The 104,515-nt window shown below is 35.4% G+C and overlaps 4 protein-coding genes and 1 pseudogene across 5 annotated transcripts; 2 read left to right on the top strand and 3 right to left on the bottom strand.

The window, feature by feature from the left end:
• The first annotated feature begins 14,802 nt into the window (after positions 1-14,802).
• On the top strand, positions 14,803-24,444 carry LOC143553149 (protein ENHANCED DISEASE RESISTANCE 2-like; annotated as a pseudogene). Its single transcript, XR_013138783.1, has 24 exons — positions 14,803-15,000; positions 15,915-15,989; positions 16,095-16,148; positions 16,833-16,898; positions 16,980-17,038; positions 17,305-17,394; positions 17,589-17,704; positions 17,797-17,831; positions 17,899-17,999; positions 18,317-18,412; positions 18,556-18,620; positions 18,697-18,768; positions 18,863-19,034; positions 19,906-20,153; positions 20,216-20,261; positions 21,122-21,130; positions 21,383-21,513; positions 21,626-21,727; positions 22,503-22,550; positions 22,913-23,056; positions 23,835-23,930; positions 23,988-24,076; positions 24,165-24,265; positions 24,353-24,444. The product of XR_013138783.1 is annotated as a protein ENHANCED DISEASE RESISTANCE 2-like (transcript).
• A 35,775-nt stretch (positions 24,445-60,219) lies between these two features.
• On the top strand, positions 60,220-64,083 carry LOC143553146 (uncharacterized). Its single transcript, XM_077043194.1, has 2 exons — positions 60,220-62,846; positions 63,586-64,083. Exons 1-2 carry the CDS (start codon positions 60,407-60,409, stop codon positions 63,900-63,902), a joined length of 2,757 nt encoding a protein of 918 aa, XP_076899309.1. The 5' UTR covers positions 60,220-60,406; the 3' UTR covers positions 63,903-64,083.
• An 875-nt stretch (positions 64,084-64,958) lies between these two features.
• Positions 64,959-65,530, bottom strand: LOC143553143 (large ribosomal subunit protein eL39y-like). The gene is made up of 2 exons (XM_077043192.1): positions 65,375-65,530; positions 64,959-65,291 (listed from the first exon to the last, which is right to left on the bottom strand). The coding sequence occupies exons 1-2, from the start codon at positions 65,458-65,460 to the stop codon at positions 65,243-65,245; spliced, it is 135 nt and encodes a 44-aa protein (XP_076899307.1). The 5' UTR covers positions 65,461-65,530; the 3' UTR covers positions 64,959-65,242.
• Positions 65,531-70,192: 4,662 nt separating this feature from the next.
• On the bottom strand, positions 70,193-74,288 carry LOC143553145 (cysteine-rich receptor-like protein kinase 19). The gene is made up of 3 exons (XM_077043193.1): positions 73,579-74,288; positions 73,327-73,477; positions 70,193-70,960 (listed from the first exon to the last, which is right to left on the bottom strand). Exons 1-3 carry the CDS (start codon positions 73,797-73,799, stop codon positions 70,655-70,657), a joined length of 678 nt encoding a protein of 225 aa, XP_076899308.1. The 5' UTR covers positions 73,800-74,288; the 3' UTR covers positions 70,193-70,654.
• On the bottom strand, positions 74,283-86,000 carry LOC143553142 (class V chitinase-like). The gene is made up of 3 exons (XM_077043191.1): positions 84,717-86,000; positions 83,791-83,916; positions 74,283-74,977 (listed from the first exon to the last, which is right to left on the bottom strand). The coding sequence occupies exons 1-3, from the start codon at positions 85,798-85,800 to the stop codon at positions 74,790-74,792; spliced, it is 1,398 nt and encodes a 465-aa protein (XP_076899306.1). The 5' UTR covers positions 85,801-86,000; the 3' UTR covers positions 74,283-74,789.
• Between the last annotated feature and the right edge of the window lie 18,515 nt (positions 86,001-104,515).

The following is a 104,515-nucleotide window of genomic DNA, read 5'->3' as shown; positions in this document are numbered from 1 at the left end:
GTTGATGAAACCACTCAGCAGTTCGGTTGCCCCCACGATTGATAAATGGACGTCTCGCGAGGGTGCGTACATCCCAACGCGGTAGTGTTAGAACATCCATTATCCTCTCGTAATATTGCACACCTTTTTCCCATTTAACAATATATACCTTAAGGTCTGAATCATAGAGCCAGGAGACAATATCACCATGTACCTTAGAAACAGTCTTGAAGGTAGTCATTTGATTTGCCTCAATCCAAGCAGCAACTGTATCCTTTCTTTCTTTATCTATATATCGAAAAGCACTGATGATCTTACCCACTTTCTGGCGTTTGAACCATCTTTCAATGTCATCATCAGTCACTTCTTTGAGTGAAGGAACCGTTCGCTTCACAATCTTCTCCAAATCATCCTCAGTTTCTTTAATTACGTCTTCATGAAATCCGGAGCACCTTGATCAACATTTGCGTGTTGATACAAGTCCGGATACTCATCAACTGTAACGTCCTCCATCTCAATCTCCTCGTTCTCATAAATAAAATCTGTATTCATAAATAATGGATCATCTTCCATTTCGTTCTCATTGATCACTTCGACATCGGGCTCAGTCTCTAATGCAGTCAGCTGATCGTCATTTAGCCCAAGTAGAATCGAGATCTGCTCCCTTGTCAAAGATCTAACCACAAACTCACCGATCTGTATCTCATCTTTGTTTACCATACTTCTAACTATCCCCAATTCGTCAATAAATATCACCGTGTTAGCCTCAATCATTTCTATCGGCTTGGCAGCTGTTGGATCTTGAAATGAAATTATCTGCTTGTTTGAATCATCAGCGCCACTCACACCAGCACCAGAGGATGAACCATGCTATGGCTCACCTCCTGCATCAGACTCGTCAGGATCATCATCATCATTTTTGAGTTTCTTGAGGGCATCTTCTTTACAAGTTAATTGTAAAATTAACTCATCTTGTTCTTTTAATTTCACCCCCTGAGACTCAACAATCGCACACAACGACTTGGTCTCCTTCTGACAGAACGAAATGTAACTCATCATTTTTCGTTGATTCTCCATGAGTCGTTCTTGATTGAGTCGGTCAGCAGCCATTTGATTTTCATATAAGTGTAACAGATTAAGCAGCATTTCCGTTTGACGTCCAGGTGACAAATTGTATACAGATGGATGAACTGGTTGAATAGGTCCCTGAGGCCGAGTGATTCTCATGAAAGAGACATCACTTGGCAGAGGCGGAGGAAAAGTAGTTGTTGGCAGAGGAAGAGGTCCCATTGTAGTGGTGGAAGAAACAGTTGACAACACAGCAGGAGGCCTCGGCATCTCGGTCAACGCCGTTTGAGGAATCAAGCCGAGCCTCTCATGTGACACCATCGTCGTTGTCAAGGTGAGCATCGGAGTGCTAGTAGTTAGCGGCACCGCCGAGTTTTGAGTAGTTGATTGACGAGGTGGTGGTGCACCAATAATTACACCAGCCCCAGAGGACACACGGGGCTTCTTTGGTGGCTCATCAGTAGCTACAGCCTTACCTTTTTATTTTCTTTCTTGCTGAGCTTTCATGGTGGCAGTTAGAGCAGCATCAACTGCATCTTGTTGTTCTTTCAGAGCTCGCTCACCAGCTCCATCATCACCATCATCACCATCACCATCGTTACCATCATCATCCCCACCATCATTGTTCCCACCTTCTCCCCCTTCACGCTCGGAATCCGAGTCATCATGGATCCAGCGCTCATTAGGAGGACATACATAATCTGGATTGATTATATGACCAATCATCCTTTTGTCCTGTGGCTTATCCTTTCGATAAATCAACATCCGATGCACCGTTTCAGCTTTCATATATTCCATATCAAGAACATCGTTCACCAACGATCGATCAATCACCAAATCCGGTATCAAATCTTGAATAATTAATTGTAGAAAGCGTGGATACATCAAGAACTTCTTTGACGGTAGAGTTTGTTGAACTTGCTCTTTCAAATGATCAAAGATGAGTTCTGAATAGTTAAATGGCTTGTTCAGGATTAAAGCAACAAATGCCGATTGTAAGCTCAGTCTACATTCATCGAAACCACCGCGACTTCCACTCAAGCAATGAAGCAAGACATGCAGCAAATACTTGTAAGGTGGACACAACCCATTCTTGTTCAACATGGATCGACGAATATCACCCCTATAATTTAATCTTGTGAATAACCCCCTAACCATCGTCCTGTCAAATTCACTCGGGTAATCGTCACTGTCTTCAAACTGAAGTACCCGACGAATGACCTCAACATCAATCGTGATCGGAAGCTGATTAATTGTAGCTTGAACCCAATTACTTTCCTCAACATAAATTGCCGTGTTCCAGAACTGCCTGATTATACTAAGATACACCTTAGATTTAGCAGTGATTGCATAATGTATCTTCGAACGGCGTAAGAAATTCAACATAGCTCCAAACGTCCTTAAATCAGCCACATAATGATCGACATAAGCACATATGTTGTGCTTCTTATCGAACGGTAATAGAATCATTTCGACTTGTTGAGCTTGTTGTGGTGGTTGTCCTTGTGGTTGTTCCTGTGACGGTTGTTCTTGTGGCGGTTGAATTTGTTGTTCTTGATCAGCCATTGTTAATATATAAATTAAAAAACCGTATATAAGAATAGATAACACGCAATATAAAAATATATGTATTTAATCTAGTTACGCGTATTAGACGATTTAAATCTTTTAATTAAATTAATTGAATATTCAATTTAGTTAAATAAAGAGATTTTTTTTTTAAATGTCATTCGTTAACAATCACACTGATTCGTTATACAAAGATAACGAATCAGGCGATTCGCTATCAAGTAAATAACTTAACGAACTGGACCTAGCGAATCACTAATTAAGTTAACGAACTAAACTCTAGTTCGTTATATTTTAAGCGAATCAAACTCTGATTCGTGTGACATCTTATTCGCTAAGCTAGTTCGTGAAAAATCTTAACGAATTGGACACGAAACAGTTCCAATTCGCTAAGACTAACGAATGGTCAAAATTAAGACTTTTTCTTTGACTTCACAAAGTCAAGGTCAAAATTAACATGAACAACAATAGTCAATCATCTTAAACCCAGATTCAATTAGGCCATAACCATCGTTGAACCAATACGATTATCAACTCGTTGAGCTCGGAAATACATTGGTGAATGTAGGTGAATGAGATTGAAACTCATTACCTATATGTACTAAGGATCAACGAACCAACAGTAACCAGCAAGAACACACAACAATAATTAACCTAGCAAACAATATTCAAAAGATGATTAGAGTCCACCAAGGGTATCGGAAAGTTATTCCGATCAAAATAATATCAAAATCAGACAATTAATAACATAAATTATACACAAACGAGTTTCAAAAATTCAAAACCCTTAAACCTCTGAAATATCATAATTTAACTATCAATACAAGACCATTGTTGACGAAATTGATATCGCCTAGATCAGTTATACCTTAGTCACTCAAAGTGATCTTTGAAATGTTCAAACGTAAAGATCGAAAATATCAGAGAGAATTTGAACAGTTTCTTAAAAATGAAGAAAGAAGACGAACAGTGTAATCCTATTCGTTATCTTGTCTTATATAGCGATACACGAAACCCTAGGCACAACTTGCACGAATCAGAAGATTCGTTTAACTTAAAGTTAGCGAATAAGCCCATTCGCTAACTCAATTCGTTACCTTATGTTAGTGAATCACAATGTGATTCGATAAATTAAAGATAGTGAATCAAGACCCGATTCGTGTCATGATTCGTTAAATATGTATAACGAATGGATGATTCGTTACAGAGTGCGGAAGCGAATTAGGTTAGTGAACCAGAAGTTAGTTCGCTAAAGAATCATCTAGTTCGTTAACCATACATAACGAATTGAATTTTAGCGAATTAAAACCTTTTATTTAATTAAATTAAATAAATAAATGAATAAATTAAAGAAATAAATTAAAGAATTAAATTAAATCATTAAGTTAAATTATCGAGAAACCTTTATATCCCGACAACCTAATACGTTAAAATTGTTTCAGATTTCCGAAACTTAACTTAAAATTTAATTAAATGTTTTGAATAAAGAAGACGAAAATATTTTTGATATTTTGTAAAAATTAAAGAATTAAAGAATGTATTTACAGAAAAATATCCGAACTATTAAAAAATAGACAATCTTTTTGTATTTTTCAAAGATTTTATCAAAAGCAATACATATTTTTGTAATTTTGTCGAGTTTGAGCAGAGAATTATATTGACCAAATTGCCCTTCCATCACAGTTTTATATTTCAGCGATATTATGACTGGCGATAAGTCGGTCATTGGTATTGTTGTCCACATAAATCTAATAACACACATTCAAGTATTTTTGTGATATGATTAAATAGTTCAATTTAAAGCACAGAATATCAGAAATTATCAGCCTCTAATCTCAGTTCAAGTTTAATTTGATTTTTGCCAAATCACCCCAACTTGACTTAAACCATTATATTGTTGATCAAAATTTTTGATACCAATTGTAAAGATTTTGAGCAATGCATCAAGTTTCCTTTACCGTGAGTGAGTATGCAAGAGTCCATCTGTCGGCTTACATACATTGTATCCCCTGGGGTCCGTTTCTTAATGGTATTAAGACGCACGCAAGGGAGGAACAATTGTATGACTAACAGCGGATTTTGATCAAGTCAGTAATTTAAATTGTACGAGGTACAGCGGTGATCAAGTTTAATGACTTTGGGTTTGCTCTAGAAAGCGAGTGAAATATTCATGCATATGAATACCCAGATGGTTAAGCCGCATAAAGACTCACAGTGTCCAGAATCTTAACGCTTGTTATTTGCTTTATTTGATTTTTGGGTGATCAACAAATATAAGGTTTGAGTATGACTGGTTATTACATTTCTGCCATCCTCACCAAGACTTTTGCTAGAGACTAACACCCCCTTTTAATTTGGCTTTTCTTTATGTTTATGTCACATACTTTACTCTACTGGGTTGTTTTAAGACCTACCAATGCACCAATACAATTAAGCACGCAGTCTTTTAAGCTTACTTTTTGCTGAACTTGGGGTCAAGATAATCAATGTACTATCATGTTCCCTTTTTGCTTCAAAAACTCAAAATTTTGAGGAGCATAAAAAACAAAATAAAGATAAATTTAATCGCCCCAGTTAACTTAAGAGAATAAATTAATGGCTAACCTTCAATTCACAAGTGAATCATAGGACCAAGACATGCAAGCATGCTTCACAAACTTAAATAACCGACATAATTTTCAGCTAGAAAATAATCTAAAAATCTTTTTGGTTTTTCTCTGTAGAAACTTTAAAAACACAATATTTTTGTCTTTTTCAAATTTCTTACAAACGAAATAAACTTCACAATATTTTTGGATTTTCGAATTTTTCTGTACAAAACATAAATCACATTCTTTTTAGATTTTCAAAATTTTTTTAAAATGTTTTTGATTTTTAAGGAAAAGACAATTTAAGAACAGAAATCACAATATTTTTTGAATTTTGAAAATTTTTTAATGTTTTTGGATTTTATCTATACTAACGAAAACACATTCTTTTTGTATTTTCTAGATTTCTCCCCCTAAAACCTAAAACATAAAAAAATAAGACTAAATCTATAAAGCAATTAAAAGATAATTATCCTAATTTTAGGATCTCAGCAAGGGTCTTCAATCCATTTAAACCAAGCAAAAAAGTAAAACGTGTTTTATCAAACGCTTTGGTAAATAGATCGGCTTTTTGAAAATCTGTGTGCACTTTCTCAATATCAATTAATTTCTTTTCATAGCAATCCCGTATAAAATGATATCGAATCTCGATATGTTTTGTTTTAGAATGTTGTACGGGATTCTTGGTGATACTTATAGCAGCAGAATTATCAATCAAGATGGGAGTAGTAAGAAACTTCAAACCGTAGTCGCGAAGATGTTGTTGTATCCACAGAACCTGGGAACAGCAACTCGAGGCTGCAACATATTCAGCTTTGGCGGTTGAAGTAGAGACCGTTGTCTGCTTCTTACACTGCCAGGAAACAAGCCGGTTTCCTAAGAATTGACATCCTGCAGTCGTTGATTTGAAGTTGATCTTGCATCCTCCATAATCTGAGTCTGAGTAAGCGGTAAAATCGAAAGTATTATCTTTGGGGTACCATAACCCGATGTCAGGATTTCCCCGTAGATATTGCAAAATACGCTTGACCGCTGCCAGGTGAGTCACTCGGGGACTTGCTTGGTACCTAGCACACACACAAACAGCAAACATTATGTCGGGTCGAGAAGCAGTTAAATACATTAGAGAACCAATCATAGCACGATAAAGGGTCGGATCAACAGTATCCTCCAATTCATCCGGTGATAAATTGTGACCCACTGGAAGAGGAGTTGAAGGGATTTTTCCGGCAGTTATCTTGAATCGACTCAAGACGTCGTTCACATATTTAGTCTGATGAATGAAGATTCCCTTATCAGATTGATGAACCTGCAGCCCTAAAAAGAAATTCATCTCTCCTATCGAGCTCATTTCGAACTTTGTTTGCATGGACTTCTCGAACTCCTTACATAAAGTGTCGTTTGTAGACCCAAATATAATATCATCAACATTAATCTGGACTAGAAGAAGATCATCACCAACAGTTTTATAAAATAAAGTGCAGTCAACAGTTCCTCGTTTGAAGCCATTATCAGTCAGATGGTCGGCGAGCGTGCCATACCAAGCTCTCGGGGCTTGATGTAGACCATACAGGGCCTTGTTTAAACGATAAACACGGTCTGGATAATCAGGATCTTCAAAACCATGTGGTTGTTGAACATACACTTCCTCATGTAGTTCACCATTGAGAAAAGCACTTTTAACATCCATTTGATAGACCTTGATATTCTTGTAAGCAGCATAAGCCAGGAAGATTCGAATCGACTCTAATCTTGCAACTGGAGCATATACCTCAGTATAATCAATACCCTCTTGCTGATGAAAACCTTGCACCACTAGACGTGCTTTGTTTCTGACAATCACCCCTAGATCGTCCTTTTTACATTTAAATACCCACTTAGTCGGAATAGCTTTCTTAACTCTAGCAGGTTTGTCTATTAAATCCCAAACACCCAATCGTGCAAACTGCTGTAATTCCTCTTGCATAGCTTCTACCCAAGAAGGATCTTCAAGTGCCTTACGAGCTGTCGTTGGCTCAACTTGAGATAGAAAGCAATTGAATTTAGCAATATTCACAATTCCCGAAGAGTGTAAATTAGTGTAAGCACACAATACGTTATTGTCGCTTGACGAAGCAACTTGATGACGTGTACGAACGGCCACATCAAGTTCGCCAATGATATTGTCCTGTGGATGATATCCATGAATCCGAAGAGTAGGATTTTCAGGAACAACAACATTATCAAATAAATTAGTGTAATGTTCACCCAACTCGGGAGATGAAGCATTATCACTATCAAGATCAATAACTTGAATCTCAGCTTGATCATCATCGGAAGAAGTAGAAGCACTGTCAATAACAACTGGAGGAACAACATGTGAGTCTTCAGTTGGAGCATCTGGTTGAACGTCAACTGCATTTGAAATTGAAGAGCTTGGAATGTTCAAGTGTTCTTCAAAGTATGCTCTAACCAGATCTTCATCGATGTGATCAGTCGAAGGAGTAAAAGAATTAAATAAACTATCGTAGTCAAACATCCAGTCTGGACCTTTCCCTTGAGAAGGAGTTGTGTACTTTTGACAGTCCACATGGTACCATTCTTCAACATAGCCAGATGTAAAATTAAATACTCTTTTCTTTGGAGACGCATATCCCAAGAAATATCCTTCGATAGCCTTTTCATCAAATTTACCCGAATCCTTCTTCAACATTGTACACGGACACCCAAATGGTTCCAAGTACTTTAAATTAGGTTTTCTGTTATTTAATATTTCGTAGCTTGTCTTCTTGAGTCGTTTTACTGTTAGAACCCGATTAAGTGAATAACAAGCTGTGTTCACAGCTTCATTCCAAAATTGAATAGGAAGCTTTGAGTCAGCAAGCATTGTACGTGCAGCTTCAATCAGAGTTCTATTTTTCCTTTCAGCAACACCGTTTTGTTGTGGTACATAAGGTGCACTATATTCTCGGTGAATTCCCTTTTGAATACAAAAGAAATCCAAAATAGTGTTTTTGAATTCAGTACCATTATCACTTCGGATTCTCCTCACCTTTTGTTTGTACCGTGATTCGATCTTAGTAATAAGGTTTTGTACCAAAACAGGTGTTTGATCTTTTGAACTCATAAATAACACCATGAATATCTTCTGTCACTACAAGACAATACCAGTCTCCAGAAATACTCGCACGATTCACTGGACCAAACAAATCCATATGAAGTCGTTCAAGAGGAGTATTAATGGAATTCAATAACTTAGAAGGATGTGTCTTCTTCTTCTGTTTGCCCTTCTTGCATGCAACACAATGATCAAATAACTTAAAGTTCTTTAACGAGACACCCTCAACTAAATTATTTTCCATTAAATAATTCATCTTTCTAACATGAATGTGACCCATTCTTCGATGCCATAGAATCGAGTCTTTCTCGGTTGCTTTCGAGACAAAACATGTTTCGATCGATGTTGATATCTTAGAACTCATGTTTAAGACATAAATATCATTTGATCGTGGTGATCGCATGACAACCATGTCCTCGGGAATAATAAAACCCGGTTTCAAGATAAGACACTCTTTGTCAGTAAATATTGTAGTGAACTTTTTATCACAAATCTGCGATACACTCAATAAGTTATGATCAACCTTGTCACAATAATTTACTTTTTCAAATGTAATATGACCATTTGAAACGTCACCCTCTTGTGTGATCATGCCCCCAGAATTCCCAGAAAATGCTACATAACCTTCTTGAATATTTCTTACATTGGTCAATAGGTCGAGATTTCCAGTGATATGACGAGAACATCCGCTATCCATGATCCAGTTTTCACCAGAAATGGTCTTGGATGAACCCTACACATAAACAAAAGTGATTAGTTCAAAAAGGCAGCCTAGGCCTCAGTCTTGGGCACCTTTTGGTTTTCTCTTTGATCATTAACTTTAACAGTTTTCAATTGTTGTTCAGCCACTTGTGAATAAGTTACTGGCTTCTTAGACTTTCGTCTTAAATAAGCTGCCTGAACAATGTTTGAATTCCTGTTTTGACATATAGGTTCAGTTGGAATGAATTTTAGTTACACTTGACCGTGTGTCTTATTGATCTGAAACACCTTCCGAGGATTCACATCAGATAACAAAATATGAGTATCATCAGCATACGACACTGGTCGTTTCAGAATCTCCTTAACCACTGGAATTGGCTTAGATTTGTCTTTGATAAAAGGATGAAGATTCTGATAGTTCTGTTGACTGCAATTTCTCACAACATGACCTTGTTGACCGCATAAAAAACACGTTCGCATGTCTACATGATGATGTTTAGAAGAAATTGGAATAAATGATGCAGATGATTGATGATGACTCACATTTTTAGTCATGCTCTTAGCAAACTCATCAGATAATTCAGATTTCTTCTTTAGATAAAAATCTAAATTAGAACTGTTTGAAAAACTTTTTAGTGTATCTGTTCCAGTTGACTTAAGAAAGTTAATCTTCTTAGCTTGTTTTAAAAATTGTTTTGCCTTAGTCAATGGATCAGACTGAACTGATGTTTTTGTTTGAGCATACACACGTTCAAGTTCTTGAATTTTTGAAGTTTCATTGACAAAAACACTCTCAATAAGTTCAGGTTTGATAATACTTATTGGAATGTCTTTTTCAGTGAACATTGTGTCCATTCCTTTTAACTTAAAAACTCTAGCAGCAGATGGCTTAGAATTAGAAGGATTAATGAAACGCATTAGATCCTCATCAGAAATTTTCGGTTTAACTGACTTCTTTGCCTTCATAGAGTTCACTTTCTTTGAATTTTCTTTTGTCACTTGAGGTTTGTGTGAACCATACACTGCTTCCTCAAATTCGTGAGGTTCGCACAGAATATGATTAGAACTGGGAATGTTCTTATTCTTGTGTATAATCTCTGGTTCAAACACATCCTCGATAATGACCTCGTCATTGTGTTCAACAAACACCTTTTTGCTTTGGACATGAGATTTTTGAGGAGCAACTTGGGGTTTAACAATTTCAGGTTTAACTACTTTAGGTTTTTCAGAAATCACAGATTCCTTTTGAATCAAATCCTCTTCTTTTCTTGCAAAAGGATTAATTTTATAATCATTATGAAAAGGTGGTGGAATTTCAACAAAACCAATACCTTTCTTATAATCTTTTTGTTTTCCAGAAACTTCAATAATTTCATTCAATAAAAATGAAGAATTTCGAAATTTACCCAACTTGTTCTTCAACTCAAGAACCTCATTCTCAAGCTCAGTTATCTTATAACGATGTTTCAAGATTTCCTGAAACTTTTGGTCATTAATGGTCATTTTCACAGATAACTCGGCTTTGAGATCATGATTACTTGTCGACAATGCTTCAATCTTTTCTCGAGATTTCATTTGAGACTCAAGAGATTGTCGATAAGTGTCCTTAAGAGAAGCAATTTCTCTTATAAGATTATCATTCTGATTTTTCAAAGCTTCTAACTTAGAGTTGTTAGATTCACAGTCAACACATGATGCTTTAACAAATGAAGTAGAAGAAATAGAATTACTAACCTCATTGATCTTAGCCATGCAAGCAAACATTGATTTAGAAGACTTGTCGCAACAATCGTCAGAATCAGATCCAGAATCATTATCTGAAGACATCACGCTAGCAGTAGCGTCTTGACAATCTTCATGTAACCCAAACATAGCTAAATTTGCTTGAATATCATTGCATAGTAGCCGTTGTGACCAATCAGTCTCGTCTGCTAACATTGCTTGTGTTGTTGAAGAAGATGGTTTCTTTTCAGCATCACTTCCCCGTGGTGAAGAAGCATTTTGACTTTGACCACGAGGTTCAGTGTATTCTTTTCTTGGTTTGTCACATTCCTTTGCGAAATGCCCGAATTCTTGACAATTATAACACTTCACCTTTAATTTGTCAAAACCCAACTTCTTGTTTAACGCTGGAAGATCTTTTCCAGTTCTCTGCAAGAATCTTTTAACTTTACGGACGATCATGGTCATATTCCATTTCAAATCCATGATCTCTAGATCATCCGGATCTATCTGATCATAATCCTCATCAGTTAACTCACTTGTGGCAATTTTACTACTCACCAAGTTTTCATATGAAGACATAAATGCCGTCAGAAAAGCAAAGTTTTGCTCAGCTTCCTTCATATTCACACTAGGTGGTGTAGCAAATGGATTAGTACTAGTAGAACTTCCAGAACCACCTGAATTACCAGCAGAGTAGAAACAAACTTTTGGATCATTAAATATAGCAGATTCTTTTTCACTTGCGGCATGAGTAAGAAAAGCAGTGATAGGTGAGATTGTTGAACTGAGAGGCATACTTCCACCATAGAAAGCTGGATCTTGATTTTCTTTGGAAGATTTTTGACACTTAAGATCATATTCTCTAGCTTCGATCTTTTGTAGAAATTCAAGTGCTGTCAAATCTTCATTCAGAAAATAATCATTCTCTTTCAAAACCATGAGAAATGTTGAATATGAACTAGGAAGCACACTCTTGATAGTGTCAATTTTATCTCTTTCAGAAATTTCCATTTTCATTTTATCCATTTCAAAAATTAAGTGACTAAATCTTGTAGTCATCTCTTCAACTGTTTCTCCTTTCAATAGATTGAAGTTTCGAAATTGAAACTTGAGCATCACCTTTTTACTCTCAGCTGTGTTTCCCATGCTTCTCATACGTAGATGTTGAAACAAAGATGCACATCTCTTGATACTTCCAACTTGATGAAAAATATTCTCTGGTAAAGCCATAGTCAATGTAGAATATGCTTTTATCTCGATTTCTAAAGCTTTCTTCTCTTCTTGTGAGTATTGAGAGACAGCTTTAGGAGTATATCCAATAGTATCATCACCAATCATTGGTGCAACATAAACCTCATCAAGACAATATGAACAGTCAGGATGAACAGATCCCAAATGTGCACGAAACCGAGGTTCCCATTTGGCAAAGTCACTGAACTTCATCAATCTTGGACATTTAGAATGTGAACCTATCTCGGTATCAAGTTGCAACATCTGTTGCATCAACATATTTTGAGACGCCAATGCATACATACCAGCCATCTTTGAAAACTAATCAAATAATAAAATATCTTAACGAATCAGTGAACAGTAATAGCGAACTGTGAACAGTGTAGCGAATTGAGTCTTAACGAATCAGGTGATTGTGTTAGCGAATCAAAAGTCAACCTAGCGAGTCAACTTAACGAATCACAAATAAAGTTAACGAATCACACAAATGGCGAAACAGATAACGAATGTGAGGAAGGTTTAACGAATCACAAGTCAACTTAACGAATTGACCAAACGAATTGACCAAGTCAACTTAACGAATTGATCACACGAATTGACCAAGTCAACTTAACGAATTGCTAAGGAGTGCTTAGCGAATTAAGATAACGAATCAGCTACAGTTGATAACGAATCAACACTATAGCGAATTAAACTACAACGAATCAGGTTGTTACAACCGTTTGTAGCAAACTTGATTCCTTTCTGCCACGTGGAAAAAAGTTGTTAGAGCACAAATTCCAAGACAAACACGTGTCAAACGAATCAGTTATCTAGTTAACGAACTAGATAACACGAATTAATTAACCCACACGAATCAGTTAGCGAACTGATTAGCGAATGGCAAGAATTGATAGCGAATCAAATTAAAGACATAGCGAATCGCCTGAAACTTTATAGCGAATTGCATTCATCTTCAAATCTTCAAACATTCAAGAACAATTTTCCAGAAATATGAAGATCAAACCCAGAAACTTATCAATTCCAGATCCGTAATACTCACTCAATTCTTAACCAATCTTAACAAATAATATACCAAACTCTTCGTAATCACAACGCGATTTCAACTTGACTCATCTCGTAACCGATTATCACCATACACGAACCAATTTCAATCAAAATCAATCCCCTGTTTACGGACTTAAACCGAAAACCCAATACACATCACAGATCCAATTCACAATCCAATTCCACTAAATTGAACATCAATAATACCTTAACTAAACCAAATTCACTCTAATCCATCCAGATTCAATCCAAAACAACTCAAATTGATTCAAAATCAAACCAAACAGAAAATAAACACAAAACTATAACAATAACAATCAAACCAAGCGAATTGAGCCCCGAAAGCTCTGATGCCACTTGTTTGATCCTTTGTGTTATCACTCGTTCTAATCAATACCTTAGATCTGATCTAGATCTATATGTTAAAATTAATTATACGGATCTAACTCTTTAATACCTTAGCTCGATTGTTATGTAATATATAGTATATATTATCAATAAGATTAATGTGAAGCTTGAGAGAGAGAGAGAATACTTTAAAACTTTCTAAATAATATTAATTCTCTCAAAACTTCAACATTTTACAAGTGAACAGTGATTCACTATTTATAGAAAACGATCTGGTTCGCTAACATCCCCTAGCGAACCAGCATCCCCTTCGTCAAGTAAATTAAATTAACGAACCACCCCCTGATTCGTTAACATCACCTAACGAATCAGGAGGGAATACATTATAAAGTCCTAGTTCGCTAACATCCCTAGCGAACTAGACTTAACCTTAACGAACTAGTCTTAGTTCGCTAACATTCCTAGCGAACTAGACTAAACATAACGAATTAGATAAATAAACATTAAATATTACATTAAAATAATCAAATAAACATTAATGATAATTACAAAGACTCTAGACGCAAAACCGTGCACTAACAATTTTGTACAAAACGTTTGACGCCCAAAATGCCCCTACGGGCTAGAGGTGCATAAAAAACCCGAACCCGAAATCGGACCCGAAATAAAAACTCGAAACCGGTTTTTTTAATACCCGACCCTACCCATAGGGTACGGATAGGGTATGTATTTTGGCACTACAACCCGAACCCGAACCAGACCCGATTTGTACTCGGTAATACCCGAAAACCCGAACCGGTTCCATACCCGGAACCGGGTTTTTCCAATATCCAAAACCGGATTTTTCAATTCCCCGATATATACCCGAAAAATACCTTAAAAATACCCCTAAAAAGTGCAAACTTTTAAAAAATCTAATATATACCCGGAAAATACCTGGAAAAAACCGTAAATAGGGTTTTTTCAATACCCGATAATAGCGTATTTTAGAATAGCCGGTTCTATACCCGACCCGAACCCGATGCATAGGGTATGGTTTTTAGAGACAATACCCGACCCAATTATTACCAATACCCGGTCATACCTGTATCCGGTCATACTGGAATCCGGTTCTATACCTGAACCTGGGTATTTAAAAAACCTGATTTATGCACCTCTATTGACGGCTGTGTTCCCTGATGTTTTGGGCCATTTTGCTAGTGGCGAGCCCACTACGGATGTTCTAATTACTTGCTATATATCCATATGCTTTAACCCGGCTCCATCACCCAATGAAGGCCCATAACCCAAAGCCACCGATTCCCCCGCTCTTTCATTCCAGTTTCCACAACCACCTTCATGTTCCAACGGTCCCAAATCCTCCATAACATTAATTATACCAATCCCCCATGTGCCATGCAGTCCGGTGGTTTCAACAACAAACGAAACATATAGATCGTCAAGAAGAAGATGTTAAAGAGCGAGGGAGATATTAGTGCACCGGAGGAGAATGTTATCGGTGGTCGTCCGGTGTTCGAAAATTCGGGATGGGTTTATCATCTGGGCATCAATTCCATCAAACGAGAATATTGTAATAAGAGATTTTTGCATATTAAGGGAAAATATGTTATGATGTATAAACGTAATCCTCATGAACATGCAGGCACTGTACGTAACAATTAATCTTTTATTCATTCTATTACATCATGTTTGCACTTTTGTTCATTATTTAATTCTTGGTATTCGTTTGGAATAATAGGATTCTTGGTGCAATATTTAGTATTTCTTTGATTTGGGTTACTTTAATGTTATTTTGTGTTAGCAAATTTTTTTTATCAATATACTGTTTCCTATACACATACTAAATGTTTGAAGATGATCATGAAAAGCCATTCAAGTTGTTTTTTGGTGTTTCCCATATGAGTCATCAATTGAGTAATTATGAGTGTAAAATATAATTATTTTTACACCACGTTTTACCTTGAAAGTATTAGTGTCAACGAGTCGAGCCAACCTTGGCTCGTTTTAGTTTAAGAGAATTTAGAGCTGTATTTAAGAAGCTGGGCTCGGGCTCGGCTCATTTATTATTTAATTATTTTATTTATACTATTTTATTATTATTTACATATATATTTATAATAAATTTTATATTTAATAAGATGTAAAAAGCTCGTTTAGACTCACGAGCTGGCTCAAACTCAGTATGTGAAGATCTCTCGTTTATTAAATGAGCATTAATAAAACCTTGAACTTGGGCTCGTTTAAGCTCAGCTCAATTCAAGTTTTTAGCGAGCCGATTTCGGTTAGCTCATGGATGGCTTGGCTCGTATACACTCCTACTTGAAAGTATTATGTTGAATACCAGTATGACAAATACTAGTATTGAACCTTTTCAAATCAAGTTTGTGTTCAGTTTTTTAATGAAAAATAAGGTGTTTTTGGTTCAATTAACATGGGTAGGATTGTAGGAATATGATGTTTTAGGTTCATGTCACAGTTCACAAACATTAAACTTTATGAGTTATGTTTAATGGCAAGGTTGTTCACATGTTTAACATTGTGTTGCATATGATTATTTACAGAAACCAATAAGGAGGGGTGTTGTTGGCCACACGCTTGTGCTCGAGGAGCTAGGAAGTCGGAAGGTTATTGACGGTGTAAGGACCTTAAATCGTGTTTATTAATATACCGGTTGAAAAACGGGGAGGGTGGTTAACGGGTCAAGAAACTTTCCCTGACTCCTTGAATTGTCATAATTTCAGGATCTTTATGTTCTGAAATTCTCCAACAGATTGGATGAAGATAAAAAGGGAGATGTAAGTTACATTTTCTAACTTATAGTAATTTGTTCAACGAGCTACTTGAGATAGACTTGTTAAAAGCTTGAATTAAACAGAGCGTAAATTAGCTTGCGCCTAAAATAAGCTTCTTTATTAACGAGCCTGGGCCCAAGTTTGGTTGCGAGCCTAAACGAAGCTATGGTTTATATAGTTTTTAGCTAATATATTAATTATCTATGATAGAACTAACTAAATAATATATAGTATTATGTACAAAAAATAATTATATGTGTAAGCAGTGGCGGACCCAGGAATTATTCTCTTGGGGGGCGACAACGGGACTTAACACTATTATTAAGGAGGGCGACTGGGATTTTCACATACAAATAATACTAAAAAAGAAAATTTAAGGTGGGCGGCCGCCCCCCTTTCTTAATACATAGGTCCGCCAATGTGTGTAAGTAAGTTAAATAATAAACAAAATGAGCCGAACACAAGCAGAGCTTGAGCTAGAGTAAGCTAACAAGCCGAGTTCAGGCTCAGCTCGTTTACACTCTAAGTTTGAAGATTCCTTTTTGTTATTTTTTTCTTGTACATAATTCATGCCAGAGAAGTATATGTGCTTGTACTTATATTGTTACTTATGTTAAAAATCAATGCTCAATAATTTGTGTTAGAACTTGTTTCCATTATGTTGAAGATATATTATATTATTGCAAGATCGCTTGTGCTACAGCCGGTGAAACTCGAAAATGGATGGAAGCATTTGAACAAGCGAAGAAACAGGTATATATTTTTCTAGTTTTTTTTTACTTTATATTTTGTAAATATTATTTTCTACTAATCTCTTTTAACTATCATTAACAGGCCGAGTATGAACTTTCTCAAGGTTCTAATACCAGGAACAAACTGAGCATGGAAAACGAGTATGTTACATGCTTACATGATCTTGCTTGAACATGCATATTTCATATTTATGGGTTTGACAAGGATAATGTGATATTGAATAATCAAAGTCAAATAATTAGCGCTAAAAATAGAAGATTTTTGTAGACTGTAAGTTAATCTTTGTGACTTGAAGTCGCGATAATGAGATAATTTCAAAATGCATATCCAAACATACCCTTCATCTTTATATGCCGACTATTTCATATTTGCTTAATGCTGTTACTAAACTATTTATTCTTGGAAGGATTAATCTCGGAAGACATGGTCGTCGCCATAGGGTAACACAATATGCTAATCGTTTGAAGAGGCTGATAAGTACCAAACAAAGTAAGGTGTTATTTATTTTATTTTCACATACCACATTGATATGATCATAATATCATTTTTACTGTCAAAAATAGTATTTTCAATACTATACAATGCAACATGCTATCATATCTTAGCACATTAATGCTTATACGAAAATAACATTGTGCTATCACGTGTAGGTGGCGGCAAGTCACGTAGATCAATAAGCGTTGATGCAAGCTCAAGCTTTAGTTCAAGTGCAAGTGTAAGTCATAGGAGCGGTGTTGACTTCTGTGAAGTTGATGCTGCTGATGTCATTGAAGAACATGAGTGGAAATGTGTCCGCGCATTAGCTGGTACACTGCAATCTCTTAAAAGACGAAACATATAAAATTTCAACTACATAAATGTTTTGAAATCTTATTTGTTCATATATGTTGGATTTCAGGTGTTAGAATCTCTGAGGATGTCTCTGGTTGTAAGGTGCTTATCTCTATTTTACTCACATATGTTATGTAGCTTACGGACTTTCGTTCATAAATGTTCTTAGGGTGGTAAAGGTGTCCTTGTGAAGGCTGTTACTGCCATGGATGTCACCGCAAAATCTGTTTTTGACATGATACTGAGCCTTGATCGACATCAAAGATACGAGTACGCCGATGCTAACAATATATTTTTGCATATTATCGTTAAATGTGGATAACCGGGTAAGTTGAGAAGAGTTGGGTAAAAGGTTAAAATTGACAATAATTAACGATAGAAAATTAATAACGATAATTAACACGTTTTTACTAATTCTATCACTGTTGGTGCCAACTTGAAAAAAAAACGATTTAGAATGTTCTATGCGTTAAAATACACATTGGGAAACTTTCAACCCGTTCACCCGTAAATGTGTCGAAATTGTCACCTTTATTCGTGTTAGGCAAGATATAGATCTTTATATAGCGACTATCAATGTTTTGCAGATGGGATTCTTTGACAAGTGACCTGGAGCTAGTGGATTCTTTAAGTGTAAAGTCAGATGTTGTTCATGGGACTTACTCTTCTAGATACTTAACTAGGTAAATTTATGCGTAGTTTTGCTTTTTTTATATATTTGATTTGTCAGTTTATTAACCGATTTGAATAAAACAATGTAGGAAGTTGTATGCATTAGAAAATAAACTCTGAGTGACTTATATTCACAAATGTGTTGTTCTTGCAGGTGGAAGTGTAAGCGTGATTTCATATTCTCTAGGCAATGGTTTTGTGATCAAGATGGAACATATAGTAAGGGGTAAACTTTTCAAATCTTACATTGGTAACATCATATTACTGACTTTCGAACATATAAATTTTGATGCTGCAATCTTGCTGTTTCCTGCAGTACATAAGAAGCGACCTCCGAAATCTGGATACAGGCGAACAAGAATTAACTGTAAGAAGCTTGCTTTAACATCTACCATTTTACATGAACTGGTCATATGGTTTCTCAAAACAGTTTTTTTTTTTTTTTTTTTTTTTTGCATTAGCTTCCACTTGGGAGATCAAGAACATAAGCACACCTGTTCCAACAAATGGCGGTAGGTGTCTCGTGACACAAATGTTAGAAGTACAGTCTAGAGGCTGGTCTCGGTGGAAGGCTAATCAATCCTCAAAGTTCGAAAAAAACGGTTCCTTATGCTTTGTTGAGCCAAGTATCAGGTTAGCATTTACTGATTTATTCTTAGAGGGATACTATGTAGAGAAATGGCGAGGATTGGGTAAAATCATTACTGTATATAATAGTATAAAAATCAAGAATTTGATGTTGAGAAGCGTGAGAACCGCATGATGCACTTGTGTATCACGAGTGCACATGCAACTTTGCTAAAGGTGATACACAAGTGCATATGCATGTTTGTTTCAAAACCAATAATATGTTGAGAAGCGTAAGAACCGCATAATGCACTTGTGTATCACGTTCAAAGTAGTAAGAACAAGTGCATTATGGGTTCTCATGTTTTAAGTAGGCATGTAAATGAACCGAACGAACACGAACAAGGATATGTTCGTGTTCGTTCAATGAACTTTAAACGAACACGAACACTTACACTTAATCGAACAAATATTTGGTGTTCATGTTCGTTTGTTTGAAAAATGAATATGTTTGTGTTCGTTTGTGTCCGTTTATTTAAATTCTAAACGAACAGTTCACAAATATAAAGAACATAAATGAGCATAGTTGAACAAAGATAAACAAACATAATTGAACATATATGAACAAACATAAACGAACGTATATGAACAAACATAAACTAACATGAATAAACGAGCATATGCAAACGTTCACGAACATAAATGAACGAATGAGACATGTTTTCATGTTCATTCATTTAATTAAACGAACAAAAACTTTTTGTTCATGTTCAGTCGTTTATTAAATAAACGAACATAAACGAACTTTCCGCTGAACGGTTTACAAACAGTTCACCGAACGTTCGGTTCGTTTACAGGCCTATATTTAAGCATGTGATCTTACACACACACACACATATATGTACATCCCAACATACTTTTAAACATGTCATATTAGGTTTAAAGGCATACAGCAGCGCAAAATCTGCAACATCCACTGTTTTGCATAAGGAAGTTTCTCTACCCATTAACGAGTTTGAGGACGATGATGAAGTTGCTGATCAGTTTTATGATGCAATTTCTGCTTATCCATCTTCCTCATCATCAGAAGATGATGAGGATTACGATGATATTATTTATGACGAAACTCAACATGACAGCAAGGTTTTGTTTGCTTCCTTTATACTACTAAAACTTCATCAATTTGTGTTATTTGTACATACATTAATGCAAATTTCTTTATACTCTTTTAACTTTACTAGGATGAGAGTATGAAATCGACGGATACCTGCTTGAATCAACAAACGAACCCAGGTGTCTGCTTTAAGGTTTTATGCATGTTATCAATGTGTCAAAGGGGTAAATTTGGTTGTATTTCATCTCAAACGGGTCAACCTTGGTTTTAAAATGTGTGCATCACATGATGCAGTGACGAGATCGCATGGCTGCAATGACTGCAATGCGGTTCCATGACATGCATGTAATGCGATCTGATGTGGTGCTTTATGCAGTCGGCCAATATTTGCACAAACTAGACCATTGATTGCAATGGATCTGAGTTTTCAAATCTGGTTGAACAAATTGATTGAATAAATCTAACCATCGATTGGGCAATGGTTCGAGTATTTGAACAAATTAGACCATCGATTGAACAAATCTGACCAGAGATCATCATTATCATCGTACTCAGTATATCCCACCAATAGCAAAGCTATGGTAGGGTCTGAGGAGGGTAAGATGTGGACAGCCTTACCTCTACCCTTTAGGAATAGAGAGGCTGCTTCCGGTGAGACCCCCGGCTCGATAGTAGTTTTGCATCAAGCCTTGGACATAAGGCACATAACACTCAACCATCAGGACATCGGTCAATTGGTGCATGTTCCCTTGTCTTTCGGCTATCAACGCCACCACATGATGCCTGATTAACCTTCCGCCACTTTTAACGTTATTTTCACAAAATTAGTAAATGACGTCAAAATCTGACCAGAGATGAGAAGATCTTATATTTTTGTGTTTAATAGTTAACAAGTTAAAATATTATCTATAAATATTTTGCAAGTTTTTTTAATAACGAACGCCTCTACGTGATGCGTGCTCCTCACGCATCACACACTGCCCATCTGTTTCTGGTAACAAAATGCTGATGTCATACCCACATAAAACCATATGGAAAGTCACCCAAAGTCTGTTTTAAGTGCATGCAACGTCCTCAATCGTATTTATTCAAAGATTTTGATTCTTCTTGTTATATATCGTTTTTGTAATCATAAAAAACTTAAAAGTATGGAAAAAAAACTGTTTACGGGTCAACTTGACTAGACTTATTCAACCCAACTCTGTTTTGAGTCTTTTGACTGACTCAACAACCTGCTTATCGCTTATAGTATCATAGCTACTAGCTTAACTTTTATATATATTTTTTTTCATATGATTAGACCCAGGTTCTAGCCACTTTTGTGGTTCTATGTGTGAAGCAAAGAGTGAGACCGATACCAATTGTTGGATGTCTCCAAGTGGTGCGGGATTTATGATAAGAGGAAAGACGTACGTAAAAGATGGTACTAAGGTGAATTATCACTTGTGATTTTATGTTATCAAGGATGTTTTGCATATTGAAGAATCAGGATCAATACGGTTTTGCTAGCAATAATTACAACCATCATAATGAATATTTTCAGGTAGCCGTAGGGGATCCGTTTCTGAAACTTATAGCAGTTGACTGGTTCAAATCCAACAATCCAGCAAGTAAGGTGGCATTGCATCCCAAATGTCTTCTACAGGTATTCGAAAATTTTCTCATCTAATCTTTCTGCGTATGATTAAATCTAATGCACAAATGTTTTGTATTAATGCATGATAATATTTCTAGAATGAATGCAACTATTTGTTATGATATAGACATGGCAGTTTTGACCTGTTTACTTATGAATCGGTTGATTTGGATTAAGTTTTACCTCGAAATGGCCAAATAGGTTGAGCGGTCAAAGATTAAGAAGTCTTCCAAACTGTGTTTTAACGCATACGACCTCTTAAATTGATTTATGTTAGAAAATTTTTGATATAATTGTAATAGACTCGTACTTTTGACAAAAAACAGGATAAAGTGTTTCTTGTTAGCCAGGCCCATTTGAACTAATGCACATTCGTTATGTTTTAAGGCATAACTAAAATGTGTAGTTACAATATCTCTGTAAGCATCTAGCTTGTGCTGCAAATATTTGTTATGATTATTAGACATGACAAATGTTGGCCCGTTTAGTTATGAATGGGTAAATTCAGGTTAAGTGTTATCTCTAACGGGTCAAATGGTTTGAGCGGTCAAACTAGTCTAAGGTTTCTCAAGTTGTATTTTTAATGCATACGACCTCCTAAGTGATTTGTTTAATAAATTTTGATTAATATTGTTATACTCTCATAACTGTCTGTTCTTGTTAACCGGTCCGATCCGACCTGTTTCAAATCATACAAAAAATTATCCGTCATGCATATTTCTTTTCCTATACTTGTATTATTTATCTTATCTATTGATATTTACACGATATCATTAACTTACAGTCGGAAACCGGGAAAAAACTTCCATTTGTCATGGTCATGAACCTGCAGGTAATTTCTCAATCTTTAGCAAGAACTTGCTAAACAAGTCATTATAGTTAGTTATACAGAAACATTTTTGCAATAGTGAACTAATTATTTAATACGAAGCCAAATTACGATACTTGTGACCTTCATGTTTTAACTTCAAAATGCAGAAAAAAACGCCCTTAGAGTTCATATTTTGTCACATTTTTCGTCCTTTTCACGAACTGGTGTTCAAAAAGTTACCTTTTTACATTTTTCCCTTACAATTAATGGACAAAATGTGTAATATTCACAATTTGTTTATATTATTTTTCTTTTTTTTTTCTTATTGTTTTTCTTTTTCTTTTATTCTTTTATCAGTTTTATTTTATACTAATAAATTTCAGGTGCCTGCTAAACCTAACTACAGTCTGGTTCTCTACTTTGCTTCCGATAAGCCGATTGTAAAGGACACCTTGTTAGGAAGGTTTATTGATGAAACTAACGCTTTTCGTGATTCAAGATTCAAATTAATCCCGAGTATTGTTGAGGTATAAATTATTATTTTATTGTTATTTGCAAATGGTAGCAGTTTCGACTCATTTACTTAAGAATTAGTAATTACTAAAATTAGGCCCGTTTGGCATGTAAACTAATCGAACGGAGCTTGTTCTCATTCGTTCATATAGTTTTAGCCCGAACAAACAATTGAACATGCACTTTTAAATGAACGGGGCTTTCTTGTTCGTGTTTGTTTTTAAAGATATGAACATGCTCGTATTCGTTCATGTTTGTTCGTTAACAGTATAAACGAATGGTTCACTAACGTAAATGAGCACACATATGGATGGAAAACATGATTGAACTAAAACTAGTTAAAAGTAATAATGTAAATAAATATGTAAATATGTATTGGGCCTAAAAAGTTACTAAAACTATCCCAAGTTGTAATAGGACAAAAAAGTTTAGATGAATATATTAACGAATGTAAACAAAGTTAAACAAGAGAAAACTAACAAACAAAAACAAAAGTAAACGAACAAACATAAATGGATTTAAATGAACAAACAAGACATGTGTAGTTCGTTCATTTAAGTAAATGAACATAAACAAACTTATTGTCGAACAGTTCACAAATTGTTCACTAAACGTTCGGTTTGTTTACACGCATAAATTTAACCGAAACCTATTTGACCTGAAACCCAACTTGTTGGACCGACCCATCTTGCCAAGGTGCCACCTCTATTTTCTTGTTTGCACATTTTATTTATCTTGTTTAGGGCTTGTAGTCTTGTATTATGAAGTATTGATTAATAAGTTGTGTAACAGGGATATTGGATGGTAAAACGGGCAGTTGGAACAAAAGCTTGCCTATTAGGGAAAGCTGTAACATGCAACTATCTAAGACAAGACAACTTCTTAGAGGTAATAGTCAAATGTGAAATGTTCAAAATACCCCTGTTGTTAATAATACTAAAATAGGAAATAGTCATTTTTCTAAGGGGGCGTTTGGATGCGCGATTTGGAACTTTTGAGTTGTCAAAACGCACATCTGGGCACTCCTTGAAACAGTGAAATGGGAAAAATCATGTTGACCGTGGTTGACTTTTAATTAAAAGCTTATATACTTTTTTGACATTTTGTTAAATTGTTGTCTAGATTGATGTGGATATTGGCTCCTCATCCGTTGCAAGGAGTGTCATTGGTATTGTTCTTGGATATGTCACGAGCATCGTTGTTATCTTGCCATTTTAATAGAGGTTTGCTCAAAATGACCAAAATACCCTTATATATAACGGAATCTTGTGTATGTTATATCTAATTATATAAGTTATAATAAATTGCAGGGCAAGGACCCGAAGAACTTCCAGAGTACATTCTTGGAACCGTTCTGTTAAACAGAGTGAGGACCGAGTCAGCGGTTCCTCTCTACGACTAAGTCAAATTACCTTACTGCCCTTCACCTTGAAATAGTGAGGCCACATTATTAACTTAATATTTAAGGAAAAATGTGGGGTGGGTTGTTGTGGTTTTCTGTGATATTATGTAATTATTTGTTTAATTTAATGTTGAAGATAATTGAAAAAAGGAATTTTTGATCCACAAATCTTCTTTTTGTTTTCTTTACTTTATTTTTTTTATAAAAAGAAGAGTTTGATGTTTGTGTTGATTTGTGCTCTTCTCCCAAAGCCCCACGGTGGGTGAATGTCGTTTTCGATTTGTTATGGAAACACCTTTTATCAAGATTCCATAATTATAATATATTTATGGTATTATATGACCGTTAAAGTGACAATCATATCTTTAAGTATTCCATTATTAGAATAATTATGGAAGCCATAGGATAAAGTTATATCATTGTCACACTTGCATGGTATTATTGTGGTGTACAAAGTTATGTATAGGGTTTTGGTCAAGTAGACTGATTTTCGCAACTAAACGAGTTGCATGGTGTTTTGATATGTAATTTTTTAATGAACAACAAAAGCATTTCATTAGTCATCAAATTCCGCCACAATAATATCTACAACCAACAATTACACCAAAGCACAAACAATTAAGGGTAAACATGTCTTTTAAACAAAATTCATTCAACTTACAAGTTTGGTCCCTCATCTTTAACCATATTATGTTTTTAATTTAACTTGTAAACTAACTTTCCACCCATGATTTTTAAACGACTATAGCCTTTTCATACGTTAATATTTTTATAAACAAATTGCACCATAAAAAACGAGCATTTTATTCTATTTAATTTGGATATGATATTGCTGTAATTTTTTTTCATTTTAAATAAATTAATATGTTACGTAGAGGTGTTTAGTGTCGGTTTTGATTGTAACATCCTATTTTTTATTATAATAAATAAATGGAATTTTGTTTATTCGATAAAGTGTCGTGTGTCGGTTTAAATAAATAAACTAATAGAAGGTGGGCTTGGACTTTAGAAGATAAAATAAGAAAATGGAATGGGCCTTAGGTCTATGGGCTTAAGGGAGTATAAATACCCCTTAAACCCTAATCCTTTCCATTTTTATCTATCTCTATAGCCTACACCATTAAAAACACACACAAACACCATCCTATAACCCGAGCCAAGATTCGAAGGTGGAAACCCGAACCCGTTGGTGCTAGATTGTCGTGAAGAACCAAAACAACATCAAGGCTTAACCGTGTAGGTACTTCGGCTCGTTTAAGGTACGTATATAATTAGGAATCGTTCATTTAGGTCCGGATTCATTTGGATAATCTTAGATCTGTATACATATTGTAAAAACGAACCAAACGTGATGATTCTTGCTGAAAACCATTAACGATTGATAGTTTAATTGCTATCCTAAAGAACCTGTAACATATATGCCTAAATCGCACCCCATAAACATGAATAATTGGACGAACAAAGGGTTATGGTTTGTAGGCGCTTGGACTCTGAATCCATTAATACCTAAATCGTGTTATTTGGTTAAGAAACGAAGGTTTGATTGCAGATCTAAGATATGTTGACTGTGGGTGTTCTTGGCGATTTTGACTATGACCTGCGAGTCAAAGTTGGATAAGACTGATGCCATTCGCTGTAACATCACGGAAAATTTTGAGTTAAAAATGTCAAGTTCCAAAGTTAAAGGACCAAATCTGCTAAATTCCAAACTTCAAGGTCAAAAACGAAAATTTTGGTTTCCTGACCCATCGCGATACGCGATGGATCAGAAGAGAAACCCATCGCGTATCGCAATGGGTTGTCTGACAACCTTATACGTGGCATGCCACGTGGCCACAGGTGGCATAATGATCGCACGTGTCCCGCCTCGTGGCCACACGTGGCACGTTTGTCGCCACGTGTCAACATGTGGCATAACACCTGCCATGTGGCGACACGTGGCAGGTCTACGTGGTGACTGGCCAAGCCTACGTCGCGATACACGACGGGCTAGCCAGGGAGGCCGTCACGTATCGCGACGGGCTCCAAAATCTGCCTAAAATAGAAGGCCACGGGTTCAAACCCAAATCACACCAAAATTGATATCCTCTCTCTCTCTAAACATCTCTCTAAACTCCAAGAACTCAACCCTCGATTCACCTCGATAAACGTGTCCTCGATCCCTCATTTCCCGTACCATCACCTCGGTTTTCGTGCCATACCTCGATAATTGTGCCATATCCCGACGACATTCCAAACAAGAAGGTGATGCCATTTCGATGTCCCGACGATCATCTCGAAGTGCGTGCCGTGAAGTATTGGTGTCTCGATAAGCGTGTCAAGAGAAGGTGTTGATCAAGAAAGTAAATAAGACAAAGAGGCGACGAAGTGCTGCTCGTATGATTAGGGTTTAATAAGCCGACAAAGGTAGGCATAATGACCGAATAAAATAATAATAAAATATTATAAAGGCTTAATACCCTAAGTCGAGGTTATACTTGATATCTCGATAAAACAAAAGAAAATATAACAAAGAAAGAAAGGAAGAAAAGAGTAAATAAGAAATAAGAAATATATATATATATATATATATATATATGTGTGTGTGTGTGTGTGTGTGTGATTATTCTTTGTTATAAATATTATATAAGTAATAATGAGTATTCTTAAATAATAAAAGAAAAGAATACGTTTCTTAGAAAAGAAGAAACGTAGGGTTTTATAAATAAATAAACTAAAGGTTTATAAATTATTTTTAAAACTAAAGGTTTTAAAATAAAAGAGATTTCGAACTAAAGGTTCATCGAGGTAAACTTTATAAAATAAGACTAAAGGTCTTAAGCCGGATTGTATATCCGACTAACAAAAAGTAATACTCGTACTATAGGTGCGAGATAGCAAAAGGGAAAGACCCTCGGATGGTGTTGAAGCCGATCCAAAGCGAAAAGGTGAATACGCCCCAACTTTTACAAACTTGTTTTCAAACGAGTCAACGTGTTATATGAAAAACTTTACGTGAGACTAAGTGTCTCTAAAACATTTATAAACAAGAGTAAAAACCTAGCCCTCAGGCTGTAGTATACGTTTGTCTGGATCCTTATATATGTGGTAAATTCGGTGGGCACATCGCACCACGCTTGGTCACGACCTCCAGCCACGATGGGCCGGACCTAAGTACGTTCGAGTGAGAGTGACCATGTGTGTATATATGGTACCTAAGTATGTCGAATCGCTGCGGTGTTTTGCTGGGGTGACTTGTGTAAAGACTTGAGTTTATAAATTGTATTGTTTTAAACTTGATTATTCCTAAGCCAGGATGGGCCAAGACTTACGTGGTCTTGAGGGGTGATTAAGTAAAAGAAAATATTTTAGCGTCATCATATTCACCAGCATTCGTTGCTGACGTATTTTCTTAACATTTTGCAGGTAATCAGGATTATCGCTTGTGAAGGCGAAGGGCTCAACAATCCGATGGCTCGGATATTTTTGTTAAACTTAATTATAAATTAATGGTGGTTTTGTAAACTTATAAACAAGTAAATTTAAACGAGACTTTTGTCTCGTCTTTTGTAATGTAAATATTTATAACTTAAATCCACATGTTTATAAAGTCTTCCGCATTAACCCGTAACTCTGATTTATTTACAAATGTGGAACCAAATGTTGGTCGCACTCCTAGGCCTTAGATGGGGGTGTGAGATTCGTTATGTTCAGATAACGAATTAGTTCACCCGTGTTGAGATAACGAATTAGTTAACCAGTTAGTTATGACAAGATAACGAATCAGTTCCCTAGTTTGTTATGATTAGATAACGAATCAAGTGATTCGTTATTCACCCAATTCGTTATGTTAAGACAACGAATCAGAATAACGAAGCAGCTGGCGAATCAGAAAGATAACCAATTAATCTAGCGAATCAGATGACGAATCAGATAACGAATCAGGTGATTCGTTACCCCCCAATTCGCTAAGATCAGATAACGAATTAGACCACGAATCAGGCTAGGTTCAGATAACGAATCAGTTAATGAATTAGGCATAATTCGTTATGGAGATTGAGTTAGCGAATTAGAAAATAATTTAAAATTCTAATGGAAAATGTGTTAAGACAGTTAATGGAAATAATTTAAAATCCTAATGGAAAATGTGTTAATAAAATCGTAATTCGTTATGGAGATTGAGTTTGCTTAACCTCAACCAGGGGCTCTGCCCCTTGGACCCCGCTAGAGGCTGCCGCCTCTAGAACCCCGCTGCCAGGGGCGCTTCCCCCGGACCCCCGTTCGTTGAGGGTAATAATTAAACTAGAAAGACGATATGTGTAGTGATAGTTAATTGATACGTGTAATTGTTATTCAGTTAGTCGTGCACCGCTCAAGAAGGGAATAACGATTAACGGTGAACGTAACCGAGTTTAGGTGAGTTTCTAGCCCCACTTCCTTGTTATGTTTTCGGGGCTGTGTGCATACTCGATATGTTTGTAAATACATTTATCCTAAGTGATGTATGCCTTACGTGATTATGTGAAAACTATGAATGATTGCTTGCCAGGACGTGAACGATCTTCGGATATTGCACGCATTATCAAGTTGAAATGTTGTAACAAATGATGGTACGATATGTATGTATGTTATGAATTAATGTAATACTAGGAATGATAATGAAAAGAAAGGTAAGGATAAAGGGTTGCATACCCTAATAATATATGTGAAGGATAAAGAGTTGCATACCCTACTAATATATGTGAAGGATAAAGGGTTGCATACCCTACTAATATATGCGAAGGATAAAGGGTTGCATACCCTACTAATATATGCGAAGGATAAAGGGTTGCATACCCTAATAATATATGCGAAGGTTATAGGGCGAAATGCTCTTTATAACGTAAGAAATGAAGGTAAGTAAGAATGAGATAAACGTATGAAAGTATGAATGAAAGTATGTAAGTATGTATGTGTTGTATGTTATGTGATTAACTAGAACTCACTCAGCGTAGCTGATTTTTAGTATGCACGCAGGTGAGTAGGATGAGACAGGTCGCTTGAGGGGAACACGTGGCATTGAGTAAGAGGCTGGCATCGGAAGACTCAAGACGTTTATGTTTAATCTTTTGTTTATTTTGAAAGACAAGATGTGTTTTAAGACAAGTTATGGATTGTTATGAAATGTATATTGAAAGTTTTTATATTCTGCGAATATTTTTATTAACTTTGATGACTAGAACTATGTGAATGAGTAAATCCAACGTCCAAATGTGAGGCACCACTAACGGGCCCTTACATTGGTGGTTTTTAAGTTAAAGTTGTGAGTCCAACCGTTGATACTGATTTTTTGTCGTCCAAAACCAAACTCAACCATTGAAAGTTGAAACTGAATCCTTACTAACGGCCTGGTTCCAGTTTGGTTTTCCAGTTTAAATTTTAATAATAAATTTAGTTTAAAATAATAAATAATTTAAATGTACCATCAATTTTAACTAAAAACCAACATAATATGATACTTGAGATGATCATAAATAAAAAATGATAATTTTAACCACATAAATGGTAAATATTAATGGAAGATCATTGATATGAAATAATAACAACAAAGATTACAAAAGAAATCATATTGCAATTAGGTTAATTTACAGTCTTTTCTGGTTTCATATGACGGGTTGCCGATATAAACTGCGAACCAACCGTTCACTACGTTTTGAAAATTTTAAAACCGACCAACAAACCGAAAGTAAAAAAGAAAAAGATAAAAAGAAGTCAAAGCAATGATTGATTCAAACATTTCAAGGTTTTAATAAACATTTATATTTGTATGTGATTAACAGGTTCATACATCCACTGCATCGTGTGGGCACCCATCTAGTATTACATATAATCATATAATATAAAGAGTGACTTAAATGAAAAGTAGTTAATATATGTTCGTTGGTATCAAAATCCACGTAGCTAGACTTGGATCCTATTAGAGGTGCACAAACCGGTTTCAAACCCTAAACCGGTTCAGGTTGAAAGTGGTCCGGTTTGGTCAATAAAAGTCAAAACCAGTAAATGATCGGTTTCGGTTCGGGTTGAAACGGGTTCTTGACCGATTTACGATCGGCTTTAGTTCAGGCTACGATTGGTTTATGTCCAATTTTGGCCGGTTTGTTCGGCTAATCAGTTTCGATAGTGAAAAGTACAAACCGATTCCAAACATACAGTTTCAATCGATTACAAACCGGTTTCTACATAATCGGTTTCAACACGGCACGGTTTTTGTCAATTTCCGGTCGGTTTGGTTAGCTGATTTGTTTGCCCACCTCTAGATCCTATTAACAGTGCTAGAAATGATTCAAGGTTGAAGCGTCTTGCTCTATCCTTGACTAGGGCTCAGCACGATTCGGTTAGGTTATTAGGCGAAACCAAAACCGAAGTAATCGGTTATTTGAATATACAAACCGTTCAGTTTTTGGTTTACCGGCTTTCTGGTTTTCCGGTTATTTTCGGTTTCAGTTTGGTTTTTTTCATCAATTTTGTGTAGACATTGCAAAAAAAAAAGTTTAAAAATGAAAATGCATATTTAAGTTTGTATAAGAACGTGTTATAGTACTACATATATATTGAATTAAAAAAATAAAAATAGGCACGCGTTACGTAAAACTATACGAATACAAAGTTGCTAAATAGAATTTAAAAATTCAACAAAGTTCTTAATTAAAGAACATTATAAGTTTAGTCACAATTTTCATTCATCATCTTATTATCTTCAAAGTTTAGTCTATTCCTCATCATCTTGATAATCTTTATCACTATCAATCGGTTTGGTTTTTTTTAGTTTTTTAAAAATGGATAGCCGAATCGAAACCAAAAATTCGTTTTTTCAAAAAAAAAAAATCTCCGGTTAATGCTTTGGTTTGGTTTTTTACGATGCGGTTTTTATGGTTATTCGGTTTTAGTTCAGTTAATTCGGTTTTCTGCTCACCCTTATCCTTAATAATCAAGTCAATATTAACTTATTAAGTGATGTTATTATTAAGAAACATAGGAGGTATCACTGGAGCATTGAAATAGTTCATCAAATAAGAGTAAAATACAAAAGTCAGAAAAAATTAATTACTAAAATAAATCAGTAAAATACTGATTATAAGACCATGAGTAGTCATAAACACCCGTGCCAGACATTGTGCGTCACGTGGCGCCGAGTCAGAGTTATGACTTTTTACAAAAACATGGTGTAGTCATAAAGCCCGTGTCCGAGGCATTGTGCGCCACGTGGCGCCCAGTCACTATTAATTTTATTTGTTTTTTTAATAATAATTCATTTAAATAATTAGATATAAAATTAAAAAAAATACATTAAACTCACTAATAAAAACTAAATTAAAATAAAAAAATACATTAAAATAAAAAAATACATAAATAATAATAATAAGACAACATGTATTTTTCAAAAAATTTCGCCTGCCGAATTGCTTTTATGGATTGGACTCTCGGATCGTCTTCGGATAACTCCTTTGTTAGAACCTGGATGTCGTTGTCCAATTCATTCCTTTTAAGTGCTTCGACGGCATCCAAATTTACTTGAAAACGTTGGGCTCCAAGGTCTTGTATACCTTTGAGTCGAATGTTCATTTTCTTAAAATGAATTTCCATTTCGGCATTCGAACCCGTTGCCGACGACGACGCGGCCCCTTCCCCTTTCCCTTTCCCTTGGCCTTATGTTGAAACTCTGTCAACGCCTTTTCCATGATTTCCGCGTCCGAGACACCGCTACTCCACGTTCGAACCATCTGAGAGTAAACCATATTGAAACCCGTGCATTTGTTGTTTATGTCGTTCCATTTCGATTGTAAGGAATCTTTTTCTCGACGCGAGTCCCCGCCAAGTTCTTGGAACTACTCTTTAATTTTGTTCAAAAATACGCTCGCTTTTTGATAGTTCGCTAAAAATTAAAATAAAAACATTACAAGTTCAATTTTTGTTCTAAGAAATTAAAAAAATATATTTATTTTTTAAAAAATTACCGCACATGGATCTTCTGATACATCGCTCCAAGCACGAGCACATAGTACGCACTCGTCGATACTCCACGGTATCGTGTTCTTTTTAGCCCGAGCTTCGCCGGCGGGCTTCTTTGCGTGTTTTCTCGGACGTCCGCGTTGGCTCGAACAGCCGACGGTCTCTGGGACGGGTTGTGTCTCCGGCACGAACTCGTCGTCGGGTTAGGAACCCGAACCGGCAAAAATGTTTGTGGTTGGGTTTTGGAAACCGGGCGCCGTATTTGGTAAAGGGACTCCGGAACCTAGATATACCATGTACGCGGCCATTTGCGCTTCGAACTGATACGGGGATGGAGGGACGGGGACGGTTGGCATAGAGGCAGTTGATGGGTTCGGTTGTGGATTTTGGTTGCTTGCGTTGCCTTGACGGACAAATTGACCGAAACCAAGAACATAATTGGTTGTTATTCGGAAACATTTTGGTAGTATTGTAGTAGAAATAATTGTGTAAAAATGTATTTGGTAGAGAAGTGGTAGAAAGGAATGTGTAAAAAAAAATAAGGTTTAGGTTTGTTTTTATAATATAGTTTAGTTAAAAAAAAAGTTTTTTATTTATAAAACCCAACGGCTCTCCCACAACGGCTCCCCCAACGGTTATATATTTGATATTTGAGCCCAATTTCAGCGTTTTACACAAAACGCCCAAAAAACCAAGCCAAAACGTCGGGGGGGCGGCGTGTTGTGCCCCCGACGTTATCAACCAAAACGCGGGCAAAAAGGGCCGACTACGGATGGTCTAATTAAACATTGCAAAAAGAAAAACATTTTTTTCCAATTAGTTTCTACTTTTTATTACAAATAAAAAAAATACTGATTTTAAAGTTAAACGCGTGAGATAGCCATTTATTTATTATTCTATTTGCCATTCTTCAACTTGCAAAATGGTGTGTACGTGTGGATGTAGTGTTTCCGTTTTTATGAAATAAAAAACATTACTGTTAAAAAAAGAGAAGCAAACCATATACTCGTAGAATATCATATCAAACACTAACTTAAGTCTTTATAGTTGTCATGATACATAACACGTTTGTTCATAGCGATTTAGATTTCGGTGATATTATCAATATTATGATCAACCAAGTACTTTTGAGATTGACTTGCATGATTCAAAATAAAGTGTATCATTATTATTGCTTGTTGGTGTATTTGGAAGACCCATAACAAAAATATATTTGAATGTAAAGATGTGAAGGTGGAAGACATTATTTGCGACATTAGATCCTCTAGTTTCTTTGGTACAAGCTTAGAATTTAGATATAGTTGCAAATTGATATCTTAGTCCAATTGGTGTAAATTCTCGTTGATATAGTTGTGTTTGTTGTTTGTTTTGTGCCCTCCTCCAGTTGTGGAGGTTGGGTGTGGCTTTTGTTTTTGTTTATAAAATTAACTATTCGAGAAAAAAAAACACTTGACAGTGTGTGCATAGAGCATTTTATGCTTATTCTGAAACTCAAAATTCTACTATAGTAACTTGAGCTCGAGTATGCTTAAATCTGGTAAACATAGAATAATTACAAGCCTCAGTCATTGTTTTTTGCTATATTAAGGGAATATAAAATCAGAAATCACTAATTAAAATAATAGAATTAAATTAGTTGGGTTAGTGGGAGTCGCTAGATTTTGTAGATAAAGTTAAAGGTTGATTGAAGAATGTCTTCTCGTGTTAAATGTACTTTATATATTTCAAAACTTGAAATGACACTACTAAAGAATAGTATGAATTTTAATAAGATTTTGGTTTTCAATTTAACATTATTGTTACATATTGAAAAGAACTTTTATGTAACACATTTAAAGTGTTAATTGTTTGGTTGTTCATATGCTTTGCAGATATTATCATGTTGGTCCTTAACGTATAATAATTATACACTTGATCATAATAGTTGTAAACTTATTAACAAGGTGTTACAGAAGTATGAATTTTATAACATGGTGGTCCTTACCTGCTAACACCGCTAAATTTTTCAGTTTAGTCCGTGTAAAATGACCAAACTATTATTATTATTATTATTATTATTATTATTATTAACCTTGTAAACAAACTTAACTGAAAATAATAATAGTTAAGGGTAGTTCGGCATCTTACTTGGACTTAATTGAGAAATTTAACGACGTTAACGGGTAAGAGGCACCATAGTTACAAAATTCATACATGTTGACTACCTTAGTAATGAGTATCTAACTATTAAAATCAAGTGTGTAATTATTAAAGATTGAGGACCAACGATGTTATAGTGCATTATTTGCAAAGCATATATTCCAACCAAGCAACTAGCTCACATTTAAATATGTAAATGTTTTATCGATTCATATAATATGTTACCTATAATGCAAGTGATATTTGAACTCATCTAACTACAAAACAAGGCATTCACATGTACCAATAAATTGATTGGTTTTGCATTACATACAATCACGAGGTTATGATAAGTGTTTTCCCTACCACTATAAATTTGAGTTGGACCAACTTAGAAAAAGAAAAAGAAAAGAAGAAATAATATCTTTAATTCTATTAATAAGAACATAGGGTAAAGTTAAAATACAAAGGACAACAAAATTGAGAAGGGTGAGAAGGAATCTAATCAACTGATCTTAGATTTGGATTGTGGAGATTAATTCAAGAACAAAAATTGAATAAAAATAGATGAGAAGGGCATGAAGGTAATAGCCCGCTTATGAAGACATTCTCTCTTCACATGCAAGACACATGTCAATTCCTTCATCATTTTAAAACGTCTATAACTTTTTCATACGACATTTTTTTAGAAAATATTTTTTACCATAATAACAAGCATTTTTTTATCTTTAATATGAATATCATATTGTTATATAAAAATAAAAAAAAGTTGGTGAGTTTTTTTTATATTGTGTTATTTGGTTATTCATTGTGTTTTTAATTGGGTTTTTCTATGCATTGTGTTATATATTTCGGTCATTGTGTTTTTCAATTGATACTCATATGAAAGATAAAAATTAAAGATTTCGTCATTGTGTCTTTCGTGCATCATTGTGTCTTTGTGCTCAACATTTGTCTTTATACTTATCTTTGTGTTTTAGTCATTGTGATCAATATTCATTTAATTTGAGAAAAATAGTATTATGTTGTTTGTGTCTTACGTTCAAGGAATTGTGTAATATATAGATTCCATTGTGTTTTACATTTCAGGCCATTGTGTTATACGTATTTACCATTGTGTCTTACGTTTCAGGCCATTGTGTTATACGCATTTACCATTGTGTCTTACGTTTCAGGCTATTGTGTTATACGTATTCACCATTGTGTCTTGCGTTTCAGGCCATTGTGTTATACGCATTTACCATTGTGTCTTACGTCTCAGGCCATTGTGTTATATGCATTTACCATTGTGTCTTACATTTCAGGCCATTGTGTTATATGCATTTACCATTGTGTCTTACGTTTCAGGCCATTGTGTTATACGTATTTACCATTGTGTCTTACGTTTTAGGCCATTGTGTTATATGCATTTACCATTGTGTCATACGTTTCAGGCCATTGTGTTATATGCATTTACCATTGTGTCTTACGTTTCACGCCATTGTGTTATATGCATTTACCATTGTGTCTTACATTTCAGGCCATTGTGTTATATGCATTTATCATTGTGTCTTATGTTTCAGGCCATTGTGTTGTTATATGGATTCATTATTGTGTTTTAGGTTTCAGGTTATTTTTTAATATGCATTCATCATTGTGTTTTATGTATTAGATAATTTGTTAGTATTTTTCATTATATATATATATATATATATACTATTGCACAACTGTGTTATTAGTATTTTAAAAAAACACAATGATCAGATGAAAGACACAATGGCGAAAAAACACAATAATAAACAAAAAGACACAATGACGAAAAAAGACACAATGGTAAGTAAAAAGACACAATGACATAAATTATTTTTTATTCTTATATAACAAAATTATACTCATATTAAAGGTAAAAAACGCTTGTTATAATGGTGAAATTTATTTTTTTTTTAAAATATCAGATGAAAAAGTTATAGACGTTTAAAAATAATAGGAGAATTAACATGTGACTTGCATGGGAAGAGAGAAAATGTGTAATATTACTTTTATATCCTTTTTCTTTGGTCCCTACATGACACATGTCAACTAATTATGACTTCTCATCCTTCTTATTTTTGTTCACCTTTGTAGAATAACTTGATCCATAAGAACATAACTAATAGCTTGATGGTATTTTAAATACTTGTAAACGAAGAAAAGATTTTTGTTTGGAAGGTTATTGCATTACTTTTTATTTTTGTATGAAGATGTTGATAAACCGTGTTAAAAAAAATCACTTTAACAAAGTTCACTTTTTTGAGTTACTAGTTGAATAAAAAGGTAACTGAGACTTATCAACGTATAGTTATATACTAATTAAATTTTGTTATTATTTTATTTTGTTTACTTCGATGTTCAACCATTTTAATTTTGAAATCTCAATTTTATTTCATGCTGAATATTGATCATACGTGCAATCTACTAATATTCATCATGCAATTTCTTTTATTTACATCATTAATTTATACAATTAGTTCCTTAGTGTAGTAAGTAGATTGGTTGTTTTCCTTAGTGTAGCAGGTAGATTTGTTGTAGATTATTTCAACATAAAAGTTAAAACAGGATTTAAGAAAGTAATGAAACTTACTTTGATTTTTGATTTGCCATCGTAAGTAATCTCTAATCTTTTCTAATGCGTAACTTGTGATGGATTGAATATGTAACAAATGTTATTATATCGCCGATTCATATTATACTTTGCTCTTTGTTATATCAACGATTCCAATATTGTAACATATTCTACTCCGATTCCACCATTCCAACCTCATCGAATCAATTATTATTATTCTAATCTACTTAAATTCCACCAATTACTCGAGAGATATAACTACTTATTCAATTCAACCGATTAGCTTTTTATTATTTGAGTTATTAATTTCACCTGTTTAAGGGTTATGTATTTTGGATTATATGGGTTGTTATTTGTTTATGTGAGTTAAAATTTGAGAGTGATTTTTTTAAGTTTTAGAGCACATATATATATTTTTAGTTTTCTAGGTCAAATATTTGAAACCCGATTAACACGTACTCATTAAAACCAGAACCCAAAGAACCCAGGGAAGATTAGGGTCGGATATGAGTATCAGAAAAGGTTTTTTAAACTTGAGGAACTCGACCCAAAAAACCTGAAAGTACAACCCGAATAACACCTATAGAAAAGATATATATCACGTAGGAAATGCATTTAATACCGACTAATGTGGTAATACGAGATAAACGAATGATACATGAGAAAAAAAATGCATAGGCAACATCCAATTTTATCAGTTTTTTATTTATCTAATTATTCATAGTTCAAAGTAATTTACTCACAATTAAATTCACCAATCTAAACCTTCTATCACACTTTAGTTGATTTTTTAAATTTGATGGTGCATCATTTCTGCTTGTACCCGATCAGTCGTTCACCTTTAAATAGTTTTGAAAGAATCTTTACTTTTTATGTAATTTATATGATTATATATTTGGAGAATGTCGTACAAAATTTATAATTTATGAACATCCAAATGGAACAAAGTGTAACATAGCTACTATTGGAAAGATAATGAAAAAAGTAACAACTTTTTTTATGACCGGTCTTTCTCCGGACCCACCCGGCCCGACAAAGCAACAAGTGAAAAAAAAAATTTGTACTCTATACTCTTTTGCCTCGTTTAGGACTAATTTACTTTAAAGGAGTATTCGGGATCGACTTATAAATCAACTTTGAAAGCTCATATACGATAATTAATTTTATTGCGTTTAAGCTTAAAATATAACTTGGCAACAAGAAAAGCCGATGTTATCATGACAACCATAAATTTCAATATATGTTCAACTCATTATGTATTTCTAGCTTAACTATATAAGAGCTCTCAAGTCATTTGTTGAACAGATTTTGGTTGTAAACATTTGGATTTTGAAAAAAAACTGATTGCCTTCTTATCTTTATGAGTGATGTTTTGTCAAACTACTAGATTGTCATCATGGAACCGTTTACTCATGTTGTTGCTGCCAACCCGTTTCTCTTTTGCTTTAGAGAAAGGCACTTCATCCTCGCTCATCGTATAACATACCACTAATCTCAAATGCCACTGAAACGTGCTAGGTTTAGTTTGCCAACAATAATCTAAGAGTCTCTCAGATGTGAATTGACAATCTGTGTGCACGTCACGTGATCCTTTTGGCCTTGGGAGTCACTAAATTAGGAACCATGCAAGGCATTCATTAGATTTGGTATGTAGTATACTCCCTACGACTCATGTTACCAATCTCCAGTCTCATGAAATATGAAATCCTTCATGATCTTGTTTTAAGTCATTAATCGGGCAAAATTGTTCAATCAAAGGTCTCTTTAACTCTTTCCACTTTATTCAATCACAAGGCTCTTAAACATGATGACCGTCGTTTAAGTCAATCAAAAACCTAATTATTCAAAATAGTTAGAGCAAGTAGGGTATCGTATCACAAGGAGTATGTGGTTAATGGATTCATGTAACAGATTTACTATTATGAAGTAACTGGTTTTTAGTGCTGATCACACAAACAAATTTAGTGAAAATAGAGAACTAAGCAACAAACAGATAAACGAGTTGTAAACAGTTAACAAAGCAAATCACACCCGGGAATTCAAGTAAGCAACCAACAGTACCTCATGCAACCTAACAGATTGATTATTAACGATTAACTGAAAACTGATCAATCAAACAAAACCTTAGACATCAACAATTACTTTACACACGGCACTGGTTATCAAACAGTCCTTGCCAGTGTGACTCAGTTAAGGGTAATTGTACGTTTTATCGTATTCAATCTAACAAAAAAATTATATGACTAATTATCTAGCAACTGGTAAACAATAATCAATAACAATATGTCAATCATCAATACTAAATAATATGTCAATCATCAATAACAATACACAAGTATTCTTAATCACATGAGAAAAACTGTAAAAGGTTACAAACTATACATTCCAGGTGTGATTCTAGAAGATTAGCCGAGTCTAGACATAATTGAATCTTCAATATGGATGATAGAAATCATATGTAGGGTTTTGACACGAGTTAGGATAGTGGAAATCGCCTTCTTGGACTGCTGGAATCGCCTCTAGGTCGTCAAAAACGAAGTTAGGGTTTCAAGAATGAAAAATATGATTATAACCCAAAATTCCCATCTGCACCTCCCGTCGCATACCGCGACGGGGTCTTCTATGGCCCATCGCGTACTGCGATTGACTAGAGTCAACGTTTATTTTATCACCCATCGCGGTACGCGATGGAGACTTCAGCAAACCCATCGCGTACCGCGATGGGACTCTGCTACAGTAAACTTCATTCTTTTCCTCGTTTTGCGTGCTGGACATCCCGGGTCTTCATTCAGTGTCACAACAGGTTCATACTGAGTACTTTAACGCCTATGACCTGAAATCCAATAAAACACATATGAAGTATCGATAGTTCTAGATTAAACAGTTAAAACTAAATAATAAACGAACTAAAACATATACAAATTAACCGACCATCACATCCCCACACTTATCTTTTGCTTACCCTCAAGCAAAACTCTAAAGCAAACATCGACCTCCATCATAGGTATGTAGATTATCGCCATTAATACTAGTAAGGTTTAAGGTCATACCCAGTTTCCCAGACTGACACGGTTTTTAGATTGACATCTCACAAATATTGTTAAATGCTATAATAAAAACAATAGAGCTGCCCAGACAAGTGTACTTTGTTTCCGGTTAAGACACACATGCTCATACCACTCGTAATATAACATCTCTCCTCTCGGTTTAATATATGGACCATCAAAAGATGTGCCAGTATCACTCAACTCTCAGTATCACTCATAATTACATATTCATCCATCAAGCTGCTTTGGCACAAATGCAAATCAAGAGGTCTTTAAAAGGGTTGTAACGGGGCCAGGTGTAAGGGTATGGAATGGAAATATTTAAGTAGCTCAAACGATCCGACCCGGCTTATTACAAAACATCTAAATAAAGAAAACTACTATACAACTAACTGACTGATTATGTACATCTAACCAAGCAAACTAACAACATACTGATTTCACATTTTTTTTTACTATAAACGAACTTTAACGGACTACAGAATACATAACTGAATATAAAAAGACATTTTTTTAAGCATAATAACGTGATGCTTAACAATAGGACAAATACAAATACAAATCACAAACAACTACTATTACAGTTACAAATAAACCTAATAAGCCGGATCGTCTCGTAACATAATGTCGGGGTTAAACAAACGAAAAATAAGTCCAAGAAATGTTTTCTAAGGGACCCAACCCCCCGCCCCTCACATAAACCATCCTCATATGTATACTGTATGAGGCCCCAACCCCCTAGTACCCACACCCACACTCACGCTCATCCAGACGAGGCTTAACCTAGTTGCCTCTATCACTTTTGAATTTTGGCAACTGTGATCCCGTAATCCATGAACATCAGTGAAAGCACTCAAATGACATGTTTGTACTATATATTATATGTGTATTATATATATTTGGGTCAACTCACACACGTACCGGAGGAATAGGGTTGACGATATAAACATGTGTACATGTCCCCATGACTCGTTATCCCCGCCTAAACAACCTCATTTTCAACTTCTCGTTATAAAAACATTTGTGAGTAAGACTAATGAGACGCTGAAAAACCAACCATGACCAACTTCTCGTATACTCTCGTCTCATCCAATTACCAAACTGACAATCGAACCTGCAAAATCTCGAGATGTGTAGAAGCAAGCTTCTCACAAGTGTAAGACATAGGTCTTTTAAGAGTTACGAAAATGAATATTTTTTAATTTTATTAAAACAATTACCGAGCCAAATTAATTCGTTTCATAATAAATTCTGTTAAATTAGTTAAAAACGTTAAAAGACCTAACTCACTTTCGTAGGAATCACGATTGCATTTAGCGTATGCAACAAGCCCTGTAAACCCCCCGGTAGCCTGGGAGGACGAGTGGGGTCTCGCGAGGGTTATAGTGAACTACACCCACAAAGTTCGATTACAACAAAATATACAAGTAAAATCAAGCACAGCAGCAATCGAAAGATATATGAACATATAAGCCCAACCAGTTACCCAAACATGATTCCCCAAAATATAATATAATATAATATAGACCATGATACTAATAAAACAAAATAAAGTGAAAAAGGGTAACAAAAAAAACTACTATGCTGGTGGATCATCAGCTGCCTCATCCTGCGGGTCTACAGGCTGCTCCTCTGTAGTATTCAAAGAGTCTGGGAGTGGTACCTGCAAAACAGTAGATAATAATCGAAAGTAATCATCATAACGGGCCCGCTGTGCCACCTGCTCCTGCTGAATCTTCGACTGCAGCTGATATATCATTTATAATGTGACCGGCTGCTGCGGCTGTGAAGATGATGATGACGATGCCTGTCTCAGCGGATGCCGCTGCTGAGGCGCTCAATGTGTGGAGTCGGACGACGCTGCCTACGTATCGGAATACCTCTCTGAAGAGAAACTGCAGTCTCCGATCCCTCTGGTGGTGGTGCCTGTGGACCCTGTCGAACCGGGACTAAAGCTAGTGGATCATGTTCCTCAATGATCCCGGCCCAACGGGCCTCCAATATCCCAAAAACACCTGTGGCTGGCCCCAACGTAAAATATCTGGTCGGATAGCGCTCAAATACCCCAAGTCGCTCAGCGATCCTCGTAATATAAGGCCCTAAGGGTAAGTGTGCCGAGGATCCCTGAAGTCTGCTACCCCGAGCGAATTATGTGAGCAGGAGCATTGCCACATTGGCCGGTCGCTGGCCAAGGATAGAATATAAACACAACAGATCTAAGTTGCTGCACTTCTCGTGGCCCGAATGTCGGCCGACGAGAGTACATGCAACAATCCTGTGAATGTATCGATGGACGGGGTCTCGAATAGACGACTCCACAATAGCGCTGGAGTGGGCCCCATCAGCGATCTCCGCCCAATACTGGCTGAGCTGGATCTCCGTGAGCACTGGGAGCCTGAGCATGTGTCGTGTAACCTCGTATACTCTGCAGAAATGTAGGCGCCTGAACCTCCTCGACCGTATAAAATCCAGTGGCCACGGTAAAATTTGGGACTGACATCTCGTACAACTGTCGTCCCAGTGAGAATGATACCGCGCGTGGCCCACTGAAGTCCGTGGGCGTAAAATCAAAGGTCGAGTAGAACTCACGTGTGAGCTCGACATATGAACGCGAGTCACACGCGAGCACCGCTGCTCACGGACCTGCCAATAAAGCACGTACCTGGTCGTCAATCTTCAGATCACGCAGCAATGTCCAGTCAAACGAACGGTGGTGAAGCAGCTGCATCTGTCGAACCCGCTGAAATCTCGTATACTCATCTGTAGTCAAGTAAAATCGGAGAACCTGATGAGGAATACGTCCATCACCCATAATATCTGCTGGTTCGATGCCCTCGACAATCTGAACCTCGTCACTGTCATAGCGGATGACACGAGGGTCAGTCCGCTGCCTTTTGCGCCGTGCAGGCGCTGGTTCATCAGCCATATCTGCAAACTCAAGCAAGCAAGTTAGATATGTTAATATGGCGACGACCGTATAGCATTTCGGTCGCGGTCGTCCCATATAATAAAATAATATTAAAATATTAATAAAATATTAAAATAAAAATAAATAAAGACGAAAAATTCTGGGACACCCTGTGCGTATATCTAGAAACCAAATTAACCCGCCCGAATGGAGATTGAGTATGGGCGGGTAATCACTTAACAATTCAAACTGTCAAGGTATCCCCGAGACTCAATTAACAAAACACAAACAAACGTGACTCGACACAACTCGATTAACCACAAACAACCAAACAAAACAAAAGGCAAACTAACATACTTGACACAAACTGACCAACTGTCTCGAAAAACGTGCAAAGCAAACAACTAATATGCCGAGTTGGGTTTTGAAGTATTAATAAAATATTTTAAAAATACGTTCACATAAATCGTTTAATATCGAACAAACACTATCATTTATTTTATAATAAAATAATGATTTTTAGGTGTGAATATCAAAACCTGACCCGACACATTGAACAATCTTGATTAGCCAACCAAATAACCACCCCGACCAACCCGACAACCATAAATCCCTAGTAACAAATAGTAACCCGAACCAATGTCCCAACAAACCCAATCGCCCCGACAAATCCAAATTAACCCTATAGTAATTCGACAATAACCCGACAACAACAGCGACCCCAATAAACCCCACTAATCCCGCAAACCACACATCGATGTAATAAAATAATAATATTAAAATAACGTACCTCAAAGTCGACCAAAGAAAGTGAATCGAGTACTACCGACGGTGATGCTACAGTGGACGGCAGTTGGTGACGGACGTGGATGGCAGTGGGTGCGGGTGGTCAGTGGGTGGTGGTTATGATGGTGAGGGTGGATGAGGGTGGACGGGGTAGGTGTTGGTGGTGAGTGGTGACAGTGTATGGCAGAGGGACGGCATGGTAGGTGTTGGTGGTGAGGATTGGAAGTGGTGGCTGGACGGAGACGGTGGGTGGTTAGGTGGGAGACGGAGGTGGTCGGCAGCGATGGACAGTGGTGATAAAGAGGCGGTGGTGCGGTGGTGACAGGGTGGGGAAGTGGTGGTGGTGGGTGGAGGAGATGGATAAGGACGGTGGTTGGAGGTGTTCGCCGGAAGAAGAAGAGAGAAGGAAGGAAGACGAAGAAGAAAGAAAGAAAGAAAAGAGAAGAAGGACCGGTTATAAAGAACCTGGGTCGGTGGAACTCCAAGCCTCATCACGGTACGCGATGGGTTAAAATCAGATTGGGAGCGTACCGCCGCCCAATTTAGTTAATTAGGGTTTTAACCCCATCGCGTACCACAATGGGGTGGTATGCCATGCCCATCGCGTACCGCGATGGGTTCGGAAATCAGATTTTAAATTTTTCAAAAACGCACCTATTTTGGCATCCCGACATCATCCTGGACACGTTCAAAACTGAAAATACCTTTACATACCTGGAGTGACGTGTACTACACCAATGCTTACCGAACTTCTCTAATTTCCCATTCTTCAACAAGCTTCCCTACACTTGGCGTTTACTGCACAAAACTCGAGACGAAACTAAGTACAGGACTCAATAAAATAAAAACAAAACTGGACAGACACATACAAACCCCGGGTTGTCTCCCGTAAGCGCTGAATTTAAAGTCTACAGCTCGACAATGCTTCGAACTCAGTTATCTTCATAAACCGGTGAAGTCACAATAAAATTCACCGATTCCTCATCCAACTCGTGTATGTCCTTCATCTCCAAATATGGCTTCAGTCTATAGCCATTTACCACTTGCCTCAAATGATCATCAAAATATTCAATCTCGTACTGACCATGATTTCCAACCCTTACAATCAAATACGGACCCGCCCACTTACTTTTCAAATTACCCGGGAAGAGCTTCATCTTTGTCTTGTACAATCACAATCGTTGACCAACTTCAAAATTCTTCAACCGGATATTAGCATCATGAACTTTCTTCATTTTCGCCTTGTAAGCGAACGCGAAGTCATATGTCTCATCTCTCAACTCCTCAATCTCGCACAGAGCCAATTTTCTCGCTTTACCTGCATCATCGTAATCCATGTTAACCTGTTTAGTAGCCCAAAACGCTCTTTGTGCAATTTGAACCGGTAAATGACAATCCTTTCCATACACAAGTCTATAAGGAGTGGTTCCAATTGATGTTTTATAAGCGGTTCGGTAGACCCATAAGGCATCGGTCAACTTGGTTGACCAATCCTTTCGGTCCGTCCGAACAGTTTTCTGTAAAATCTGTTTTATTTTCCTGTTGGAAACCTCAACTTGTCCACTCGTTTGTGGATGGTAAGGAGTTGCAATCCTATGATCAACACCATATCGTTTAAGCAATTTCCCGAATTTAAAATTCTTAAAATGAGATCCCTCATCACTTATGATGGTTCGGGGGACTCCAAATCTCGAAAAAATATTACTTTGAACGAAATTGCAAACGACTATTTGATCATTTGTCCTAGTGGCTATCGCTTCAACCCATTTAGAAACGTAATCGACAGCCACTAGGATATACAAATTACCGTGTGAATTCGGAAACGGGCCCATGAAATCGATCCCCCGGACATCAAAAATGTCAACAACTAGGATCGGGTTCAAGGGCATCTCGTCCCGCTTAGAAATACTCCCGAGTTGTTGACACTTTAAACAATGTGTCGCGAACTCCTGAGCATCCTTAAACAATGAAGGCCAAAAGAAACCACTCGTTAAAACTTTTCGAGCGGTTTTCTGGTCACTGAAATGACCACCACACGCAGACGAATGTGCGTGTTCTAACACTGATCTGACATCCTCCTCGGGTATGCATCGTCTGATCATCTGATCTGCACCAACTTCAAACAAATCCGGATCGTCCCAAATGTACTGTTTAGCTTGGGACATCAACTGTTTCTTCTTTCTCCTTGGCCAATGTTCTGGTAAATCACCTGCAACTTTAAAATTAACAATATGAGCAAACCAAGGATTTTGTGAAACTGCCAGAATATGTTCATCCGGGAAGGACTCGTTAATGGGCCCATCAGTGTTCCCATTTTCCACCATAATTCGGGACAAGTGATCTGCAACAACATTTTCACTCCCTTTCTTGCCCCGAATCTCTAGATCAAATTCCTGCAACAGCAAAACCCATCTGATAAGCCTCGGTTTTGCATCCTTTTTATCCATGAGGTACCTGACAGCAGAGTGGTCAGAATATATAATAACTTTACTACCCCAAATATAAGACCAGAATTTATTTAGAGTATATACTACTGCTAATAACTCCTTCTCGGTTGTGGTATAATTTAATTGAGCATCCGAGAGGGTTTTACTTGCATAGTATATAGCAACGGGTTTCTTGTCAACCCACTGACCCAAAACAGCCCCGACTGCATAATCACTTGCATCACACATTATTTCAAAAGGTAAACTCCAGTCGGGTGATTGCAAAATCGGGGCTTTAACTAATTTCAATTTCAAAATGTAAAAAGCCTTAGCACATTCCTCATTAAAGTCAAACGGGATATCCTTAAGCAATAAATTACATAGGGGTTTGGTAATGTCACTAAAACCCTTAATAAACCATCTGTAAAACCCGACATGCCCCAAAAATGATCTAATGCCTTTGACATTGGTGGGATGAGGTAAAGTAGAAATGACTTGGACCTTAGCCCGGTCCACCTTGATCCCTCGACTCGAAACAACATGGCCCAATACAATTCCCTCTTGGACCATGAAATGGCTCTTTTCCCAACTAAGAATCAAGTTCGTTTCAACACATCTTTTCAAAACTTTTTTGAGTTGGTTTAAACATGACTTGAAAGATGTGCCGAAAATTGAAAAATCATCCATGAAAATTCCGAAGACTCCCCCACCATATCTGAAAAGATACTTATCATGCACCTCTGAAAGGTGGCGGGGGCGTTACATAACCCGAATGGCATTCGCCTAAACGCGAATGTGCCATACGGGCACGTAAACGTGGTCTTTTCCTGATCTTCAGGATGAATAGCTATCTGGTTATACCTGGAATACCGTCAAAAAAGCAATAAATTTTTTGACCAGATAGCTTTTCGACAATTTGATCGATAAACGGAAGCGGAAAATGATCTTTTGATTTTGCCGCCTTCAGTTTACGATAATCAATACAAATGCGCCACCCGGTTACCGGCCGGGTGGCGACCTCGTTACCTGAGTCGTCCTTGACGACTTGGATGCCCGCCTTTTTCGGTACTGTCTGTGTCAGGCTCACCCACGTGCTGTCTGATATGGCAAAGTTAATACCAGCATCTAACCACTTCAGCACTTCCTTCTTCACCATTTCCCTCATGTTCGGGTTCAACCTCCGCTGAGCATCGTGCGCGGGTTTGACAGCCGGAGCAGTTAAAATTTTGTGCATCACAATTGAGGGACTGATTCCCTTCAAATCCGCTATCGTCCACCCCATTGCTTCTTTATTCGCAACCAGCACCTCCATCAAAGCATTTTCCTGTTCAAAAGATAAGTTAGAAGCTATAATAACAGGCAATGTATTATTCTTACCAGGAAAAGCATATTTTAAATGCTTTGGGAGCACTTTCAGCTCGACTTTCGGTGCTTCCAGCATTGATGGTTTCAACCCGGTACCAATCTTCTCGGGAAGCGGTTCCACCTGAACTGACCATGGTGGACGGTCTCCTCGCACAACTGCGATCTCCATTTGTTTCTATTCCTCTTCCAGCAACTTGTCTGTTTCCACCTGTAACCTGTCAAACAAAAAACACGTCTCCGCTGTGCCATCCGAGCTGACGATAGAATCGTATAGCGGAATGCACTCGTCAATGACATCGGCCATAAAGAACTCGTCATCGACCGGAGAGTTATCTCCACGTGTGAAAACATTAATTCTCAGCTTACGGTTACCGAATTCCATGTCAACAGTACCATTTCTACAATTAATGTTGACATTTGCGGTAGCCAAAAATGGTCTACCGAGGATAACCGTAGGCTGTTTAGTCCTTTCACCCGAAATATAATCGAGGAACAAAAATTCAACTGGAAAGTAAAAGTCTTCCACATTGACAATAACGTCAGTCAATATTCCTCGGGGCAGTTTCGGTGTCTGGTCAGCCAAGTCAACCGTGGTGGCAGCCGCACGAAGCGGGCCAAAATCTACTGGTCGTATAAACTGCACGGGAGAATACTGACGCTAGCTCCAAGATCTAGAAGCGCCCGAGTCATTTTATAATCACCCACTTGAATGGGTATAATGGGTGCTCCCGGATCTTGTAGCTTGGGTGGAAGAGCACCCGAAAGAATTGCACTCACATTGTCGGTAAAATCAATCTGTTTAGGAATCTTATGACTCCTTTTCTGTGTGCACAATTCTTTTAAATACTTAGCATAGGCGGGAATTTGTTTAATGACATCTAAAAGATGAATGTTAATTTTGACTTGTTTAAACGTTTCCCACATTTCTTCTTGTTGCGGGCCTCGTTTTGATGCCATCTTCGCCTTTGATGGTGCCAACAAAGTATAGGGATATGGAACAGTTTTCACCTTTTCCTTATCCTTAGAGTTGTTGGTGTCATCCTTCAGAACCAATTTGATATTTTTAGTTTGACTTTTGTTAGGTTTATTTAGTTCAATCGGTTCCGGCTCGTCATCACAGACGAGAGTCTCATCAACTTCTTCCACCACCCCATCAACCAATGGTGGTGGACCCCCAACCTTATTATCATATTTCTTACCATTACGTAAAATATTTACCTGGTTGACGTTCTTTTTCGAACTTGAACTGTGATGATTCGGGTTGACTGTGGTGTCGCTCGGAAGTTGGCCCGCATTCTTTTGTAATTTCGCTATTTCTGAAGCGAGCTGACCAATTTGCTTCATCATTGCCTCCGACGATTTATCCCGTAACTCGAACTGTTGCTTCGTCTCGGCCTTTTGATCGGTCATAACTTTCAATAACTCATCCAACTTCGATTGTACTGACTCGTCCGAATTACCCGAGGACCGTTTCTGCTGATCCTGATTACCCGAAAATTTTTCACTCCGGTTACCGTCTCTGTTATACCCCCGATTCTGATTACTCGAGCCCTGCTGATAACCGCTCTGGCGGTAATTACCCTGCGATCTATTCTGACTCGATCCCTGAAAGTTCGGGTTCAACTGAGAAGACACGTTCCCGTAACGAAAATTCGGATGGTTCCTCAGGCCCGGGTGATATGTGTTCGAATTAAACCCTTGGCCTTTGGAATCCCCGTAAGCATAACTGACTTCCTCGATATCATCCTCCTCGTCATCATAAAACTCGAGGCAATTTTCTGCTTTATGCTCGAGTTCACCACAATCTTCACAGACCGGGAATTTAACACCAACTTTCCCGACCTCTTTCTTCTTACCCTTTTTCAACTCAACCAATTCACGTTCCAACTCAGTAATTCTCGCGGACTCACTCGCGACTGACTTAACGGATTTTGATGAATTACCACGTCTTCGTCTTTCAGCTGCTGCTTCTGCCTTGGAATCTTCACACATAAACTCTAAAAATTCCCAATCATCTTCCTCAAGCTGATTCAACAACTGACCATTACACGAGGCCTTAAGATGCTTTCGGTCCTCGTATGACAAACCATCAACGAAACACTTTACCAGTTCCTACAGTTCGATCCGGTGATGTAGGCATTTCCTGATCATGTCTTTATATCTGGTAAAGGCTTCATGAAATAACTCACCTAGTAACTGTGAAAAGTGATGAATGTCGGAACGAGCCTCGGTAGTCTTCGACTGTGAATAAGACTCATTTAAGAAAACTTGTTGCATCTCGGCCCAATTTCTGATACTGTGCATCGGTAGCAAGTTAAACCAAAGTTTTGCTTTGTCTTTCAGGGAAAATTGGAATAACCGCAACCAGATTTCATCTTGATTAAACGTACCGTCACCAATAGTCTCGCAGATAGCCGAAAAATCAGTTAAGTGTGAATACGGGTCTTCTGAAGCCATCCCGTTGAAGTGAGGAACGATGTTGATGTAGGATGGCCGGGACTTAAAAGTTTGTTGTCCCTGCACTAGTTCCTGTGGGACCAACGGGGATGCTCCATCTGAGATAGCCGGTCTGAACCGACTGTTAACACCATAAGCTGGGGCTATGTAATTTCTCCTCTGCCCCCCCCCCCCCCCCCCGGGGTTTCCCATACCACCCCGGTTAACCGGAATACCACAAACTCTTTCGGGCCGTTCCGCCCGATTCACCCTGTCTCGACCCCTTCCGTGTCTGTTAACTGGTTCAGCCCGTCTTCGATTAACTGGCTCCTCCACCTCATCTTCATAATTATTATCACCATCAATCTCTAGTTCACCAACCTCGTTCTCGGGCTCAACCTCCCGATTCCTCCTAACCCATCGATCTACCTCATCATCAGCTGCCCGAAAACCTTCGTTTCCATTATTATCTTCCCCCTCATCCTCATCTTCAGTCGGAACACTCGATCGAACATCATCAATATTTATCCGAACTCGGCGGTTGGGGTTATTGTGTGGAGCGGATGGTCCGGCTTGGTCAAATAGGGTTCGGTTTATGTTTTGGTTTACGGAGGCACGAGCTGAGTTATTTTGGTTATTGAAGTTTGGTGGGTCAGGTATGTTGTCTGGGTGAAACATATTGGTTTGTGGAAGCGGATCTTGGTTTTGGTTATTGTTCTGGTTCTGGTTTTCGTTTTGGTTCTGGTGTTGTTCTTCCATCTTTGATTTTCTGTTTTGTACTTGGTTCTGCCGAGCTAACCTCTCAATTTCGGGCTCGTAAGCTAATGGAGACTGTCAGCCCGAATGGCGGGTGCGCATAAACCTGTAATCTGCACAACTAACACAACCCGCGTAAAAAAATACAAATAAAATAAACTAAAATAAAATTTAAACTAAAAACTGGAAATTAAATTAAACACGAAAATCAAATAACACGAAAAACAAAAAGCGCAATAACTCCCCGGCAACTGCGCCATTTTGATGACCGTCGTTTGAGTCAATCAAAAACCTAATTATTCTACATAGTTAGAGCAATTAGGGTATCGTATCACAAGGAGTATATGGTTAATGGATTCGTGTAACAGATTTACTATTATGAAGAAAATGGTTTTTAGTGTTGATCACACAAGCAAATTTAGTGAAAATAGAGAACTAAGCAACGAACAGATAAATGAGTTGTAAACAGTTAACAAAGCAAATCACACCCGGGAATTCAAGTAAGCAACCAGCAGTATCTCATGCAACCTAACATATTGATTATTAACGATTAACTGAAAACTGATCAATCAGATAAAACCTTTGACATCAACAATTACTTTACACACGGCACTGGTTATCAAACAGTCCTTGCCAGTGTGACTCAGTAAAGAGTAATTGTACGTTTTATCGTATTCAATCTAACCAAACAGTTATATGACTAATTATCTAGCAACTGGTAACAGATCGTTCAAACCAACGTAAACCTAAACCGACCGAACACACAGAAATACTAAATATCAATAATCATATATCAATCATCAATAACAATACACAAGTATTCTTAATCACATGAGAAAAACTGTAAAAGGTTACAAACTACACATCCCGGGTGCGATTCTAGGAGATTAGCCGAGCCTAGACATCATTGAATCTTCAATATGGATGATAGAAATCATATGTAGGGTCTTGACCCGAGTTAGGATAATGGAAATAGCCTTCTTGGACTGCTGGAATCGCCTCTTGGTCGTCAAAAATGAAGTTAGGGTTTCAAGAATGAAAAATATGATTATAACCCAAAATTCCCGTCTGCACCTCCCGTCGCGGTACGCGACGGGGTCTTCTATGGCCCATCGCGTACCGCGATTGACCAGAGTCAACGTTTATTTTATCACCCATCGCGGTACGCGATGGGGACACCCATCGCGTACCGCGATGGGACTCTGTTATAGCAAACTTCATTCTTTTCCTTGTTTTGCGTGCTGGACATCCCGGGTCTTCATTTCGTGTCACAACAGGTCCATACTGAGTACTTTAACGCCTATGACCTGAAATCCAATAAAACACGTATGAAGTTTCGATAGTTCTAGAATAAACAGTTAAAACTAAATAATAAACGAACTAAAACATATACAAATTAACCGACCATCAAAACACAATGACCTTTTCGTAGTTAACGTACAAGGATGTTGTCTTCACCGATTGATACAACTAAACAACTAAAATGCAATATTAGGAAGTATTGTATATTTCCCGTCGAATACACGTATAAAAAGAGTGTCGATGTATAAAAAGATCTTCGTCAAGTACATCCGACAATAACAACGAGTAGAAAATGCTTGTTTTGTACAAATTAGAATTATATATTCTCAATATTTAGTAATTCATATTTGAGCTCGTCATGTGTGGAGTGTTTAGTTCATCATACTGGAATCATGAAATATTTAGAAACTATTTTATCCATTAAGACAGAATTACAAATTTTGTCCTTTAAACAAAGCCAATTTATGGATCATGCCCTTTTTTTTGTTTGTTTACAAGCGGTGTCTTTTAAACATTTTTTTCCTACACGTTATGTCCTTTACGCTAACTGGGTTAGAAAAGCTCAGTTAAATATCATCTACACCTGCAAAAAGTTTACCACCACTCCCACCACTTGCGCCGGTTACACCTGCAAAACCCTAAAATCCACCACTAACCCCGCTTCCAGCTTTAGACTACCTGAACCACCCCTTCCGGTTTCCGGCCACCTGAACCATCTCAATTTCCAGCCACCTGAACCACCACCATCTTTTTTCTCTCTTAGAAAAATCGATCACAATCACCGATAACCTTCAACCACCATCTTTCACCGTCGTTTCCCGGTGAGCCACTATTTTCCCAAAGCCTAATCTTTTTCCGGTGAGCCACACATCGGTTATTCCGGTGATCCCCAAACACCCGTTTTCCGTGAAAGCAATACCAAACAATCGTCTCAACCCCCAACCGTTCAGATCTTAACCTCGTTTTCGGGCCAAATCTAAACACCAGTTTCTTCTCCGATTTCAGATTTACAACACCATCCACATCACCCCACCTTCACTATCAAATTTTGAACGTCCAAAGTGTTTAAAGGGATTCAATTGGTGGTGTTGGTGGGGGATTCAAAGATGGGGAAAATGGGAGGTTTTTTATTAAAGATGATTAGGTGGTGGGTTTTAGGGTTTTGCAGGTGTAACCGGCGCAAGTGGTGGGAGTGGTGATAAACTTTTTGCAGGTGTAGACGTAAAGACCAAAAATCTCTCAAATGTGACTCATATAACGATATTTAACTGAGCTTTTCTAACCTAGTTAGCGTAAAGGACATAACGTGTAGAAAAAAATGTTTAAAGGACACCGCCTGTAAACAAACTAAAAAAAGGACACGGTCCATAAATTGGTTTTGTTTAAAGGAAAAAATTTGTAATTCTGTCATCCATTAATGATACACTAGGGTATATGCCCGCGTGACACGCTGGTGGAATAACTTGTCACTAAATATAATCAACTTAAACATCAATTTAAACAAACATAATATTTCTTTAACTATTAAAACTTGATACATTTATATTGTCAGTTAACACAACACCATACCAACCAAAAAGTAATAGATTTACGTTGTCTTAATATTAAAACTTCCAAATTACAGGAAGTTAATTTGAACATAACAAACATAATAAATTTAAACAACAAATTCAAACAACACAATACTTCTTCAAACTTTCGGACCAAAACGTTAACCATTTACATTGTCTAGATCTTAAAAGTTAAAAGTTACAATAAGTTAATGTACATCGAACAACCAAAAAACATCAACAAAACACATAAACATGTACTTTCATATTAAATCACCATCAACTTCTTCAAACATTCTATCAAAAGAAACTCATTTTGTTTCACCACCTGAAAAATATAATAAAACAATAGCATCCAATTAACTATACCATAATAACATATTTAATAATGAGTAACATTTGAACATTAATAAAGTTGTTTTTATTAAATTTTAGTTTTTATTTAAACAAAATAACATACATACAACAAACAAAGTAAAATGACAACATAAAATATCTTTAACTTAAACCATTAAACCAAAAAGATATATCAATAAAAACCTTTTTTGGCTGTCATTTTATACCTAACAAATTTTATGCTGTTCTAAAAAAAATTGTTCTGAAATATTTTCAAAATAGTTACAAAATATAAAAAAATTGGAATTAGTCAACTTTAAAAAATTATGAAATTTTGTTTGATTTTTGACCAATCTTGCAACAAACTTTTAAATCACTGACATTAATATTTTGTTAAGATTGGAAAACTTGAAAACATTTTACAATAAATGAATTTTCAAATAACTTTAGAAAGATTAAAAAATTTTATGTTGACTTTGAAAATAATTAAAGGTGAAAAAATATAACTAATTAATTTAGAAATAATTACAAAAATGAAAATCAAATCGGTTAATTGGAAAACCTCAAAAAATTATGAAAGGATTTTGAAATGAGTTTAAAATTATGGAGAGTATTAAAAGCTTTAAAACTTTGTTGAAAGATTGGTCAAATTCCGAATTTAAAAGGAGTTTAAATATGTTAATTAAATTGTATTAAAACCATTAATACAATTTATTGAGTTTGACTATCCTTTGTATTAATGAGATACTTAAATTATAACTTATTAATTTGGTTTTTTTAACAAATAAGGAAAGTCAAATTAATTCGGTTAATTTGAAAACCTCAAAAAATTATGGAAAGATTTTGAAATAAGTTTAAAATTATGGAGAGTATTAAAACCTTTAATAATTTGTTGAAATATTGGTGAATTTTCGAATTTAAAAGAAGTTTAAATATCTTGTAATTAAACTCATGAAAACTTTATAAATTATTTATTGGGTTTTCCATATATAATGTAATTGGTTATATATAGAAAATATAATGTATCTTACAATATAATAAAATGATAATGTTTTAAGTCAAATATATTGAAATATAAAAATGGAAAGGAGTAAATATTATTATTTCTGTCAAAATGAGATGTAACAACTAATTAGAAAATGTAATAAATTAATAATAACAAAATTACTAAAATTATAATAATTATTATAAATTATAGAGATTATCATTAATAAATAGATAAATATAAGATACAAAAATAAAATTTTTCTTTAATACATCGATTCTGATTAAAATATATTAAATAGACAAAACCAACAACTATATATTTTTGTGAAAAATACATGAATACATGAATTGTGAAAAATACATGAATACATGAATAATAACAAAAATATACATCAATATTAAACAAAAAATAAGATATCTTATCAACAAATCTTCAACCCATGAAATTAGCTATATTAAGTTGGGAACATAACCTGAAATGAGAAAATTAAATATTAATATTCGTTTTACAAATACTAAATTTTAATCGTGGTAATGTTACATGTTATGAAATATTTACCCGGTAATTCATAAAATTCAAATTTAATTTAAACTTGGAAATTTATAAATTTTAAATTACATCATTTTAGAAATAATAAATTTTAGTGATGGTAATTTTAGACATTATGAATGTTTGTTTAATCAGTCATTTAAAAAGTTCAACTAAAAGTTAAATTCAACTTTAATGTTTGACCAGACAATTTAAAAATATTTGACCAATTTAAACGTTTGACCAGCAATTAAATAAAAAAATCAACTTTAATTTAAATTTGGAAATTTAAACTTTTTAAATCAAATCGTTTAACTTACCAACTTAAACGTTTGACCGGCAGTTAAATAAAAAAATCAACTTTAATTTAAATTTGGAAATTTAAACTTTTTAAATCAAATCGTTTGGAAATTTAAACTTTTTTAATAAAATCGTTTAACTTACCAACTTAAACGTTTGACCAGAAATTAAATAAAAAAAATCAACTTTAATTTAAATTTGGAAATTTAAAATTTTTAAATCAAATCGGTTGGAAATTTAAATTTTTTAAATCAAATCGTTTAACTTACCAACTTAAACGTTTGACCAACAATTAAATAAAAAAATCAACTTTAATTTAAATTTGGAAATTTAAACTTTTTAAATCAAATCGTTTGGAAATTTAAACCTTTTAAATCAAATCGTTGAACTTACCAACTTAAACGTTTGACCAACAATTAAATAAAAAAAATCAACTTTAATTTAAATTTGGAAATTTAAACTTTTTAAATCAAATCGTTTTAGAAAATAATAAATTGTAATGATGGTAAGTTTAGACGTTGTGGAATATTGACTTACCATTTACAAATTTCAAATTTAACTTAAATTTGGAATTTAAAATTCGAAATTGTAATCGTTTTAAAAATAAAAAAATTAATCGCGGTAATGCTACATGTTATGGAATGTTAAACCACTGATTTACAATTTATTATTGGCCTTACCGGAAAAAGACTATTGATAATGTCCATGGATGAAACTTTTTTTGTAGAACCTAGAAGAACAACATGTAAAAGAAAAATACAGGAAAAATATAAAACTTCAAATAAATATAAAACAACCATTGTTATAGGTATAACACATGAACCGAAAAACTTACCGGAAAAACGTAAAAACGTAGAAATATTAGCTTAATCGCCGTTTTTGATTTAGAACCTAAACTGATTTTAAAAAAATCAGTTAACAGTGAAAATAAAGATGAAAAGGTTAGATCTACAATGACCGGAAGAAAATATGATGTTACCGGAAAAAAATATAACCTTGCCGGAAAATCATATAACATTGTTGGCCATTAAAGTATAATATATAACCTTACCGGGAAACGATTAATCTCGATCTACATTACCGGAATATAGAAGATGGTGGATGGTGGAGTTAGAGAGAGAGAGAGAGAGAGAGAGAGAGAGAGAGATTAAATACAAACAAAAACGGAAAACAAAAATCTTACCGGAAAACCGTAATAACTTCAAAATATCAATTCAATCTTGGATTTTGATATACAACCTAAAGAGATTATTACAAAATCATATAACAATTAAAATAAATATAAAACCATATCGGAAAACCTTACCGGAAAAAGATATTACCTTGCCGGAAAATCAAATAACATTGTTGGCCATTAGAGTATAATATATAACCTTACTGGAAAACGATTAATCCTAATCTACATTACCGGAATATAAAAGATGGTGGATGATGGAGTTAGTAAGTCGAGAGAGAGAGAAAGAGAGAGAGATTAAAATGATTTTTATGAAAAATATTAAAGTTTAAATAAGTTTTTTGGTGTTTGGTCAACATGACACATGACATAATATTAGAGCACATGAGAATGAAAATATGGTGACTGGATTGCACATGTGGACAGCCTAAAAGAAGGCCATGTGTCCACATTATATTACTTTAATAGTATTTAAAGATTTATGCATTTATATAATAGTGAATCAAGTTTTTTCTTTCACCACATAAATATTCTTATTTTGATGAGATGTAAAGATAATTAGAATGTAAGATAAGAGGATAAAGGTTCAATCTCGTAACACTTTAACGGTTAAAAACAATCCGCAAGCAATTGTTTTTATAGGATAAGATATTTAAAACTAGATGTGCTCACAATCGTGCAATTGGATTCCTTGAGAAAAGATGCCTAGCAAAAGCCAAAAATAAAGGAGGCTATATTCTCTTCCACATTTTCTAATATTTTACCTTTTCTAAAGTAATATTCCTTTATTATATATGTTTTGCATAAAATAATTTAGCGATTTCCTGAAGCATGAAATTAATATGTGAAGTAAAATATACCGTAGTTGTTAAATCAAATATGAAATATTTTCATGAAATATCTTATTAAAAATAATTACAAAATTTGGAGTATTTAATTGTCAAATTGTTAATTTTAGTGATTAATACTATGAATAGAAGGTGATTTAAATTGCATATTTATATAGAAAGTTAATGTTTTTCTTTCTTTGATGAATATTTTAGTTAATTTTATTATATCTTATAGAATAAAATAAAATGATTAAAGTTATTATTGTTTATTAGTTCATTAAATATTTTTGACAGTTATTTATGTTTTTCCATATTACTTGTTTTAGGATATCTGTAATAGTTTTACTAATAAGTTAAAAAAACACCCCATTTCGTCACACTTTAGATAGACACGAACGGCATCACTAGCTAACCATATTCACTAAAGTGTGTAATGTTTCATATGAAATTAAATAAAGAAAAAAAAAGTTACGATAAAGACTGTGAAGTATACGAATCTAATTAGTCAATAGAATTAAATAAACAAAACACACCCCACACCCCACACCCCACACTCATTGTTTTCACTTCCCCTTTGCCCAAAAATGCACCGAGGGTGGTGTTCCACGCTCTTTTGGGTTGATATGACTAATTGTGTTAGCTCATTACAAATAGCCTGTCGGTTGAGGACAACCCAAGCTATATAGGAGGCGACTATCTTTATTCTGTGGTGGTTCTTGGTTCAGCTAAAGATATTTTCAAAACCTCGTCCTTAACTAGTTCGGTTTGGTCCATTCTAAAATTAAAAACCTAAGTTTTTCATTCACAAGGTTTGGGAAAAGGTCACAAGTCACAACTGTATATTCTTCTCAACTTTGTCACCTTTATGTTCACCTCAACTTTTATTCTCATTCTAGGCAAGAATCTTGTGAGGATGTTGAAAAAAGCAACAATCACCTATGAACAACATTATAAACCTATATATTACTAAAATTATCTAAATAGTGTCACACTGTCCATCTTCCTTACTCAAGGCATTCTTTCCAATCCTTGAAAAGTTAATTCTTCCTTTGAAAGCCAACATCTACATGCGTTTTCACTTATGTGCCAAAACCTTAGGTGGTACGAAGTAGACATACCCACATATGATAGATTGACTTCTTTTATCTATATTTCTCACATATGGCGTTTCCATTTTTGGCTACAAGCAATAATAAACTTCTCATTAGTTATCACTTTCCACCGTAACTCTAAAGTTAGCATGGTGTCATGGTAACAACCATCATCTAGCTTTTCAACTAAACTAGCATCCTTTTGCATTGCATAATCTCATTAAATACAAAAAATAATGGTCGTTTTAAAAAAAAGGTCATGGTTTTCACACATCATTAAATAAAAAGACAAATTAAATTACAAAATAAACTGCTATTTACTTTTATGTAAACTATACTTTACAGAAAAATGAGGTGCATGTTTACCAAAAAGGGTGTATCAGTGTATGAAAACAAATCTTCTTTAAATAACTAACACAAAAACAAATGACATTCATTTCAAGGACCAAAATATACTACTCCCTCTGTCCCTTTAAAAGTTTCCATATTTCTTTTTTAATTTGTCTCATTACAAATGTTCACTTTCAAAATTTATTAACTAATTTTTAAGTTTACCCTTACACAAATCAATCATTCAAACTTTCTTAAATTTTGTCTTTTTATATATATTAAGGGCATAATAGTCATGTGTTAATCAAAAAGTACAATCATTCAAATTTTTTTAAACTTTGTGTTTTTCAAACCATGACACTTGTAGAGGGACGAGATGAGTACTAATTAATTTAAAACTAGGTTCAAGGTTGTCATTATTAAAAGATGAATCGTAGTATATGTGAATCTTGCATATTTGGGTTTTGTGCCAAGAAATGACTTCTTTTTTAAATAAATATATATTTGAGATATAAAAATAGCTTGTAACAAAAACCATGTGTTAGTAGAGTGATGTGTTGTTTGGCGTATGGTAGTGTGAAGATTCGAATTTCCTTATGTTCTGTTATCTTTTCTCCTTATTTTAAGCTTTAGTTTTCTTTTCTTTATTTTTTAATTGATTTTGTTAATTTCTATTTTACTAACAAGAAAAACTAAAAATTATTTAGAAACATTTTGCTTGGTTTTATATTACCTTTTTTTTTCTTTTTCTTTTTTAGAAAAAAGTTTACAACTTTGTGGTTACATTTTCATGTGTAAATTGGAGCCGTAGCCACAACAAACCAAACCATGACATAATGAACATAATCCGTACCAACCAAACTATGATATTATGAACAAAACCGAAACCGATCAATTCCCGTCATAACACAAGGGTCAATTACTTCACAAACTTATTACCTGACTTCTAAGTTCCAACTCCCATATGTGTCCAAAACCCAATTTAAAACCCTGCATACCACACAACATTATTATGTCATTCCTCCTTTCTAAATCATGCAAAATTTTCACTCCCAGTGCATTCATTAACCAACCAACCATATATTCACCACCTTCTTCACTCCACCTTCACATTCATTTCTACACTCAAATCTCAAACCATGTTAATCATCTTCATCTTCATCCTCTTCCTCATCTCCTCCGTCTCCACCGCTTCCGATCCCGTCTCACAAGCCCTCCTAACCTTAAAATCAAACCTCATTACCCCGCCCAACGTCTTATCCGACTGGATCATCCCTAACAAACCAACCCCATACCCCCATATCCACGCGTGCTCCTGGACCGGCATACAATGCACCCAAAACTCAACCAAACTCACACACATCAACCTCTCTTTCAAAAACCTTAGCGGGTATTTAATTTTACCCAATGTATTCAACCAACTAACCGAATTAACCGACCTCAACATAAGCCACAACTCATTCTCTGGGCCACTCCCAGCTCAAATATTCAATCTCACAAACCTGAAATCACTAGACATCAGCCATAACAACTTCTCGGGTGTGTTCCCACTCGAACATCAGAATATCCATAAACTAGAAGTTCTTGATGCATTCAGCAACAGCTTCACCGGACCGCTCCCGTCTGGAGTTTGCGCAAATGCAAATACTTCACTCAAAGTTCTCAACTTTGCTGGGAGTTATTTCACTGGCCCGGTCCCAGGCGAGTATGGGTTGTGTGGAAATCTAAAGTTCGTACATCTTGCTGGTAATTTGTTAACTGGGAACTTGCCAGTTGAGCTTGGTTACCTTAAAAGTGTGACTCATATGGAAATTGGTTACAATATGTTTCAAGGTGGTATTCCTGAACAATTTGGGAATATGAGTGAGTTAAAGTATCTTGATGTAGCTGATGCTAATCTTTCTGGTGTGATCCCAAAAGAATTAGGTGAATTAACGAAACTCGAAACACTTTTTTTGTTCAAGAACTCGCTTTCTGGGTTGATCCCTGGTGAAATCGGTAACATTTCGACGCTTTCAAACTTGGATCTTTCGGATAATATGCTTACCGGACCAATTCCGGAGAGTTTTTCCATGTTAAAGAATCTACGTTTGCTGAGTTTGATGTGTAATGATATGAATGGTTCTGTTCCTGAAGGTATAGCTAAGCTTCCAAGTCTTGAAACTTTGCTTATTTGGGATAATTTGTTTAGTGGTAAACTTCCACAAGAATTGGGGAAACATTCAAATCTCAAACTGGTTGATGTTTCAACTAATGATTTTGGGGGTGTGATTCCGCCTTACATTTGTTCCCGAGGCGAGTTGGCTTTATTAATGCTGTTTTCGAATTATTTCTCGGGTGGGATTTCTGCTATCTCGAATTGCTCTTCGCTTATTCGAATTAGACTTGAAGATAATGTGTTTTCGGGTGATATTAGTTTGGATTTCAAGGTTCTTGGTAAGGTTTCTTATGTTGATTTATCTTATAATCGGTTCACGGGTGGGATTCCTTTTGATGTTATTCTTGCTTCTAATCTTGAACATTTTAGCGTGTCGAATAATCCTAACCTTGGAGGGATTTTACCTGAAAAAGTTTGGTCTTTACCCGCTCTTCAAAACTTTTCGGCCACATCTTGCAATATTTCTGGTAAAGTTCCTGAATTTTCGTTATGCAAGTCGTTATCCGTCGTTGAGTTAAACGGGAATCGCTTAACGGGTCAAATCCCAGAAAGCATTTCGCGTTGCGAGAGTCTTGAAACGTTGAATTTAGCTGAAAATAATCTTTCGGGTAAAATACCCGTTAAGTTTAAAAACTTGATAAAGTTAAAATTTCTTAACTTGTCATACAATGACCTTTCGGGTTCAATTCCAATAGTAAACATGTTTAAATCCATCGATAGTCGTTCGTTTCTTGGAAACCCGAGCCTTTGTGGTGAACTTGTTGCAAGACCATGTCATCAGGGGAATGGAATAGAATTGGGAAGTAGAAGGAATCACAAGGTTGCTTGGGTACTTGTACTATGTGCTGTCGTGGTTGTACTCTCGTGTTTCCTATTTGGTATCGTTTACTACCGAAGACAAAGTACCCGCCATTGGAAAATGGTGTCGTTCGGGTTACCTGAAATCACTACAGCTGACGTTTTAAAAAGTTTCGAGTCCATTGAACGTGTGGAAGCTTCGTACTCATCAAATTCGGTCTGCAAAGCGGTTTTGCTGACTGGGATGACGGTAGTTGTGAGAAAGATCGAGTGGGGAGTGAAAAGTTCAAATCTTTTGTTGGATTTCGTTACCCGAATGGGAAGTTTAAGGCATAAGAATTTGATTCGGTTGTTGGGCTTTTGTTATAATAAGAATCTTGGTTATTTGTTGTTTGAGTATTTGCCTAATGGCAATCTTGATGAAAAGATTGGAATCAAAAGAGATTGGAGTTCAAAACATAGGCTTCTGGTTAATATTGCGAAAGGGTTGTGTTATCTTCATCATCAGTGTTATCCGGCGATTCCTCATGGAAATTTGAAGGCGGGTAATGTGGCATTTGATGAGAATATGGAGCCCCGGTTGGTGGAATTCGGGTTTAAAACAATATCTGCAATGGAAACAGGTATGAATTTAGTTGTTAACTGAAAATAAAACTGCTTTTAACAATGATATTCTACTTTAGAAGTAAGGCCGTTTATAAAGCCCGTGGCTGGCGGCTTGCTCGAAAAAAACTCTCTCGAAAATGGATCGTTTTTAAACGGGCCAAGCCGGCTCGGTTTGTAAGCGAGCTAGCTAAGCCCGAGTGAAGGAAAGCTTGGCTCGTTGGCTCTCTCGTTAGGCTTGTTAATATATATAAATAAGTATAACCCAAAAGCATAACACAAATTTTAATACATTAAAATTATAAATTCTGCATTACATGTATGATAAAAATATTAATTTTCTAATAAGCGAGCTGGTTCAACGAGCCACTAGCCTGTTCGAGATTTTTACAAGCATAAGTCGAGCTCAACATTTCAGCCCGTGATACTAAACACGCCGGCTCGTTTACAATTGTATTTAGAAATACCAAACAAACATGCTAAACGAGTGGTTGACCCAAAACACTTTCTGTCCAACTTGTTTCTAGTATTTTTATAAATATACGGTTTTATAGATACGGTTGTATGAGTTATATTGTTTAAATAATAATCTGATCTTTTTGATTAAAACACATTATGTTAGTTCATGTAGAAAAAATATACTTCTAGTGACTTTTAACTAGTTTGACCCATCTGACCCGTTTCCAACATATCAAATCTTTTGTACCTGTTTGATCCTTTAGAGAAAAAATATAACTCGGTTGATATATAATATGACAGGTGAATACAAGGGTCTCATGGAAGATGACCTAAAGGATGATATATTCCACTTTGGGGAGGTGGTTTTGGAGATTTTAACATACGGGAAGCGAAAAAAAGGAGGAATAAGCGTGCACAAAACGTCAAAAGACATTTTATTGAAGGAAATTTATGATGACAACGAAGTGGTTGTTTCTTCATCTTCAAAGTTGGTTCAAGAAGAGATTAAACTGGTTCTTGAAGTTGTTCTTGCTTGTACTACAAGCAAGCAGTCGGATAGGCCTTCAATGCAAGACGTTTTGAAGATTCTTTCTCAGATGGATCCCGTGAAGAAATGAGGAACTCGATGTGATTTTGTTTATGTTTAAGTCAAGTAGTTTAGTTTATGAAATTTTTGATATGTTGTTTGTAAAATAGCTTTCTTTGCTTGTTTTAGAATCTTGTGTCGTGAATTGCTAAGCTAGATGTAATATTTAAGCTTGTAATGATGTTGTAAAACATTAAATTAAAGCTTGTATATCTTTTGTGTACTTGTAGTGAATTGAAAGTTTTGCTTTCTTGTTGTGTATCTAAATATTGGATTGGTAGACAATCCTAAAGAGCGATTTCGTCTGCCTTTTGTCTTGATAATTTGGGCATTTTAGTCATGACAATTCGGTCTTTTTAGTCGTGATGTGAGCAGTGAGTCAACCCAAACACCCTGCATTTCTCAACGATCGGTTGACCAGGTCAATATTTAATGAGGTAACGAGTCATACATGGTTCGAGTCCAAATGGACCGTTAAAATTTTTGCAATATAGAAGCACACAGCTGGCCAAGATCTCAAAAGCAAGCAGGTGGAAAATAAAAGCAACATGAAAATCCAAAATTAAATAACTTAATACATCAGTTTGTTTTGACAGATGCATTATGTCAAAAATAGTTAATAAAAACAAAGTGACAAATTACAACACACAATGTTAGCTTGATCACCGATATCAAAATCACATATTAACATTTACAAAATAATATATAATATTAACATTTATGCAATGCATACTTAATATGATTTAAAACAATATATTGGCAAATAGTATAACTTAAAAAAGACTACTAAAGCAAAGTCATCATAAATTTGTTCATCTTCAATGTTAGGGTAATCGGCCAAACCGAGCTCAAGCAAGTGGGTTCGGGCTCGGCTTAATGAACTAAAAACTAAAGCTCAAACCTGACGCATTATAAACTCGATACTCAAAAGTTTAGCTCGACTTGACGCATCGTAAACTCGATTGTTTACTTTTGAAATTAATTAAAGAATAAGATTCAACAGTTACTTCCAAGTTAATCATCATCAGATGCAAACTTTTTTTATTTAACGCTTTCTTACAGAAAAATAAAACTAAATAAGCGACCAAAACAATTGCACACCCGGCCTGAAGTTGCACCCGACTACTATTGTGCTAACGGTAAAAAAAAGCGAAAAGGTGATCCAGCCAATAAAAAACCATACAGTTATTCACCGGTAACCATTAGAAAACATAAATAATTCATAATTAAGTAACCAACACATGCATTTACCAGCAGAAAACAATGTAATTAACAAAACTTCAAGTGCTCATCAATCCAAAACTATAAACGAAACCACCATAAACTCCCAAATAATTAACTGTTGAATTCGACAAACAGAAACCAAACACCTCAAAATCCAAGCTTGGTTCTACGCCAGTGCCTGCGCTTCGCATTGTACCTGTGCCAAACAAGCCGTATGTCAGAAATTATAAAAACATCCTAAAACTGTAGACATTTTCAAATACAGTTTTAACTTCTAACCTGATTTTGTTATTAGTCCTTAAGTGAATCCAGCGGGGTACGGGCCTGTTCTGCCTCATCTTCTTGGCAAGCTTCTTCTTGATCATGAATGTCTTGTGTGACGGCTGTATATAATAAACACGCTTTAAGTTTAACAATAAGCAGCATTAAATCAACTTTTTTTTTTACCATTTATGAATAAGAAATAGCAAATTCTGACACAAAACGAACGTGAAAATAATCAGGTTCAGAATAAGCCAAACCAACCCGTTTGAAAAATGATTTTAAACAATCAAGAATCATAAGTTATAAAAGTGATTTGGGCTGAAATTCAGAAAACAAACTCAAAAACTTTGTTTTTGTAGTTATGAGAAAAAGACTTGACATTAATCACAAATAAAAAGAAAATGTGATTGAAGCATTGGATCATTGAACACCAAAGAGAACACAAATAAGCTCAATTCCTTAACGCACAAACACGGACACAAAATTCCATTCGGTAAAAGTGTTCATGAACTGTCCATATGTCCGACAAAAGCATAAAGAACGAACACGAACAAGGTCTCGTTCAGTTCGGTTCCAGCTAGGGCTAGGGGTGCAAACGAGCGGAGCTGCTTGAGAGCTACTCGAGATCAGCTCGTGAAAAAGCTCAATTGAGCCGAGCTTCAACGTGCCTGAGCCTGAGTCTAAAAGTAAGCTCGTTTAATAGACGGGCCCGATCCCAAGCTTCATTTATCGAGCTTGAGGCAGCTCGCGAAGCTAAACTAGCCTGTGTTTTATATAAATTTTATAATGTAAATATACGTATATATAATATAATTAACATATATAATGTTATGAAAAATAACTAAATACAAATAATTATAAATATATAAAAATTAATTAATTAATAGTAATTAGCACAAGCCAAGAATAACGAGCCGAGCTCAAGCTTTTAAAATAGAAATCGAAACAAGCCGAGCTCTGTGTAAGTTAAACAAGCCTTGGGCTCGGCTCGTTTGCACCCCTAGTTCCAGCCCTAATCAGTAATCATAGAAGAACATAATAGTTCCAGTTCACGCATCCAATTGTTAACTAAAAAAACCCTAATAAACCAATACAGATCATTCAACAGCTCATCAATTAAAATCCTAATGAATCAACAACAAACTGTTAAATACTTAAAATACAACTAAATGCAATTGTGACAAGATTATATTAGCAAATGTAAAATTCTAAATATTACGGTTTTTTATTCGAATACAATACGACTTTATAAACAAAAAGAGAGAGAAATAATATTTTATTTACCATGGCTGGCTGAGTCTTCTTTTTCTCTGGCTCTGGTGGTTAGACGGTAAAACGGTAAAGGTAAATGACGATGACGGATCTGTTATGTAATTATATTGCTAGGGTTAGTTTTCATTTAGATGGGCTAAAGCTTTTAACCCATCTACACTTGGTTTTCTCCAATAATTGGCCCAGTTATTATTATTACTACTATTATTATTATTATTATTGTTATTATTATTATTTATAAAAATTAGATTTTAATAATCCTCACGTTGAACAACTAGTCAGATTAAACCCAACTATACAAACATTTAGCGGAAACAAACTTGGATTATAGTTTAGTTTAGGGTAGTTTTTGCCTTATTTTGAAAGATTTATATATATTTTAAATAAGTAAATAAAAATAATGTTATAATAATTAGTTTATTCGATAAACGCGATAAGTTTATTGATAAAGTTTCCCGAACATACAAACGGGTCGGGTAACGATTATTAAAATAATAATATAAAAATCCGAGTTGTTACAATAAGAAAAAAAATTAAAAATAGGATATATCGTAGAGGATTGTTGACCGGACTCGGGAGTAGCTTGATCAATGGATGGTGAGAGATTCACGGCATAATCATTAAGTCGAGCAGGACGAGTTCTAGTTCCTTTTTCTCTTATGGGATGTTCTTGTTCTATTTCTGTTTGGTTTGTGGGTTCAGTCACATTGGCTTGCCTAATGTTTTCAGTTTGGGCCGCGGGGTTCTACTACTTGGGTTAGCCCTTCGTTATGTGGCACACTGCCACTATTTATCATTTTGTATGACAACATCACCTTCATGCGTATTATTGTCTACTTCATTGTTTGGACTATCGAGTTCTTGCCTTTTTTTTCATGTATATTGCTCGTGCTTTCTTATAAATTTTGATGATCATAATACCATGTTGGAAACAAAAATATTTCCGGTTCTTCGTCTTCCTTTTGGTCAATGTGTGAGTCATGAGGAAATGTGTTTTCAACAAACCTCATATCACGAGACACTATTATCTTGTCATTCTTTACGTCATAAGTTATAATCTTATAACCGTTGGTACCCACAGATAACCTAAACATATTCCTGATCTTCCCCGGTCCTCAAATTTGTCACCCCTCGTTTTGGTGCTACGATGGTACGCAAGGCATCTGATAACCTTTAAACTTTCATAATCGGTTTTTTCTCCATGAACGATCCATAAGTTCCTATTTCTAATGACTTCTGAAGGAAGCTGATTTATAATATAGATTGACATCATGATGCATTCTTCCAAAATTGAGTCGACAACTTTGCTTCAGATTTCAAAGTCCTTACCATTTCGAGGAGATGGCTTTGTTTTCGCTCCACAACTTCATTTTATTGCAGGGTATGTGGGCAGGTTGTCTCTAGAAGAATACCGTAATCAGTGTAAATGCTGAGCATTCTGCTAAAGTATATTCACCTCCATTGTCACTTCTAATTCTCATGACAGTTTTTATTAAACCATGTATTAATCATTTCCAATTAAACCGTCATTCACTTCTGACTTGTGGTTTAAAAGAAACTCCCACACACTGACTTAAATCATCAACTATGGTTAAAAACTAGTTGGCACTTGTAGTGAAGGAGTTCTATACCTTTCCCGAATATCACAATGTAAAAGTTTAAAATAACTTTAGGTTTTCTTATTGAACTTATTGGAAAAGTTAATCTTGGAAATTTAGTCCTAGTGCAAGAATCATAAAACGTACCGTTTGTTCTCACATAGTCATTCTTAACAAAATCCAAAGACAACGTTTCCCATGCGAAGCATGTCCAATTCGCTTAGTTATGCCTTAAATCACTAACAATTGTCATTGCTTTTCTCTCACTTCTCACCATGCTCACATGATAGAGTCCACACTTGCATTTTCCCACCCAATCAACTTCCTCGAATTCTGGGCATGTGTAACATAAAATTCATGGAAAAATGTTGTAGTACACCGCAAATCATTCGCTGCACGACTCACGAATAAAAGATTGCAAGTAAATGATGGGACGTGTAAAAGATCTTAATTCGTATACCGTTGGGTAGGATGGCGCTCTTTCTTCCACTGGAACAGATGAACCGTTGGATATTGTAGCGGGTAACTCAAATGTGTTTTCCAGATCATTATCAAACCATCGAGCCTATAAGTTGTGTGATTGGTGGCACCCGAATCCACAACCAACTTGCTACTAGTGTCATGTTTACCTTTCATGTTGGAGATAGGTGGGACCTTGGTTTTAATCGGAGTACATTAAATTGTTTGTATTGCTCGTTGTTTAGACCGAGAATAGAGTTGTTCTCGGATTTGTTTTGGTACATGATATCGTGTTTAATATTGGCGGCACATAAAGACTACGGTTTGTGATAAACAAATAAATAACAAGAAATCAATTAATTGGTAATAAAGAAAACTAGATATATTTTATAACGTTTGGCTTTACAACTTCTCAAGTCCAACAATTGTTGGTTTTGTTTGTAGGATTGCAATTTCAAAAATGATCTGTATGCTTATAATAATATAAATTTAAGGGAAATAATATCAAGTGGGTTTACTGCAAACACTTGAACCGATGCTATGATCCAAATATTTAACATCGGTGTGCCATCGCTTCAACGAGAGATCAAAGCTAATCATGATGTAGCTTTGGAGAAGATACGAATGATCCGACTGTTGAGAAATGTGCTTTGTTGATGCATCCTCTATTTGTGGCATATTTGTAGGAGGCTTGGGTTCTCTAGTGGTGACCCAAGTTTGATTCCCACTTATGTCATTTTGGATTGATATTGACAGTTAAGGATTTGAGCTAGGCCTAGTGCAAAATGTTGTCAGTTCGAATTCCGAACCCACCAGGGTTTTCGTCCCACCATGTGTTACTCCAGAGAGTTATATTCTTGTGGTGGAACAAAGACATGGCATGTGCGAGACGGTGGTAAGGTTTCCCGTGGAAACTTCCAAACCAAACTCTGAAAGCTAGCGGAGCAGTGGCCGGTTAAGGCAACATAGTCTGGCTAGAGTGGGGCAAGGAGGTTCTTCAAATTTGAAGAATGTGGTGGCCTAATACACAAGATAGTCTCCGTTCTAAAAAAAAGATAATAAGATAGATTTAGTTTCTTATTATTATGCTAGAATTCTATTATTGTGGTTCTTATTTACAGATTTGCTGGGGTTTATTATTGTTATGGTGTGATGTAAAAAAATATGGTAATATGATACGATAATGCAAGCTTCTATTTGGATTAATAATGATTATCTATATTTGCTCATTTTTTTTCCCTTCCGACGAACTATACGGCTCAAAGCTTGGCAACTATCTTTCTGGAACAAGTCTATAAATTACAATGAAATTAAGCATCAATTGATAAGACCTAATTAGAGATGGTCAATCTCTAAGAACACTAGAAAGAAAGAAGAGAACTTGGGACAATTTTCTGATGATTATTACTAAAGACACAAAGGTACTTATAGAGTTATAGAAATAACAAACTTGAAGAACAAGAAACAGATCTTTTGAAAAACTTAAATAACTGAAAATCAGGAAAGTAAATAATTTGTGTTCTCTTTGGCATCTTCTGGAAGTTGTTTGCAGTTATTCTTGGAGCCTAAGAGGTAAACGAGTTGCCCGTTTGGGTCTCTGATGAAGTGCTTGTATGACTTGGGCTGATAATGCATGAGTTTGGGCCTGCACTTCGTGAACCGATGTTGGACTTAGTGTTATCGATTCAGACATATCATAATATCAGAGAACTCTGATAAAAATAAAAAAAAAACGAAAAAAAAAACTTTCTGATTGTTTGCTTTGTCAAATTTATTGACCCAAAAAATGAAGCCTGAGAATGGAATAAAACAATGTAAAAGAGGATTATTCCCTAATCATCATCCGCGAATTTGTCCGCTTCATCTTTCCAAAATGTGAACTTTTTGAAAAACATTAAGTTGGACCTTCATATTGCTTACAAGGCTAAGAAGTAATGATTCGGCCACGGCTAACTGTAGTTATAACTCAGCGAGGTAAAAGTTTGGTAATGGTTGCAATATCGACAGAATACATATTTCCATTGGTTTTATTTTTCTCTTCTTCATCATATTTATTGGTTGAAAAGGCAGGTCTTCTTGGTATAGGTAGACTTTGATATTCATTCCTTAACATGGTTGAAACTTCTAACATTGATGGCCTGTGTGACCATTGTTCTTCAACACATAGCAGAGCCACCTGCATGTATCTTGTTAATGTACATGTTGAAGATTCATCATCCAATGAAGGATCTATGAACTCCATTCCTTTGCCTTCTTTCCATAGAACATATGCCTGAAATTGGTCGAGGACCGTGGTCAATCATCAAAGACAAACATCCATCATTTTAAAAATTATAAAATCATAAGTTACACTATTAAATAAAATCAACTAATATACATATCTGCATAACATGTATTCATACTGGGGATGGTCCAAATAATAACCAAGATATATAATGGGATCCACAGGAACCACACAGTCACTGAAATCCAATAATTTTTGTGTATGTATGGATAGTTATTTTATTATTTTAACTGAAAACAATCGACATTTTTATGCCCAAGTTTCTCGTGTAATTTTTTCAACCAATTTAAATTATCAAGAGTCGGTTTTCACTTTTCGAGTTTATGTATTTATAAGTTGTTTACATATGAACATTAAAATTTAGTAAGAAAAACAAAATAAGATTCACAACCTTCCCATCTAAATCAGAATTGGGAAGTAAATTGAAGATTAATTAACAAGTGTTCACGTGTGAAAAACTTTCACACAATATGGAATGAAAACTAATGAAACCACAAGCGCTCATATGTGAACGACTCCAAATGGGAAGAAAACTAAAGATTTTAGAGGTACTTAAATGTAAAAAGTCATAAACGGGAATAAAACTTAAAAGTCTACATAAGAGTTCATATGTGAGCATCCATGGGGATTGATTAAAACTTTGAAGTTTTCGTAAGTTTTAAATGAACTTGCTTTAGCTTGATGACCAGCCTAAAAACATTGATCAAAATGCTAAGGAGTCCCGGCCTGGAAGTTCTATAAAGGTAAAAATTAATATCTTGAAGATCAAAAGTCCATGGGGAAAAACTTAAGAAATATCCATGGAAAGGCATGAAGAAATTGAAGGAAAAGTGCGGACATAACTTTCATGAAAGCTCCTGAAAAGTTGTGCATAATCTAGAGTAAAGTAACTAATAGACAGGAAGTTCTAGAACATATTCATTTAGTAGCAAAGTACTATTAAAAAGAGGCACCTCATTTGGGGCAGTTCACCTCGAAAGTTACTTGTAAAGTTTTTTGTTAAAGTGTTTACAAAGCAATATAGAGTGTTTTTATATAATGTAACTTCACACTTTTTTTGGTTTCTTGAATTGTAGAAAGGATGTGAGTACGTTATAGGCGATATGTCTATGTCAAGTGGTATCAAAGGGGTTCTACCCTTTGAACTATGTGGTTGACTTGTGTCGTTCTCCCATGTTATTAATATCATTTGTGCCTTTATCCCAACGTATCAAACGGGCCCCGCTTGAGGGTTGTGATCATTAAGCAAGAGTGTTGGTCAATAAAGTATCGAACCTGATTCTGAATCGGGTGACAGAGTAATTTAAGGATCCAAAAGAGGGGTGATGGTTTGGTCGTGTGAACAACAATCATTCTCCGCGGCAGTACAAAAATATAATGGGTCATGTCATGAGCCAAATGTTTGAGGTACAAGCCCACCTGACCACCTTCAAAGGTGTTGAACGCATGGCTTCTAATGCAAATCATTTATAGCATCCTAACGCATAAGTGTAATATGAACCTAAAGTGTATACTTATCTCAACACCATAGTCATCGGAGTTGAGCAACTCCAGGATATGATGAGTCTAAGGCTGGACAAATTAATCCAGTCATGAACATCAATCAGGAGACATTATGCTAGTCTTCACCTAGATAAGGATCGAAGGCTAGTCGTTATAGAGATAAGAATGCCAAGGCTAGCCTTTATGAATATAAGGACGCGGAACGACATTTCTCAAGATAGTACCCGAGTCCATGACATTGGGCTCTTCTAAAAATCGATGTATTACACTATTGGTCTTTCTTTTCTAATTTACTTTATTAGTCTTTTTAGTTTTAATTTACTTTGTTATTTTTAGTGAGACGTGACAAAAGTATAGGACCCAGGAGATCATGGATCAACCATTCCGTCAATCAAGAACATGAACAAAGAAGAAAAACAACTAGGGATTAAACCCAACACGAAATTGTATTATTGGACGAACAACATTGTTACAAAACACAACAATCACATTCAAGTTAATCAAGTTTTGTTTCAAATGCGTATTTTCTCTAGTTCTTTAAAATGCGAATTCTAACAAACTCAGCCTATATGTATCTGATGGAATTCAGATTCAAGCAATTCAGATGATTCCGCAATCAACTTACATGTTTAACTTTTGTTCTTAATTAAGGAAGTTAGGAACAATTGGTTCTGATCGTGTTAATGTTGAATAAAAGACGGGTAAAACACATTTTGCAAAACTTTAAACTTATGCCACAAAATAACAATCTTATGTTATTTTCTTTCTTCCAGGTTCTTATGGCATTTTTCTAGTAGTGGAAGTGTGGAACTCACTTGTTAGTTATTATAAAATAAAAAGAAGAAACTTACATATTCGAGGAGATTTAGGTTCTCATGCGGTCCATAGACGTTGTAGTTCTTCTTCCCACTTATGATTTGCAGAAGAAGTACCCCGAAGCTATACACATCATATTTTCGTGAGTATAAACCCTCTTTTACATACTCGGGAGGAACACATCCGCTGCATTGCACCAAGAAAATAGTTAATATCGTCTAAAGAATTAGGATATATTAATACTTTAAATTATGTGGCTTAATAATACATATCTTAGTGATACTTACTAGGTTCCAACAATCCGGTCAGTACTTGCTTCAATTTCATTGTTTTGAAAGCTTTTTGCAATACCAAAATCTGATATTTTTGGCTTCATATCAGCATCAAGTAAAATGTTGCTTGCTTTCAAGTCTCTGTGGACTATTATTAACCTTGAGTATTCTTGGAGATACAAAAGCCCTTGGATTATCCCATCAATTATTTCAACCCATTTCTCCCAGTTCAACATTGACCTTCTGTATGGATCTACACAAGTAATTATATATCATTAGTAAAAAATATTAAAAGTAAACCAAGATGTGGGTTCGTATAATCGTTTAAATATCCGGAATTTAGAAAATTTCTCTCCATAGATGTAGAAGTCTAAGCTTTTATTTGGCATATATTCATAGACAAGCATCTTTTCTTCCCTTTCAGTGCAGAACCCCAAGAGTTTTACAAGGTTCACGTGCTGTAGTTTTGTTGCAAATGTAACCTCGTTCTTGAACTCCTCGATTCCTTGTTTAGAACTACGTGAAAGTCTTTTTACGGCTATTTCTTGTCCGTTTGATAATATTCCCTGGTTATCCACCGGTAAGATCAAACAATATATTAATATAAGCATCGAAAAAAAAATATATCAAAACTATGCTATACCTCATATATGACCGATATTCGTTAAGTCTATTAAATTTAGAGTAAATCACGAAAAAGTAGACATGTATATTGAGTATGTTGTAGCTATATAAACAAATCACTCATTATTTAGTAAGTGATCGATAGGCAGTTGCGTAATACTTTTACTCTTGCATAAGTTATTTTCCACCAATACGAACTTAAAACAAATGTGTTACACAAAACCATATCAAAATAGATCCTCTCATGTATTATTATTAGATTATGGACTGAAAATATTTTGATTTAGACGATTATCAGTAGTAGATATACAGGTAAAAGTATGCATGAAACTGTTTTGACATAACGACACCTAGGTATATCACACTTTAAAATTACATGATATTATCTAAACTTATAGTCATTCCTTATGGATAACATGCATACACTGCCTATGATGTTTTCATCTCAAGATGTTTCTTGTCAATTTTACCGTTATGGTTGATCACTAGCTCCCATGCTAATTCCTTCTCATGTCATCAAACGAGCATAATGTACGCATTTCTTATATACTAAGTTAATTTTGGTGCAGATCCAATTTCAATGATAGTTGATTGTGAATAATTTAGTACTTGTAAACAGAAGAACTAAGCACCTTGTAAACTGGTCCATAACCCCCTTCGCCAAGCTTATTTTCTTCCGAGAAGCTATTTGTAGCTTCTCTTATGTCTGCAAAGCTAATTACTTGCTGATTATGATATGATGATTTGCCACTATTCATCAGTGTCATCATCATGACCATCACCTGTTTCACTATTATAGCAAACCGAACATGTTATCCTTAGATACATGAAATTGCTTTAACATAACGATAGAGGTATATCACACTTAAATCTGACTTTCCTTATTTGGTCCATATTTCCAAATTATAAGACGGGAAGATAAACATGATTTTGTTGGAATACCGTATGCCCGAGACACATAATTAGGTTAATGTGGCTAGTTGTGTTTGATCCAAGTCGGGTCATACCCAATAACGAGTTAGACACACACCAATAATGTATTTGTTAAGATAAGATCTATGAGACAAATACAGAACACGATACATTCAGAAAATCGGATTTCTGAATACCTACTTGAAAGTGTTAAATAAATTAATTGGTTAATTTATTTATTCAAATAATTATTATTGGAATGATTATTTAACTATGTGTTCTTTTATAAAATGGTTTATGAAAGATGGGGTGTTTATATATTTTATAAAGTATAAAATAAATAAAATAAAAAAAAAAATAAAAAAATAAAATATATTTTGGGGCCGGTTTTGGGTGGGCCCCACACCCCAAGGTTTTGGTCAAGTTTTGTCATGGATTTGGTGAAAGGTTGAGTGTTTGTTACTTGACTAAAAACCTAACACAATATATGATTTTGATTTGGAAGATTTTATAATTATAAAGAGACTTTCAAGTAACAAAATAACACACACAACTCTTTCCTTTTCTTTGTTCTTGTTTTTCGGCCAAGATCAAAAGAAGAGGCTCGGGTCTCGGTTATTCGTGTTCAAGCTCCCTAACATAGCTCGGTGTGTGTTGTAGGCTCGGGGTACATTCCGTTTGAGGATTTTCCCTTTGAAAGTCTAGCATCAACATCATCATCTTCTTCAACATCAACTACACTCTTAAAAGGTTAAGAATGTAAGTGTTTATAGTTTTGATAGTTTAGTTTTTCCGTATCATTTGATCCTTGCTTCGGGTTTCTAATAAATAGATTATTGGTAATCTTATGACATGAATAAACTAGGTTGTTCATGAACATATCTTATATAAACTTGTAATATATACATATGTAAACACATGGATACATATGTTTAGTTTGTAAATATCACGCTTCCGCTATTTTAATGACTAGTTAAATGGTTAACTAAGTTTATAATATCCATAGAAACCCAACAAATGGCATCAAGAGCCGGGATACGGGAAACTAGGCTTCGGGTTTTCGGTTTTATATTTTTCCCTTGAAAGATTTTATACAAAAAATTAACATGCATAATTTTTTTTTGTATTTAATCTAGTTATATTTTTTGGCTTTGTTCAAAAAAAAAAAATAAAAAAATAAAACCGAGTGAAATGGGCCGAAGCCCATTTTGGATGAATGGGCCGAAGCCCATAAGACCTTTCATTGGATGAATGGGCCGAAGCCCATAAGACCTTGATGAATGGGCCGAAGCCCATGTGTTTTGGACATGTGGGCCGAAGCCCATAATCTAGTTATTGGGTCAAGCCCAAATGGGTTGGGCTAGGCCCGATAAGGTCGAGGGTTTTTTGGAACGGGTTCCTAAGACATAACGGGTTATGTTTGTTAAAACTAGACCGAGCCGTAGACCAAATGGATGTTTGTTGTGATTGTTATTAATTATTCAAAGTTTCGGTTTGTAATAATTAATTAGGGGCAGTTTTGTAATTATTTATTCATATGGGTATGTAATAAATAGTTTATTTGTAATATCTTTATTTTATAGAAAAAATGTATTAGGACATTTGTTTTGTAAATTTAAAGAAGATTGCAAAATTGGAAGTTTGGGCCTTATTGGGCCGGGTATGGTGATAATGGGTCTCACAAGCCCATTAAGGGGATTCAAGCCCAAAAGGACCTAAGCCCACCCATTGAGCCCAAATGGAAGCTTATGGAAGCTAAGGCCCAAGTTCAAGCCCAATGGATCACAACGGGGTTGAAGAAGATGCTCGAAGCATTTGGATGCGGGATCGAGTGGGAGCTACAACATCCATGTGTCATGTGTCCCTTAGGATCGGACCTAAGACACACACTTGTTTCGGCTAACAAGTGTGGTCTAACTTAGTGGCTCGTGTCTAGTATAATTGTGTATGCTTGTTAATGATTGTTTGATTATGTGGTTGCAAGATATTAGGATATCAACTTCGTCACATAGAATTAATTAACAAAGCATAAAACGAGTTCTAATAATTATCGGTAATTACGTGACACGTAGTTTAATAAAATGGATTTATTAACTAGCCGTCTCACGCCCATAAAAAAATGGTTTTATTATAAATTAGAATTTTGAAAATGGTTTCAAAATAATCATGTTACTAAATGCATGTTAGAACATGATTTAAAGTTTTACAACTAGAATTATTAAAACTAAAAATCCCTTTTAAAATTAAGGATAACAAGTTAAACACCATCCTTTTGTATAACGCTTAACATATTAGTAAGCTCTTAGTGGGAAAAAGGTCACCTAACCGCGTAGAGTAAATTAATATGTTGAGATAATTTTGGCATATAAATGGGAAAAAGGTCACCTAACCGTTTGTATGTTAATATTACAAGTTGATACAAGTAGGATGACTTAAATTAGAACCATGTGAAGAGGGTCACCCAAGCATGGGGTCTAATAGGTGTTGATGGGATAAACATGCCGACACGAAATATGATTTCGAACCGGTCCCATAAACTCTAGAAGTTGCAAAAGGGTTTGCAATTGTTATGAATAACTACCTTGATAAACCGACAATGGGAAAAAGGTCACCTAACCGGAGTCGGGTTTATCGTTGGATTCTAGATTTTAATTATTAATTATATTTGGTATATATATAAAAGGGTATTAATAATTAAAAAGGTAAAACACTAAAATGAACTTAATTAAAATTCTGCAGATGGCCGCACACGTCGACGACAACATAATCCCTAACGTCCAAAATGTATCTCTCCGATCTATTCTCGCTAAAGACCGTCTTAACCACAATAACTTTTCGGATTGGTTCCGAAATTTAAGGATTGTTCTAAAACAAGAAAAATTATATCATGTTTTGGAAACACCTATCCCCAATGAACCGGAAGAGGGAAGTGAGGTCGAATATATGAATTGGGTCCAACACACGGAAGATTCCATTCAAGTGTCATGCCTCATGTTGGCGACTATGGTTCCCGAAATCCAAAAGGATTTCGAAAACCATAATGCGTACGACATGATTACTCAACTTAAGGAAATGTTCCTTAAGCAATCAAGAGTTGAAAGGTTCGAAACGGTTCGAGCCTTGCATGCATGTAGAATGGATGATAATCAACCAGTTTCAACTTATGTGCTTAAGATGAAAAGTTACATTGATCGCCTCACCAAGCTCAATTGTCCCATCTCAAAAGAGTTAGCAACGGATTTGATCCTTAACTCTTTGTCGAAAAGGTTCGACACTTTCGTGTTAAATTATAACATGAACGGGTGGGACAAAAACATTGGAGAACTTCACTCAATGCTTAAAACAGCCGAGGCGAGCATGGGTAAAAGGGTTTTACCCGTGTTTGCGATCAATGAAGGTAGATCCAAGAATCGATCTCAACCCAATCCTAAGGCTAAGGTAGCAAAAAGAAAGGGTCCTCCTGTGCATCTTAAGGGTAAGGGCAAATCACCGGTTATGGCAAAGAAACAAAAAGGTTGTGGAACCGAGGGGTCATAAGGATGATCCTTGTTTTGGTTGTGGGGAGACCGGACATTGGAAACGCAATTGCCCGGTCTACCTAAAAGAGCTAAGAGACAAGAGGAATGCGGGGCATGCCTCGGGTAATGTCTTTATGATTAATATTGAGCTAAATCTTATTTCTTCTAACACATGGGTATTGGATACCGGATGTGGAACTCATATTTGCAATTGGTTGCAGGGGTTCAAAAGGAATGAAGACTTAAAGAAGGGCGAAGTGAGTCTTTTCATGGGCAACGGTGCAAGGGTGCACGTGGTCGCTAGAGGAGACTTCACTTTATCGCTTCCAAGTGGTTTGGAAGTTGTTTTGAGAAATGTTTTGTATGCTCCTAGTTTGACTAGGAACATTATTTCTGTGCACCTTCTTAGACAATGTAACTTTGACTTTAAATTTGTAAAATCAGAAATGCATGTATCATCTAATGGTATCTTTTATTTTAAAGCTGTACCAAACAACGGTATTTATGAATTGGTTCATGACAATACCTCAAATAGCTCATTATATCAAACTTCCACTAAAAGACTCAAAAAGGATTTGAGTGATTCCTACATTTGGCATTGTCGTCTTGGACACATAAACAAGAATCGTGTAAATACTCTCCAAAAGAATGGTCTTTTGAAAACAAATGAGTTAGGTTCGTTTGATGAGTGTGAATCTTGTATTCAAGGCAAGATGACCAAAGAACCTTTTAAAGGTACAAATGAAAGGGCTAAGGACTTGTTAGGTATCATACATACGGATGTATGCGGACCTCTCAAGCCCACTAGTAGGAATAGTGAAAGGTACTTCATTACCTTTACCGACGATTTTAGTCGATATGGGTATGTGTATCTAATGAAACACAAACATGAAGCCTTTGAAATGTTCAAGGAATTTCAAAATGAAGTACAAAATCAGCTCGACCGAACAATCAAGGTACTCCGCTCCGATAGAGGAGGCGAATACCTAAGTGATGCTTTTCAATGTCATCTTAGAGATTGTGGAATTATTTCACAATTCACTCCTCCTGGAACTCCTCAACATAACGGAGTATCCGAGAGGAGGAATAGAACACTGTTGGACATGGTTCGATCAATGATGGCACGAAGCTCACTACCGCCATCATTTTGGGGATATGCGCTACTTACAGCGGCTCGTATTTTGAATATGGCCCCGACCAAAAAGGTGGATCGAATACCCTATGAAGTGTGGCATGGAAAGGTTCCATCCTTTTCATATTTAAGGGTATGGGGATGCATAGTTTATGTTAAACGTGACACCCCAAATAAGCTTGAGGCTCGATCCATCAGGTGTATCTTCATAGGATACCCAAAGGATGATATAGGATATATATTCTATGATCCTAGTGAACAAAAGGTGTTTGTTTCACGCAAAGGATACTTCTTAGAAACTAAGTTCCTTATGGAAGGACCTAGTGAAAAGAGAGTGGAACTTGAAGAGGTTCAAGAATCACTGGATGATACACAGTTGGTCGATACTAGTTTTCAACACGAGGATGTTGAAGGTGATCAAATGGTTGATCATACACACGTTGCTCGCAGATCTAGTAGGATTAGTCGACCTCCCAAGAAATATGGATTTCTCGTGGATGATTGCTACTTGGTCGATTCGGATGAACCGATCTCCTACAAAGATGCTATGTCACAACCTGATTGTGACAAGTGGCTTGAAGCCATGAGCGCCGAGATGCAATCCATGCAGGATAACCAAGTTTGGGAATTGGTTGATCGTCCACTTAACTCCAAACTGGTTGGATGTAAGTGGGTCTTCAAGAAGAAGACAGATATGCATGGAAATTTAGATACTTACAAAGCACGACTTGTAGCAAAAGGTTTCACGCAAACTCAAGGGATTGATTATGATGAAACCTTCTCGCCGGTCGCGATGCTTAAGTCGATCAGGATATTATTTGCCATTGCAGCTCATTTTGATTATGAGATATGGCAGATGGATGTCAAGACCGCTTTTCTTAATGGATATCTTGAGGAAGATGTCCATATGGTTCAGCCTGAAGGTTTTGTCGATCCATCTAATCCTGACAAAGTATGTAAGTTAAGGAAATCAATCTACGGGTTGAAACAAGCATCACGGATGTGGAATCATCGTTTTAATGAAGAAATCAAAGCGTTTGGTTTCGTCCAAAACGGTGATGAGGCGTGTGTGTATAAATGGGCTAGTGGGAGTATAGTCATGTTCCTTATTTTGTATGTCGATGATATACTTTTATTTGGAAATTATATACCAAGTATGGAAAGCGTTAAAACGTGGTTAAGTAGTCGTTTCTCAATTAAGGATCTTGGAGAAGCGACATATATCTTGGGAATAAAGGTCTATAGGGATAGACAAAGGAAATTGATCGGACTCAATCAAAGTGCATACATTGATAAAATCCTGAAAAGGTTCAGGATGGAAAACTCTAAGAAAGGTTTGGTACCTATTCCTAGAGGAACCATGTTAAGCTCATCCCAAAGTCCTAGCTCTAAGGAAGAGCAGGATAGGATGAAGCATGTTCCTTATGCTTCGGCAATAGGATCTATTATGTATGCAATGATGTGCACTAGACCGGACGTCTCGTATGCTTTAAGCATAACGAGTAGATACCAGCACAACCCAGGTGACAGTCATTGGATGGCTGTCAAGAATATATTAAAATATCTTAGAAGGACTAAGGATATGTTTTTAATATATGGGTCTGGTGAGGAGGAACTCGTCGTAAAGGGTTACGTGGATGCGAGTTTCCAAACTGACCGAGATGATTCTCGGTCACAGTCGGGATATGTCTTCATTTTGAATGGAGGCGCTGTCTCTTGGAAGAGTTCGAAGCAGGATGTTGTCGCGTTATCCACTACAGAATCTGAGTACATCGCCGCTTCAATGGCAGCCCAAGAGGCTGTATGGATGAAAAAGTTCATCATGGATCTAGGGATTATCTCTACCATTCAGGAGCCCCTAGAGATATTCTGTGACAATGAGGGTGCTATTGCACAGATCAAGGAGCCTCGTGCTCATCAGAAAACGAGGCACATTGAGCGCAGATTCAACTACATAAGGGATGAAGTTGAAAAGAGAAAGATATGTATTCATAAAGTTCATACCGATCAAAATATTGCGGACCCACTCACGAAGCTCCTCGATAGGCCAAAGCATGAGGGTCATGTTTGTGCATTAGGACTTCGGTATTCTAGTGAGTGGATTTAATCTGTATTTAGTGTTTGTATAAGAATGAATGTAATGGGTATCTCATGAAAATTAATTATGTTTTAATTATTCAATGAGTTATGTTCTATATTTGCATGTTTAATCCATGAATAACTTATGTTGTTCTAAACGTCCGTAGTCGATCATACTTGTGGGAACAATTATGAAGGTAAGACTATTATGAACCCGGATTGGTTGATATTCATGTGATGAATATAGGGCATAGGTTTGCCACCAAGGTTCATAGATATTTGTGGGATACAAATGTTGGACATGATCCGCTCTCAAGGATCACTGCATGGAGTTAGTGCAACTGATCATAAGTAATCCTTGAGTAAAGGCGAGTATCATTGTGTCCTTTGACCTGAGATGCATATTGGATCTGGTTTTTCATCAAGTCTGATATCTTGACTCTCTTCTTTGTTATTTCGGTAACACGATGACGTGTAAGAAAGAGCTCAGATATCATATGAGATGTCAACGAGGATGTATGCAGTCAAGATGGAATTTGTTCCTCTTATGTGTTGAGAGTTTAGATGTCTAAGGCCTGTTAAGTTAAATCATTGAGAGAATGATCACTCTATGTCTCTTCGATTTGACAGGACATCTGGTAACAAAGGGATATAATGATAAGACTTACCTATATCATATCAAGTATGGACTTGAAGGGGATGATGTTATTGAATGACACTTAGTCAAACACACTAGGGGTGGTGACCTGTTGTTAGGCGGTATTCACCATTAGCATTAACTTCTTATGAGTCACGTGCAAGTGGGAGATTGTTGGAATACCGTATGCCCGAGACACATAATTAGGTTAATGTGGCTAGTTGTGTTTGATCCAAGTCGGGTCATACCCAATAACGAGTTAGACACACACCAATAATGTATTTGTTAAGATAAGATCTATGAGACAAATACAGAACACGATACATTCAGAAAATCGGATTTCTGAATACCTACTTGAAAGTGTTAAATAAATTAATTGGTTAATTTATTTATTCAAATAATTATTATTGGAATGATTATTTAACTATGTGTTCTTTTATAAAATGGTTTATGAAAGATGGGGGTGTTTATATATTTTATAAAGTATAAAATAAAAAAAAAATAAAATAAAATATATTTTGGGGCCGGTTTTGGGTGGGCCCCACACCCCAAGGTTTTGGTCAAGTTTTGTCATGGATTTGGTGAAAGGTTGAGTGTTTGTTACTTGACTAAAAACCTAACACAATATATGATTTTGATTTGGAAGATTTTATAATTATAAAGAGACTTTCAAGTAACAAAATAACACACACAACTCTTTCCTTTTCTTTGTTCTTGTTTTTCGGCCAAGATCAAAAGAAGAGGCTCGGGTCTCGGTTATTCGTGTTCAAGCTCCCTAACATAGCTCGGTGTGTGTTGGAGGCTCGGGGTACATTCCGTTTGAGGATTTTCCCTTTGAAAGTCTAGCATCAACATCATCATCTTCTTCAACATCAACTACACTCTTAAAAGGTTAAGAATGTAAGTGTTTATAGTTTTGATAGTTTACTTTTTCCGTATCATTTGATCCTTGCTTCGGGTTTCTAATAAATAGATTATTGGTAATCTTATGACATGAATAAACTAGGTTGTTCATGAACATATCTTATATAAACTTGTAATATATACATATATAAACACATGGATACATATGTTTAGTTTGTAAATATCACGCTTCCGCTATTTTAATGACTAGTTAAATGGTTAACTAAGTTTATAATATCCATAGAAACCCAACAGATTTGACTATAAAGGTCAACAAGTTAATATCGATATCAGATTACTGTAATTTACAGGAAAATGATTGATCAAATAAATATTTAATAAGTTGATATTGATTAAGATTATTTTTATATTCTGGGAATGGTAGAAATTGGCAAGTAAAATTTGGAGAGTAAAAAGTCTACCTTTTGATATGATCCTTTTCCTCATGTTAGAGATTATGCAGCCTATTAGCAGGATAAAGAAAGCAGTAGTGCACAAAGCAATCACAAATATTCGCTTGTGGTGGCCACGGTAATTGTCTTCTTGCGCTGCACAGTTTTCATCGTAAGTACAATCGCTTTTCAAATTACCTTTGTTTATAGTGGATAAAAAATGATGCATGTTCTCATATTAAACATAACTTTGTTATGGAATGTGCTTTATTATCATTGAACTTTTTTGTGCGTATAGTAGCGGGTCAGAAGAGATACGGACCATCAAGAGTTAGTGAGCTCCTATGTGGACCAAGACAGATACAACGCGGCTAGAAATTGACCCAACTTGAAAATGGCATAACTTGTGTCATATCTTGAGTTAACAGGTAATAAGTAAGGTTCACACGTCTTAATAGACCGAATCATGTAACAAACCAACCATCAGACCTGAATTTCATCAGCTGGAGCCCTGATTTTGAATCCATGGGTTTCTCCAATTTAACGACTTTCATTTTGTTTACTTTTCTATGTAAAACACATCAATCTTTTTGATTTGAGTAATTTACATGTTTATTTAGGAACTTACTAACATGATATGATTAGGCAGTTAGTTTCAGATTTTCAAAACTGGCTTAATACACTATAGCCTAGAATTAAATATATCAATTTCCTCAATGAAAGTTCATTATTATTAATGTTTCTGCACTGCGTCAAGAAGGTGTTAAAAATTAATAATAATTGGTAAAAGGGTATAAATTGCATAAAAATGTAAAACGTTTCGCCTGAATTGTCGTTGTATTTAATTAACTATGGAACTTATTGCCCTTTCTCTAATCATATTGAGCACCAAAGTAATTTATTAAAGTGGTTTAAAAGATTGGGCAAAAAGTGTTCATCTAACTATTTGTACTTACCAGCAGCTTTTGAGAGTTCCCAGTTGTGATCATTCGGGAGCTGCCACACGCTATAACCACGAAGCCCCATCTTTTTCGCATACACAACTTTATTTTTAATAGCCTCTACGTCATCAAACCCAATCCAAAACGAATAAATGGTACAATAATTTATCACGTATGTTGAATTGTACAACGAATTAATCTTGTAACTTCTCATGTGGTTCCTAATATAATCATAGCTAATTGATCCATCTGGTGTAATAGCTGGACCTTTCGCTGGTGCACCACCGATGCTATTATCTTTGGGGTCCACAAGGGTCCAGGCATAGCCATGGTATGCTAGACCCAACACTAGCTTGCTAGCCGGTAATCCGCTTTTGATCCATTCATTTACACCATAATCAGTATTCATGTGGCTAGATGGATCATATAGGGCTGAGTGGGCCCCGGTGAAATTATCGGTCATAGGAGTATGATAGTCGTATGATCGAATATGCACCCAGTCAAAATTCTTGCTCACCGAGTCAACTGGGTAACTCATTGAGTCGAGATCAGGCGAGTAACGAACTCCCACGGTCAAGATCAGTTTTTCTTGATCCGCCGCAACTCGCCACTCGTTAAATAAGTTCCCTAAGCTGGTCATGTTTCCCTTTGTATTTAACAAAGTTGCAACATAAAGATCAAGCCCTTCAAACCCATAAGCCCGAGCCATTTTTATTGAAGACTCGATGAAAGTCTTTCGATAAGTGGGGGTTTGAGTCATTACTAAAAAGTTGGATGAATTCCCAACGTTTCCAAACTTACCATTTTGTGTCCATATTGACAAAAGTGGTTTAACCGATGGGTTGCCTTTTCTAACCGAGGATGAAAACGACGATATATATGGCTCATCTGATGCTTTTAAAACCAGTTCGTGGGTTGACGGGTCGATGTATGCAAAAGCACATATGAGGTGAGTGAAAAGGGCCGAGTTTATGTTGGGCATCGGGTTTTCGCTACCAGCGTACCAATAACCGGCTTTGATCCATGTTTGTGATGTTGAAGTTTTCCATTGTAAAGAGAGGAAAATCATGAAGAGGAATATAAGGGAAAGGATACTCATGAACTTGGACAATAATTAAATGGCAATTTGGTTGTTTTTGTTTAGACAATCGAGTCATTAATCTTTATATGTAGGAAACTACTCCTTCATGTTTCTATTGATTGTGATGTTTGACTGGTTTTACATCCTTATTTTGTTGTTATAACTATACCGATTTTAGTATTATGTACAGGTCATATAATCTCGAGGTTATCCTGGATTATGGTAATATTTTTGCTTTGTTTTCATGATAATTAATATAAGATAGTGATACTGTATATTAATCATATATGATTTATGTTTATTAATATTACTAAATATATATCTAAGCATTGTACAGTAAATTTATAATATCCTATTATTTTTAGTAGTTGTTACTTTAATGAGTGGGAAGTCGTCTGTTTTTGTTTGCATTGATCACCTAAAGACAATTCAATTCTTCCACGTAAAGGTAGCTATCAAGTGTCAACTAATCTTTTGATAGAACTTTCACGTGAAATTCTCAAGGTTTGCCACGAAGTTATTGTTATGGACTTGACTTTTAGCCAATTCAAAATTGATTTATTGGAAATATGTATGAATGGGTGTGAAACAAGAAAGTGGCGGAAAATATCAAGTTATTACTAAGGACTGGACTTATTATCAATTCAAATTTGATTTATTGGAAATATGTATGAATGGGTAGACCCTTTATATACTTATAGAGGGCTTAATCAAAATTATATAGGGAACATGTAAGGCCCCGGCCCCGGTGTCATATTTCGGTATTGGATTTACTCATAAACACGGTTCTATATATCAGAGTTAACTAAAACTTTCGCGGAATAATAAAAGTCAACCTTTTTCTTACAAATCATCACAAATCGTCTCAACATAAAGCATAAAATAAAACATCATGTCTTCTATCTTTATATACCAGCCGTTCAAGCCATGCCATGTGCCTTCCTCATGCTAGCTCTTTTAACCTATTAGCCAGCGTGCATACTAAAAGTCAGCTACGTTAAGTGAGTTCTAGTTAATCATGCAACATACATTACATTCATATATTACATACTTAACCTGCTTTACTTTCTTTCGTACATACATAAGTATATACCTTCATTCATACTTTATACTTTCATACTTTCATTCTATTATACTTTCATACTTTCTTTTTTTCATACTTACTTATACGTTTTAAAGAGCCTTCTGCCCTATAACCTCTCAGATATTATAAGGGTCTGGTCTCTATCCTCTCAGATATTTTAAGGGTTTGGTCCCTATCCTCTCAGATATTATAAGGGTCCGGTCCTTCCTTTCCGTTTCTTCATATTTTCATACATATTTTACTTCATACTATCATTCATACAATTTCATACATACCATGCTGTATCATTCATACATACTTTATAAAACAATCACATTTTCTAACGATTTCCTTCCCTGGCGATACGTGCAATATCCGAAGATTGTTCACGTAACGACAAACATTCATTTATAACCTCAATAACTATCACATAAATCATATATGACATACACTTACCACTTAAGGTAAGTGTATTAACTATTCACATCGAGTATGCACACAACCGCGAAAACATAACAAGGAAATGGGGCTAGAAACTCACCTGTGTCTTGCTTCCGATGACGGTTATGTCCTTCATTTGCCATGTACAACTGACTGTGTAATAAGGCGCATTAATCAATTACCACTTCTAGAGTTCGTTTACTTCGTTGGCCTTTCTTTCTAAGTCCTACTCACTTTAAACGTTACCTTTAAATTATTAATTAGTTCCTCACTTTTAGCGTATATACCGTATAAGTCCATACTCTTTGTTTACGTACGTATACGTTCTATATACATATACGGCATACATACATATACAGTGTACATACATATACGGTGTACATACATATGCGGCATACATTCATACAGATACGGCGTACGCATACACGGCATACACATATACGTTATCTACGTACATATACGCGCCTATATACATATACGCTATATACATATACGGCCTGAATACATACATATACGTTATATACACACACAGCTACATACACATATACGCTACATACATATACAACTACATATACATATATGCCATACACATATACGGCTACGTACACATATATGCTATATATATATACGGCATTCATACCTACATATACGTTATATATATACACGGCTACATATAGATATACGTTATATACATATACGGCTACATATACATATACGACTACATATATATATACACTATATACATATACATCATGCATACATACTTATACGGCCATGTACGTATACGCATACATACTTAAACGGATACACACACTTATACCCTAGCATCATACGCGTCCAAACATATGCGCCCGTGTAACCCATTTCGTTCCAAAAAACTTGTTTATGTTCAAGTTTACATTTTTCTCACATAATAAGGTCAGATTTACTATCCCACCAAGTTTCATGTAAAATCGACTTAGTTTACCCGTCCTTTTCACAAACCGAACACTACTTGTTTTACCCGAAACAAACCAACTAAACCGTTTACTATCAAGTTCATTAATTTATCAATAATCATGACCCGATATATCATGCTACCAAGTTTCATGCAAATCCGTGCACGAAAAGTAAGTTTTTTTTAACAAAAACGTACATTTGAGGTTTATGCCTGAAATCACTCGAGAAGCCCAAAACCATATCATACGAACTCTGATTTGAGTGATTCAAGCGGCCACGCAACCGGGTCGCCGAGCCCTACCAGCGCCGCCCACTTCGGCCACCGGAATCCGCAGCTACAGTTGCCGGAAAACGGAAATAGTTGCTGGAAAACTCCATTTTTAGCTGTTACGGTTTTGCTGATAAAAACCGGACTTCGCGACCTCCGATCGAAGATCTGATTAGTGAAAATATTCATTTATATGCCATGAACACCAGTTAAATTTTGAGACTGATCTGACGGTTAGTTTTTCGGGAATCGTCATATCTTTGTGGGCTATTTTTCTCAACGGGAATTGGAGAAGTGTGTGTTTTTTATGGTGTAGGCTATGGTGTAGAAATGAATAAAAATAGAAAGGATTAGGGGTTAAGTGATATTTATACTCTCTTAAGCCATGATCTTAGGCCCATCTTTTCTTTTTGGTCTATAACTGATTCTATCTAATTAGCCTACTTATCCTTTTATCTTTATTATTTTATTATTTCTCTACTAACTCAAGTAAACTTTTCCACTATAAATAAATAATATATTAAATATTATTCTTAGAAATTTCGGGATGTTACAGAACAATTGCGATATACAGATAAAACTAATACTAATTTATTTTTTTGGACAACAATCCATTGTCCCACACTGTAGGTTCGTTTGTCTAGAGCGATGGGGAATAAATAGTGACGTGGTCCACCGCGTGCAAGTAGGGCTTTGTAGATGGGTGTAGATGTAAAGCAACTATAAGAGTTTTGTGTGACGTGAGATTCCCTTCTTTGACATGGTTGCAGTTATACCTGTGATGTTACATGTAACATATTGTTGCACCATCAAGGAGACACATTCGCGTAAGTTGGAGGTAGTAGATATGAGAATGTAAAGGTGGATGTGTGGGCAAAAGGTTGAGCAGAATTAGAAAATATGTCTTCGAGAGATATTAGGGATGACTAGCGTATCAAATGTTGGGGATTTCTGCAAATCATATATCTTTGAAAAATCTGAGAGTCGTGAAACACTTTTAGATCAAAACTATTTGTCCCAAATGTTTTGACCAAGAATTAGTATGGAGATTGAGAGAGGTTTTTGTAAACTAGAAGGAAACATCGTATGATCAAGCGATGGTTATTAGGGTTAAGATTCATGATAACTACTTTGAAGTTTTTAGTCAGTTACCATATTTTGAATTTCAAAATCAAAATACGCTCCTTAATTTGACATGTAATATATCTACAAAATTTAATTATAATTAAGTTTCTAATGCGTTTTTAATATAACAACATATGTCAAAATAAAAAATTTCCAGCTCGCCAGCGAGGGGCTTCCGCCCCTTGGACCTGCTACCGGGGACGATACCTCTGGACTCTGCCGTTGCCCCCTTGGAACCCCATGACTTAGGGGCTTCACCCCTAAGCACAAATTATAATAAGAACAAATAAGTGTGCACCCCACAACCGACTTGTTTAGATTCATATTACAATTAAGTTGATCAACAAGTTAATCCTGATTATACTAAAATCACTAACATCAAAAAAAGATAAGAGAGGGGATATTGAGATAGTTTTGGGAATATGAATAGAAGACATGCGACAACTCCTGTTAGGTCCGTTGAAAAGGTTATATAGAGGGAATGAGGAGTAGAGATAGACCTAAATTGACTTGGAATAAGTTGATTATGCATAATTTAGTAGATATGCACCTATTCAAGGACATGGTTGAGAATAAGAATTCTTGAAGACGTAGGATTAAGATTAAAGAATTATAAGGCAATGCAAAGTTGTTTTTTTATAGGAACATATCTTACAATGTTTCTTTATCTTATTATGTTTCGTGTCACTTTGATTATTTATTGTCAGATTTTTCTTAATTCAATTTAATGTAATATGTTTTAGTATATATGAGTAACTATTTATTTTTAAGTTCCAAATGAAATATTGTTGTGATATTGTAGTTTTAAATTATTTTCTTATATTTTAGTATTTGTCACTGTTGGGTTATATATTTTAGACCGATGCATCGAATCACTACTCTTTTATAATAAATATTAATTGCAAGTTGACAACGAGAAAATAACGAGTAACTGAAGATGTCCGAGTAAACAAATTGGACTTTATTTTATTTCATTGGTCTGCACCAAGCGCGGTTGACTTGAAGACCAAGGCATGGACTGCTAATGTAAATAGATAATCAGGTCATTCGTATTAGTTCATGTGTTTTTATTAGAGTGTTCCCATAGAAGAGCTATCCAGGGGGTTGTCAACCCCCTCCCCCAATCACCCCAAACATACGAATGAATATTTCAGGGTGCGACATAATTTGTATCATAGCTTAAAGTCACTAAAATAATAGTAATAAGTGTCATTATCTAAATTTACACAAATAATTCAAATGAACAAGAAATTAATACAACATTTAAACTTTAAAAAAATATCGTCAAAAGTCAAAACTAAGTTCCTCACTTCAATTCACCTCATATAACAACATGCATTATGCGTAATAATAATTTGTCAACAACACATGTTGGACGAGTAACCACAATTAAGTATAATAATAATAATTATAATAATAATAATAATAATGATAAATTAACAATTTCTTATGTATGTGAAGAATAAACAAATATACGTGTCTTTTCGATCATGCCACTCGATTACATACATGTATACTCGGATGGATTCGCAAACAATAAACAACATAAAATAAAAGTGTCATCTCTCCGTGACCCAAACGGTGTCGAGTTACTCTGGTGGCGTATGATCATACTTATGAGGATGATGATGAGATAACAAACAACTATAAAGCAGTAAACACATAATTCACATAGTAATTAATCGAGCAATATAATAACCACGCAAATAATGAGGTTGTGTGTTGAGTATAATAGTATAATAATAGTTTAATACACATAGTGTCCCCCAAAATATAGAGAAAAAAGGGATGTCATTACTCACCTTAAAGACAATGAAGGCTGTGACATAGCAGCGGCAACAGAAAGGCGGTTAAAGCGAACACGTAAGTTAGTCATTTGAGGAGTCCAAACGAATTATCCTAATTTAAAGTTATAATTAAATAAACAATCTAACGATCTGAAATGAGCAATAGATGAAAAGAAAGGGTTTATAACAGATTTTGGATTGATAAGACATTTAATATATTTTATAAAACTCGAGTTAAATCGTAGACATTTTAAATATTATTATAATTTATATATTGATTTTTAAAATATTCGATCATTTGTTTAGTATTACATATGCATTTATACATTAAACAAAAGATCTCGTTTTTAAAAGATTGGTGTTGATTGATTTATTAAAACAAGTAAAAACAACTTAGCTTGTTTATTTACTTGCTAAGAAAAATATATATCTATAATTATAATATATAAATATGAAAACATTTAAATGAAACATTACTGTTAAAAGTTTCGTATGTATCGGTTCGTAAAACTAGTTTAGTGTATTTAATTATTTATATTTAAACAAAAACAAAATATTAAGTTATTACGAGAAATAGATATTTACAAATATTCAAGTTAAATACTAACAAAAATATGTATTAATATATATATACACACACGAATGTGTGCATATACTAAAAAGTTTAAGCGGCCAATTACTTCAACATAAAAAATGTTGTTTGGTCTGTTAAACGGGTGAAATCGTTATTAGTTTTATATAAATTTAGTTTAAATTAAATGAAACTAAAGGAAATAGTAAATAAAAATAACCAAAACCAGGCCTGGGAGTCTCGATTTGCGCCCAGGCCGGTTCAAGCATTTACAAAACATGCACCAACCAACTCGATTGGTTACTAACCTAGTTATGGAATGAATTAGAAAATATATATACACAGATCCATTTTATCCCCAAATCTATATAAACCCTACAATTTGAAACCCCGAATTGATCATTGTAACCACTCTGATAAACTAAATTGACACGTGATCTTTGATTATGGAATGAAAATGCATGATACATATAGAAATTACCTAGAACAAAGTATTTTTGAATGAGATCAGTGAATAGGGCTTTTCGGTATGATCACGAGCTTGAACTAGATTCAAGTGGCTTTCTAGGTGAAAATTGATATGGGGTTTGCTTCGTGATGATATGAGGAGTATGTGGGACTATTTAATTGCATTATGGATGTGTATTTATTGTGTTTTGAGATCGAATCAGTATGAGTATCGTTTGTTAACGAATAAGTGTCATAAACTGTCAATTAGCACTTTGATTTAGTGATTGATTGCGCGTATGAGCTGTAGACATCAAGACATAAACAATTCCTGTGATTTTCGGCTTAATTGATGGATTAAGCAAACGGGGGGGGGGGGGGGGGGTAATATCATGGCTGACGGTGGGATGGAGAGGGAATAAAGTTTTAAAACATTTTGCACACTAGTCCCTTATGTTTGATGGTTTGATCAAGGAGGGTAAAAGTTAGATTTATGGGTGGATTTTGATTATGATGGATAGTTATAAAATTTTATTAAATAAATAAACTTACAATTGAGTATGCGAAATGAAATAAACGTTCAACAGTTGAGAGGATTAATAAATTATTGATTTTATAACAAAAGTCTGTGTTAGTGCGTGACTTGTTGTCCGCTGATGATCAAATAAGCTAGGGGTAGTTTAGTATTTATATTTATTATAACATGGCCTATTCGCCATGGATTGTATAGCGAATGAGGTCTATTCATTATACTAACTATTCATTAGTTAAAGTAAGAGCTCATTCGCTAAGGGTTTAGCGAATGAATGCTCATTCGTTAATGTAAGGCCTATTCGCTGAGGATGTTCGCTAAGGATGTTTAGCGAATGGGAGGTCATTCGCTATGGGAGGCCTAATTAGGTGTGTCTAACGAATGAGAGGCCTCATTCATTAGTGATGATTAACGAATGAGAGTAGCCTATAAATAGGCCTTCCCTAGTGAATATGTATAGAGATCGGTGCCATATTTATCCCCCGTGTAACGTTATTGATGTATAAAAAACTATACATCTTTTTCAGCACTAAAATTGTTGGGTTTTAACAAGATTATCAAAGTGATAAAATCCCTATTTTACCAAAAACGCAGCGGATATAAAAGTTTTAAATCTTGTTAATATGATATGTATAAAACCAATTTTAAACATGCAAAACCCAAACCCGGATCCAAATACGAATTACACACTATCAAATACATACATGTCACTATAAGTCCATGCATGTTACTACTACCTTTCAATATGACAAAACCGGGTGAAAGAGATGATGATTGAAAGGTAAGAACTTGAATATGGAAGCTCCTCAAGCTAGCATACCCCAAGCTTCAATAACACACCACTTCTAGCTAGGATTTGCACTTGAAATTTTCTTCTTCTTTTCTTATGTTGGATGAAAATACCCAAGAGAGGAAGAGAGAAAAGTTTACTTGTAAATTATGTGTGTTATGAAAGAATGAAAGAGAAAGACTTGGTTTTATTCAAAGGCATCTTTCTCTCCACCAATAATAACCATTGCATGTCTCCACTCACCTTGCATGTCTCCACTCAAACATATAATAATATTACATTTGAAAGAGTATTATTCCTTTTCCTTTTTTTTATAAAGTTTTATATATATATATATATATAAGTTTATAACTTATAACTTATAAAACTTATTATATGTTAAGATACATGCTTGGTTATTATTATTCACATATTGTTATTCAACCAACTTAAATAACACTATGTAATGTTCTCTCATAAAACATAAATCATCCATATGATTTGTTTATTATACAAGTACATTTTATTTAGAAACCTCTTTCCAAATAACTCAAGTGTTAATATTCATTTGTTATGATCACATCATATGTAAACGAATATTATCGGTGTTTGTCTAGCTTGTTATTGGGTATGACCCGACTTGGATCATAACGTACTAGCCACATCAATTATAATATGTCTCTTGGGCAGACCGAGTCCAACAATCTCCCACTTGCACAAGATACATAGAAGATTGATGCAAGTAGCAAATACCGCCTAACTACGGTTTACTACCCCTAATACGCATGACGAAGTGCCATTCAATAACATCATCCCTTTCAAGTCCCATACTTGAAAATGATTTAGGTGAAACTATCATTTATCCTTTTGCCCCAAATGTCATGTTAAATCCAGAGACACAGAGTGATCATTCTCTGTTGATTTAACTTGTCAGGCCTTAGACATTTAACTCTCAACGAATAAGAGGGACAAATCCCATATTGACTACATACGTCTCTCACTATCACCTTGTACTATGCTTGAGCTTAGCCTTATGTGCTGACATATTTCAGAGCAGCGAAGAACTAAGTCAAAGCATAATAGTCGATGAATATCAAGACCCAATATGTATCTCAGGTCGGAGGATACTATGAAGTTCGCCTTTACTCAATTTACTTATGATCACAAATCCCAAGGATTCCATGCAGTAAAATTGAGGGCGGGTCAGTCCAATATTTATCCCATAAATATCTATGAACCTTGGCAGCAACCCTTTGCTATATTCATACCTCATAAATATCTACCAATCCAAGTTCATAATAGTCTTACTTTCACATTTGTTCCCACAACTATGAACGACTACGGACGTTTAGAATAATACAAATTATTCACAGATTTAAACATACTAAAATGGAACATAACTTAAGAACATGACCATATGATTGAGTTAAAATAAAATTGTTCCAATATCCAAATACAAATTTTGATCAAATCCAATCACTAGAATATCGAAGTCCTAAGGCGCAAGTATGACTCTCATGCTTTGGCCTTTCAAGGAGTTTCGTGAGTGGGTCCGCAATGTTTAGATCAGTGTGAACTTTGCGAATACATATCTTTCCTTTTTCAACTTCATCCCTTATGTAGTTGAATCTCCGCTCAATGTGCCTCGTCTTTTGATGAGCACGGGGTTCTTTGATTTGAGCAATCGCACCCTCGTTGTCACAAAAGATCTCTAGAGGGTCCTGAATGGTACGAACCACTCCTAGATCGGCAATGAACTTTCTAATCCATGCAGCTTCTTGAGCTGCCAGGGAGGCGGCGATGTATTCAGATTCAGTGGTGGATAAGGCTACCACATCTTGTTTTGCACTCTTCCATGAGACAGCACCACCATTGAGAACGAAAACATATCCCGATTGTGATCGAGAATCATCTCGATCAGTTTGGAAACTCGCATCAGTGTAACCCTTTACAACGAGTTCCTCCTCACCAGAGCCATATATTAGAAACATATCCTTAGTCCTTCTAAGGTATTTCAATATGCTCTTAACAGCCATCCAATAGCTAGTTCCCGGATTTTGTTGGTATCGACTTGTCATGCTCAAGGCGCATGACACATCCGGTCTAGTGCAAATCATGGCATACATGATGGATCCTATAGCAGATGCATATGGGATACCACTCATTTTGTCTTGCTCATCCTTTGAGCTTGGACATTGAGAAGCACTCAACATCGTTCCTCTTTGAATAGGTACCAAACCTTTCTTAGAGTTTTCCATCTTGAACCTTTTCAAGATCTTGTCTATGTATGCACTTTGATTCAAACCTATCAACCGCCTTGATCTATCCCTATAGATCCTTATTCCCAAAATACAGGCGGCTTCACCAAGATCCTTAATGGAAAAACAGCTTCCAAGCCAAACTTTTATACCTTCCAAGGTTGGAATGTCATTTCCAAACAGTAATATGTCATCGACATATAATACCAGAAAGGTTATGATGCTCCCACTAGCTTTCTTATACACACAAGCTTCATCAGCGTTTTTGATGAATCCAAATTTCTTAACTTCATCATCAAAACGGTGATTCCAACTTCTAGATGCTTGTTTCAATCCATAGATTGATTTCTTCAACTTGCATACTTTGTTAGATGTTGTGGATCGACAAAACCTTCAGGCTGAACCATATAAACATCTTTATTAAGATGCCCATTTAGAAAAGCAGTTTTGACATCCATTTGCCATATCTCATAGTCATAATATGCGGTTATGGCAAACAATATCCTAATAGACTTTAGCATCGCTACGGGCGAGAAAGTTTCATCATAATCAACCCCTTGAGTTTGAGTGAAACCCTTTGCTACAAGTCTAGCTTTATAAGTATCCAAGTTTCCATGCATATCAGTTTTCTTCTTGAAAACCCACTTACTTCCAACGAGTTTGGAATTTAGAGGTGGAGCAACCAAGTCCCATACTTGATTGTCATGCATGGATTGCATCTCAACATTCATGGCTTCTAGCCATTTGTCACAATCAGATTGCGACATTGCATCTCGGTATGTGGTGGGTTCATCCGAATCTACCGTGTAGCATCCATCCATGAAAAATCCATATCTCTCAGGTGGGGTGCTAACTCTACCAGATTTGCGAATGTTTTGTGTGTTTTGATCAACCATTTGATCATCCTCAACAACCTCTTGTTGATTGCTAGCGTCAACCAAACGTGTATCGGCTTGTAGTTCTCGATCCTCTTCGAGTTCTACAGTTCTATCAGTTCCTTCCATAAAGAACCTTCTTTCCAAGAACTTAGCCTTTCGAGCTATAAACACTTTATGCTCGCTTGGATTGTAGAAATAATATCCCATCGAATCCGTGGGATATCCTACAAATATACACTTAGTGGATCGACATTCAAGTTTGTCAGGGGTGTAGATCTTAACATAAGCCTCACAACCCCATACCTTTAAATATGAAAATTTTGGAGCCTTTCTATGCCATATTTCAAAAGGTGTCCTATCCACTTTCTTGGTTGGTGCCATATTTAAAATACGGGCAGCGGTGATCACAGCGAAACCCCAAAATGATAAAAGTAATGAGCTTCTAGCCATCATGGATCGAACCATGTCTAATAAAGTTCGATTCCTCCTCTCGGACACACCATTATGTTGTGGTGTTCCAGGTGGAGTAAGTTGTGAGACAATCCCACAACTCCTAAGATATTCTAGAAACACATCATTGAGATATTCACCTTCTCTATCAGAACGTAGTACTTTGATTGTTTTGTTGAGTTGATTTTGTACTTCATTTTGGAAGACTTTGAACATTTCAAAGGCCTCATTTTTGTGTCTTAACAAGAACACATACCCATAGCGACTATAATCATCGGTAAAGGTAATGAAGTATCTTTCACCATTTCTTGTCATTGTTCTAAAAGGTCCACATACATCCGAATGTATGATACCTAATAAGTTTTTCGGCCTCTCATTTGTTCCATTAAAGGGCTCTTTGGTCATCTTTCCCAATAAACAAGATTCACATTCATAAAATGAATCAACATTTGATTTCAAAAGACCATTCTTTTGAAATGTATGAATACGATTCTTGTTTATGTGACCAAGACGACAATGCCAAAGAAAAGTATTACTCAAATCCATTTTGAGTCTTTTGGTGTTAGCTTGGTATAACGAGTTATCAACGTATGAGTCATCATGAATTAATTCATAAATGCCATTAAACGGCATCGCTTTAAAATAAAAAACATTATCCATGAAAACATAAATACCATTATCAACAAACTTAAAGTCATAACCAGATTGTCTTAATACAGAAACAGAGATAATATTCCTAGTCAAACTAGGGGAATATAAAATGTTTTTTAATTTCCAAACCATTTGGAAGTTTTAAAACATAATCTGCTCGGACTTGGACGTCAACCTTTGCTCCATTGCCCATGAAAAGACTTATATCTCCTTTCTTCACTTCATTTCTTCTTTTGAACCCCTTCAATGAATTGCATATATGAGTTCCACATCCAGTATCCAATACCCATATGTTAGAAGAAATAATATTAAGATCAATGTGAATCATGAAAGTTATACCTGAGGTTTGCCCCGCATCCCTCTTAGCTTTCAACTCCTTGAGATAGGTCGGACAGTTTCTCATCCAATGACCTATCTCACCACAACCAAAGCACGGATCCTCAGCGCTAACCTTTAGCTTCTTTGGTTTTGGTTCCGCCTTTGCCTTTCCCTTGAACCCCTTCTTAACTTGCCCCTTGCCAACGGCAACCCTTGCCTTTGGTTCCGGGTGATGCCTTTTCTTTGAGCCACCCTCATTGATCACAAGAACGGGTAAAACCTTTTTACCCATGCCGGCTTTGGCTGTCTTAAGCATTGCGTGAAGCTCGCCAATGCTTTTGTCCCATCCGTTCATGTTGTAGTTCATGACGAATGTCTCAAACCTTTTAGTTAAGCCATTTAGGATCAAATCCGTGGCTAACTCTTTTGAGACGGGACAGTTAAGCCGTTCAAGCCGATCAATGTGACTCTTCATCTTAAGTACATAAGATGAAACAGATTGGGTTTCTTCCATATGACATGCATGAAGCACTCGAACCGTTTCGAATCGCTCAACCCGAGCTTGAGTAAGGAACATTTCCTTAAGCTGGGTAATCATGTCATACGCCCCATGATTCTCGAAATCCTTTTGGATCTCGGGAATCATTGTTCCCAATATGAGGCAAGAAACTTGCACCGAATCCTTGGTGTATTTTAACCAATTCGCGTAGGCATCTAAATCGTCAACGTTTGGTTCATCGGGAATAGGATCATCTAAAATATAAGACTTCTTTTCTTGCTTGATAACAATTCTCAAGTTTCGATACCAATCCATGAAGTTGTTATAGTTTAGAAGATCCTTATCCAAAATGGATCTTAGTGATAAGTTATGCACGGGTGGGATAATAGCGTTTGGTGCGTTGTATGCGGCCATCTAAAATAAATTTTAACAAAGTTCAAATTAGTATTTTTGATATTAATAAAATTTTAATCTTTAATACCCTTTAATGTCTCAAAGACAATTATTGATTAAAATCTAGAACCCAACGTTTCATTCAAATAATAGTCAGGTGACCTTTATCCTACTATTCAAATTAACAAGGTAGTCAACGTTTGACGATTGCAACCCTTTGCAACTTCTAGTTTTATGGGATCGGTTAAACATCATATGTTTAGTTGGTATGTTTAATCCCATCAACACCTTTGAACGCCATGTTAAGGTGATCCTATAGTCATGGTTTCAAATCAAGTCGTCCTACTTGTACACACGTGTGAGTTTACTCATACAAGTGGTTAGGTGATCCTAATGCCAAAAGTACTTGTAAAATCACCTTAAGATCACAAGTTTTCTTAAAAGTGCTTAGGTGATCCTAACTCACTTTCAAGTCTACAAGTGACTTAAGTGTCGTATAAAAAGATGGTGTTTAACTTGTTTTAAAAGGGATTTAAGTTTTCTAAATTCTAGATTGGAAAACTATTTATTGTACCTTTCATTTGCATGCATTCAAATGTATGGTACTTAGTTGAAAAACCCATTTTCAAAGTTCCTATTAATAAAACCCATTTTATTATGAAATCATTAGTTATTAATAAAACCAATTTTTTATTACCTAACGATTTCTAAGGAACCAATTTTATGCTAGTTGATTTTAAGCAAACCATATTGCAAATAATACAAACATAAGTAAATCAACCATGCAAGCATAAAATATACACAACCACAAGTTCATAACCATAGCCTCCTAATGTTGACCACACTTGTTGACCGAAGACAAGTGTGTCAAAAAGTCTCTCCTAAGGGACCCAAAAGAACATGCACTTGTGTCGGTGAACTCCCACTTGATTCCGCATCCATATGCTCCAAGTGTTTACCCCGGTGTTGTGGTCTCCATCATTTTATTTGGGCTTCCATCCATGCATCTTCTTTTACAAAATATATCCTAATACATTTTTCTAGTAAAAGAAATACATCTAATCTACTTATTATTACAAACCAAATGAATGAATAAATAGATTACAAACTCAAATAAATATTACAACCAAATCGAATGAACAAACAACCAACACAATCATTCAACCAAACACAAGGCCATGGCTAGGTTATGAACATCTATTACACATCCAAATATGCAATAATACAAGACCAAAATGGTTCCCCTTTTTGCCTCAAAACTTTCGGCCAAAGCTTAAGCAAATCGAAAGTTTCGGGTTTTGTCCAAACAAACTAAACAATCATCCAAATGACTTGGTTTTTCAAGATTACCACATGCATGTAAAGTATAACCTTGAAAACCATGGGGTAACCAAAACCCCAAAAAGTTTCGGCCAAATGGTGAAACCCACCATAAACCCGAAAAATTTTGGGTCTAATGAAGCATGCATTCGTATAAGCGGCTCTTGATGCCATTGTTGGGTTTTAACAAGATTATCAAAGTGATAAAATCCCTATTTTACCAAAAACGCAGCGGATATAAAAGTTTTAAATCTTGTTAATTTGATATGTATAAAACCAATTTTAAACATGCAAAACCCAAACCCGGATCCAAATACGAATTACACACTATCAAATACATACATGTCACTATAAGTCCATGCATGTTACTACTACCTTTCATATGACAAAACTGGGTGAAAGAGATGATGATTGAAAGGTAAGAACTTGAATATGGAAGCTCCTCAAGCTAGCATACCCCAAGCTTCAACAACACACCACTTCTAGCTAGGATTTGCACTTGAAATTTTCTTCTTCTTTTCTTATGTTGGATGAAAATACCCAAGAGAGGAAGATAGAAAAGTTTACTTGGAAATTATGTGTGTTATGAAAGAATGAAAGAGAAAGACTTGGTTTTATTCAAAGGCATCTTTTTCTCCCCCAATAATAACCATTGCATGTCTCCACTCAAACGTATAATAATATTACATTTGAAAGAGTATTATTCCTTTTCCTTTTTTTATAAAGTTTTATATATATATATATATATATATATAAGTTTATAACTTATAACTTATAAAACTTATTATATGTTAAGATACATGCTTGGTTATTATTATTCACATATTGTTATTCAACCAACTTAAATAACACTATGTAATGTTCTCTCATAAAACATAAATCATCCATATGATTTGTTTATTATACAAGTACATTTTATTTAGAAACCTCTTTCCAAATAACTCAAGTGTTAATATTCATTTGTTATGATCACATCATATGTAAACGAATATTATCGGTGTTTGTCTAGCTTGTTATTAGGTATGACCCGACTTGGATCATAACGTACTAGCCACATCAATTATAATATGTCTCTTGGGCAGACCGAGTCCAACAAAAATATCTCCAAATTACGTAATTTCTACAATTATATTAGAATAAATAACAACTAATGTTTATAATTCTATATTTAGGCAAATATAGTCCTAAGGAATAAAAAAAGCTGAAATACGAAGAAAAATGGAGATAAACGGTGAAAACTGACTCAACGCACCACATGGTAAATCAAGGCATGGCCATTACTAGATCATATGAAGTAAAGAAAAATATCAACATGTCAAGACATGGCCATGTTAACTAAGACACACCCTATGTTATTAAGAACAAGAAGAACAGATAAAATAGAAAATTCTGAAGCAAAACACGGCCATGCCTTCGCAAGACACTACCATGCCTTGAAGTACAAGAGAAAAAGACAAAACTGGTGAAATTTGGACTGTTGTGGCACTTAACACAGGCGTGCCTTGCTTAACATGGTCGTGTTAACCTTCAGATGTACGATCTGGCAAGTGAAATCAATGCAGCAAGTCAAAAGAAGACGACACGATCATGCCCAGAGGAGGACCTGGACAAGAATTATCTTCTTCTTCATTAAGTGGACTTGAACACCCCTTGGAGAAGTATTCAATACTCTCAAACAACCTCTTTTCACCACAATTAATAAGAGAATTAATCCCATCCATCCAACCCTTCAAGAGTAAGGATATTAAGCTTTTGGGAGAAGTCATTAGCATCAAATATTAGTCATCCAAATTGGTTAAATTGTTTTAATTTGATCGTGTTTGTATCTATTATTTTGATAATTAACATTATGCTTATTAGTAGCTTAACTTCTATAGTATCATCTTGGTTTATAATGAATCTTAATTGAAGTTTGATAATAACAGTAAAACATGTGATCGGTTTTTAATAATTAATGGTTATGTTGCAATTATCATTTGATGAGGAATGTTAAAATTCTCTTAAAAGATACCCCAAGTGCTAAGCTTCACGATAAGCAGACGAATTTATAGTCTTGTGAAGCCTGGCGAACCTTAAAATAGACACCGAGTTCTAAGTTTGATGATAAGCTGAGGAATTGACACTCTTGCAAGGGCTTGGTTACTAACTTAAGAATACTTAAAGCCAAATACCAAGCTTGACGATAAGTCGAAAAATCGCTATTCTTGTATGGTTTTGGTTATTAAAACTGAGTATCTTTAAACGCGCCACCAAAATACCAACTTGATGATAAGTCAAGAAATCGCTATTCTTGTAAGGCCTTAGTAGTGATTGACCATTTTCAAATTGGAATTATCAACAATGTTGTGAAAACGGATTGCTGATGTTCATCCACTTAGATCGATTAATTACTCGTTAAGTGAGTATGCAACATAACCTACTTTAAACAACTCTTGAGTGGTTATTACATGAGTTCTATAGTTGTTTAAGAGTTGTGTGACTTAACACTTGGTAATTCAAGATTACTTCTTTACAACTCAACTAATCTTAATAGGTGTTTTATGTAGAATATAAAAGTGATTTTTGTTATTAAAATATCAAGGACAATACACTTAGTAATTTAAGGGATTGTCATTTGTCTTATCTTTAAAGTGAGTTAACTTATCCTTATCAAAAAACACTTGCTTATATAAAATGATGATTTACTAAAGATATCATGAGTATCTCTTTCTTTAATTATCATGGAATAAAATTACTTAGGAATAAGGTGTTATTCCCACATTTAATAACCATAGCAAGCTCATATCACATGTTTACTAATCAATTACTAAACCAAGTAAATATGAGTTTCGAACTAAGATGATACATTTTTATCTTTAATCTTCTTTCTATCTAAAAATATAAAAACCCAAAAATATTGTCTTTTAATTTATGTTTCTTTAAACTTATCTACCAAAATCAAAACCAAAACTAAAATGATATTCACTTCCTGTTAAAATAAATACAATAATTTAACAGTAAAAATCTATAAGTGTGTCCATGGATCGATACTTGTTTCTTACCTATACTTTACTACATAGACGATAGCTACACTTTCCTATTTGTGTGTGGTTTAGTTAAGATAATAATCATTTTTATAAATTTACAACTCATTATTGTGTGAATAAACCCTTGAAAAATTAACACATTTTTCTATAAATATCGCATGCACACTAGTTATCATGCCGGATTCTCTCCATAATGTATTCTAATGTATTAACGTATCAATAAAGTATTGTTAGCGTAGTCATCTCGTATACGATTGATGTATCGTGTTAGCGATAAACAAGATTAAGCTATTTTCATTTTCACAGTCTGGATAATAAAATTAAGAAATAAAAAAAAATTAAACTGCTCGGGTTTTCGGGTATGAAAATTGATGAATGTTACATGAGTGTTCATGTATGTATGTGTGTATGTATGAATGCTCTTTATGTAATTATTCGGTTATTGAATCAATCTACTATATCAATTTACCTTTTGTGTCGATTGTAATTGTTCATCCTATTATTGATTATGATTGAATCAAACTCTCCACATTTGTCTACTATCTTTCGATTGCAATTGTTCATCACATTATTGATTACTAATTATGATTGTTCTTTATGTACGATTTACCTACATCCCACCATGCTAGAACTAAAAATATATAAGGCAAACTAAAAATATTATAATTTATGAAAACCACTAGAACTAGTTAGAGCATTCTTAGGCCATGTCTTATAATTATGTTAGTGAGTTTTGCAAGTGATATGCTATATATGGTTATGCGAGCATTCTCAGCCCAAGCCCTATAATTATGTGAGGTTTGTGTCACACCCTACTCAATGGGCCTAGGCGTGTAACCTATAATTGGTACCTGTTTTGTAAATATATTAGAGTTGCATGTTGTTTTAGCGGAATACTTTGTTTATAATAACGTTAATTTATTTTGAAAACCTCTTAGATATTTAATATCCGAGAATTTGATTTATAATTTATGTTTAATTGATTACAATATTTTAAT

Source organism: Bidens hawaiensis, unplaced genomic scaffold, assembly GCF_021521415.1.
Source record: "Bidens hawaiensis isolate Kalapana, Puna unplaced genomic scaffold, B.hawaiensis_p1.1 tig00017154_1, whole genome shotgun sequence".
NCBI lineage: Eukaryota > Viridiplantae > Streptophyta > Magnoliopsida > Asterales > Asteraceae > Bidens > Bidens hawaiensis.
The sequence above is the reverse complement of the archived record's forward strand: the minus strand, read 5'-3'. Positions and strand labels throughout refer to the sequence as shown.

Excerpts from the sequence above, each read along its gene's own strand:
- LOC143553146 (XM_077043194.1), top strand. The coding sequence starts at position 60,407 with ATGTTAATCATCTTCATCTTCATCCTCTTCCTCATCTCCTCCGTCTCC. Across the intron at positions 62,847-63,585 it reads AATATCTGCAATGGAAACAG|GTGAATACAAGGGTCTCATG; the intron begins GTATGAATTTAG and ends ATAATATGACAG.
- LOC143553142 (XM_077043191.1), bottom strand. The coding sequence starts at position 85,800 with ATGAGTATCCTTTCCCTTATATTCCTCTTCATGATTTTCCTCTCTTTA. Across the intron at positions 83,917-84,716 it reads GGAACTCTCAAAAGCTGCTG|CGCAAGAAGACAATTACCGT; the intron begins GTAAGTACAAAT and ends AAAACTGTGCAG. Across the intron at positions 74,978-83,790 it reads GAAAAGGATCATATCAAAAG|TGAAACAGGTGATGGTCATG; the intron begins GTAGACTTTTTA and ends TTGCTATAATAG.
- LOC143553143 (XM_077043192.1), bottom strand. The coding sequence starts at position 65,460 with ATGATCAAGAAGAAGCTTGCCAAGAAGATGAGGCAGAACAGGCCCGTA. Across the intron at positions 65,292-65,374 it reads AGGACTAATAACAAAATCAG|GTACAATGCGAAGCGCAGGC; the intron begins GTTAGAAGTTAA and ends TGTTTGGCACAG.
- LOC143553145 (XM_077043193.1), bottom strand. The coding sequence starts at position 73,799 with ATGTTGAACTGGGAGAAATGGGTTGAAATAATTGATGGGATAATCCAA. Across the intron at positions 73,478-73,578 it reads GACCGGATTGTTGGAACCTA|CGGATGTGTTCCTCCCGAGT; the intron begins GTAAGTATCACT and ends GGTGCAATGCAG. Across the intron at positions 70,961-73,326 it reads ACCTAAATCTCCTCGAATAT|GCATATGTTCTATGGAAAGA; the intron begins GTAAGTTTCTTC and ends GACCAATTTCAG.